Source organism: Lemur catta, chromosome 7, assembly GCF_020740605.2.
Source record: "Lemur catta isolate mLemCat1 chromosome 7, mLemCat1.pri, whole genome shotgun sequence".
In the NCBI taxonomy this organism is placed as follows: domain Eukaryota; kingdom Metazoa; phylum Chordata; class Mammalia; order Primates; family Lemuridae; genus Lemur; species Lemur catta.
In genome coordinates, this window is record NC_059134.1 from 57,472,399 (window position 1) to 57,613,620 (window position 141,222).

Below are 141,222 nucleotides of genomic sequence, written 5' to 3' on the forward strand. Positions count from 1 at the left end.
TTTAAAGATTTTCTACTATAGAATATTAGCACTGAACACAGCATTAAAGACTGTTTAGGCCAAAATCCTCTTCTTGCAAATGGAAAAACAGGCTTAGAAAGAATGGGTATGTGACTTGCTCTAGATTATGTCTGGATTGGTGGCAAAGACAGGACTAAAGTCCAAATTTCCTGACTTCTAGTTTAGGGGTTTCTTTACCCACCTACCACATTTCAGTCTTTATTCACAGCCTCTATATATCTCAGGGAGAGCCTCCTCTCCCACTTCCAGTCCCCGGGAAGAAACATATGAGTCTTCCAAGTGTTCTGGCTGTGTGTCACTGATTCATGCCTGGGTGGGGGCTGGGCAGGCAGTATTTAAGAGCAAGTATTCCCAGCCTGACGGAGTTAATTATGTTCATCAGGAAGGGAGAAGAGAAAGGAACAAGGCGCTCTGGTTATCTACTGGGCTTTAATCAAATTGAGAAACGAGGAAATCCATCACCCAGAGGCTGAGGCAGTTGGAGAGCTTTGCTTCCGCTGGCTCCGCGTTCTGTAATGGGTTGGGCGCTGTCCAAGGTGCTGACATCTTCACTTACTGCTCTGAGTTGCTGGGAGGAGCTGGGAGAGGCCCACTCCTGGCCAAGGGACAGCAGCTTTTAGGAGGGAGCCCAGGATAGACGAAGAGAGGGTCTGGACATGTTGGGAGGGGCTTGAGCTCCTACTCTGCCTCCTGAATCTTCCCTTTTCCATTTTTCTGTCTGCTTGCTGTAGGGAAAATATCCCTTCTACGGCCAGAGTCCTGGGCTGGGACTGAAGGAACAGACAGAGAGGGGAGAGCCCTAGATTCCTTGCTGCCAGGGAGAAGCCCCAAGTCTGAGGGTGCAGGCACAGTCCTTGACCATGGGAACTTCATATCTTAAGGGGATATGTGGCTTCTGCTTTTACGAAATTCTCAGTCCAATGACAGAGACATAAACTTGCCTTTGGGAATTTATGGATCTAATGGAGGAACGTCTCACTCTACCTCTAACTATAACTCAAGTATGATATAAGAGAGACACGGCCTGTGTCTACATGGAGCCTCAAGTCTGATGGAGAAGACACAGTCTTCTTTTGGAAAATTATGTCTGGTTGATGAGCCATACTCTTAATTCAGGGGGCAATCTCACACAGAATCAGAAAGATAGGCTAGACAGATAAGTTACAGGTGAGCATGATAACCAACCAAAGCACTCAGATCTTCATATTTCAGATTAAGGTTATTGGTGTTAGATATTTAGTGTCAACCATGGAAGGCTTCCTGGTAGAGGTGAGTTTGAGATGGGTTTAACGAAAGCAAGATCTTAAGCCCCTTGAAACCATGACCTCATTCCTTTATATGCCTTTTGGAATAAGTACAAGCCTAGTCACAGTGAAGGCTGCTGTTTAATGAATAATCACCAGCAGGTAGAGTGAATGTGCCCACTTAGTTGCAGGGTGGGGACGGGGTAGGCATCAGGGAGGAGCGTTGGTTGGAATGGAGAGCCCGAGGCTGGGGTGCGGGGGGATGATGATGGAATGACAGGCCAGGGAGAGGGAGTAGCCCAATGTGTGCCCAGGCCACTGAAGCACAGCATGTGGAGCGACTCCTTTGTGTTTCTGGAACTGGTGAGAGATACTTTATTGAATCTCAGATTGTTGAAGCTAGAGAGTATTAAATTATAAAATCATAGACTGCTCAGCTTCTAGAGCCACACAATTATGGAAAGTTAAGAGTATTAAAATCATAGCCATTTTAGCAGGGCAAAATCACAGAAATTATAGAACTGTGGAATATTAGAACCAAAGAGCCAAAAATCCATAGTAAACAATCTTAAAATCCAAGAATCTCAGTGTTAAAAAAGGAGAAACAGCACAACAATGTATTGATCCCCTCTATTTGTACCAGTTATGGTGCTGGGAACATTCTCACATGTTATTCCATTTAACCCCTACCACAAGTCTCCATGCAGTACTTCTTTTTTTCTTTTTTTTCTTTTTTTTTTTTTTTTTGAGACAGAGTCTCGCTCTGTTGCCCGGCTAGAGTGAGTGCTGTGGCATCAGCCTTGCTCACAGCAATCTCAAACTCCTGGGCTTTAAGCGATCCTACTGCCTCAGCCTCCCGAGCAGCTGGGACTACAGGCATGTGCCACCATGCCTGGCTAATTTTTTCCATATATATTTTTAGTTGGCCAGATCATTTCTTTCTATTTTTAGTAGAGACGGGGTCTCACTCTTGCTCAGGCTGGTCTCAAACTCCTGAGCTCGAGCGATCCACCTGCCTCGGCCTCCCAGAGTGCTAGGATTACAGGCGTGAGCCACCGTGCCCGGCCCATGCAGTACTTCTGACAGAAGTTTATCCGACACAGGCTTGCATGACCTTCGTGACAGGGAAGTCTTTACATCTTGGTGTAGCTCTGCGTCCTGCCAAATGGCAGCTAGAAAGTTCTCCCTTATGTAAGTGGCACTCTCTCTCTCTGTAGTGCTCCCACACTGGTCCAGTTCACGTCCTCTGAGCTACACTGAGCAAGTCTAATCTCCCACTCACATGACAGCTTTCGGATGGCTAAAGACAGTCCTTATTTCTTTCTTCTCTAGGCTAAGCTGGTGTGTTGATTGTATAGCTGGAAATGGGACAGCAAATCCAAGAATATTTGAGCTGAAGGGGCCCTTAGAGGTCACCTTGTCCAGAGAATTCCTTTTACTGCTAGGCAGTATAGCATTATGGTCAGGAGTCTGGACTTTGGAGAGAGACAAAGCTGCATTTGGAATCCCAAGATCCAGCCCTAACGTGCTGTGTAACCTTGGGCAAATGACCTCTTTCTCTGGGCCTTTATCCCTGAAATAAAGAGAATAGTAATACCAACATAACAGAGTTGCTGTGAAGCTTGAACCAGCTGATGCGAGGGAAGCTCTTAGCTGAGTGCTTGGCACACAGTGAACAGTCAATAAATATTAGCTACAATTATTGGAGGCCCAGAGGGGTCAGGGACAAAGATCACAGAGCAACTCCGTGACAGAGCTGGGGTTAGGTCAAGGATTCCTGCCCCCAGCCCAGGGCCCCTTCCCGTTCCAGTCTTCCCTCTACCTTCCCCCATCAAAGGAAATAACCCCAGAGGGAACTAGGGTACTTTGCTCACTAAGTCATTTAGGATGCAAGGAACAGGTCACCTTCTTTAGAGTGGCTTAAACCTTCTGTTTCCTTAACAAGGAGGTCAGAGGAAGGTGGTACCAGGATTGGTCTGCTGATTCAACAATGTCTCTGACAACCCAGGCATTTCCCATTCTATGATCGAGTGACTGAGTGGCATGAAGTGCCATGTCCTCTCCAGCAGGAAGAAAAGGCACAGTAGCAAAAAGAGTCTTTTCTCCTCATGCCATTCTCTTATCCAGGAGGGAAGCTTTCCTAGCAGACCGTCCCCTTACACATCATTGACCAAAATGAGGTCACATGCCTACTCTTAGAGCACTCAGTGGCCAAGGAAAAGGCATTCCATTGCTGGTTTGGATCATCCCTGTGGCTGGACAGCTTGCTACTGGCAGGAGGAAGAGGGGATTTGCTATGGGAAGGCAACCGATGGTGGCCTGCCATACTCACCTTCTGTATTCTCTCTGGGCAACCCTCCCCCTCCTCCCCACCTCTGCCAGGAAGTCTTCCCTGATTGACACCCTCTTGTCTGCACACCCTCTTCTACCGCATCACTGAGCACTGCCTAATTCCAGTTGCATTCCACTATTCATTTACTCTCATCCTTTCATGTCCAAATCTTGTCTTCCCCACCAGACTGCAATCATACAGAAAGTACTAGCAACTTCTAATGAATAATTACCCATTGTGTGCCAGGCAGTGGTCTGAGTGCTTGTGGTAGCCAGCTTCCAAATGGTTCCCAGTGACCCACACCTCCTGGCACTCACACCCTTTCGTATCCCCTCCCATGAGGGTCAACTGTGCTTAAGCTGAGTCAAAAGTGTGCTAAGGCCCCAAAACATGATAGCAGGGTTAGCCTGTGTAACGAAAAGAATACGGAAAAAGTTATGGAATGTTACTTACAAGATTAGATTATGAAAGACTCCATGGCTTCCATCTTGGTAACACATGTTCTCCTTCTTGGGTCATTCATTCTGGGGGAAGGAATCTGCCTTATGGAGAGGCCCGTGGAAAAAGGAAACGAGCTTTTTGCCAGCTGCCGACAAAGAATGGAGGCCCGACAACAATGACGGAGTGAAGTTAGAAGGGGACCCTCCAGGCGCAGCTGGGCCTTCTGCTGACTTCAGCCCCGGCCGCCACGTGACTGCGGCTTCATTAGCCCTGCTGCCAGCACCTCCCAGTTAGCCCACGTGTGGGTCCTTGATTCTCAGACATTGTGTGAGATAATAAATGTTGTTTTAAGTTGCTACATTTTGGGGAAATTTGTTACTCAGCAGTAGGTAACTGCTATAGTGCTACTTCACCACACTAAATTCTCACAACGCGTCTGTCAGGTGAAGTTTGTTTCTCTCTTTTCCAGGTGAGAACACCAAGGCTCAGATGAGCGCAGTGGCTTCCCACACCTGGTGGGGGCAGGGCTGGGACCGGCCCTCCTGTCTGTTGAATTCCAAAGCAGAGGGGGGACCTGGCTCTGTTTTTCTCAGCCCGAATGTCCCCAGCTCCACCATGAAGGATGCAGAAATGGGGAATGAAAGGGAAGCATCTTTCTCTGATGGGTTTTCTCTCCGGTCCCCGTTATTTTTCCCATTCCGACCACAGTAGTTAGCCTCTACATCTGTTGTGTATGTGATTCAGGGACAAGTTGATTTATTAGAAACAACATGGGAGTTTTAGGAGGGGAATACCTGGGCTCTAAGTGACCTTGGGCAGGTTCCTGCACTGTTCTGTGCCTCAGTTGCTTTATCTACTACGTGGGAATAGTATCCCTTTTCTGCCTTCCTCACCAGGAAACCATGAGGATCGAGCACAAAGGGACTTTGTACAATGTAAAGCGTTGTGAGCTCAGAAAGGTTTGTTTTGAGTGAGGAGCACCCGGCCCAAGGCTCTCAGTCCTCCACAGCGAGCCCTGTGCAGTGGTGAGCTCTCCCCTTGCACCAGGGCTGGGCTCAGGACAGAGAGTGCCGAGTGGCAGTGAGGGCGCCGACCCACTTCCTCAGCCTCACTCTCGCTGTGCCCTGTCTCTTAGGCCGCGCTGCAGTCCCACAGAACTATGGAAATTTCCCAAGCTTGCCAGGAACTGTCTGTGTGCTGAGCCTTTATCTAAGCAGTTTCTTCTGCCCAGACACCCTTTCCAACTTCTCTCCCTGGTGCGTTCCTACTCGTCTTTCAAGACTCAGCTTAGATGTCCCACTTCTGGGACTCCTCTCCCGGCCTGGCTCAAGGCCTTCTGCTCCTGCTTCTCTTGACTGTTGCACCAGCCTCCTGCCCGAGCTCCCGACTCCCAGCTTCACTCAAAGCCCCCATGGTGCAGCCAGTGGCCTTTCTAAAATAGAAATCTGGTCATGTCACTCCCTGCTGAAAATAACTGATCAATGGAAGAATCCATCAGTCAATGCTTCAAGGCCTCCTCCTTGTCCTCAGGAAGGCATCCAGAGCCCTCAGGGAAACTCAAGGCTTGGTCCCTGCTGGTCTCTCCAGCCTTAGCGCTCCTCTCTTCTGATGGCCCTGCACACATGGTGCACTCCAGCCACATTGCTCTTGTCACTATCTCAGACACACCTCACTCTCTCTCTGCTCATCCTATTGTTTCTCCTGCCCATTCCCATCTTTCCCACTTGGGGAAGTCCTGCCTAATTTTCTAAGGCCAGCTCTGCTATGACCTCCTCTGGGAAGCCTTCCCTGACTGCCCCAGGAAGAATGTGTGCCTTCCTCTTCTTCCCTCTCCTGTAGGACAGCTCCTGCTTTCATTACTGTTGGTCCGTTTGTCTGTGCACACTGGGAGTTTCCTGAGAGCAGAGCCTGTGTCTGACACATGGCTGTGTCCCCAGCAGTGCCAGCGCAAGGCACAGAGCAGACACGCAGGGTACGTTGGTTGGGTGCGTGGTTGAATGAATGAAAGAATGAGTGGGTGGCTGGTGAACGAACCGCTCTTGAACCATCATCGCTTTTTGGCCAGCCCCAGAACTGCTGTTTTCCCAGGGCGGGCCCATTCCACAGCCAAAGGGGAAGCAGAAGGAAGGGACTGGACTGCTCTGGAAGGGAGAAAGAAAATCAATAAAAATGTAAATCTATTTGGGAAAAGTTATCCCAAGCTGGCTGTGGGGAGAGATAAGATTGGGCTGGCTAAGCCGTGGCTGACAGCAGGGCAGAGATTAGGGGACAACAGAGCTGTGGCCAGGGCAGGGCAGGGGGGTGTGCCTCGGTTGTCACCGCCCCCTCCACCCCCATGCTCTACGTGTTCATTAAATTCTTTCTGGGACAGGAGCAGGGGAGGCAGCTCACAAGTCCCGATCATCAGGTGCAGGGCCGGTAAGCGAGTGCATTGTCTTACCTGGTCCTCACAAATTCTGGGAGACAGGAGCTGTGACGAACCTCACTTTACAGGTAAAGAAACGGAGGTGCAGAGAAGCTAAATCAATTGTTCAGGGTCACGCCATGAATAAGTGGCAGGTTTGATCCCAAATCTGACTGACTCTACTGCAGTTCTGATCGCTTCACTCCATTAAGGGTTTTTGACCTGGGCTCCTGGGCTCCTCTTTCTACACCCAGGCTTTAGATGGTCTTCAATTTCTGAAATCGTAGGCACAATTGTGTATATGTCTGTATTTTTTTTTTATGGAGTCTACATCTTTTATCAGATTCCCAAAGGTGGTTGTCACCTCCCCACCTCGCCTCCTTGGAGGTGATGTCCTCTAGCTGGGCCTGGAGGCTTGGGCAGGACTTCCTGAGGCGGAGCGAGGAGGGCAATCTCAGCAGGGAGAGCAGTAGAGCAAAGGCACGTGAAAGGGAAAGGAGAGAATTCAACACATCCAGGCGACGGTGAGGGTGCCCATGGGTTCTCTCTCCCCATTTATCCGAGTGCCTGTCATGGCTCCTGGCTCCCTGCTCCTCAGGGGCGTCTGCCTCCCCTGGAACTTCCCCGCACGGGTCTACGGGCAAAAACCCCAACTCAGGGTCAGGCATTGGGATGGCAGCTCTGGTCTAGTCCTGTCCTCTGCTGACTCTCCCACCAGCAGAACCTAGCTTTTTCTTCCCCACTCCCTGGTAGAGCATGAGGAGAAAGTGAGCTCACAAATGCCAATGCCTGCAGCCCTTCATTGCCCGGAGACTGTATTAGGGGAGAAGGCTGCTCCCTGGACTCCACAGTAACTGGGACCCCCTGGCCCTGACCTGCCCCACCCCTTGGCTCTTAGCCCCATGTCTCTCTTGCAGTGACTCCTGAGTCCCCTGATCCTGGCCAGTCCAGAAGGCTATAAGCACAAGGACCTCGTCTTCTTCAGATCTCAGCTCAGCCCAGCGGCGGACTCACAGTGAGGATGCTGCTTGAGCACCCAGACCCCTCCCTAGGTCCAGGGAGGGACCTCAGCCATGTGTTCATATCTCATATTTTCTTGAAATTTGCAAAGATAAGATACTTTAACCAGGCCAGGCGTGGTGGCTCATGCCTGTAATGCTAGCACTCAGGGAGGCCGAGGCAGGAGGATCGCTTGAGGTCAGGAGTCTGAGATCAGCCTGAGCAAGAGCAAGACTCCGTCTCTCCTAAAAATAAAAAGAAATTAGCCAGACAATTAAAATAAAAAGAATTAGCTGGGCATGGTGGTGCATGCCTGTAGTCCAAGCTACTCAGGAGGCTGAGGCAGGAGGATTGCTTGAACCCAGGAGACTGAGGTTGCTGTGAGCTAGGCTGACACCACTGCACTGTAGCCCAGGCAACAAAGTGAGACTCTCTTTGAAAAAAAAAAAGACACTTTAACCACAATCAAGATTACTACTTCCTTCCACTCCAACTTCCTTTGTGCCCCAATTTTTCTTTCTATCAGTTGGTTGGAATTGCCATTGGGCACTTCCGGGACCCAACTAAGGGGGAGTCGGGTTGGCGATTGATTTAATTTGGGACCACTGGGATATATTTACGTGGTTCTTAATCACTTCTGTGTATAGACAACCATTACTAGTCATCTCTGTGTAAAGAAAGGCTTCTAGGAATATTCCTACCTACTGCCGGACCCACTTGGCATTGTGACATTAAGGCGTCATTTGCACAGGTCATATCACCATATGAATGTGTTTTATGCTACCTGGCCCAGGAAGTATGCTCAGTACAGAAGCAACAGGAGAAACAAGGCTTGAAATAAACAGAGCCAGAAGCTAGTCTTTAGGAAATTCTTCTAATCACCAAGGGAAAGACATATGTTTTAGAGGTGTGCAAGGCACTTAGTTAATAAAAATATTATGCTATTTCTCTGGATTGTGTAATGCATTTGTTTTGATTTTTTTCCCCATTATAGGGAAATATTTTCTGACCTAATTTTATATTCTGTTTTGTTTTTTTTTTAAAGAGGGTTCCCAAATTGTGTAAGCTTCAGTTCCTACAAGATCCAGCTCTGGCTTCCCCATCTATTCTCTGTGTGGTCTTGGGGAAGTCACTTATCCTTTCTGAGCCAGAGTCCTCTTCTGTAACATGCGAATGACAGTTCGGACAGGTAAGGACTCGGAAAGCCTCGTGACCTTATCCCATTTTTTGAAACCATTACTAGAGGAAGTCACTGAGCCAAACAAAAATTAGACCAGAATATAAGGCTAGGGAGAGATGTAATACACGAGCAGTCACGGTGAGCAATGAGCCCAGTAAAGCCTAAATCTAAATAACTGGAAATAATGTGGTTGCTGCAGACCTTAATGCAGTTTATAAAGAAAGGATTTTTGTAATAGAAGAGACATTATGCAAGGACAAATTTAATAACAAGCTATATCTACAAGTCCAGATTATTTCTGCAAAACCTGGGAAACAGGAGGGAAGGGGAAGGAACATAAACATACTGAAAGCCTCATCTTGGCGGAGGAGACTTTGAAATTCTCGGCATTGATAAACACAGGCTCAGATGTTTGTTAAATATCTACAGGTGTCAATCAGTAGAATCAAAAGGGAATTAGAGCTTCTGTACCCCTCTCTTCTTTCATGTGGGAAAGCCTCAAAGCCCTGGACTGGGAACGCACGGAAGGCAAGAGCTGTATGTGCCCGTGCCCACCTTCTCTGCCAGGCACCAGCAGAGGGCTGGGCGCAGCTCTGGGGAAGCCGCTGCCGGTGGCTCCCTGTCAGCTGCCTCCTGACAGCAGGTCCCAGCCTGGTGGGGGTGTGTGGTGGCCATAGACTGGACTGGGGGCAGATCAGGAAACTCTCTGCTCCCAACAGATAAGAGCGGCCATAAAACAAGACAAGCCCTAACATGGAAACAGATTGGCTCCTTCAGACCCAAGCAAGCCACAGAACCGCTCGTTACAGAGCTGGGCTAACTGCTCCCAGCAGCACAGAGAACCAGGTGGCACTCCCCAGACTTGGGTGTCACAGAACCAGACATTATCTACATACACAGCCCCAGGCAACTGGGAGGAAATGTGGAAATTCGGAATCTGTTCACCAAGGTCACGGTGAGTTGGGTGGCCCCTGGGCACGTGTGTGAAATCTCAGCACCGTGAGTGAGCACTGAGCGTGTGTTTGGTCTCAAGTTTGAAAATACCCAAGTGTGGGCCTGGGTCTCCCTCCCCACTCCCGGGCTCCGAAGGCAGGTGCTGGGCCTCACCCCTAAACTGTGGCTCCCTGAGGGCAAGGGCGGGAATTCCTGAGTCAGAGGTGAGTCTCCGCGCTCAGCCAGGGCTCCCTGCCCGCCCCTCCCCCCAACCTCCCAAAGGCCGGGCCAAGTCTGGATGTCCCCGTGTGACACCAGCTCTTTCTTCCCTGTGGGTCCAGAGTCCACCTCGGGGCTCTGCCTCCAGGGGGCGCCAAATAGACACTTCTTGAAGGCTGCCTGGGGTTGGGGAGAGGACCTGAGTCTGTCCTGACCACACAGATGGTCAAAGCTGAGCAAACCTGAAAGCTGGCAAGTCCATTCCCGCCCGACGGGGTGGCCGAGGCTCAGAGAGAGAGTACTCCAGGGCCCACTGTGGAGGGCAGCCTGGCCTGCTATGGTCCACTTCCCTCTCCTGGGGCCCAGGGAAAAGATACGCAGTCCTTCCACCCAGGAGAGCCTGGTTCCAGGGCAGCTGGCTGGCTGGGGGAGGAAGGCCCAGGGAAGACCCTCTTGCTTCAGAAATGGCCAACACGGCAAACCACCAAATTGCTTTCTGGTTCAGATGAGCAAACAAAGGCCCAGAGAGGGCCAGTGGCTTAACTGAAGTCACACAGCAATTTAGTGGAGGAGCCAGAATTGGAACACAGGACTTCTTTGGAATCTTGGCCAAAGAGCGCAGAGGAGGTGCCACTGTAGCTGCTGCTCTTGGCCAGGTGGGGCCCTGGGACAGCTCACACTCTGGAATCTTCTGGCTTCTTCTCTGGCCCTGACACCAACAGTTGCTGCTCTGGGCCAGAGCTGCACACGGTTGCCTTGGTCCCTGCCTCTTTATCCTGCTGCCGCAGGATCGCCAAAACTAAGGCGAAGCAGACCAGGGTGCCTGTTCTGAAGAAGAACTGGAGGCCGATGAACCTGGGGAAAGAACAAGGGACCCTTGAACTCAGGAGCTCCCAGTTCAGGGCTTGGATGTCCCTGGGCTGGGGGCAGAGCCGAGTCAGCAGTCATCACTCGTTGTGCAGGTGGAGACACTGAGGCCTCGGGGAGACACTGACCTCCACTGGGGCCCTTCCCTGGGAGAGGGGGAGAGGCTCTGCAGAAACAGCCCTGGCACCCTCCTTGTCCTGTCCTGGACAGCCACGTGGCCTGGGCTGGCCCTGCCTCCCTCTGAGCCTCTCCAAGGTCTCGGGGCCTGACAAGTACAGCTTTGGATTGTCCCCAAGCCAGCCACTGGAAAAGAGGTTTCTTCTCCTCGGTTTGTTTAATCCGTCAAGGCCCTCGAGACTTTTTTCCTGCTAGGAAGACCCCCTGGACAGTCCAAGCCCAGAGGGATTGTGCCCTCCCCAGAGCTGGAAGTGACCAGCTCCTGCCCCCAGCCCTGCTAGCAAGCCCTCCCCACATCCACCCAGGTCAGCAGCCTCTGGGCACGTTGAGCTCCCTGTTGTGTCAGTACAGACGGGAAGACCGAGCCCCAGAGAAGGCGAGTCCCATAATGAGGGAGACGGAGCCGGCCTGGAACCCAGGGCTCCTGTGTCCTGGACAGGGCTTGCTTCCCAACACCCTGCCCTGAGTCCCTGTCACAGCTGGCCGCTCCCCTGATTCTCTCCGGGTTCCTGCATAGACTCTGCAGGCAGACAGCTTGGGGTCAAGGCCCAGCTTTGCCAGTTATTAGCTGTGTGACCTTGGGCTACTAACTTTAACTCTCACCTTCCTCATCTATAAAAGGGAGAGGCGGTGTCTAGCTTACAGGACTTGTGAGCTCAGCACAGGACATAGCACCTGTCACCTAGCAGGTGGACTTCCGTGGGACCTCCCCCTGCTGTTACCCTGTCTGGGATCCGGACAGCACGTCCAGCACCCTCCCCACAGCCCCCGCCCCAGGTCTCACCGGTTTCGGAACAGGTCGTGGTCATAGTAGCGGCAGACGGCTCGACGCCCGCAGCGCTGGGCCCAGTGCACACAGGTGGTGTCGATGGCGCTGCCGTGGATCACGGGGCTGGGCATCCAGGCTGAGGGAGCAGGGGCTCAGGGGCCAACGGAGGCCGCATCCCTGACCCACCCCTTCCCAGCATGTGCAACTAGGGGCTCTGGGCCACTGGGGGCCTCTTGGCTCAGGAGTCTTTGGCCCTCAACCCGCCCCTGCCCCTGTATCCAAGGGGGCCTCCTGACGGGCTGTGTGGCCTCTGCTCACACATCCCCTCCGGGAGAGCTGGGTCGGGTCTGTCGCCCCATGGGCCTGAGAGCCCTAAGGTCAGGGACTGGGTCCCGCTTATGCCTGTGTCCCCCAGGCCTGGCACACAGTGGCCCTCCGGACCCCCTTCACCACCACCAATGGTTCCAAGCAGAGGCTTTACCCAAAATTCTCAGGAGCATGAACTGGATCCCCATGGCCAGAGTCTTGTCTTCTTTCTTCACTCCCCTGACAAGCAGACACGTGGGCGCCATGAGGATGCAGGGGTTCCTGCCCCCAAGGGCCAGGCAGCGGTGTGGAGGGCTCTCACCACGCCCTTCTCTCTCACCACTCAGCCTTCCCTCGCTCTGATCTGGGGCGCTCAGGCCCCACACCCCATCTCCCTTCAACCTGAAGAGCCTGGTCTGCTTGCACTAGGCACACCCACTGACCATCAGGGTCCCGTGCTGCCCTCCTATGTCCTTGATCACGGACACTGCCCCTCTCTCCCCACCCCCTGATTCCACCAAATCCTCCCCTTCCTCCTACACTTGGCAAGATCTGGAGCTGGGATGGGCAGACACTCCCTCCCGTTTCCCTGCCACTGCAATGCCCCAGCCTGGGGTCCTCTGGCTCCTCCTAAATAGCACCAGTGGCTGGCATTTATGAAGTGCTCACTACAGGCTCAGTAATTCTATACTGCAACCCCTACGCCCCTATGAGCTAGGCATATCATTAGCCCCATTTTACAGATAAGGAGACTGACACTTAGATTAAGTGACTTGGCCAAGATCCCATGGCTGATGTGTCAGAGCCAGAGTCTGCACAGCCCAGAGCCTGTGTTCTCCACTTCTCTTAGTCACGCTGCCTGCTGGGGCATTCGATTCCTCTACTCTCTCTCTTATGGCCAGCCTGTTTTATAGCTCTACGTGTCTTCTAATATTTGGGAGGGGCTCCATCCCCCTTCTAATTTCTTAGAGTAGATAGTGAATAAAATAATCCCAGCAGGAGGAAAATCGGAATTAGCTTGCTCTGAGGTCCCCGTGATATTGTGAAATGCATATTGGGTCTTCCCGGCATACAGCTCCTAAAATCCTAGGAATCTTCAGTGATAAGTGTATTCATATGCTAACGAATTGGCTGAAGGCTGGCAGTCCCCAGGTAACAGGATAGGGACTGGTCACAGAGGGGCCAAGGCAGGATTAGACGGTTGAGACTTTCAGCCCCACCCCCAGCCTCTGGGGAAAGGAAAGGGGCTAAGGTTAAGTTGATTGCCAGTGGCCAGTGGTTTAATCAATCCTGCCCATGTAATGGAGCCTTCGTAAAAACCTAAATGACTGCATTGGGGGGCTTCTGGAGAGCTGAACACATGGAGGTTCCTGGAGGGTAGGGTGCTAGGGAGGGCATGGGGGCCCCTCCTTGCCACATGCATCTCTTCATCTGTGTCCTTTGCAATATCTTTTATAATAAACTGATAAACATACGTAGGTATTACCCCGAGTTCCCAGAGCCACTCTAGCAAATTAATCAAACTCAAGGAGGGGATCAGGGAAACCCCAATTTATAGCCAGTTGGTCAGAAGCACAGGTAAAACAAGCTGGGGCTTGTGACTGCAGGGGAAGGGGGGGGGCAGTCTTGTGGGACTGAGCCCTTCACCGTGGGATCTGATGCCATCTCCAGGTAGGTAGCGTCAAAATTGAACTGGGGTGTCCACTGCAGAAGTGATTGATTGCTTGGTGTGTGTGAAAACAACCCCGCACTTCTGGTCATGCAAGTCTTCTGTGCTGACTGTTGAGTGACAGTATAGAAAAGCAGCCCCCACCCCAGAAGACCCTGACTTTGGACTCAGGTGACAATTTGTCAGGCACAGCAGGCACTCTCAGGACAAGGGCTAGAAAGACGCTGGACCAAAAAGCAGTGCTCAGCACGGGCTAGGTCCACAGTGGACACTTAGTAAATGTTTGTGGCCTTGCAGTGGCATTCAGAATCATGGAGCATGTGACATAGCTTGGTTTCCCAGCTGTGCCTCCTGTGGCCCACCCACTGCAGGTAGGATGGGGGCGGGGAGTCCCCTTCCTCCTCACTGTATGACACTCTCTTCGGGAGGCCAGGACAGGACCCTAGGTATGGCCTCTCTTCCCTGGGCAAGTAAGGCCTGGGCTCTGGGCTGGGCCACTAGTACCATTCCACCCAACACTTGCTATGTGGCTGAGGCCAGCTCCTGAACTTCTCTGAGCCTCAGTTTTCTTATCTGCAAGATGGGGAGAAAACCTCGCCTTAGCAGACTGCCAGGTGGCTTCCTTCCTCAAACTCTTCCCTCAGAATTCCTTGTCCTGCCTGTGATTAAGGACCTCCTGGTATCCACCTGCCCCTGCCCCACCCCACCTTTACCTTAGGATGAGCATGAAAGTGGGTGTATGTGTGACACAGGACACTGTCGCACCCAGACTGACCAGGAGCATGAAGGGCAGCACCAGGTGGCTGCAGGCTGAGTTGCAGGAGCCTGCTGGCACAGGGCCACCCCCTACCACGCAGCTGCAGTTGGTGTAGAAAACCTGGGGTGGGAAGAGGGGAAAAGAGCCTTCAGGCGCCTCCAAGGGCCTAGGGAGCGGGAAGGCTCGTGAGAGGCCCAGGGGCCCGAGGCCAGGTGGAGTAGAGCCAGCTGGTGTCCGCGACTTCCAATCCCTTGGCAGGGTCAGGATGGCTCGAGGAGCTAGGCAGGTACCTGGAGACAGGGCATGTCTGCACAAACTGGGCTAAGCCTGGGCTTGAAGCTTTGTGGGGACAGGGAAGTAGAGAGAGAAGGAGGGAGGGACTCAGAGAGCATCACTGCCTAAACACTGCACTAGCTGCACGGAAAACATCCCCAGGCTGGCCTTTGGGCCTGTTTGATCCCAGCCTGCATTCCCACTCCCTAGGTAGCCTGGAAAACCTCCAGCCAAGGAAGCCTGGGCCTCACCTTTCCTTCCCAGGGATCAGAGCTTCTTGAACAGTGTGTCCCAGCCACCAGGGCCTCCGATGGGGGACAGGTGTTCAGGGATTGGCCCTGACAGCAAGCAAGGTGGCCCTCGGGGGCCCTCACCTCCTGCCCTCTCAGCCTCACACTTCCCGTGGGAGAAAGGGTTGGGAAACCCTGAGGGGGATGCTGGGAGCCTTGGAGGATTTCAAGCAAGGGAGAGACAGAACTGATAGTACAAAGGCCTCTCTGGCCGCTGCACGGAGGAGGGACCCAGTGGGGAGTGGGGTGGGGGTGTGTGGCTGAAAGAGTTTTGACTTGAAGTTACTTCAGAGATGGAATCAGGGAAAGGAGAGAGAGAGGGGACATGTAGGCTTGGGTGGCTGGATGCTCCCCATGTCCTGGCAGAGCTGATGTGCATGACGAGGCTGTGCTGCCACATGTGTGTGACCTCTTAAGTACACGCCATTTTACGCCTTTGGCCCTCCAACTGCAGGCTGGAGATACGGCAGAGGGGCGGGTCATGGAGAAACACGCTAAGGCAAGGTTACTGGAAGAGAGACCATGCCCTGTTCCTCTTCTCAGAAGCAGAAGCTTGCTGGCATGGACACAAAGCTGGAGACCTTCCTCTTGGGTTTTTCCTGACATTTCAGTCTCGTTCATGTAATTCCATAGCAGGAAATTCTTCTTATAAATAACTTCAATCTCTCCAGTTGCCTGGGCCTCACACCCCAGGAGCATTTGGCCCCACCCCGTGTGGCTGCCCACCTTCCGCATCACACCTGGGTCTGTAGCTCATTCATAAGCAGCTCCAGAGCACAGCTGCAGTGGGCACTGAGCCACCCGTCCCTGAGCTCACAGTTGGCCTGAGGAAGCCGACATGTCAAGACACAATTCCAGGCCAGCATGACAGTCCCTGAGTGCTCGCCTGGTCTCAGCTGCTCCCTCCTCCAAATACTGTACCCAAGCCCAAGTCTCTGCGATGCTCCAAAGAGGGGCCAGAGCCTTGGGTTCTAGTCCTAGCTCTGCTACTGACACTCTGAGCAATGCCTGGTCCTTGCCTGGGACTCCATTTCTCATCCGTCCAATGGGTATAATGGGAGTGTTAGTTACTGAGAGCTTAAAGTTTCTTGGGCACTGTCTCTGTGCTTTTCATGGATATCATATGGCTCTTCATTTACCAGTTAATGAGTCATCTGGGTAAACCATTTATTTGGCACAGTGTCTGCTCCATAGTAGGTGCTCAGTAATATCACCCTCATTTTACAGATCAGGAAACTGAGGCACAAGTTAGATCATTTGCCTAAGGTAACAGAGCCAGTTAGAGGCAGAACGGGGTTTGAACCGGGTGGTCTGGCCTCTGTGTTCAGAGCCCCATATCCACAGGCCTGCCAGGGTCTGGGGGCCTCTGGAGGGGCTCTCAGGGAGATCAGACTAGGTCAGGGCAGAGAGCACTAGGAGGTCCGAAAGGCTGGGATTGTGATTATTCCAAATACAGTTTACGCAGTCCAGGCAGTGCCTGGCTGGCTTCTGACGGCCACAACCACCGGCAGGTGCTCTACTCTGCACCAGCCGGGCAGCCCAGGTCTCTCCCTGGAGGAGCCTTGGGCTCAGGTGCGGTGCCCAGCTTAAGGGCAGGGATTCGGTATGATGGACACGGGAGGACTCTGGAGAGAGGGGATATTCTCATAACAGCCTGACACCCCTGCCCCATGCTTGACTATAGCTGAGGGGCCTGAGAAGGTGGGTGCTGTCTAGGAGAAAGGGGAGGGGGAGCCGGCTGGTCTCAGTGGCCTTTTTAAGGTTCACACAGTGCACTGCTGCTGATTACGCTGCCCTCATTTTCCCACTGGGCTGCTTGGCTCTGAGTCCTCAGGCCCCAGCACAGGGCCTGGCACCGAGGAGGCACTCAGTGAAGGTTTGTTGACTGACTGACTGATCAACTGAATGGGCTTGTGTCAGCCTCTTTACTGGTCTCCATGTCCTTTTCCCTACTCTGCTCACCCACCTCCACACTATGGCCTCAAGTGTGATAGAACACAGATCTGACCCTGTCGCTCACCCACTTAACACCCATCTGTGGCTCCCCATAGCTTTCCAGATAAAGTCCCACTCTTGGTCTGGCATTCAAGGCCCTTTCTTGAGTGGGCCTTGCTTTCCCTCCATGAACCCTCATGTTTCTGCTCCAACAAGTTCTTTGTAGTTTCACAAAACACTGTGTGTGTGTACGTGCATGTGTGCCCGTGTATGCACGTGCGTTCTTGCAAATCTCTACTTAAGCTGTTCCCCTTGCCTGGAAAGCCCTTCCCTCCCAAGTCCTAGTTTACTACTAACCCTTGAAGGTCTGGCACAAATGCTACCTCCTGTGAAGCCTTCTGGGACGCTCCCAGGCGGGATGGTCTCCTTCCATCCTTCCACGTACTTGGAGCCCCTTCGCCTGCCTGTCCATACCCCGGCCAGTCCCTGTGAGTTACTTCCTTTTGCGTATCCCCTGCCTGGACAGCTGGGGCCAGATCTGTTCCTCCTCTGGGCCCTGGGGCCAGGCTGGCAATGACAGCTTATTGAGAGAATAATGTTCTACATCTGCCAACAGAAGGAGAGAGACAGACAGACAGACAGAGACAGAGAGGAGAGAGCCAGGGAGTGAGAGCACCCAGAAGTGCAGAGCGTGGCAGGCCCAGGGGACAGGGAACGGCACAGGTGACCTCCAGAGGCCTGACTCACCTGGCTTTTGTCCAGAGTCTCCTGGACCACCCGGCTGGCACAGCCTGCGTGGCAGGGCGTGATGTATTCCACGTGAGTGCTGGGGTCGCAGACAGGGTTGAAGTCGTCCGATGGGCAGGAGCAGGGCTCCATGCAGCCTGGAAACAGCCCTGGCCCAGGCTGGGTGCTGGGGGGAGAGGAGGCTGCAGGGTTGGCCTAGCTCTTCCCCCTCAGGCCACAAGCGGGGGCCCCCTCAACCCTGCAGCCCAGCTCCCCATCCCGAGAGCCACGGCCAGAGACTGCAGCTCCACACGGAGGTTCTCCACTGTCAGGGCTGCCCCGTGGCGGTGCAGCAGTGAGCTCCTTGCACTGAGGAATCCAAGTGGGGAGACGGGCTGCAAGCTCAGGAGGCCTCCTCATGGGACCCCCTCCAGCCCCTGATCTTACAGGTCTTTGAGGTTCTTCTGCACACATCTCTGTACCTCAGTGACCCTTCCATGGGGAACACAAAATAAATTCCTCCTGGAATTTCATGTTGGATTGAGAGTACCGTTCTCCCAATGAGTTGGATTGCTTCCTTCTCAGAAAATTAGAGCTATGAGTGTGGGATCCAATCAGGAGACCTGAACACCTGTGGGATCTCCTCCCTGTCCTGGCCTCTTTCTAGGCCTCAGTTTCCCTGCCTGTCAGCTGGGCTGGGGCTCCCTCCCCCACATTACCATCCTGCTGCCTCGTTACCTCTCTTCTGTCTCCCACTGCCCTGTTTGCTGTGTCCACGGCACATTTTAGTCTCCCTGCCTCCCTCCTGAGGGCCTGCTCCCAAATCCCAGGGGAGCCCCTGCTCCAGGGCAAGGGGGTACACAGGGGCAGGACGTCAGAGAGAGGCTGAGTCTGAGGGGTGGGTCACCGTGGGAGGGGGCAGGGAGGTGGCCCCTGGGACTCAGAGTATGACTTGGCTTCACGCTAGAAGGAGCACAGCACTCCTGCCGGGAGACAGAGGCCCAGAGAGGCTGGTGCCTGACTCAGGGTGGCGCAGGGCCAGTGGCCAGGCTGCGAAGAAGGAGGCCGGAGGGAGATGCTGGAGGACCCCCGTTTGGGCTGGGGTGGGCGTGGGCAGAGGCCCAGGCTCAGGGGCGGGCCTGGCAGGCTGAGTGAAATGTCCCTGTCATGGTGAAGAGGGCTGGCAGGGGTGGGGGAGACGGTCTGTAGCCAGGTGTGAGGTGGGGAAGGGGTTCATGGGCAAAGGTGAGCTCCTATCCCTCCCTAAGGTGGGGGTCTCCATGTGAATGAGGGGGAACTCTGTCAGCCCCCACAGTCCTTTCCTCCTCCCCTGCCAGACAGCGCTCGCTCCGGTGTGTCTGACACCGTCTCGGCACGTCTCCTGCGGGGGTGGCGGGGGAGACGGGCGGGCACTGTCTGAGCAGAGGGCCCAGCCGGAGGCTGTGCCAGGGGACTCTGCCCACGGAGAGGCCCCTCCCAGCAACCGCTGCCAGCAGCTGGAGGGCTGAGCAGGTGGGAGCTGGGGGCTCCTCCTCCATCCCTGCCCTCTCATCAACGCCACAGAGACCGCATGGGTTCAATGAGACGGCACACGGGCAGGCGGGGCAGCGCCCTGGGCACGCGGGAGACCCTCGGCTCTTGCAGCGGTGGGCATCGTGTGTGCGTGGGAATATGGGAAGCTCTCCTCAGCCTGCTCAGTCAGACCCAAAGGCTTCTTCAGTGAGTTAGACACAGCTCAGTACATAAATTACAAGAATATCAATGAAAACACAGGTGAGATGAGCTGTCGAAGCCAAGGGGTGAGAGGGAGAGGAAAAGAGAGGTGGGCATGTTGGATGTGCTGATATTTTACCTCATTCACCATTTTAAAAACTGTATTTGGGCCGGGCGCGGTGGCTCATGCCTCTAATCCTAGCACTCTGGGAGGCCGAGGCGGGAGGATTGCTCGAGGTCAGGAGTTCGAGACCAGCCTGAGCAAGAGCAAGATTCCATCTCTACTAAAAATAGAAAGAAATGATCTGGACAGCTAAAATTATATATATAGAAAAAAATTAGCCGGGCATAGTGGCGCATGCCTGTAGTCCCAGCTACTCGGGAGGCTGAGGCAGAAGGATTGCTTAAGCCCAGGAGTTTGAGGCTGCTGTGAGCTAGGCTGACACCATGTCACTCTAGCCCGGGCAACAGAGTAAGACTCTGTCTCAAAAAAAATAAAATAAAATAAAATAAAAAATAAAAAAAATAAAAACTGTATTTGCTTTTTACTCTAAAAATCATTTGAAAAGTGTGCCTCCCTCCTCGGAAGAGGGGCTTCCTGAGGGCATGGCCGAAGGCCTCACAGCGGTGCCTAGAACAGGGCTCTGCACACAGAAGGCGTGAGTCTAGAAGGCTGGGTTGCCCCCTGTTTGGGAAAAGGAGCTGAGACAGGGAAGGAAGGGGGAGGGGGGAGGGAAATGGGGGCAGGCTGGTGAGGGTGGGGCCTGGGACAGACAGGGGACAGGCTGGCACTCCTTGGCCCTGAGCTGAGCCCTCACAGCCATGCTGAAGGAGCCCCAGGTGAGGAAAGCTGGCACCCAGGTGAAGACAGGAGATTCCAAGGAAGAGGTGGGGGCAGAGCAAGTAGGGGAATTCTAGCTGGGTGTTGGGCCAACCTAAGCCCGGAGCAGTTTCCAGGAAAGATGAAATCATTTCTGGAAAACAGGCAGGAATGTAACTTCCAACATCCTCTCCAAGAAGGGTCCCAAGGGGAAAGAGAGAGAGAGAGAGAGAGAGAGAGAGAGAGAGAGTGTGGGTGGGTGGCAGCTGGGGTGGGAGGGGCAGGGGGTAGCAGGGAGCGAGGCATCAGCAACCTTCCTCCTAGAGGGTGCCTCACAGATGTGGAAAAAGAATCCTGACATTTTAGGATCCCAAGCTCTAAGAACTAAGAAGTCAGACGTCTGCAGTCCAACCCCTTCCCAGGGCATCGAGCCCCTCTGAGCTTCCCTGTGAGGGCCAGCCCACCCCAGCTCACCCCCTCTCCCACCCTCAGCCCCCGGGCAGCCCGTTCCTCTGGCTGAGCTGGGTCCTGCCTCCTGTGATGTGGCCTGTGTCCCACCTCTGCTGGGCCACAGGGCTTGGCCACTCTGGAGATGCCATGGCACAGGTGGCTTTGCCCTGTCTCAGCCTGTAGCCTGGAGGAGGAGGGAAGGGAGATGGGGGAGGCCTCCACCCTCCAGGAGGAAGGCCCCAGGCCTAAGCTCTCCTGCCCTTGGAGGCCTACCTGGGCCCCTTCTAGGGGTGCCTGACACCTTCACTGGAGCCTTCCAGAGCGTCCCACTGCTTGACTTGAATAGAGAGGTGGGGAGACGGTGCTACAGGGGAGCTGAGGTTTGAGGGGTATCCACTGACTTGGCCTCTCTCTGGGGCCAATGTCCTTCCCGGTCCCACCCTGCGCGTGCTCGCCTTGGCGCTCGTGCACTCACCCAGGCTGGTGGAGGATGCCTGCAATCTGGTGGGTGGAGCAGCCCATGAAGAAGAGGGGCAGGCTAAGGAGGAGGCAGAACAGGGACCCCAGCAGGCAGAGGATGCTGCAGCGCATGGGCCCCAGGTGGAGGCACTTGACCAGGGTGCCGCCCAACACCATGCCCAGGATGGCCATCGGGAAGGAGACGCTGCCGATGAGCTGGTTTGCGTAGGAGGCCGTGACAGAGAACTGGCGCTCCAGGAACTTCGGCAGGAAGATGGCGAAGCCCGCCACCGTGGAAAACATGCACACCTGGGCCAGGACCACCAGCAGGAAGATGGGGTGGCGCAGGGTCCGGAGCAGCACCCTGGGGAAGACTGTTGGGCGAGTGGGGTGGAGGTCAGAGCAGGTGGCCACCCACGCCATCCGTGCCCGCCCGCCCTGTCCTGTGCAAGCAGTTCCATCCCGTCCCGTCTGGTCCCACTTAACTCTGTTGCAATCAAGTCCATCCCCTTACACTTGACTCCTTTCCGTGGAATTCTATTCCATTTTTGAAATTCTGTTTCATTCTGTTCCATTGAGTTAGGCTGAATTTTATTCACTATTTTTTTCCATTCAATTCTATTTGATTCCATATAGTTCTATTTCATGCTATCCTATTTGATTCTACTTCATTCACCCCAGCCCATCTCATTTCATTTTTCTATTCAGCCTATTCCATCCTGTCCTGCTATAGCTCTTTCAGGGCCAACCCAGGCCTTTGTCCTCCCTTCTGTGTCCCCAGCACAGGCCCACACCCCTACCCTGATGTCCCCATCCCTGGTTTGCGTTTCTCCATAGCATTTTACCTAACACACTGCCCCTTTTACTCAGCTAGCTGTTTCACTGCCACCCCCGCCCCCATTGTAATTTTCCTTTAGAGCAGGAGTTTTTGTCTGTCATGTTATTTGCTGAATCTCCAGAGCCCAGGGCATAGTAGACACTCAATAAATATTTGTGGGTTGAATGAATGGACATACAGGCTAATATGTGATCAAATGTCGAAATGTCTGGGGCAGAACCGAAGCCCTCCAGACGGGAAACCTCAGCAGACTGGGCGCTGAGGCCTCCTGGAGGTAGGACCTAAAGAATGCAGGGTCTGGAGAGGTGGAGCGGGAGGGAGAGGAATCCCAAGTAGGGGCACAGCAGGGGCAAAAGCTTGGGGACAGGAATACAAGTGACCGTTCTGGCACTGGGGACCTCCCCAGTCTCCCTTCTAGCTTCTAAACAGTGCCTTGTTCACAGCTTGCCCTCATTACAGCGAGTCTGCTAAATTGAAGGGCGAGGAAGGGTGGGTAAGTCCCTTCCTCTCTGGGCTTCAGTGCCCTCATCACTTGGGGCAGCCCAGGTGATGTCCAAGTGCACCTTCTGTTCTGACATGTGCGACCCTCTCTCCACTAACAACAAAAGCGGCAGAGGTGTGCTTCTGCCGGGAACGGGCAAGACTGAAGCCAGGGGTAAGGTACCGGGGAGAGGAGGAAAGGCCTTCCCAGGACCAGGAGCAACTCACTTTCCAGGCGGGGCTGGTGGGGGGCAGAAAGGCCATGGGGTGCTCTGGGCCAGGTGGGGGGCCCCTTTTGTTCCCATAGCAGCAGGACCAGGACCTCTGGCATGGGAGATTTGTGTCTATCCTCAGAGCATGGCCAAGCCAACTGGTCCCCTAGCCCCCTGGGCCAGGCCAGAAGCTGTTTCCCTGGGAGCTAGAAAATAAAGACAAACAGTCCAAAAGGGATGGGTGGGGCTGTGGAATTCCCCAGGCCTGCCTCTCATCCCTGGTCCCTTGTCATGCACTCAGCGCTTCCAGCCAGCATTTGGAGCTGTAAAGCTGGCCCTTGCCCCAGGTAGCTGTTCCAGCCTCCCTCCCACCCGAGCTGCTCAGGGCATCTGAGGCCCTGGATGAGCCATGGAATTTCAGTCTGCTTGGCCCAAGTCATACAGGTGCCCTCACTGTGTGGTGGGGCCCAGAGAGGGGCAGGAACTCACCCACGTTCATCCAGAGAGGCCAGGTCAAGGCCAGGAGTTCCCAGGGTCTCCTGACTCCCAGTACAAGGCCTGTTTCCCTTCCTGTCCCCTCCCCCGTTCCTGTGCCTCTCCAGCTGCCTGACTCCAGAAGACTCCATCCCGCTGTTTCCGCCCCATTCTCCTGCACCGATCACCGCAGTGTGCTTGTGCCCATCCTCCGCCTCTCCTCAGCGTCCACAGCCGGCCTCCAGGACAGATGGAAAGTACCTGGCGGGCAGGAGCTATGCCTTTCACTTAGGTGGGGCCACCTGAAGGGGAGTTCCAGGGCCCATGGCCAGCTCCAAGGCAGACCTTCCCCCCGGGACGGGGCTTCCCTCAGCTCAGCACAATGTGGCCCCCATCACACAAGCCAGGGCCTCCCTCAACTCAGCGACTGCGTCTTCCTCATCAGCCAGCTCGGAGGCCAGGTATCCTCCCTCAAATAGGACAGGTCCTTCCTCAGTTGACGGACTATATTTCCTCCCACCAGCTAGGGGCCCTCCTTAACTCCAGGACAATATCTCCCCCATCAGACAGGAGCCTCCTCCGTTCGGGGGCTCTGACTCCCCCATCAGACAGGGGCCTTCTCCACCCTAGAGGCCAGGTCCCCTCCATCGGACAAGGCAGGCTCTCTCTTCCTTCAGGGACTATGTATCTGCCACCAGAGAGACTGCATCTGCCCCACCTGCCAGGGCCTTCCCAGCTCAGGGACTACCTTTCCCTAAGAGTTGGGGCTCCTCCAGCTGAAGGACCATGGTTCCTCCTCCCTCCGCCTCCCCTATGTCCCAGGTGGTCAAGGGCAGGTCTTAGGGTCAGACTGGCCCCTGTGCAGCGCAGCAGCAGAAGGCTGGCTAACTAGCCCAGGGCCCGTGGCCAGCCCTGCCTGGGTCCTCTCCAGGCTCCTGTTGGAGCAGAAACCATCAGAAATAATGTTACCTAGAACACTCGCTCTAGGATCCAATTTCAGCAACTGACCCCAGCTTCCCTCTAGGCAGGAGCCAAAGCAGTGATTAATAAGCAGTTCCGTGGTGCAGTGTGCTGGGCCTTCTAGCAGCTGGGGGTGACCCGAGGCTAGTGAGTCCAGGCCCCTGTCCTGGAGTCCAGGCCCTCCCTTTCCCTGGGAATGCGGAGGAACCGGGGCCTAGATTTGACACGTTGGGACAAAAGCAGTCTTAGGAAATGCTTCCCTCAAATTGGCCTAATTTCTTCCTGCTGCAAAAGTCCTCAGTGAGGGATTAAGCAACATCTGTGGACATCACCCTCCTAAACCACAGGCAGCTCGACTTACTCTCCTGGGACATGGGCAGAGTGGTAACAGCAGGTGGGAGTGATAATTGACAGAACTGCACCTTACCCACCGGCAGGGTTTGTAATAGAATACAGGGGCTTTCCGCTCATCGTCCCGCCGGACTCTCGTGATAGCCCTTGAGCGAGGCAGAGCAAGGCTTCTCAACCCGATCTTCCAGATGAGGAAACTCAGCTTAGAGGAGGAAAGTAAGTCCCCTAAGACTGTGCACTGGTCAGTGTTAGGGGCAGGACTCAAAGCCAGGTCTTCTGACTTGCCACCCAGTGCTCTGCGAGAGCTTGGCACACAGCAGGCTCTCACTCATGTTCACGGGACTGGAGTCTTTAGACAGGTCGGCCTGGTCACAACGTGTACTCTGGTTACCTACAGTTTTAGCTCATGGTCTCAGGGTCGTAGCCACACAGACCTTAGATCATTGAGTCTACTGTACAGATGGAGAAACTGAGGCCCAGAGAGAAGTAAGAACCCAGAACAAAAGCCCAGGTCCGTGGATTTTAGCCTAGAAGTCCCTCCACCTGTGCCCAACCTGAGACTTTAACAATTTCCTGAGGGCCTCCCGTTCACAGGCTCAGCGGTGGGTGGGAGGAGAGGAAGGCTCACAGATGGGCCAGCACAGGCGATGACCTTCAGGAACACAGCGCTCGGGGAAGGGCTGGACAAGTGGGCAGCACAGATCCGAGCTGATGGAGAAGCCTGAGCGTCCAAGAGCCCCGAGGAGGGAGGGACGCAGCCCTGCAGGCTGGGAGAGCAGGCCTCCTGGAGGAAGGAGAGGCTCTCTGGCTGGACCCAGAGGGACAGGGAAGATGTTGATAGATAGCAATAGAAACTGTTGCTCCAGGCAGAGGGGATTGCACAAGCGAAGAGTCAGGAGTTTACGGTGCTGGAGAAGATGAAGCAGGAAGAGCAGGCAAGACTGGATCCTGTATAGCCTCCCCGCAACCTGGCCTGAGCTCACTTACCTTTGATGAACTGGATCACAGTCAGGTCAGGTGCCACCTGTGCTAGGCCATCTTGCTTCTCTGGGGACCCCCCAGGGCTTTGCTCAGACGGGGGGTCCCTACCCTGGGGAGACACACAACCAAGGGCAGTCAGCTGGACGCCAGAGGTCCTGCTCAGAGAGGGCTGTGGGCTGGGAAGGAGCTGAGGCAGAGGGGAGGCGGGGGCCGCAGTGCTGTTTACTCTGGGCTCTACGGGTACGCAACATGTGGTTTTGGAAGAATCACCCTCACCAGCATCCACATGGCGGCCCATTGTCATCACTGTCCTTAACATCGTAATAATCACCAACATCATCATGAAAATTACCACCACAGCCACCATCATCATTATTATGCCTATCACCTTAAATATCACCCCCATTCATATCACCAATATCGTCATGACTAAATGACCAAGTTAGTCATGAGAATTATTACTGTTGACTCTGTCACAGTCACCACCACAGCACAATTACCACCATTGTCACAGTCACCTGAACCTTCAGAATCACCACCAGCGTCATGATTAGCAGGGTCACTAATACCATTATCACTGTGTCTGGCGTCACCATCATCCCTACCGCTGTCTCCAGCACCACTGCGCCGTCACCACCGTCACCAAAACCACCAACGGCACCAATCCCATCACTGCCACTGTCACCAACATCTCCATTGCTGACATCATCATCAGTGTCACCATTATTGCTACCATCAGTGTCACCTATTCTGTCGACACTGTCACCATCAGTGTCGCCGTCACCAGCGGCAGCAGCATCTTTGCCCCTCTCACCACCTCCATCAACATCACCAACGTGGCGACTGCCAGACCTCTCTCTTCAGGTATCACGTCACTCCCGACTGTCATCACCTGGAGAGCTGCCAGGAGCAGAGGCCTCCAGTGAGCTGTGCCTACCAAGAGGCTGGGTGGCTTGAGCTCCAGGCCATCCTGTTCTAGACTGTCTTCTGGGACAGGAAGGGAACGTGCTGGGGAGGTGAGAGACAACAGCCCCCTCTCCTCCCCTTGCATAAATCAGGTGATGGCAGGCGTGCTCAGCTCTGAGCCCACACTGTGAGGTATGCCCACTGACACCCTGGACGGTGTCCCTCCACCTGGGTGAGGATGGCCTGTGTGCAACTCCTGAAGGAGAGATCTATTCTATTTTTAAGAGACAGGGTCTCGCTGTGTCACCCAGGCTGAAGTGCAGTGGCGTGCTCACAGCTCCCTGGAACTCCTAGGCTCAAGTGATCCTCCCACCTCAGCCTCCTTCCAGAGTAGCTGGGACTATAGTTGTGCAACATCATGCCTGGCTAATATTTTTTTATTTTTTGTAGAGATGGGGTCTCACTATGTTGCCCAGGCTGGTCTCAAACTCCTGGGCTCAAGCAATCCTTCCGCATCAACCTCCCAAAGTGCTGGGATTACAGGCGTGAGCCACTGCACCTGGCCTAGGAGAGGTCTTTTATCCTGGGGAAGAGAAGACTTGCTGTGTGTGAGAGGGGGCTCAGGGGGAGGGGAGAAAATCACCATCTTCTGATTTTCAGAAACAAGGAAGGAAATGATAAATAATGGCCAATGCCTACTAAGCACTTACTACATGCCGGGTACTGTTCTAATGACTAACGCATAACTTAACTGAAACCTCACGACAACCTTCTGATATAGATACCATTAGAATCCCTTTATCTCAGGTGGTAAAACTGAGATGCAGATGAAATAACTTGCCTTGAGTTGCACAACTAGTAAGTGGTCCAGCTAGGATCGGCACCCAGACAGCCTGACCCTGACTCCAGAGCCTGAGCACTTTGCTGGTCCAACCTAAAGGAAGGAGGCTGCCAAGGCCACCGGGTGCCCAGGGTGTTCTATCTGTATTCCTCCAACACAAAAACGCGGTAAGGTAGGTACGATTACTGTGCATATTTTTCAGATGAGGAAACTAAGTCTTGAAGTTGCTACTGGCATGGGGTCATTCGAACATAAGCGATCAAGCAGGGTCTGATTCAGCCACACTTTTCTATGCAGGCTGACATCAGAATTAGAAGTAACAAATTCCATGGAAGAAGACTTGAGCCCAGCCTAAACAGCAGCATGGGCACCCTGGCAAGAAGTGAGTTTCCCGTAACAGGAGTGTGCAGGCAGAGGCTTCCCCACGTGGGTCCAGGATGCTGGAGGCCCCGGGAGGGCTGGTTGGGCTGGAGAGCTCGCCCGGGCTTTGCTGCTCTTGCCTCCTGTCCCCGTGTTTACTGTGATGTCCCCCCAGGGCTCACCAACCTCTAGCTGGTCTGACACCTTCTATTTCTTCTTCTCCCATCTCATTTTTCTTTCTTTCTTTTGTAGAGATGGGGTCTCACTATGTTGCCCAGGCTTGTCTCAAACTCCTGGCCTCAAGCAATCCTCCCTCCTTGGCCTCCCAAAGTGCTGGGATTACAGGCATGAGCCACCACACTGGCCCCATCTCCTTTTTTCTAAGGTCCCTCATGAGGCAAATATTGGATTTTCCCACATTTCAGAAGCTCCATGCCTGCTCCCACCCCAGGGAGGAGGGTGCTCTGTTCTGAGCTTCCGTCACCTGGCTCCCTGGTGCTGGCTGGCCCAAGGCTGACCTGTCCCAGCAGGACAATTCATTCAAATGTGAATTCATGTGTGCTTGCTCCCCTGGGCTTTTTCCTTTCTTGTCTCTTCTTTCATTCCAGCAGGGAGCAGGTTCTGGGTTTCCCCTCCTCGGTGGAGGTTCATGGCAGGGCACAAGACAGTAATCAGGCTGCAAGATTTTCTTTCCTGGCTTTTGTTTCTTGAACTTGAATCCATCGAGAAAATTCTGCTGGGTGATGGGGGGGGGGGGGGCGAGGAGAGAGGGAGGCCTCTGAGGATGAGGGGAAGAGAATGTCATCCTCCCTACATCTAAAAACTGGAAATGAGGATGGGGCAGGGACCAAGCAGTCTGTGGGTTCCAACAGCAGCAAAGAGCCACATACTCTCTGAAACAGGGCACAAGGAAGCCGTTCACTTCCAAGAAGCAGGCTGCAGGCTGCAGGCTGACCTAGGGGAGGCTGGGCTCCCACGTTCCCAGCCACACCAGGACTCCTTCCCAGCATGTTAAGGGGGACCACATGGGCCAGGATGGCAGGTGGGCATCACTGTAGTGACCAGGGTGGGTGGATGCTGAAGTCTGGTGGGTGGGACCTCCTAGGTGCCTGGGCACAGGGTAAGACTTTAGGACTTTTGCTTCACTTTGCTGGGAGAGCCCTGAGAAAGGCTGAGGTTAAATTTCCTGATGATCTGGCATGATGGGCATTCAGAGTAGAACTTAAGTTGATTTTTAAAGAAAATAAAGAAATATCTATTTTATCCACATTTAGGTTGGAGTCAAACCCTGTTAAGTGTGTATCTCCCCTGCTGGACCCTGAGCTCTGCAAGAGCAGGAACCAGGTTTTCTTGTTCTCTGTTGAAACCCTGGTGCCTAACACAGGGCCTGGGGCGAAACAGTGGGCATCTGATAAACAGCTATTAAAAGAGGGAGGGCGAGAGATGGCTGGACCCAGCCATGCGTGCAGCCCATGCAAGGCTCTTGGAAGAAAAACAAGAACATCAAACAAGACGCGATCTGGCTGCCAGGGAGCGCTGGGACCGCTAATGGTTCAGAGACAGGCAAAGGCCCACACGGAGCACTCCAGGGTTGGCAGAACTGAGACTCCAGGACCACACTGGGATGTGGGCTGGTGGCTACGTAAGCGTGAGCCTGCTCCATCTTCACTGGGACCTGCAAAGGACGGAGACTTATGCTCCTTCACATGTGAGCAAACAAGCTCTGAGGTTAGGCAACTTGTTTACACCCCACAATTAGAGATGGCCAGACTCAGATCTGAGTTCGAGTTTGCCTGAGTAGAAAACTCACAGTCCATCCACTAAGCCCTATCAGCCAGCAGCCCTGGCAGAATTAGGAGGTACCGTCGTGGCGTGATTTGAAGGAGCCTCACATCTCACCGTTTAAGTCTTATTTCTTTGGGCAAGGCACCCTGGGTCTATTCTTCATTTGTACCTCAGAGCTGCGCTGTCTGATAAAGCTGCCACCTGCCACGTGTGGCTCTAAGCACTTAAAATACGGCTAGTCCAGATTGAGAGATGCCATGAGTATAAAATACACATTGCATTTTGAAGACTTAATATGAAGAAAAAAGAATGAAAAATATTTCATCATTAATTTTTTATATTTATTATATGCTAAAATGAGAATATTTTAGATATAGTGGGTTAAATAAAATATATTATCAAAATTAATTTCTTTTACTTTTGATTGTGGCTACTGGAAAATTTAGAATTACATGCGTGGCTCACGTGATATTTCTTTTGGACGTGCTGCCTTAAAGAGAATTAGGGAATCTGTCTGCTCCTGCCTCAGGCCCAGCCAAGCTCTGGGAAAGCGTCTGCCCACACAGTGGCGGGAGGGGCCTGCGGAGCTGCGGGAGAGGGTGCGAGGAGCCCTGCTGTCCCAGGAAGGCAGGAGGAGGGGTGGGGACAGAGTCTTTGGAGTTCCTTGCCTGGGTTCCTTGTCCCCACATAAACAGCAAAAACAACCACAATGTCATCGTCTCCCCGTGTGGTCTACGCTGCTCTTTCACATCCACCGTATCATTTCATTCCCACAACAGTGTATCTGGTGCAGGGATCATCGCTGCATCTATTTTACAGAAGAGAAAACTGAGGCCCCAAAAGAACAGGTGTCACCCTGGGAGTTATTGGCAGAGTAGGTTCTCAAACCCAGGTCCTCTAGTCACCCTGTCTCACCTGTCTCCTACTGTGTAGGAGGAGATGGGATTTGGAGACAGGAGGGGAGGGACAGACTTTCAGGGCCTGGGTGGTCAGGGAAGGCATCTAGGGAGACGTGAGATTTGGGATTTGAATAGACAGAAAGGGAGAGGTGTTTTTTTGTTTGTTTGGTTGGTTTTTGGGGGGGTTTTTGTTTGTTTTCCCACCATGCCCAGCTATTTTTTTTTTTTTAGAGATGGGATCTCGCTATGTTGCCCAGGCTGGTCTTGAATTCCTGGCCTTAAGCAATCCTCCCGCATCAGCTTCCCAAAGTCCTAGGACTATAGGCATGAACCACCGTGCCCAGACAGGAGAGGTGATTTGAAGCAGGGGCACAGTATGAGCAAAAGCATGGTGGTGGGAGCTTGTGTGTAGGATGCAGTGGGGGCAAGAGATGGACTGGAGCCAAGCCAGGCTAAGAGATATGGGCTTTATTCTGCGGGCGTTGCGAGCCCTAACTGTCCTGAGCTCCTGTCCTCTGTGCTCTCCGTGGGTTTCTGCCTCTTACCGCTAATCCCACTAATCCGTGTCGAGGACTGCTGACTAATAGTGGGCTCTAAAAACAGGAACATTGTGCTCTGCTCAGAGGAGGGCTTGGTGTACAACCCATCTGGGCTGTGGTTTGCCCAGGTCAGCAGGCCTGGATTGAAGGGGCTGTTGGAACTTCCCCTCTTGGCACTCTGTGCTGACCACAGCAAGCCTGCAGGACAAGGCACGCTGTGTGTGGCTCAGTCCACAGAAGGCTCTACTGTCCGCTGGGCCTCCAGGGACCCAGAAGCTACCCTTGGAGGGAGCTGAGTTCCTAGAAGGCTCTGTCCTGGTGCTGGGTCCCCAGTGCCACGGAGCAGTGCAGACTCTGGTAGGTAATACGGAACTCTCTGCCCGCCCTTGGCTTCTATGACACAAGTCACAGGGACAGGGGTAACTGCTAAAACTTTCTACCCCTCCCATGAGATAGTGTTTTTTAGCAGAGTGGAGATCTGAGCTTCTATGGGGAATGAAACACGCTTCCGGCTTTGGCTACCAGAAATCTCAGAACCAAATAAGTGGCTCAACCATATCAACTGAATTAATCTTTATGGTCCACACATCTATGTTGTTCCTCTTATTCTGTTAATCTTTTGCTCTTATTTATATTTTCCTTTCTCCTTAGTCTTGGTTGGTTGATTGATTCATTGATTTGGTACAGGTCCTGGAATGAGTTTTCCTGGATTTGAATCCCAGCTCCACCATTTACTAACCATGTGACCAGGTTATTTAATCTCTCTGTAACTCGAGTCCAGGTGTACAATGGAGGTAATAACTGTACCTACTTTGTAGGGGGGTTATGAGCATTAAATGAGATAATACATACAAAGGTCTTAGAATACTGCATGGTGCAAAGTAATAAATGTTAGTCTAATTGCTACCATTTTACTGGCACTGTACCTGTGTTTGGTATAAGCTGTCTTAAACTTTTTATGGAGTATAGTGGAAGTTGGCTATAGAAAGGCATCGAAGAACCACAATGAGCGATCCCCTCACACCTGTTAAAATGGCTATTATCAACAAGATGAAAGGCAAGTGTTGGCGAGGATGTGGAAAAAGGAGAACCTTGCACACTGTTGATGGGAATGTAAATTAGTACAGCCACTATGGAAAACGGTGTGGAGACTCCTCAAAAAGTTAAAAATAGAACTACCTTACAATCCAGAAATCCCACTGCTGGGTGTGTATTTCCAAAGGAAAGGAAATGAGTATGTGGAAGAGATATCTGAACATCCATGTTCACTGCAGCACCGTTCACAACAGCCGAGGTACGGAATCAACCTGAGCGCCCATCAATGGAAGGCAAAAAAAGAAAAGGTGGCACATGTACATGATGGAATAGCATTCAGCCTTTTTTTTTAAAAAAAAAAGGAAATCCTGTCATTTGCAACAATATGGAGGAACCTAGAAGACATTACGCTAAGTGAAATAAGCCAGGCATAAAAAGCTAAGTACTGTGTGATCTCATTTATATGTGTAATCTTCAAAAGTTAAACTTATAGAAGCAGGAAGTACAATGGTAATTACCAGAGCTTGGGTTGGGAAAGGACTAGGGAGATGTTGGTCAAAGTACACAAAATCTCAGGTAGGCAGGAGGAAAATGGTCAAGCCATCTATTGCACGTATGATGACAACAGTTACTGACAATATATTGCACACGTGAAAACCACAAAGAGAGTAGATGTTAAGTGTGCCCACCAAAAAAACAGTCAGTATATGACTGTCTGCATGTGTTAAACAGCTTGATTTAGCCATTCCACAATGTATATGTATAGTAAAGCATCATAGTGTACACCATAAATACATATAATTTTTACTTGTCAATTAAAAAATTTTTTAAAATTAAAAAAAATTTTTTCAACCTATAAGCATATTAGAAAAAAGTCAATTTTCCTATTATTTTTCCCCTTAAGATCTGGTCTGATCAGGGAAAGAAGCCAAGAGCAAGCACTCGTGTTTACTGGGCCTGCGTGTCTGGCATTGAACCACTCACCTCACCACTTTGCCTCATTTCATTCTTACAAAAACCCCAAGATCTCAATGTTGTGGTTATACCCATTTTACGGATTTCAGAATTAGTAAGGAGCAGAGACAGGCCACTATGGTGCAGACCCCCTGTGTCCAACATCTGCCACAGCTGGCCCCGTCCCTGCTACTGCAGGTGCCTCAGACTGAGGAAACTCGGATGGTGCCTCTTGGGCCAGTTCAGCTACCTTGTGTCTCTCTCCTCTTTGGCCTCAGTCTGCTCCTCTGTCAGATGGGGATATTGAACTAGATCAGCTAGTTGTTAGCAGCAGAACCTTTTTCCCAATTGAAATCTCATTCTAAAGACTAGGATAAAAACACATAAAAGCAGAACTACTGGAATTGAAGTGAGAGAGAGAGAGTGTGTGTGTGTCTGTCTGTGTATAGGGGGATGGAAGGCCCTTAGCCCTTAGGGTTCTGTGGGGTACAGTTTGAAAACTACTCAAGCAGTCACCCCAAAGTGGCCTCCAGCCCGGATGTCTGCGGAAGCTCTATGTGCACTCTATGTGCCGAGGGAGGGGCCCTTCTCAGCCCTCTGGGGCCAGATCCTGGCCTTGTACAGACAAACGCAGGGACCAGTCAAGCTGGCCAAGTTCTGGGCACATCCTTGACCCTCTGTGGGCCTCAACCCCTCCATCTGTGGGATGGAGTGGGGGTTGCACTGGGTGATCACTCAAGCCCTTCGACATCAGAGACTGGAAGTCACAAGCCCTGGACTGCCAGGGATGGGGAGGGACACAAGAGGGCACCTAGGCTGAAAGAGAGGGGTCTAGAGGTGGTGCCTGCAAGGAAGGGACACAGGGGACAAAAAAGACCGGCACCACCTCAGAATTCAGACACTGCAACGGGAACACAAGTCCCAGGGAATGGGGCCCTCCAGGCTGGGCAAATTCCAATAGACCAGCCCTAAGCCCTGACTTTGAAGGACCATTGCCACCTCCCACTCCTGTCCCCACCCTGACCGTTCTCCCAAGGATGTGCATTGAGGCTGATAACCAGCAGGCAGCAGACTCATAGACTGGCAAACTCTTAGCCCAAACTGTAGCCATTTAGAAATGTGAATTTGGGGAGTCTCAGACCATTTGAGGCACAGAATCTTAGAATAATAGAGCACAGGTACTTGAGAATCTCTATTAGGAACACAGAACTTTAAAACCATATAATTTTAGAATCCCAAGCTCTCAGAGACATCGCAGAAATAGCAGACACATGGACGCCTGGTAAACAGGAGGCAAGGGACAGTCACAGAGTCCAGTGCTCAGAGGCTGGGCAGGGACAGGGACTCTGGACGGGAAAGGCCTCCCTGCCAGAAGTAGCTGGCTGGGCCCCTCTTAGCCCCTGACTCGGCCCCAAGGGGAGGTTCTCAAAAGGACCAGAGGTCACAGAGGGCACAGGAGGGTTGCTGGCTGAATGGGGACACTGCCACCACAGGAACAGATGGGGACAGAGGATCTGTCAGGGAGCCCCAAGAGACCATCTCTACTCCACAGACCTTGCAGAGCCAACTGCCAGGAGTCCTGGGGCCCAGTGGGACCTTAGGGACTGGCTGATTGCAGATAGGGAGACGGAGGCCTAGAGAGAGGTCAGGCGGGCCTGTCCTGGATCACTCATAGGAAAGTGTCTTGGTGGCCACCTGAGCTCTGAGGTCACAGATGTAGGGACAGACCCTAAGGCAGGAAGGCAGGGCTCCTGTCCCCTCCCATGCCCTGTGTGCTGTGCCCCTACCCACCCTCCCCACTTCATCCTCTTTTCTGTGGGGACTGTTAATGCCCCTGCCCCAGGCAGGGAACCCCACAGTCATGGGAGAAATAGGGACTATGTTAGCAGTTATCCCCTGTCTCTGCATCTGGCCTTCCTTCGCTGCCTCAGAGCTCCTGGGGGCAGGGACTGTGGGATGCCCCCTCCTGTCCTCCTGTAAAAATGCTCATGCACTGCTCCAGCAACAGGGAGCCATTTGGAGGAGACAGCACAAACCCATCAGAGCTGACGGGCCTTGTCCTCTCTGCTTCCCATTATACAGAGAAGGAGACTGAGGTCAGAGACATTCTCTGGGTCCTGTGATTCTTATATTACATACCGCCATCTCCTGGATAAAACTGTAAAAATCATGTCTACTTCTAGAACGGTATTTAGGAGACCCCTGAGCCTTGAGCCTGGGAGGCGATGGATGCCTGAAGAAACTTCAGAAATAGCCCTCCCCACTTTCACTTTCTCCCCTTGCCCACCCCTCTCCCTGCAGAAGAGTCACATCCTCTGTCTGGGGACCTGGACTTCCTGGCAGCCGATTTTGCCCAGTTGAGCCTTTCCTCCTGGCCCCCCGCCTCCCGTCAGTGGCCCTAGCGGCCGGCCAGCCACGTTACTGCAAGCAGCCCGGGGAAGGCAGCCTCAAGGAGGCGGAGGAACAATTCCTCCCACATCAATATTTATTGCCCGAGAGCTGCTGGAAGCAGATCATCATGTTCCCAGCCCTCGATTCTTTAAAAAGAACCTCTCACCCCCTCACCTCGGCACTCCCCACCCCCCGTGTGCTGACAGAATGGATTCAGACAGCCAGACAGGTTCACAGCTGGGGAGCCGGGGTTTCAAGGCATTGCAGAGATACAGCTCTTATAATCCGAATCTCTGAATCATGGCAGCTTCGACTCAAGGAATCGTGCATTCTCAGAACCCGAGGTGGGCAGACTTGCTCCGGGAATCTAGCCTCAGCATCTTACACAGCAACACAGAATGGGGAAGTGACTTGCTGCTCAAGGTCACTCGGCAGACATGTGACTGAGCTCAGCACAGTCTCCCATCCCCAACTTTTACTTCTTCCACCCATTCCCCCCCCATCGCCCAAATGGTGTTCTACTCTGCTCAAATTCAGGACCAGCAACCAACAACCCAGGCTCTCTTCTTCCTCAATGATGACTCCCAATTCCAAGAACTCTTCCCCAAGTTCCAAGAATTCCATCTCCTCCAACTGGCCTGAGTGAGCTAGGCAGAACCGGGAAGGACGGTCTGTAGTTCCAAGCTGCCTTCTTCCCCTGAAAGTGGTTTCTGCCCAGCACCTGCTTCCCCCGCCTCTGAGCCAGCTGCACCCCGTCCCAGCATCAGCCCAGTGCACCGCTATCGCAGGGACTTCCCTGGCAGAGCGGCACCCAAGTCTGAGCAGTCCTTTTCCTGGGACCCTCAGTGTGTCCCCAGCCCCTCACCATCAGGGCGCTACTTCCTGCCTGGACCACCGTCAGCCGTCTCGTCCGGCTCCCTGCCCTCAGCCTCCCTCCCACCTGACAGCAAACATGTTCAAATACGCCAACCTGTCACAGTAAAGAGAAATTTTCTCGCTGCAAAATAGTCAACAGGATTTTTTATAAACTGTCCCTTTGAAATGAGAATCACTTAGCAACAAGTAGCTTAATTTATGACTATGATTTTCTTAACAACCACCTCCTATACTTGGGGAAAGAGGAAATCTAATGCACAGATTTTCAGAATGTAATGAAATGTGTGTGAGTATTAAAGAAAAGTTAATGAAGTTTATATTAGTGACATATAATTAAACTTAAAAGAAACCATTTTTATTTTGTCATTTTCTTTTTAATTCAGAGCCAGTTTATTGTTTTTTGGGCCCTGGAAAATTTGGAGGCTCCTGGTCTGGAATCACCTATCCTGCCCAATGGCTCACATGGTGCTGCCCTCTTCTACCAGCTTTGTGACCTTGGGCAAGTCCCCCCACCTGGCTGGGCCTCAATGTCCTCTTCCGAGCTGCATGGGGGTTCCATAGACATCCCTGGAGCATCAGATCCATTGCTGTCTACCCACTGTGTACTGGTCTCTAGTGTCCACCTGGGGCCTCCCCCCAAGGAGGCACTCAGGACATGTTTCTCCCCTTCACTGTCCCTGAAAGGGCCAGGTTCATTACTACAGCCAAATCGTTGGCCCAGGCTGTTCCTGCACCCAGAATGTCTGTCCTCTCCTTCCCGCGCTTTGGCACATCACTCAAAGTCCAGCTAAAGTCCCTTCCTTTCAGGGAAGTTTTCCCAGACCCTCCCACCCACCGTTCAAGCGCTTAGCATTCCTATGGCATGTTCTGAATTTACAAAACTTTGCAAAGACAAGCCCAGCAGTGGGGTGCAGTGCTCCTTGGGAGGGGCGTGAACTCCCACAGGCGTGGGTTCTCATCCCAGTGCCGCCCTTGCTGGATTTGTGATCTTGGGTAAGTCACTTCCCTCTCTGGCCCTTGACCTCCTCTGCTGTGGAAGGGGCAGGTGTTATTCACCACGCAGGGCTGTGGGAGGGTGCAGTGGTGCCTGGGGGGAGTGAGCCTGGTAAGCTGTGAAGTGCAGTGCCTGGGGGATGAAGTGTAATGTTACAGAGGACAAGTGAGTGGGGCTGGAGCCTGGGCTTACCTTGCTGACAGCTGAGGATGAAAGGGCCGAGACCTTTCGCCGGAAGTGAAGCTCATGCTTCTCCTTGGGCATCTCCCTGGGGAAGAAGAAGTAGGGGATGGCAGCCAGGGCCACCAAGCCAGCGGCGATGAGGAAGCCCAGCCACCAGGCACCCACCCATCGGGGGTCCTTTGTGGTCAGGCTGATACCACCTGAAAGAGAAGACCATGGTGATGTTAGGGTCAGGGGAGGCTGTCACTTCTAGGCCACTACCCTGGGACTGGCCTCTGAGACATAAGGCAGCCCAGGCTGGGAGTCAGGAGACCTGAGTTCCAGTCTTGGCTCTGCCAGTCATGTCCTGTGTGACCCTTTCTGGGCTTGGCTTCTTCAAGTACCAAGGCAATGTAGCCTAGTGGTCAAGGTCATGGGCTTTGCAAATGGACTGCTAGGTCTGAATTCCATTACTGACTTATAACCTTGGGCAAGCTACTTAGCCTCTTTGTGCCTCCATTTCTTCTGTGAAATACAGATATTAACATTTCCTATATCACAGGATTGTTGTGAGAATTGAAGAAACTAACACATGGAAAGCACTTAGAAGAGTACGTGCTATAAAAGTGTTTGCTCTTCCTCCTCCTCCGTCCTGTCACTGTTGTGATGATGATGATTATTATTATTAAATTAATGGTTAGGACTTCTGTTGTGGTCCTCAGACCTGCATGATGATTAATGTCCCCAGGGAGACTTGTCAAAAATACCTGGCCTTAATGAAGACCTGCTTAGAATGACCACAGGTGGGGTGGGAAGGTGACCAACTTGTACCTTTAAGGAATTGCCCAGGTGGTTTTGATCCCCCACCAGGTTTAATTAGGACTAGATTATCCAGGTGTACCTCCTGACTAGCGTGTACAAATCTCCCATCAAACATCCAACCCCAAGGCTGAGCCAGGCACATTCTCCTTCAATCCCCACAGCATCCGCAAGTACTGTATAGACATGCAGACTCGGGATCACACCGACCCCTTGTGCCGAGCTGGTTCCCAGTGCTTGATCCTGCGCTCCTGGGCAGGGGCCAGAGCACACAGGTGGCACTCAGCAGTGTGTCTGGAAGGCGCGGAAGGGCTTGGCTTCTGCACTGATCAGACCTGATTCCCTCCTCACTTACCCTCTGCCCTGCTCCCGTGCCAGGTTGGCGAGAGCTCACACATGCGTCTCCCCAACTCCTCCACTTCTCAAATGCCTGCCTGTGCCTGCAGCAGGTATCATCCGCCCATTCCATGAAATACCCCATGATGAAAAAGGACTTGGGAGTTTCGGCCACAGAAATGCCACATCTGCCTATGGATGCCCCGCCTGCCAGGGTGACGTCAATAGTGTTGGAAAATGCCCCTTTTCCACCCCTGGCTCCCCAGACTTTCCTTCAGGAGAGAGAGGAGTTGCAACCAAGGCCCAGACATGGCACCTTTTTCTAGAAGGAAGAGAGGTGGGGCGGGGCTATCCCTAGTGACTGCTGTACGAGCTGCCCAGACTTGTCCTGGCTGGAGAGGCCCGTGGGCAAAGGCTGGAGAACAAGAAGCAGCATCTGCGTGTTCATCCAGCCATACACCATCACCCGAGGCTTCCAAGGCCTCCAGGAAAATCTCCAGGTGCGACAGGACTTCCGAGGCAGGAGGCAGCTGAGATGCCGTGGTGACATGTTCTAATGGGAACCCTCTCCTGGCCACTTTCCACCCAAGCTTCAGTCCCACTCCTTGGCCCGCTCTGACCACCACCTGGATCAGAGATCACCATTTCCCAAATGGTGCCCCTGACTCTGGGGTAGTCAGAACAAGAAGTGTTCTCAGAGGTCACCCAGGGAATGTCCCATCTGAGAGAGGCCCAAGGTAACGCAGCAAGGCACTGAGTCCTGTTCTAAAAGTGCTCTGCAGTGTGCCGTCGTCCTCTCTATTTTACCTGAGTCTCGATTCCCGCTAAAGACGGGAGCTCGCTGCAGGCCAAGACAGCATGATCTGTTGGCCCCACCGCAGTGCGAGCATGGGCTGAGGGCGCGGGGAAGCAAGTGTGAAATGGCACCGACTCATAGCAGTAGCAGCGACCACGACCCCTCATCTGAGGGTGCTCTACAGTCTGTCCCCATCCTCTCCCTGGATGCCAACTGCGGCTTTGGGAGAGAGGCAGCGCAGAGCTTACCTCAGAGACGGGAAAGCTGAGGCTCGGAGAGGTTAAGAGGCATATCCAAGGTCAGTGGTGTTGCTGGGATTTGAACCTAGGTCCCCTGGCTCTATGAGACCACCAGTTAGCTAGCTGGTATCTGTGTGTCCCAGGGGACAAATGTGTGCTCCTGGGGCTCACCTTCTGGCATCCGATCAATGTCCACATAAAGGCGTAACATGAGGCTGCCCAGCCCGTAGGCCATGCCTGGCCCCATCATGGTCAGTGCAAACAGGATGCCTGCAACACAAAGCCTAGGTTAGGACCCTGTGGCCCTGGCTTCCCTCCACGGATCGGTGCCCGCCCAGTCTCCGATGGGCAAGAACTGTGCATCCCCCTGGTCTACGCTGGAGAACTGGCCAGATGGGGCAGAGGTCAGGAAGTCCATACTCAGCCCCCAGCCTGGGCCTCTCTTCCTCCTACCTGAGCCTGGCCTGACCCTCAGAGGCCAAGGGGTGGGACCAGTCCTCACCAAGGTAGAGGGGCGAGTTGCTGCTGTGGGCAAAGTCGTCGATGTAGGAGATGCCGAAGGGCTGGATGGGCACAGTACCCACGCCGAGCAGGGTCTGCGCCAAGAACAGTATCCCCACCACAGTCAGGTGCCGGGCCTCCGTGTAGCTCGAGCAGCTGCCGTTGGAGAGGGCTGGGGCTGGGGCTGAGGTCGGGGGCAGGCACAGGGAAGCCTTGGAGTCCTGTGGCATATCCTCTGAGAAATGGTGATTAAAAAAATAGGAGGACAATAGCTAAGACTTAAATAGCACTGACTGATGGAAGGTACTGTTCTAAATACTGTGCACATAAATCATTTCATCTCTACAGGAAACTTCAGGGATGCGTGCTCTCATTACCCCATTTCACAGATGAAGAAACTGAGGCTCAGACAGCAACGCAAGGGGGTCGACCCAGGGCTGGAACCCAGGTGGTCTGGCTTCAGAGTCCACGCTCTTAGACTGCCCTATGCTACCTTTCTGAGCCGAGGCATTTGAAAGCACCACGGCAACGGTGGCTCTGGGGTGGGGTAGGGCAGTCAACCGAGGTAAAGTTTGAACTGGGGCCAGAAGAACAAACAAGATTTCCCAGAGAGGGAGGGAAGGGTGTTCCAGGGAGAGGTCACGCTACAGGCCAAACCCAGGGCCTTGAAAGGCAGCACGCTGGTGGAGTGAGAAGCTCAGGATGGCGAGATCACAGAGTGGGAGGGCGTGGCCCGGCTGCAGGCGGGGTCTGGCAGGGGAGGGAAGCTGGGGGTGGACCGTGGAGGGCTGTGGGGCCCTTGGCATTCACCTTGGGGCGGGTTCAGTGTCAGCTTGGGACACAGATGCAGAGTACAGAAAAGAATTTTTTTTTTTTTTTTTTTTTTGTTTGAGACAGAGTCTCACTTTGTTGCCCTGGCTAGAGTGAGTGCCGTGGCGTCAGCCTAGCTCACAGCAACCTCAAACTCCTGGGCTCAAGTGATCCTCCTGCCTCAGCCTCCTGAGTAGCTGGGCTACACCATGCCCGGCTAATTTTTTCTGTATATATTTTAGTTGGCCAGATAATTTCTTTCTATTTTTAGTAGAGACAGGGTCTCGCTCTTGCTCGGGTTGGTCTCAAATTCCTGACCTCGAGCCTCGGCCTCCCAGAGTGCTAGGATTACAGGCGTGAGCCACCGTGCCCGGCCAAGAATTTCTTAGTTTAGTACCAGACATTTGTTCCGTGTAGCTCACCAATATTTCGTGAGCAAACTAGAGGAGACCCTTACACTATTATTATCCCAAATGTGTGTGTAGCGGTGGCCTTCTCCCTGTGGCCCTCCATTTATAGAGCAGGGACTCTGAGCCGTGGCAGCCGGGCCCGCAGAGCCGCTCCACCGACTGCCAAGAGCCCTGTGAACCCAGGTTGAGAACCTGGACTTAGGCCTTCAGGCAAGGCTGCCTGGGCCTCACAGTATGACTGTGACAGGGACCCTTAGCCCCGCTCTACGCCTCGCCTTCTTCATCTCGAAAATGAAACTCCTAGAAGTTCTCCAGAGATCAGGAGTTCAGGGGCAGAGTAATTCCATAGTTAAGAGCAGGGGCCCCAGGGCAGGGCTATGTCGGGGTGTCATAGTTCTGCGGCTGGTGGGCCTTGGGGAAGCTCCTGCCCTCTCTGAGCCTCAGGGGTTGTGAACACGAAGAGTGGCGAGTGTGCCCTGCACAGTGCCTACTAGACGTTAGATATGATCGTGTCTGACTTTTCCATCCCACTGTCCTCAGGGCCTTGCAGGGGCCTGGCACGGAATAGAGCTTTGTAAATATCGGATGCAGAATGAGTGAATGAAACACCCTGGAGTGGCAGAGCAGGACGGGAGCTTGGAGACCCCCGGGTCTCACCCACTCTCTGGGCCAATGTGAAGACTGAGGCTCAGCCAGGAGAAGGGCTTTGCTCAGGGTCTCAAGGAGCCTATGGCAGAGGGTGTCGTATGGCAGTGAGGATGAAGGCAAACGTGTGTGACCCTGCACAGAAAAAGCTCTGTTAAAGTGAAAATTCTGGAAAGAAATGGGAGGCAGTATTGCTTTTGGCCTTGCAAGCAGTCCTCTTGACAAGTCTCCACTCAGGCCTAGACAAGCGCCGCACATTCTTCATGAGTGCTCTGCGCTCCCCTTCTCCGCCGCTGCACCCGTGCCCTGGCCCACCACCTGCAACGCCCGCCTTCTCTCTGAGCTGCCTCTCACCTGCCACCCACTCCAGCTCCCTCCAGCTGCCAGTGTCCTTCCTCTGCTCAGGGCTCTATGGCTCCCTCTGCCATGTCCTACCGGCTGGGCTCTAGACCTCTTAATGTGCTCACTCCAATCCCGCAGGCCACTGGGTCGTGTCTGCTTCGTCTTTCCACACCCTGGTCCTGCACAGAGTGGGGCTCCCGGGGTGTGAGCTGGGCGGAGAGAGGAAGGATGCTCTCTGACAGGCTCTTCCCCCCCAGGAAGCCTTTCCTGACACCAGGCTGGGGTGTGGGCTCCTCCCACCCCTGTGCTTCCCTCACACAATTGACACATTGTGGGGTTTGTTTGTCTCGGTCTCCTCTCCCAGACTGGGAGCTCCCTGGAGACCAGGACCGAGTCCCCCTGAGAGGGTCAGGCACAAAGTAAGCAGCATTAAGAGTTTGTGGGGTGGACCATTGGCTGGATGGATAGGTAAATGGATGAGTGGATGTATGGATGGAGGGGTGATGGATGGGTGGATGGGTAGGTGGGTGGATGGATGGATGGATAGAGGTGTGAATGGATAGATGCATGGATGGATAGGTGGGTGGAGGGGTAGATGGGTAGATGAGTAGATGAGTGAATGGATAGATGCATAGATGGGTAGGTGGGTGGATGGATGGATGGATGCATAGAGGTGTGAATGGATAGATGCATGGATGGATAGGTGGGTGGAGGGGCAGACGGGTGGATGAGTGGCTGGATGGGTGGATAGATCAATGAGAGGATGGATGGATGGGTGATAGGAGAGGGAAGAAATAGAGTGAACGCTCAGGCTGCTTGGGTCATTCTCTAAGGGATGGGCATCCATCTGTCAAGTAGGCCCTCAACAAAATCCCACTGGGCTAAACAGGGCTTCACTATGCTTGTCCAAAACTCTTTCATTTTTTTATTTGTTCATTCACTCATACATTCTTCCATCAATGTCTTGGCTTTTTGTGAGGATGAAATGCATGAATACACATAAAGTGCTTAGAGCAGTGTCTGATGCACAGTAAGCAGCATATAACACTGTTATTATCACTCTGCCTGCATTTCCTGAGGAACTACTACATGCTGGGCCCTAAATGGCTGTGTTGTAAATTCACTCCCACCTCAAAAAGCAAAAAACCCAGTGACATACAAGCGTGTCCTCACCAAGAGAGGCCCTGCCCTGAGCCACATCCTACCCCACACCTCAGGTCCACCAGGGAGGGCTAGAAGGTGACCTGGGATGCTGGGGCCCGCCCTGCCCGACAGAGCCCTGTGCGTGTGCCCCGGTGCACAGCGATGCGGCTGCTCACAGCCTCTGCTGCCCGGCCCTCCTGCTCTTACCAGGGCTGGTGTGGTCGTAGCGGTACGGCTCCGAGATGAAGTGTGGGACAGTCATGAGCAGGCCCGCCAGGGCCACAAGGACAGCCCCACAACCGATCATTCGGGGCCGGTGGACCCGGCTGCCAAAGTAGCTCACAAACACAATCAAAGCTGTGTTTCCCACCTGCAAAGGGACAAGGTGACGCATTAAAGGGGAGCAGAGCCCAGGGCTGGTGGCCTGTACCATCCCTGTCTCCATTGCCAACCTCACTGTTCCCATCTGTATAATGGACTGAATAAGAATCCCCTGAGTCCCTCTTATAAATACCGATTCTGGGTCCCCCTGGGAAGGGCTCCACTGTCCCATTAGGGGAGAAAACTGAGGACAGAGTGGAGAAGGGACTTGAGAGCTTGCACGGCAGGGGCAGCATCTGCCGTCAGAAGCCGGGCGAGCATCTGCTCTGTGGCTTCCTGCTCATCCGGGTGCGAGTGAGCCTCAGACTCCTCGCTGGGGGTGGGGGCAGTGTCAGCAGAGGGGTGGGTGGGGACTGACCCTGGGAAGGACAAACACTCTCCATTTGACAGATGAGACAGAAAGCCCAGAGACCCGGAGTGACATGCCCAAGTCCCAGAGCAAGGCAAGGACTTTCCCTCCCCACGTCTGAGACCTGAGGTGCCGTGCGGAGGAACATCTGGGGATGCTACGCAGCTGGCAGGCCTTGGGTTGGGAGGAGTGTGACACATTACCCAAGGGCAGAGAATTTCACAAGAGTCTGCGGCAGGCAGGGGAGAAAGAGACAGCTTCCTGCTCCCTGGGTGAAAACATCTGGCGAGGGAGGGGCTGGGCACAGCTGGACTCTGATCTCCAAATCCACCCAAAGCAGCTCATCCGCTCTTCTGCTTGGCTGTGGGCCCCAGAAGCCTGCGGATCCCTGGGCAGTTCTGAGGACAGACACTTCGTGGTGTCCCTCCCTCCGCCATCCCCAAGCTCTGAAGTTTCTGTCCTTGATGTAATTTAAGCCTCTCTCACTACTGTTTGTTTGATTTGAGACAGAGTCTTGCTCTGTTGCTCTGGCTAGAGTGCAGTGGTGTCGTCATAGTTCACAGCAACCTCAAACTCCTGGGCTCAAGCAATCCTCCTGCCTCAGCCTCCCTAGTAGCTGGGACTACAGGCATGCACCACGATGCCCAGCTAATTTTTCTACTTTTTGTAGAGACAGGGTCTTGCTCTTGCTCAGGCTGGTCTCAAACTGGCCTCAAGTGATCCTCCTACCTCGGCCTCCCAGAGTGCTAGGATTACAGGCATGAGCCACTGTGCCCAGCTGATTATTGAAGTGACTTTCTCTGATTCCCCCCTGGGACAGGCAATAGCTAGGTGCCTGAAAAGGCAAAGGAACAAAAAGCAGAGTGGGTGGATGTGGGGACCCTGGTCAGCTCTGAAAATCCCACAACCTAAGTGCAGTGCTCCACGGGGAGGATCGCCTGGTCTTAGAAGACAGCTGCAAATGTTCTGAGCTCTCAGGCCAGGGGCTGTCATGGGGGTTGCCCAAGGGCCCCGGGAGGGGAAGGGTTTATGGCAGGATAGTGAGGGGGGGGTTGGCAGGAGGTGAGGGTGCGGGTCTTCCTCAGCGTCCACCCTGTGGCTGGTACCTCGTTGAAGGCGGCCAGCAGCCCCGAGGTCTGGCTGGAGAGGCCAAAGCGCTTCTCCACCGTGGAGATGGAGCTCTTGAGGTAGCCGGAGATCATGAGCTGCGCCAGCTGCAGCAGGCTGTGGCACAGGAGGAAGAGCTGCGGGGAGCCGCGGCGGGCAGAGGCGCAGGGACACAGTGGGGAGACAGAGACGGAGTTGGGGGAAGAGAGGGAGCAAGGAATAGAAGTGGGGACACAGAGCCAGAGGAGACCCACACGGGGGTGGGGGGGCAGGGGAGGGGTGGGGGAGTGACAGGAGTAGAGAGACAGAGAGAGAAACAAAGACAAAGAAAGAGAGAGAGAAGGAGAGAGAGTATGTTATTGGAGTAGCCCACAGCTTCTGACACAGGCCTAAAAACTAGAAAAGCTGTCCCCGGTACACCCCAGGGGCCTGGGGGCTACCAGAGAGCCACATGACAGTCTTCATGGAGCCAGGAGTGGTGGGAGCCCCCTTAGGCCCCCAGAGCCCTCCCTGGGCTGGACTGGCCCTTCCTCCCTGTTCCCCACACTGTCCCTTTCTCCAGGAAGCTATCCCAGATCCAGCCAGGTCCTTCTCCAGCCCACCCCCGCCCAGCCGTCGTCGCCCCTCGGGCTGCCCTGGGGGACCACCTGCACACACCAGGTCCCCAGGTGGCCCAGCCCCACCCGCCCCAAACATCCAGCCTGCCTGTAGTCTTCCTCCGGAAAGACTGGCAGAATTCCTAAGAAAAACTTGCTCCAAAGAATTAAAAATAGAGGATTTACGGCACAGCTTAATACGTGCACTCTGTTCCTCATCTGTACAATGAGGACAGTGGCCCTACCTGCCAGGGTTATTTTGAGAACTGAGTCAGATCATGCGTGAATGGCACCTGGCACAGGGCCTGGCACCCAGTAGGTGCCAGTGGGTGTTGGATGTTTAGGGCTGCCCTTGGGAGAGTCAGGACCCCCACTATTCATACAGGTTCAGGACCTGGGGCACTTTATTTCTCTAGGGAAGCGGGAAGCAAGGGGACTCACCCCCACTGCCCCCAGAGCAGCCCCTCTCCTCTCTGGAAGGAGGGAACACGCACTGGGCACCTTCCACGTGCCTGAAACCTGGCCGGGTGCTTTCACAGATCATCCTTTTGATCCTCACAGCCACCCATTCTACAGATGAGGAAACTAAGGCTCAGAGAGGGGCTTGGTTGTTGTTACACAGCCAGTATGTGGCAGAGCCTGCTCTGCTAGGCTCAGAGGCCCCTGCCCCTGACGGGCCCCAAGAGGTACCTTGATGTTGTGGAACACACTTGGCCGAGAGTCCTGAGAGTCTGGGCTGGCTTTGCCTCCAGGTGTGTCTTCTGTGCCCATCGTGGCCTTGGTTTCCTTGTCTGGCATCTGCGCTGGCCTTGAGGGACAGACAGCCAGGTGATAAGAGTGGGGATGGAATCCCAGAGGATGGCCCTGACCCAGGGAGCCTAGACCTCAGAACCAAGGTGTTCCAGGAGAAGGGACCTTCGTGGCTGGGCAGGATCTGAGAATCAAAACACCTTCAGCTGTGCTGATCCCTAGGTCACAGCGTGGAAGGGACCTTCCGAAGAGGGTGTGTGTTCTGTGTACCCATGCCGACAGGGTCGCTGCTGCATAAACCTCCCTCCCCAGGGAGAAGCTGCCCACCTTGCCAGACAACAAACCTGCGAGCAGTGGCCCCAGCGGTAGGGACGAGCCGTGCAGTCCCTCAGCCCGCCTTAGGCCTGTGGTCTTGGGGCCCGAGCCTGGGCCTGGGTGTGCCTGGCTCAGGTAGGGTCAGAGGTCCGGCGCCAGGTGCAGGGGCAAGGCTCAGGCCATAGCCAGGGCAGAGGCTTCTCCTGGGTGTATTTTGGAACAGATACCAACTCCCACACATGATGCCACCCTGTATGTCATCACAGAGCTAACCAACCCCAAATCATACCATCAAACCACGTTGCTGGTTGGGCAGAAAGGGCCCTCAGAGCTCGTCCCATGTAACGCCCTCCTGGACAAACAGAGGCACGGGGTGGGGCTGGGGGCAATGACTGCAGAGGCAGAGCTGTCTTGGACCCTTGGCCCCCACCATGTACGTGGCCTCTCTTCTCACGGTAACTGTGGTGATCGTGCCAGCATCCCTCTCCCTGCGGTTAGAGGAAGCTGAGCTCTTTCAGAGGCAGCTCCCAGGGTCTCCTGAGCTCAACCCTGGGGGACCCCACCCCCCCACTTGGATGGGAACCACCTGCCCCTCCTGGCAGCCCAGGCCTCCTCGGCCTTCCGCCCCGCTGGGGCCCCACTTCCTGCCGGAAGCCTTCTCCATTGTCTCACGTCCCCCTCACCACCCCTAGGAGTTTCCCCTCACTCAGCACGCTCCTTCTGGAGCCTGAAAACTGACCTAAAAACACCTGTGACCCAGGGGACTCTCTTACTCCGTGTCTAGGCCCAGAAGGCAAAGCTGGGGAGGGGGCCACGGAGGGCTGAACTGCCCCGAGTGAAGGTTTTGTGGTCCTCATACAAGGCACCTGGGAACCTGAGGATTTTTAAAAATTGATATAATCCACATGCCATACAATCTGCCATTTGAAAGTGCACCATCCGAAGGTTTTTAGTGTATTCACAAAGCTGTACGACCATCACCACTACCCAATGCCAGACATTTTCCTCCCTCCCCCCATCCCCTGGCAAACACTAATCTGCTTTCTGTCTCCATAGACTTGCCTAGCCTGCACACTTCGTATACATGAAATCATATATGTGATCTTTTGTGACTGACTTCTTTCTTTCTTTCTTTTTTTTTTTTTTTTTTTGAGACAGTGTGTCGCTGTGTTGCCCTGGCTAGAGTGAGTGCTGTGGCGTCAGCCTAGCTCACAGCAACCTCAAACTCCTGGGCTTAAGCGATCCTACTGCCTCAGCCTCCCGAGTAGCTGGCACTACAGGCATGCGCCACCATGCCCGGCTAATTTTTTCTCTATATATTTTTTAGTTGGCCAGATAATTTCTTTCTATTTTTAGTAGAGACGGGGGTCTCGCTCTTGCTTAGGCTGGTCTTGAACTCCTGACCTCGAGCAATTCACCCGCCACAGCCTCCCAGAGTGCTAGGATTACAGGCGTGAGCCACCGCGCCTGGCCCTGACTTCTTTCAATTAGCACAATGGTTTCAAGGTCCATCCATGTTGTAGCATGTATTAGTACTTCATTTTTTTTTTTTTATGAATGAATAATATTCCATTGCATGGATACGTCACATTGAGTTCATGGACTCATCAGTTGGTGGACATTTGGGTTGTTTCAGGTATCATGAACATTCACGTACAAATTTTACGTAGACACATTTTCAGTTCTCTTGGGTGTATACTTAAGAACGAGATTGCTGGATCATATGGTAATTGCACATTTAAATCTTTGAGGAACTGCCAAACTGTTTTCCACAGTGGCTGCACCATGTTACAGTCCCACCAGCAGTGTGTGATCATCCCAATTCTCTAGATCTTTGCTAATACTTGTTGCTGTCTGTCTTTTCATTTACAGCCATCCTAGCAGTGTGAAGTGGTATCTCAGTGCGGTTTTGATTTGCATTTCCCTAATGGCTGATGATGTTGAGCATCTTTTCATGTGTTTATTGGCCATTTGTGTATCTTTCTCTGGAGAAATATTTATGCAAATAGCTTGAGGAATTTGACTGAGGAAATGGAAGCCCGGGTAGCTGGGGAGGAGTCCCATTTAGGGGACTCAGAGGAAACAAAGAAATATTGAAACAAAACTGCCTCCTGAGAGGGAGGAGAGGAGGGGTTGGCCTGAGGAAGGGGCGTGGTGGGGGGAGACTGGTGGGGTGACTTTGAAGGCAAAGAGGAAGTAAGGCAGTTGAAAGCACAGGCGCCCAGCGGAGATGCAGGGGACCATTTCTGAGCCACAGACCTCTCGGCGGCACAGGCCAGTCATCTGCTGTGGTCTAGGCTCTGGGCTACTCGCTTTCCACGCATCGGCTCATGAACCCTCTGCACGGCTCTGTACCAATCCATGTTTCTGATAAGGACACTGGGCTCAGAGCAGCTAGCTCTGCTGGCTAACATTGGTCCAGCCCAGGTGTTTGTTAAATTCAACATCACTCCACACTCCTTGTACAGGTTTGAGGACTAAACTCTAATCTTTTCTTTTGCCCAAAAAGTTCCTTTCTGAGGGGGCCTGGTGAGTCATGCCTACAAATGATAAAATCTCACTAAACAGGTTTTGTTAACCCAATATAATGTGGTTTACTTCCCAACCTGGTTCCGGCATAGCATCACGTGAAAGATGATGGTCTTTTAGACAAAGCCTAACTCTTACATCCAATTGTCAACTAAAGAATCTCTAAACCCACCTATGACTTGTAAGCTCCTGCTTTTTGGCCCAAACCAATGTATGCATTCCATGTATTGATTTATGATTCTACCTGTAATTTTTGTCTCCCTGAAACATATAAAACCAAACTGTAACCCAACCTTAGCAAGTCCACTTGCTCAAGGCTACTTAGGCATGGCTCCGGGCCATGGTCCTCAAATTTGGCTCAGAATAAACCTCTTTAAATTATTTTACAGAGTTTGGCTTCTTTTGTGTTGACAGGGGAAGAAGTGTAATGCTCTTCTCTGTCTTGGCCCACCCAAACCTAACCAGCCCACTTCATAGGCAGCAGAGCCAGCCCACCCAAAGGGCCAGCCTAACCAGGGTCGGAGCTGAGTGTCAAAGGGCAGAAGTCACTGACTTGGTGCCCCAGCTCTGAAGGAAACCCAGGGAATGGATGGGAAAGGGTCAGAAGGTCAGTGGGCCAGCTCAGAACATGGGGCCCCCAGCTATAGGCCAGATCCTGGACCCTCAGCTTGGCTTCCTGGGTACACCAGTGGCATCTTCCTTGTGCCCCAAACTGTCTACCCCAAAGATCCAGCCCCCTACCCTCTCACCTGCCCACTCCCAGAGCCTGGTCACCTGCCTCAGGTGAGCTCCTACTCCAGCCTCACCTCTGGCTCACCCTGAATCTTCAGTCTCAACCTCTTCTGCCAGGGCCAAAGTCTTCCTGGGATAATTTATCCCTTAGAGATATGGCAGTTTCTGGAGGGCAGAGTCCACAGCCTGCACCTCTCGCTGGTGGAGGGAAGCTCTGGCTGTGGCTGTCTGCCCTGAGGGCAGCAGCAGTCGCGCTGGCGGTCAGTCGGCCACTGAATGGGGCCAGTCAGGCAGGCTGTCTGTCCACTCAGAGCCCTTCCTGTGGGCTGGGGCCCCGGGGCTGGCAGGAAACCATCGACTCCCTGACTGAGGACAGAACTACCCTTGGAAGGAGGGTCCTGAGTCCAGAGCTGTGTGTCCTCCTCACGTGGAAGGGCACTGAGGCCCTTCCCTGTTCTGTGAAGCCTTTATCCCGGAGGAGGGGACAGCTGTGGGAGTGAACTTGGGCTGGGCTGGCTGTGGCCTGTGGGAAGGAGGGGAGGGGCAGAGAGCCAGGTCTGTTAAAAAAACCCAGTGCCCTTCTCTCCTAGGTGGCAGCTGGGTTTGGGGGCCCCAGGTAAGCCGGTGGTTTCAAGGGCTGGGAGCCCACAGCCCCAGAGCTGGCAGGCAGGGGGTCTGTGTGCCTGCCTGTCAGTTACCTGGCTGGTCATTCACACTGGCACACATGTCCATCTGCTCGAAAGCCAGCCAGTCAGTGGTCTGCTGTCTTCCAGGAGACCTGTCTGTTCAGGCTGTCTGTCAGTCTGCTACCTGCCCTGTGGCTCCTCAGAAAGACATTTATACAATTGCCCCAAATGTCTGTCTGCCAGAAACCTTGTTTACCAGGTATCTGGTCAGTGAGACACGCCTTCTGCAGGCTGCCCTTGGGCAGCAATCAGCATTCTTAATGCCAACTGCATCTGGGTGACGAGGGGCAGAGTTTCAGAGACCAGCCTGACAGCAGGGAGCACCTTTCTCTGCTTGTTCTTTGCTAGAAGGGCTCAAGCTTCTGCCTCCTTGAGCCACGTCCTAGCTGCAAGGAGCAAGTCTCGGGGAAATGTGCGGCTTAGTATAGGCTTTACATCCTCAGACCTGGGTTGGAATCCTAGCTCTGCCACAAGCCCACTGCGTGTGCCTGGACACATCCCTTGATCTTTCTGAGCCTCGGTTTCCCCACTTCTAAGGTGAAGGTAACAGTATATACTGATGAGGTTCAGGACATGCTACACCAAGATATGGCACCTTGACATTCAAGAAAATAGCAGAGGCCAGGTGCGGTGGCTCACACCTGTAATCCTAGCACTCTGGGAGGCCGAAGAGGGAGGATTGTTTGAGCTCAGGAGTTCAAGACCAGCCTGAGCAAGAGGGAGACCCTGTCTCTACTAAAAATAGAAAGAAATTATCTGGATAACTAAAAATATCTATAGAAAAAAATTAGCCGGGCATGGTGGCCCATGCCTGTAGTCCCAGCTACTCAGGAGGCTGAGGCAGGAGGATCGCTTGAGCCCAGGAGTTTGAGGTTGCTGTGAGCTAGGCTGATGCCATGGCACTCTAGCCCATGCAACAGAGCAAGACTCTGTCTCACAAAAAAGAAAACAGCAGAAGCATGTCATAAAACCTAGAAAGGCTACTCTTCGAACTTCTCCCACCCTTCTCTCTTGAAGCAGGTCATAAGATGCTCATTTGAGAGTTATTCTCTCTATAGTGGAGAAAAGGAACATCCTTGGCTATGAAGACACAAGGACGTGGAGAAGAATCTGGACAAACAAGCCTTGCTGGATCATACCCCCTTTGTCTGATCCTACTTCTCCACAACTACATACTTCTCATCAAACTTAGCAGAAAAGTACACAGGTTTTTCTGACTTTAGGGGGGTCTTCATTTCTGAAGGCTGCTATGGCATGGAAAACTTATACTAAATTAATTTGCATGCTTTTCTCCTGTTAATCTGTCTTTTGTTATAGGGGACTCAGCCATGAACCTAGCAGTGGGTGAAGAAAGAAATCTCTTCTCCCCTACACTATCCCCAGGATGTGAGGTCTCTAGGGCAGCAGGCCCAGGGTTTGGCACACAGTAGGCCCCCGCCAAGGGCCATCACTCTCCCCTTTGCTGATAAATCTTCAAGCACCTACCAGCCAACGTGGCCCAACTGGACCCCTCCCCTTCCCTGCACACCTGGTCCTCCTCCAAGCATACCCTTCCATTCTGATGTCACCGGCCATCCATCTGGGTCACCTCTCTCTCATCCAAGCCCCAGCCAACCACAGAACTTGAGGAACTGGACCCCTTCTCTTCAGGCATACTCAATGACCCAGGTTTGAAGCCCCCTGCTGCAAGGCAGGGAGTGTAATCCCTCCTTCCCTGTGCAGAAAGCGTCTACCGAGAACCAAAACCACCTACGCCCACATTCAGCCTGGGCTAAAAAACCCAGAACCACAACCACACCTTATGTGGTCCACATTCACCTGACTTTGCTACTTCACTGTCTTCAGTACCATTTTTTTCCCTCCTCCCAGGCTGTCCGCCCCCAAGTAAATGGTTTGATTGTTCATTACAGGAACTTCTGAAAGACCAATCAACTCTTCAAGGGAAATAAAGTGTTGGCCCTCAGATTCTTTGACTCCCTCCTGGCAACTTCCTCACCTTGCTGCTTCTACCAATCCTGAACTGTTGAATTGAAATTTTCACCCAATCCTAATCAAGTCTCCCCCTACCCACCTCCTCCTACTCTGTGCTGAAGGGCTTTAAAATAAACTTTTAATTCTTCAGAAACTCTGACTTTACCTCCCTCTCTGAGACACTGCCAAAACTCTGAGCAGCAGTGTTATCCCTTGTCCTGGAGAGTAATGACCTTTGCCTTACCGGCAGGCTGTGGTGGTCGTATCTGGGAAGCCAGCATTGACACAGCGCACAGCAGGTGCTCGGTGAATACTGCATGTTCCCCTGCCAGGCAGCCATCCTCTGTCAGCTGCCTGTCCGCCTGCCACAAACACCTGCCTGCTTCCAGACTTGCTTCGTGCCAGCAGCAAACGTTGCCACATCTAGAACCAGAGGATGGGACTAAAGTTCAATAGCAATGGGCTGGGGGAGGGGGACGGAAGTCAACCAAGGCCCTGGCTGGAAACAGAGCTCTCAGGCCCACCTTCATCCCCCACGGAAGTGGCCAGCCCTGAACAGCAGGATGGAGGAGTTTGTCCTGGGTGTCTTCTTCTCGGGGGGAAGCAGGGGCTTGATCTAGACCAAACACCACCATGAGCAGGGCTGGGCTCAGCACCCTTCCCCCCAGCAACACTCTGGGGCACTGCTGATTCCCTGATGCAGGAACAAACAGAGGCTCCTAGGGAAATGTCTTTTCTAGGGTCCTCTGCTGTTAAGTGGCAAAGCCAAGGCCGAGAGCCAGATCTGTCTGACTCCAGCACTCCCAACAGCAACCGCAAGATGGCGGCTGCAATGATGGCAGAGACAGGCCCTGTGTAGGCACGTCTTATTCTGGCCTGACTTCCCTCCTGTGACTTGTCAAAGGTGGCCATTTGGGGACAGTCTGTCATTGTACCAGTCCATCCTTTAGCTAGTGTTGGGGCTCAGAATCCAATTCCTCGAAGTCTCAAGGTTCCTCTGCCCTCCCCACCACTGTCTCTCCCTCAGCACAGGACGAAGTTGAAGTTCCTTTACCTGCTTAAGATCCAGACCTATCAAGGAGAACACGTGTTTTTTCTTCTCCTCCCTGTAAGACCAAGGATGTAACCACATCTGCACAGCCCCTTGCACAAGATAACGTACAATTTGATCTCAGTTCTGCGACCCATTCGTTCTCCCCGGTAACCCTCTCAACAGAATTCTCCTTCTCTTTCGTCCCACGACCTGTTTTGCCAGGATGGCAATAAGCTTCTGAACTCCATTAGGGGTGGGTAATCACTCTGTGATTTTCCCTGTGTACATGTTAATAAAATTTGCATGCCTTTTCTCCAATTAATCTGCCTTTTGTGAGTTGATTTTTCAGCAAAGCTTCCGAGGACGAAGGGGAAGTTTGCCTTGGCCCTACCCTAGTCAGTCAGTTCCCTGGTTGGTCAACGTCCTCTTCCAGTGGCCTGAGTGAGCACTGCGGGCAAGGGCTGGCCGAGAGACAGTGGAGGGGAAGATGCGCAGCCCCCCGTCCAGGGGACCTGAGTGTGAGGAGGGTCCAGGACGCACAACCGAGGCCGGATCTGGACCTTCAGGAGAGACAGGGCAGCAGGTGCTGAGAAACGCTCCCACCCGGAGGGTGACTACAGGCCGGCCAGCTGGAGGAGGACGGCTGGGACCAAGGAAGGGAAGGCATGACACTTTCTCTCCAGAGTGTGCCAGCCTGTCCCTCAGCAGAGAGTGAGACCTGGGACCACTCAGACCCCGTGTGCCCTTGCGTCAGCAGTCAGACCCCGCCCAGCCTCTGTAAAACAGGGGTAACGAGCCTTACCTCTCAAGCCTGGGCGAGGGTCAGCCTGGATAATGAATCCCCTTTGTCAACTCCAAGGTGCTTTACAAGTGCCAGCTTTGTCAGCTTTTGCCCCAAACTCACCGGGAAGTCTATTTCTACCTCTGGCCACCAGCCTCAAAATAATCATTCTCTTTCCTGTGGGAGACTCCGCCCAGCACTACTCTCTGACCAACTCCTGGCCCTGGCCCGGAAGCAGCACAGACCCCTGTGGTGTCCCTCCCCTGTCCGGCCCTGGCCCTGTCTCCACCCTGCCCTCCCCCATCCTCGCCAGCTGCATTCCAAGACTTCTTTGTTTTTTCTGAATAATTTTCCTGTGCTAGAGAAGGAGAGACCTCTCCTCCCCACCCTCCCCCACACGTCGCCAGGGCCATCAAAGGGCCCTGTGGGGCGGAATGCAAGGCAGAGGCTACAACTGGGAGACCTGGCCCCAGGCCCCCTGTGCACGATTCGGGAGGGCTGTGCACCGCCAGGTGGAGGGCGCCTTCCGGAGTTGTCCTGACTGAGGGCACATCTGGCCCTTAGACCTGTTTTGGGAGCTTGCACAATGCCAACTTGCTTGAGTGCTTTTAAGTCAGAAGCCAGCATTTAAAAATCAGGAAATTTTACGTAAAACTCAAGATTTTTTTTTTTTTTTTTTTTTTTTTTTCTTGAAAGATCAGCAGAACTGGCACCACCGAGCCCACATTCCCATATGGGCAGGCTTTGTCCCAGGCCAGGGAGGAGGTCAGATTTGGCCTTCTGGGAAGCCCACCACGACTGGAGGGGAGGGTGGAGAAGCCAGGCTGCAGGCAGGGGCCGGGAAGAAGGAGGAGTGGGGTCCAGGGGAATGAGTGGTTACGGGCCTGGCCAGGTAGTGGCAGTGGGGATGGAGAGTCATGAGCAGGCACTGCCCCCATGGTAGGGAGGAGGGTCCCCAGGGCCTGGCAGAAAATAAGGGGTGGGGATGCAGGAGGCTGAGGAGTCCCTGGAGGTGCAGGGGAGGAGAGGAGCAGCTTTCCTTCTGGGTGCATTATCATTTTATTAATTTATTTAATTTAATTTTTTTTTAAGAGATAGGGTCTCTCTCTCTGTCATCAGGCTGGAGTGCAATGGCGTGATCATAGCTCACTGCAGCCTCAAACTCCTGGGCTCAAGTGATCCGCCTGCCTCAGCCTCCTGAGTGACTGGGAATACAGGTGTTAGCCACCACACCCAGCCAATTTTTAATCTTTTGCAGAGACAGAGTCTCACTATGTTGACCACGCTATTCTTGAACTCCTGGCCTAGAGCGATCCTCCCGCCTCGGTCTCCCAAAATGCTGGGATTACAAGGTATGAGCCACTGTGCCCAGCCATGAGTATACTATTATTAAAACCGGGATCGCAGGGCGGTATGAATTCAACATTGAAGTGGTGAGTCCAGGGTGGCAGAGAGGCACCCAGGCAGTGACATCTAGAAGGCCGTGGGCTCCAGGACAGAGGAAATGGGCCGGAGACAGAGCTGTGGGAGTTTGGGAGGCACGTGTGGACAGGAGGTAACAGAAGCCACAAGTGGCCAGACTTGCCCAGGGAGAGTGAGAAGTCCCCGCCATGTGCCCCAGTGGAAGAGAGCCGCGCAAAATGAGGTGTTCCAGGCGCCAAGTTGTGTGTGAAGGGGTGTCACTGGCAAAGCCACCAGCCTCCAGCACTAACATGCCCACTGCCTGAGCCTGGGATGAGAAGCATTCCCAGCAGCAGTTATTGGGCAATCTATCCCTCAAGATGACGGCAGACACCTCTCGGCAGAGGTGCTGGGACGGGAGGCCACCAGCCTCAGTGCAGCTAACCCCTGCCTTGAGCCCTTCCCACCCTCTGTGTTTGCCTGGGTTCCCTTGGCCTGCTGTCCCCCTGCCGAGTTCCTACAGCTCAGGACAACCATCTTTCCCTCCAGAACCCCCACGCCCCACCCAGGCCGATTTCCTCAGCGCTTCCCTGGGCTGCAGCAGAGCTGGTCACTCTCTTGCATTATTTGTATTTCTCTCTAATCAGCCTCATTAGATAGTAAATTCCCCCAGGGCAGTGATCGTCCAGTCCTCCCGTCCTGACGGAACATGTCAGGTCCCTGCTGAAACCCTCTGGGTCAGTAGACTTTGGATTCAAATATTTGTTTTGCCACATTGAGCTGTGTGACCTTGGGCAGCTTCTTTAGCCTCACTAAGGCTCAGTTTCCTTCTCTGTAAGTAAGAGAATAGTGCCTCACAGTGTTTTGGGTACGATTAGAGGAAAACACTCTCTGCTTGGTACCTGGTGGGCCTCAACAACAGTTAGCCCCACCCCCACCGCCTGCCCCTGGCCCCATCTGCAAACAACGAGTATAGACTCCTCAGCCTCAAGGGGGTCAAGGCTACTGGGAGCTGCTCTTCTGCCTCTTCTGCCCATCCCGGTGAACTTTACTCTCTGGCTTCTACAGATTCTTGCCATTCCCGAAATTCATCACGTTCTTTTCCACCTCTAAGCCTTTGCACAGGCAGTACTCTCAGCCTGGAGTGTCCCTACCCCGCAGCAAAACTGAATGAGGAAGAAGAGAAGACTGGAGCATGGGGCTGTGGGCGGGGGCTGCCATGGTGGGCCTGGGTGGGATGGGGGCAGCGTGGGGGCCCTGAGTGCTTCAGTTCCCAGTTTGGCGTGGCCCTGCATTCTGGAGGGGAAAGAGTCAAAGGCAGCAAAGGGAGAGGGAGGAGGCGTGTCTCCAGTCTTTGAGCTTGGCTGTCATTTTGGGGAAATTCTTCCTGGCAGGACCCTTGGGTGGTCTGTTGCGAGCACAATAGCATGTTTGAGGTCCAGCTGTTGTGGGCCTTCCAGCTGTTGCTTCTTGAGGGAGATCGGGCAGGGTCAGGGAGAGGGCCAGGCAGTTTCTGGTGGTTTCCAAGCTGGGTCAGGGACCCCATGCTGGGACTTTCTGTTCCTGGTTCTAGCCCTGGCTACCCCTTCTAGACCCATGATGACCTTAAAAATAGTGACTGCGGCCTGGGTGGGAGGGTGAGCCCTGAGCCTATGGGGGACCCAGGCCAGTCTCCTTAGGCCTAAAAGCAGGAGCCCGAGGCCCAGGGATAGACAGCTATTGGCCCAGGCCACGCCGACTTCTCGACCATGTCGTCCCAGATCATCTCTCTTGGGGCTTACATTGGCCCCTTAGGGGGCCTGTATTATCCCATCTCACTCCATGTCATGAATCTCCAGTCCTCCAAACACAAGTAATCCTAATAATTGTCTTAAAGCTGTTTGGGCACCAGAGACCCAGGGGTTTACAGAGGGCTCGGGGCAGGCTCCTTACAGATGCAGCCCCTCGGGCCTGTGTTCACCAGGCACAGGCTGGGCACACTGGAGCCTTCAGTACAGACTCGTCAGGACAGAGGCCAAGGGAAGGCCAGAAAGGGCCCTGCTCCAGTGCGGTGCTGGAGTTTGAGCCTGGGCTCTGCCACTGACTAGCTGCACGGTCTTGGGCAGGTAACTGGACTCTTCCTAGCCTTAATTTCTTCATTTACAAAATGCACATTGTAGTACTTTGTACTCATAAGAGTGCTGCATGCATGAGTAGCATTATTACGGGTTATCTGCTCCTGGGACACAGATTCTCTGGGCCACTGAAGCATAGCCACTGCCCTCCTCAGATACCTTCTATACCTCCCAGTTGCCTCCAGACAAAGTCCATAGGCCTAACCTGGCATATGAGACCCTTGAGATTGGGCCCCATCAGCTTCTTTGGTTTAGTTTCCCAAGATATTTCCCAGTGACCCCCCTACTCTAACTGTACTGGCAACTCACTGGCCCCACAGACACGCCAGGTACGATCACTTCTCCAGGCATTTGTGATGCTATCTCCTCCAGAATGCTCATCCTGGGCGGGGTATGTGGAAGGGAAGAGAAAGCCCAGAGGCGATGACACAGGGAGGAAAGAGCTCTGGCACCCGGCAGGCCTGGGTTCTGGCCCCCACTCTGCTGTTTACTTGCTAGGTGACCTCGGGCTAGTTACTTGCCCTCTCTGAGCATCTGTTTCCTCACCTACTAAAACAGGTGAGTGTGTTTCACTGGGTTCTCATAAAGCCAGTGATGCAGAGCTGGGATTTGAACCTAGGGCCCCTGATTCTTTCCCTTGCCCCACCTATGTGCCCTGGAATGTCTCACATTTGGACACAGAAGGGCTGGAGACAGCAACAGCAACAACACCGGAAACAAGGAAGGATGAACCTCGAACAGAGGGTCAAACAGCATATGGGAACTGGCGGGAGAGGTTACCTCCAGCTGGCGGAATAGGGAAGGCTTCCTGGAGGAGTCAGCATTTGGAGGAGCCGGGAAATGGCAAATTTCACCAGAATGGGATGTGGGCAGGCCCTTCCTGAGCAAAGGGGCAGCGGTGGGAAAGCGGGGTCTCTGAATCACGCTGTGCGAATGGCCTGTCCCTGCACAGACAGGGACGCTCCACCTGCTGCCTCAGGGTATGTGGAGGGTTGGCGGAGGGGCTCTGCCAGAGCCAGATCTGACCCTCACTCCTCTCTGCTGTCTGCCCCTGGCTGGGACAGCTGTCCCCTGTCCCTTGGTGAGCTGGGCCCACGATTCTTCCAGACTCCCGGCTCCATATTCTGCCCCCCAGTGTTCCCGCGTCCCTCAAAGTGCTGCATGAGCCTGGCCACAGCCTAGGCAAGGCTAGAGTGGCTTCTGGTGGCCCAGGGGGCAGATGCTGGGGTCAGTTTCCTGCTGCATGCGTGGGAGGTTGGGGGAATAGTAGAGAATATTCTAGAGCTAGACCCTTTATGGCCCAGAAAAACAGTCATGGGAGGTAGTGGGGCTGGGGTAAGGTGCAGTACATCCGAAGTTTCTAGTCGCTCCCCACACCCACAGGATCCCCAGCCCTCCCATCCAACACCGAGCCAAGGCCGATTGGGAATTTGGTTTGTCAATGGCCCTTTCCCGCCACCCCACCCCACACCAACCCACCCAAATCTGACCTCATTCTCATCTGTCCTGTGAGGCACCCTGAGAGGAAGCCTCCACCCCAGCCTTCCGGCCATACCACAGTCCCCAGGCTGTGGCTGTGTCCTCCTGGAGTCCCCGCAGCTGCACGTCAGCCAGTCTGTCTCGGCAGCCTGTGAAGCCCTCACTGCCGGGCTCCTGGGTGCAAGTCCAGCCTTGCCCGAGTGGGTGTGAGGCTCACACAGCCAGGGAGGACAGACAGGTGGGAGGGGGCCAGAGGTGACAGCTGCAGGGCATCCAGCCCAGTCCTCCCTGCCTAAAGACCTTTTGTTTCTTCCAACTCGCTGCCTGCCTAGGAAATGCTTAGCCTGGTGCTCCTTCCAGAAACACTGCCCTCGCCACATGGTGCTTCCTTGTTACGTTACAACCTGGGCTTCAAGGCTTCCTCCCCACCCACAGCCGGCCCACAGCCGGCCCACCAGGTCTCTGTGGTCTCTCTGAATCCCCTTCTCCTGTGTGGCTCCTCCTGACGCTGGCTGCACCCCGTCTGCTCCTCTCCGCGTCTGTCCCTCTGATTCTCGCTCTCACTCTCCCTGTCTCCTGCTTCTTTGTCACTCCAGGGCTGCTCCCCTCCCTTTCTCTGCATTCTCCTGCTGACACCTGTTGAAATTTGTCTTTGTCCACATCCCCATCCTTCTGTCTCCATCTGTATCTGAGGCCATCTCTGCACTCATCTTTGTCTCTCTCAGAGAGGGAGAACAGGGCTCAGTGAGGGTTGGGGGCTTGTCTTTCTGTTGTCCTCTTGGGCTGTGTCCTTCGGCTCAGCTCCCGGGCTCCAGCTGAGTAAACAGCGTCCCTTCCCACCCCTCGGATCATTCACTCATTCATTCAATACACCTTCCCCCGGCTGCAGCCACGTGCCTGGCTCTGTGCAGAGAGCCAGGAGCCCCCACCCCGGCACACCCACTTTGGCTCCACGGCCACACCCTTCTCCCTGGGAACAGCGCCCCCAGGTTCCCTCCAGATGCTCCTTCCTTACTTCAATCAGACTTACCTATCCTGGGTCCCAGGCCTGCTGGGCTGCAGGGAGTCCCAGCCCCTAATTCAGTCTCAGGCCTGCAGTGTAGCAGGGCAGAGGGAGCAGGCCCTCTCAGGCCTCCTGGGAGCAGCAGCCGGTCAGCCACAGCAGGGATGCGCACAGGCGCTAACCCCGGGCACTGGGTGGATGCTTCTTGGGCCACCCTGGACAGCAGCCCCGTCCAGGCATGGGCTAGGAAGTCCTGCTCGAAGTCAGCCCCATTCTCCAAGTGCCTGTCTCCCTGGTCACTTGCCACTTCTGTCTCTCCGCCCTGGCTCCAGAGTTGTGTAGGAGGCTGAGTTTGTTTAGGTCCAGCCTCCCTGCTGGGAGGAAGCTGCGCCCTGCCCCGCCTCCCTATAGCCAGACTCTGCCTGTTCCCTTCTCAGCATTTCCCGTGGCTATTTTCTCCTGCTCTGTTAGCAGTGGAGAGGTGGGGGACACAGGGGATGTGGATGGGCCTCCCCAAGCCCTAGGGTCATTCAGCCATGATCCCTCAATCTGCTCACTCTATTCCCGTTTTCAGTCTGAGCCCCTTCTCCTGCCAAGCCCTTGTCCCCCTCACTCACAGAACATCTGTCACCCTCGATGAGCCCCATAGAGAGCCCTTGTTCCCCCACTGAACTGTTGTCCTCCTTCACTGAACCCCTGTCCCCTCAAGCCCTTGTCCCCTCTCAGCAAATCCCCACTTCCTCTCTGAGCTCCAAGGATTCGGAGCAAGGAGGGGCTCTGTCCGCTGGAGTCACAGTGGCCAGCCCGCCTTGGGGAGCTCCTGGCAGAAGGTCTGGCAGTTACAGCCGTCTGGGTGCAGGGAGGGGGGCAGAAGGGCGAACCTGAAATCCCCAGATTTTCCGACTGAGGACTGAGTATGGAGGCCCTGGAGCCAGACAGACCTAGGTCCCATCGCAGCTGTCATCAACTGGTCAAGCGACCTTAGGCAAGTCCCTGCACCTCCCAGAGTGTCAATTCCCTCTTCTATAAAGAGCGGACAGGACTCTTCCCTTGCAGAGCTGCTGTGAAAGTTCAGTGAGCAAGAAAGAAGCCAAGCCTGGAGGCCTCAAGCTCAGAGAAGGGAGCGGCAGAGGCGGGGCTCGGAAAGGGCAGAAAGAGAAAACAAGCCCGTTTGCCTTTCCCAGGTTGCACGGTACTGTCACATGCAAGGTCCCACTGGGCCCTCCCATGGGCCCTGGAGGCCAGGCGTTTACGCTCCCATTTTACTGATGCGGCACTGCGTCTCTGTGACTAGCTGGAGATCACCCAGCTGGTGGGTGGCGGGGCCTTGCCTTGAACTCTGATGCTAGAACCAAGCTTTTTCCTCCACCCAAGCTGCCTTCTCTGAGGAAGTTCTCTGGGTTTCCCCAACTCCAAGATGCAGAAGTGAACCTGACTCCATCCCAGGAATAAGGTCTTTGCATGGAATGGGGATGTGGGTTTGGAGTCTAACTTTCGAGGTGCAATAATAGAGAAGCGTACATCAGCCCCACTGGCTCCTCCTTGCTATGTAAGGGTACTAGTGGGAAGTCTGAAATAATTACAGATCTCCTGAGCACTTAGGAGGCACCCAGTGGGTACTCACTGCATGAAGGACTGAGTCTTTGAGAAACCAGAGGTGTGAACACATTACCCTGCACTGGGAAAAGTCAATTGTTGGCTTGGGTGGATAGAAAGACCAGACCTTGATCCCCCTTGAGAAAACACAATTGGGTCTATCTCTCCAAATCCTTCAGACAGAAGTCAGCACTGCTGAGTCCTCAAAGTGAGTGGCAGGGGGGCAACCTTCCAGACACCAAATTGCAGGTACACGGTAGAGACAGGGAAGGTCCCTTTAGGCTTTCTGGAAGCTTTGTTATCCCCATCTTGGCCCCAGAGGCTAAAGAAGCTGTATACATGGAATGGTCTGGGTATATAGGGAGACCAGCTTGGCTGGCCAAGTCTGTCTCACTGATGTTTGATGAGATGACAGCCATCTAGGTGAAGGGAGGAAGGGAGGCAGAAGGGCCAACCTGAAATCCCCAGAGATTTCCAGACTGAGGACTGAGGATGGAGGTCTCAAAGCCAGACAGACCTGGGTCCCACAGGGCAAGGTATATACAGTACCCTCCAGCATGAGCAGTTTTCACTTATTACCTCAACCTCCCCAGGCTGACAAAGCCCGGTCCAGAAGTATCCTGGAGCTCAGAGCTGTGGAACAGGAGCAAGGGTGAGGTACCCAGGAGCCTCTGGGACTTAGGCTAACAGGCGTTCAGACTGGCTCCAGGGCTAATCCTGCAGGGAGGTCCCACTGTGGGTGGCCCAGGAGTGAGACCTGACCACACTAGTTTGTACCTCAGCTTTGCCACTTGCCAACATGCGGTATTTGCCACGCACCACGCATTTTACAAAGCACCGTGCTATGTGTGGATCCCAACACCATCTGCGGATGCCCACGGTGTGCAAAACTTGATGCCTTTTTTAGAGTCCTGTGCTGTTGGCAAAACCTGGCGCAGTCTGCAACACTCTGCAGGGCACCGTGCTGTTCGCAGAGCCACGTCTCATGCTAAGCCTGATGCCGTTTCTAAAACTGCTGGCTGTTTGCAGAACCCATGTCCTTCCCCTCTTAGGGAAGTGTCTTTTTGTAAACCAAGCAAAATAGGAGATGCCTCATTTTATAGAACTATCTGCTTTTAGGTCCCAGAAAAGAGTGCTGAGCTCCAGACTACAGACCTCGATTCTCGGCCCAGCTTTGTGGAAACCCTGCTGTGGGACTTTGGGCAAATCCTTTGTCCTCTCTGGGTCTCGGTCTTCCCGTTGGTTCAGTGGAGATCATGACATGAAACCACACACCTTCAGGACTGTCCTGAGGATCACCACGAGATTGCCCAGAAGATGGGGCAGGGGGTGGGGAGGGTGAGAAGGGGAAGAGTGACCAGAGGCTTCTTCCTAAAAAAGGCTCCAAACTGCCACCTCAGCACCTTTGCTCCCACTTCCCTTCTGGATATCTATAAATGAGCCCTTGCTGGGAGACAAGCTTCAGTCACAGTGGTGGCCCTCCCCACCCCCAGATGCAGCCTTGGGGCCAGACCCCCTGCTGTGCGGACACCCCCCCCCCATGCTTAGCTCATTGACTCTGCCCAAGGAAAGCAACGTCATATTTACTCATGAGGCCATCGCCACTCAGAGAGGCTGATGTGACTTGCCATGGGCTGGGGGGTCGAGTAGAAGGACGAATACTTTCCAAGGGCAAGGATAGACCAATGGTACTTTATGATGATCCACTTCCACTTAATTAAAAGTAATTAGTAAAGTATTAACTAGATATATTTATGGGAAACATGTTTTCTAATTCTCACTCGATCATGAAATATAATTCTTTTAGAGAAGGAATGTGAAGCTCATTTAATTCAACCCCTCCTTTTCGCAGATGGGGAGACTGAGGCCTGGATAGTGTGGTGACCGTGGGGGAGTCACTGTCTCTCCCTGGGCCTCAGTTTCCCTGGCTGGCTGATGAGAAACAGGCCCCATCCTGCCAAGCCTTCAAGGCTTCCTGTGTCTTTGTTGGCACAACTCTTCCATCAGGACACAGCTCATCTCCTCCCCGCGGGAGAAGCGCAGGTCTGCAGGCCAGGTGTGTGCGGTGGGTTTCCAGGTTGGGCAGCCCCACCCACCTTGGCTCAACACAGCCACCGGCCTGCCCAGCCTGGACAGCCCCTACTGTGCCCCCTGTGGCAGCCACACCCCACCTGGAGGTCCCTCCCCTCCTCCAATGGCTCCTTTGGGAAGCTGCCTTCCCCACCCCCCAGGCTCTTTTGCCTGCAGCTGGCTTCTCCTGGGTCCAGCTGCCTCCACCTCCCACCAGCACCCCACCCCCAGCCTGAAGAGGATATGCACCTTGCTGGAAACTCCGCATCCCGCCCTGGAAGAGGCAGCCTGTGCCCCAGAAAGAGTGAGCTTGGGCATCAGAAGGAAGCTCTCTGAGGCTGTTTCCTCACCTGTAAAATAGGGATGACGAGGAACCTCCATGGAGGACTGCAGTAAACCCCATCATTGTGCCCCCTCTTCTTCTTGGTATGTGCACAGCTTCTCTCTCCTGGGAGACTACGGAGGCCTGGCTGGGTGACCTAGGGCTGGCCACTTGCCCTCTCTGATCTTTAGTGCCTTTGGCTGTGAAATGTCTTCCCAGAGCTGTCATAAGGCTCGGATGAGTGATGGATGGATCAGCGCTTGCTAAATTCTGAGAGATAAGCAGACACACGTGTTATTAATATGTCCATGGTGGTGATGGTGTTGACTTTTGTAATTCTGGGAGCAGAGGATGAGGAGGGAGTAAACACGACAGGTGCATGCCTGGTCAGGACCTGACTGACAAGCCCATGGGGATGGATCACCGGGATGGCCCCCTGAGGAGGGAGGGAGCTCAAGGGCAAAACGGGGGCTCGTCAGCAGCCGTGGTTCTGTGGGGCTGCAGGCTGTGCCCCCTTGCAGGCCTCCAGACTGGGCACTGGCTGCCCAGGGCCCCCAGCCCTGGCTCGGCCACCAACACGCTGGCATTGGTCAGGTCCCATTCCCTGCCTGGTCCTCAGCTTCCTTATTATAAAATGGTCTTTGCTCCCATCTTTTGGAAGGACCACATGAGCTAACAGCTGTACCACTGCTTCCTAAAGTGTCAAGTGTGGGGTTACAGTTATTGATAATTTGTCTCCCTGGAGAGAGGACACAGGGGGTGCAGCAGAGGCCGGGAGGGGGGACGGAGTGGGGGGGATGGGGGTGAGGGAGGGGTGGAGGTTGGGGGGATGGGGAGCACGCGTCTGCCCCCTGCTGGGGACAGGTGGGAGCAAGAGCCCCAGCTCCCTGAAGACTTTGCGACACTGCCCCCTGGGGGCCGGAGCGGGGGCCTGTGCCCTGGCTTTTCCTCCAGAACTGTCCTCAGGGAGGAAGGGCCCTCGCAAGGGCCACCGTCAGCAGGCTGAAGTGGGCCAGAGGGAGCCGTGGCCTGCCCCCCGCTTCCTGTCCATTCCGCTTCACACGTCTCTCAAATCCACCCCCTTCTCTCCATCCTGCCGTGGCTGCCCTGATCTGGGCCGTGCCCGGCCTCCTCCCCACCCCCCGTCTCACCCCAGCCCATCTCCCTGCGAGCTAGAGGGAACCTTCTAACCCTTGACCCCGCCCATGCCCCTCTCTGCATAAAACCCTGCCCAACTCACAGTGCCCCCAGACGAACCATCTTTCTCAGCTGCGTCAAGTGCAAGTGAGACATTATAGGGGCGGTTAAGAGCATGGCCATGGGGCAGCACGGCTTGGATGTGACTGTTGGCTTCTCCACTTGGTAACTGTGTTACTTAATCCTTAATGTGCGGTACTTTTTTATTGTAGTAACATATACATAACATAAAATTTGCCATCTTAACCATTTTTAAGTGTACAGTTCAGTGGCATAAAGTATCTTCACATTGCTGTGCAACCCACCACCACCATCCACTCCAGACCTTTCTCATCTTTCCAAATTAAGACCCCATACCCGTGTGTTACCCAATTTCCATGCGTCTGTTTTCTCATCTGAGGGCTGGGGCTAGAGAATGGATTGCTTTGCACAGTGCCTGGTAGGTGGGCAGCAGGGGTTCGACCATGGCTATCGTTTTCTCCTCTTGAGGAAACTGTTCTGGAACGTAAGTGCAGCAGCACTGCATGGAGGTGAGCTCTAGAAACCTGTGGCCCGCTACAGCCCGGGATTCACTTCTGGGGCTGGGACGGAGTTTATGACAGCTGCTGAGGAAGCACGCCGTCTGCCTCGTGTAGGAAGATGAGTCACTTCCTCCCCTGGCGGGTTATGCGGCTGGTGATGGGGAAGGCAGAGGCAGGGTGAGCGTGGGCAGCTGCATCCCAGGCAGGTGCTTCGCGGCTGGGATCGGCCTCCACAGCGGCTCTAGAGAGAGCTCCGTGGCCAGGAGGATTCTCTCTGGCGTCAGTGCCAGGGTAGGACCCCCTAACTTGCTATAACGCTCTCAGGAGGGGATGGAGCAGGCTGACTTCTCTGCATTAGTGCTGCTGATTCAGAGCATATTGGTTTGCATTTTGCTTGCTTCTCTCCTCCCCACAGTATGCCCTGAACCAGGGGTGGGGAACTTGCGGCCTTAAGGCCACATGTGGCCTTCTAGGTCCTTAAGTGTGGCCTTTTGGCTGAATCCAAATTTTACAGAACAAATCCTTTTATTTTTATTAACACATTTTTGTTCATCTTTTATATTTTTATTTTATTTTTTTAAATGAATGTATTTAAAATACCAAAGAATTAAATAAGTTTTAACGAAACAATCCTCCTAGATAGACAGGCACAATTAGAATACCAATAAGCCATAAGGGCTAAATTGATGGCTGCTACACTCACAATTTAGTTCTAACTTCCTCCACCTGACTGGCACCACTACCACATGAGGCTGGTTGGCCAGAGTTTATGGGGGTCAAGTACGCCAGTCTGTTATCAGCTTTTGACAATGGTGCACTGTGTTTTTTGTTTGAAGTGGAATTTGTGAGTAGTTGCACAGCTTGACAGCATTTTTTAATTCTGTCTGCTTAATAGCCCATCATGTCAAAGAAGACCAAGAGAACACTGAAGGAAGAAAACAGATTTTTTTTAATGAGGATTGGTAATTGCAATATTATCTTGTTTCTTCTAATGATAAGATGATTTGTGATACTGTAGTATCAACATTAAAGAAATTCAATGCTCATCAGCATTATACCACTCATAAGGACCACAAGTATTTTAAATTAGAGGGAGAAGCGCTAAAGGTTGCATCGCAGAAATTAAACGATGAAAAGCACAACAAAGACAATTCTTTCAAGCAGCAATAAGAACCTGAAAATAATGCCACTAAAGCAATTTATAAAGTAGCTTATATACTGGGGTGGGGGGAAGGGAAGCCATTCAGTGACGTAGAAATTGTGAAAGAATGCATTGTCCAAGTTGCAGGATGTTTAGATCCTAATAATGTTTCAAAGTACAAACAACTGCCTCTTTCAAGGAGAACTATAATTGATGGGCAGCATGAATTAGCCTTCAACTTAACAGAACAACTTCATGCAATACTTCAAAAGGAAAAATATATTATTCAATCACCTTGGATGAATCAACTGATACTACTGACTCAGTGGAAGCTGTATACTTCCTTCAGGTCATAACAGAAGATTTTCATTGCTAAGAAGAGTTACTTGCTTTGGGCACTCTTGCAAACAGAACATGGGAATAGTCTTCAACAGCTTTCAAGATAAATGTCGTGAAGTTGGACTGAATTTGGTAAATTTGGTGAGTATATGTATAGACAGTGCATCTTCCATGACAGGAAAACATGAAGGGTTTATTGCATAGGTAAAAAAACGTATTGACAGATGCAGATGCTCTCATTTCTTCTCATTGTATCTTGCCTCAGCAAAATCTCCAGTGTGAAAGCTACTATTTTAAGTGACACTTTGCAACAACTTATATGAATATAACTATATTTGTGCAAATGCAACACAGCATCATCAGTTGCATAACATGCTAAAGTTGAACGATGAGGTAGGTATTCAGTGTGGATTTGCCATATCATTCTAAAATGTGTTGGCTACTGCAGGGACGGGTGTTAGCCAAAATTTTATCTCTGCAAGAACAGATAGTTAAATTTAATGAAGAACAGAATCAACAATGTGAATTATTGAAAGATTTCTATAGGAATGCAGCATTTCTGTGTGATATCATGTCAAATCAAAGTGACTTGAATATTTCTTTGCAAGGTTAAACTAAATCTATATATGATACGTGGCAAAAAAATCCAAGCATTTCAAAAAAAGCCATCTTTTTGCAAAACATTTCTCCTTCAAAAGGAAATTTTGAATGAATATTTTCCCCAGTTAGCAAAGGTCATTGATGAGCAGGATGATGTATGTGGTTCATTTGAAGAATACTCAGCTGTTATAGACCTATTAATTGGAGAACACAATGAAAGGTTCACTGACTTTGAGAATCCTGACATCACACTCAAATTAGCATTTCAGCCTCACCTAGTTGATACCATCAAGGCACCTAAACAATTACAGATGGAATTGATTGAGCTCTCTATAGATGACCTTTTAAAGCCTCAGTTTCCTCCATAAAATGGATGCAACAATTATGATGATCATTACATGCCAAGTGCTGTTCTAGCACTTTACTTATATCACCTCAGGGGATGTTCCCAACAACGTGTTATAAACCCCTATTTACAGATGAGGGGCTGAGCACAGAGGTTAAGAGACTTATTCAAGGGTACACAGCTGGTAAGAGGCAGACTAGGATCTTAATCTAGACAATCTGATCCCAGAGTCCAGGTCCCTAACCATGGCACTTAACTGTCCATCTTAAAGGGCTAGTCTGAGGGTTCATTCATCATCCACTGGCCCCTGAGCCATGGGGTTGAATACAGAGTCAGGTACTGAGCTATTGCCTTTCACCGGGTTCCAGGCCTGTTCTACTGATGGCCATCTGGGTGACCTTGGGCATGTTACTTTCCTTGTCAAATCTCAGGTTTCCTTCCTACTACAAGAAGAGCTTGAACCCCAGCTGGTGACTCCTAGATCTCCACTCCAGCCCAGACCCCTTCCTGAGCTCCTCATGTCTACCTGTTCCTACCCCCACCCCTACCCAGGCACCTCAGGCTCTGCAAAGAGCTCATTGTTTTCCTGGAATCCTGCCCCCAGCTGCTCAGAGCCAGCCCACCCCTGCCCCTCCCCACAGCCGTTTGGCAACCCCGCCTTCTCAGTGCTCTGTCTCCTCCTCCCCTTCCCTCAGTTCAGAGCCCACTCCTCATTCCTCTCAGACCTCTACACGGCCTCCCGACTCTTCTATGACTCCAACTTCCCCTTCTAATCCACCCTCCACATTCTACAGGAGTCATCTTTCCAAACTCTAATCTTTCTGGGCCCTGTCCTTCTCCTCAGAGCCAAGTTTAGCTCTTAGCCTAACATCTGATGCTCATCACCACATGCCCGTAACCTGCCAGCCTCACCCAGCCCGCCCCCACCCAGAGCACAGCACGCACACTCTGGTCCTGGTGCCTGCTGTGTGCAGTTCCCTCTGGTCAAATGCCCTTCCTGCCTTTTTCGACATTGGACTAAGAATGGGGGCAACCCAGGGTGACCTGTCACAGGACCAGCACAATCCCAAGAGAGACAGAGTGGAAGAGTCTCAGCCTTTCCAGGGTGAAAAACCTCAGCAGTGAAGACATCCTGCAGGTGGCCCCTCCGTGGCTGTGATGGCGATGGCACCACGGCACGTCGTGGTTTCAAAGTACTCTCACAGAGAGTGGCTCACTAAATCTTCACTGGAGCCACTATTGCTGGTACTATCACCCCCATTCACAAAGGGGAAACAGAGGCAGAGAGAAGTGAAGTCACCCCCCAAGGACACACAGCTGGTGAGTGGTGGAGCCGGGATTTGAGCCCCCAAAGCTGATGCCCTTGCCCTCGGGCCACATTGCCCCCTGGTGGCAGTGAGGATGGTGACAGTGATGAGAATGATGGCGGCCCCAGCACTGGGCGCTGATTCTGGACTCTCCTCCCCAGAGCTCCCTGAGCCTCTTGCCCATGGCAGGGAAGGCAGCCCAGGTTCTCCCTGGACGTATTTATAGCTTCCCTTTCTTCCTTGGCACTTTCCTTTTCCAGCCTCTCGCGTCTGTCGGAGCCTCGCGTGTGGGTGGGAGTGAGGAGCAGTGGGGGCGAGACCAAGAGAGACAGGGGGCGAGCGGGGCCAGGAAGGGGCGCAGGCAGCTGGCCTCTTGTTCCCTGGGAACGTCCAGCTTTAAAATGTTCCTGAGATCACGGGCTCCTCCTGGAGACATTTCTAGACTTCACTTTCTGAGAAGGGAGAGACAGTGCAGTGTGAGCATACGGACATCTCCCCCCCCGCCCCCCGCACCCACCCCACCCCACCCCCCACCCCCCGCTGTCCCAAGACAGCCAGTCTTGCAATTTGGGTGGAAAATGTTTATGATGCCCGCTCACACCCTGACCTCTTCCCAACCTGCCCGCAACAGCACAGAGCGTGCACTCAAGAAATATTTACTTGAGGAACAAACCCCTATTTTAGGGAAGAGGAGACATTCTCAGCGAACTGAATACCAGAATTGAATCCCAATCAGCACCAAGATCTGAGCACGTGCCCACTGGACTGCCTGCCAGTCCTGTTTGATGGTGGACACACACTGCGACAATCTCAGCATCTTCACAAAATCCTCCTCCCACTCTGGTCCTTTAATGAGGCTTGTCCTGCCCAACACACCAAATCTGCAACCTTAACATTGGTTTTTTTGTTTGTTTGTTTTAGAGACAGGGTCTTGCTCTGTTGCCCAGGCTGGGGTGCAGTGGCACAATCAGGGCTCACTGCAGCATTGAACTCCCGGGCTCAAGCGATCCTCCCGCCTCAGCCTCCCACAGGTGTGAGCCACTGTGTGCGGCCTGAAAACTTACCTTCACCTCAGTCTTTTCTCTTTTTTTATTCCCTTTGCTCCCATCTGATGCCCCAGGAGCCCAGATCCTGGATTCAGAAGCTCTTCCCCCTCTCTGTTGACCACCCTCTTCCTCCCCATTCCTTCATCCTCTCACTCTCTACTGGCTGCTTCCCACCAACAAGTGGTGCAAAATGTGCTCAGATACCTCCAATTTTAAAAATACAACAAGATTCTCCCTTACCTCTTGTTATGGTCTAAATGTTTGTGTCCCCCCCAAATTCATATGTTAAAAGCTACCACCCCCAGTGATGGTATTAAGCGGTGGAGCCTTTGGGAAGTGATTAGGTTATGAGGGCAGAGCCTCACGAATGGGATTAGTGTCCTGATAAAAGAGGCCCGAGGGAGCTTGCTGGCCCCTTTCGCTGTGTGAGGACACTGCTAGAGGGCGTCATCCGTGAAGCAGGAAGCAGCCCTCGCCAGACACTGAGTCTGCTGGCTCCTTGATCTTGGACTTCCCAGCCTCCAGAACTGTGAGCAATACATTTCCGTTATTTATAAATCACCCAGTCTAAGGTGTTTTGTTCTAGCAGCCTGAATGGACTAAGACACTTCTCATCAGCCTCCAACTATCCACTTCTCTTTACAGGCAAACATCTTGAAGATGTCACCTACTGTCTCTCCACTTACTCACTCCTCACCTTCCACACCCACTGTTCCACTGGACCTGTTCACACCGAGGGCACCAGTGGCCTCCTCCTTGGTGGACCCCGTGGACCCTTTTCATTCAGTTCTTGTCCTCTGGCCCATCAGTAGCATCTGATGCTCCTGACCATGGCTGGCCCTTGGAACTCCTCTGTGATATCATACTCTCCTGGCTTTGCTTCTCCCTCTCTGGCCATTGTTTCTCAGTGTCTTTTGCAGACACATCATGTTCTGCCTCAATGTCATATTGCTGTCCCCTAGGGTTCTGTCCTTCTCACGCTACACTCTCTCCCTAGATGATTTTATTCACTACCGTGGGCATATACTTCCCAAGTCTTTGTCTGCAGCTCAGCTGTCTTTCCTGAGCTCCAGACATAGACCCTCAAATATCTGCTGGACATCTCCACGTGCACATCCCACAGGCTCCTCAAATGCAACACGTCCTACACTGAACTCAACTGTCTTCCGCCAAAACCTTCTTCCCACCTGCACTGCCCACCACCCACCACCGTGTTTGCCATCTCGGTCAGTATCACCACCATCTGTCTTCTCACCACGCCAGAATACTGAGCATCATCTAGGACTCTTCCATAATCAGTTATCAAATTCTGACTCTTCCACCTCTTGAAGATTCCCCTGATCCTTGATAGCTAAAAGGTGTGGGCTTTGGAGATGGATTGACTCTAACACAGGCTCACTGTTGGCCCAGAGGAGGGACCAAAGCAGACTTAGTTTCTTAACCTCTCTGAGCCTCCTCATCTATAAACAAAGGTAATAAAAATTACCGCTCGGATTAAATGAAATGAAGTGTGTGACTACTGGGGCACAGTCGTTAGCACAGGTGAGCACTCAGTAAAGGGGGCGGCCGTCACCTGTTACCTTAATCATAAATACTCCTCCCCATTCCTCTCCTGGTCACCCTGCTTCTGGTCTCTCCCGCCCTAATCCATTCTCCTTTCTGCTGCAGGGATGATCTTTCTGATACACGGAGCTGACTGTGTTGGTCACCTGTCTGAATGCTGGTTCTGGCTTTCCCACTTCCTCATGCTGAGTTCTTATTCCTTGGCCTGGAATTCAAGACTCTTCTCCTTCTGGCCCCTCCTGCCCCTCCCCCTTTAGCCTCCCAGTCTCCTCTCTGTACTGGTACTGAGCCCCAAACAAGCTTCTATCTGGCCTCTATCACACCTCCTGCTTTTTCACCCCTTCTTGACTTTGTTTACCCTCCCTTATTGGCCTGCACTCTCCTCCTCTGCCTGCAATTCTTGACCCACCTGAAAGACGTCTTCCACATGCAAGCCTGCTTCGTTTCCTCCTTTGGGCCTTTCAAGTCTATGGCAGCACAGACCACAGTGGATGCAATGGCCAGTTCTTTGACTGTGTTCACTGTGGCTGTGCACCCAGCACAAAGCAGCTTCATTCAATGCAGAATAATGGATGAGCTGTAGCCACCTGAATCTTTCGAATGGCAGCAGTGGCAGCCAGGTCTGGCCAGTCCAGGGGGGAGAAAGAGCACCTGGGGCTGGCGGAAGATGGAGTCACGAAGGCTCCCTGGAGGAGGCTGGACTTTGAATTATAGGGCATCTAAGAAGGAGCGAAAGGGAGCAAGAGAAGCGTGAGAGCAGGTGAGTGAGTGAGAGAGATTGAAGATTTGGGAGACTGGTTCTCTGCTCTGTCACACTTGTTCCTCCAGTTTCTATGCCCTCAAAGGGTCCCACCGGCCAGTAGCACAGCACTTTACATTTATTATACATGGAGAGTTTTCACAAACTTACTCATTTGTGTCGTTGGTTAGTGCAGAGGCTGGAGTGAGAGTTAGCAAATCTGAAACTTTGGATCCTGCCTTGTCCTTGGATTGCTGTGTGACTTGGGGCCTTGGTTTCCTCATCTGTCACACGGGGATATCAGTCATTGCTCAACAGGAAGGAAGGCCCCCATAGAATATAAAGTTATGTGTCCCAGTGAGGACTATTAATCTTGTTGTTCTACGTATCAGCAAAGCTCGCCTGGGAGTCCCCAGAATGATGTTACTCAGGGCCCCAGTAGAAGGGGCCTCTGGGAGTTCAGACCCCAGCAGCTTAGGAAGGGGTAGAGCTCAGGGGTTTAAGGCAACTAGGCTCAGCCCAATCCGGTCCTTCCCGCTGAGGCAGCGCTGGCTTGGGGAGAGGAAGGAGCAGCTGGCGTGGCCTGAGTGGGGCAGGTGAGCCGGGCCGACCTGCAGAAGTCTTGGGCATGAATGCTAAAGGCCCAGAGCCGCTCATAGCCCAAGGAGGGGGCAGGTTCTGGGAGGACAGGGTTTTGGGAGGCAGGAAATTAGGGACCCTCACCCAGCTATGAGAGGGGCTCTAAGAGAAGAGAGCTGGGCCAAACTCTGTCTAGGAGATCGCTTTCCGGGCTGGCTGGCCCTGCTGCTGATTTGCTTTCTGTGTGACTTTGGCCAGGTCGGAGCCCTCTCTGGGCCTGCTCGTCCCTATCAGCAATAGCAAAGGAGCTGGGCCAGAAGCTCTCTCTGGAGCTCAATGTCATCTGATTCTGTAGCAGCACTGGAGAGACAGCCCTGAGGTTGTCAGGACAGCCATGGTCCCGGCTTCTCTGACATGCTGGTTTTGTAGGGGACAGGGCAGAACAAATCCCTGGCCCTAAGGAACCCCCAGGCTGCTGAGGGAAACTGACACGCACGTGGACAAGTCCAGAATTACCTGGATTGCTGGACAGGCAAGCTCCAGGGACCATGCTATGGTGGACCCGTAGGAGCCAGAGCAGGCAGGCATCTGGCTTCTGGCAGAGCTCTGACCTTGACCAAGTCACTCCCCTCTCTGAGCTTTTTTTATTTGAAAAATGGTGACTGGACGGCATGGCTTTCTTCTCAGGACCCTCCTGCTCTGACGTTCTGTGACTGCCCAGCGAACCTCATACCTCCAGCCTCATACCTCCAGGTCCCAGGCAGGGGTGGAAACAACCTCCCAGAATTGCAGCAACTTTCAGGGAAATGCTGTTTGTATCAATTTAGGTGCGAAAATAAAAGAAATTAAAAATCCCTGCTGACTGGTCCATCATGTATAAAAGTTCAGCTTGACTCATGCAACTCATTCATTCATTAATTCATTTGTTCAAAAACATTTATTGGGGGTTTATCACGAACCTGTTTCTGCCAGGTATACAACATTTATGCTCAGGACGTGGGGCCTGGCTGTCAGGAGCTTTTTTCACAAAGACGTGCCCAGTCCATCTCTTCCTTAAATCATTTCTTGAAAACAGCATTTTTCTACCATTTAGAGTCTCCATTTAGTCACCAGTATATCTGAAACTCTTAAAAAATCCCCTCAGAACAAAATGGAAAATTATAGTTGTCTCTGACATCAGCTTAAGAAACAGAGAGGAAAATAAAACCTCTGGCCTAATTTTTTCCCAGGTGGAAACCAGAGCTTCCTTGTTCTCTAGGCAGCCCAGGTGGGACGAGCCCAGGCCAGAGCCCTGGGGCCTGGTTTCCAGGACGAACCCTGACCCCGACTTGCTTTGACACGGGGCTGATCCCCAACCCAGCCCTGCCGCAGCCCGATTACTTCACCTGGGAGGAAAGGACAGGGACACACCTACCTGCAGGGCCATTTCCACTCTTAAATATTCTGGGACATGAGAAAGATTTTGTTAGAAGAGGATCCAGCTGGAAGTGGTTTTGGGAAAACCAAGTGGAAGTGCTCAAGGCATCCCTGGGTGGAAGAGGCCGTGATGCCGACGTCAGCAGACCCTGGCCCTGGGTGGCTCAGCTAGCGGGACAAGCCCAAGGTGAAGGGTGGTATCTTCCCTCGGCTCAGCTCTGTGGGTTGAAAGGTCTCACTTCAGGGGTCTTGAGCTGCCTGAATGCCCAGTAACCTTCTTCAAAACCTTCTAGGGAGGGAGTTACTCCTGCAGCGCTTAGTCTTCTCTCATGACACTGATTCTGAGACTTCGGTTCTCTGTAGCGCCCTGTGCACTGAGGCCAGGGAAGGAAGGCTCCTGGGAAGTGAGTGTGAAATGGCTAAGTGACACCTGCTGAGCTGCGGCAGCCGGGAGGAGGGAAAACTCAGAGTGCCGTGGAAGCACCTGCGGTCTGTCTTTTCTTAATGGGATAGAATTCATTTTCTTTCTTCTTTTTTTTTAAATTTATTTATCTATTTCCTTTTTTAAAAATTTTCAGAATATCATTTTCAACTTGGATTCCATTTGTGAAATAATTCCTACTGTCAAAGGCATATACATTGTCTCTGCGCACTCAGGGAAACTGAGGGGTTTCCCAGGACCTGGGACTTCCAGTGCTAAAACCAGCACAGTTCTGGGCAGATGAGGATGGTTGGCCACTGTGATACGACAAAGAGACAGGCTACCAAGACAGGTCACAGGGTGCACGGGGTAGGCTGAGGTGGACAGAGAGAGCCCCGGCACAGGCATATGGAAAGGGAAGCCATTCCTGGGGTAAGCAGACAGCATTCTGCAGTGCGCCTTGGAGGAAGCAGCTACAGAGAAAGATGTCACAGAAAGGGAATTCTCAAGCGAATGGAAATGCAGAGAGGAAGACAAAGGGCACTGACTCAGGCATAACACCCCAGATGGAGTGAGATGAGAACGGGGCAGGCTGTAGGAGGAAAGGAAGTGGAGCCAGAGCAGAACAGAAGCAGTTCTTTCCGCCATCCCGGAGCTGAGCTCATGAGCTAGGAGCCTTTAACAGAGGCCGTTGACAATCTTCTAGGCTCGGAGGATCATGATTAGAGCCAAGGGAAACAGAGTAAACTATATAGTTTTCACTCCAGGGTTTAGCCTCACTCCCCCTCAACCTGTGATTCTGCTGTCTGTCTTCACGAGGGCCACGTTAAAGAGCCCCGTTCAGGAACTGTCGTGTAGGCACATCTGCACTGGATGGGCTTACGTCGAATGACTGCAGTCAAGATTCTGGTGCTTACAGTGGGCAAAATCTGGTACGTGGTTCATCAACATTACCATACCTAGGATGTTCCTTCACCTGTGGTTTCGGGAACTAGGCTAAAATGTCAGACATCCTTGAAGGAGCTGCTTAAGCTAATAAAGGAGCTACTTGGTTTTTTAATTGGCATTTGAACATAAATGGATACTTGTCAGGACTTTTTTTCTCAGATGGATTAAATTTTCCCTCCAACATTGCAATCTTGTTGATGTGGTTCATGTATGTCATTTTTCTTTTTTTTTAGAACCAATGGAACTAGGGTTAGAAGGTTGATTAAAGGCTTTTGATCTATCTCCTATGCAAGCACTAAATCTCCCCTGTAGCATTCCAGCATAAAAGACCCCAGCCTTGCATGCCTCTAATTACATGGCACTCACTAATATTCAAGCCTGCTTTTGCAAAATGGGATAGTGCTGATTGTAAGAGACTTCTTCCCTATGTGGGGCTAAACTCTGGGCCCCTGATGCTGCTAACACTGGCCCAATTCTTTCTAAGTGTTTTTCCTTCCCTTCAACAGCCCTGTAGGTGTTGGTGGACACCTTTCTTCCCCACCAAACAGGACCAGCTCTTTCAACCACTACTGTTAGATACCTCACCATTCCAATCATCTTAATTGTACAATAAAATTCCTGCCACAAAAAAAGGTGTTGGGATTGAGATCAATGGTAAGAAAGAAAAAGATAATGCATGTTCTAGTTAATGTCTCATTGATTCCTCTGGTTTCCAGATGTGTCCTGATGTTCCCAGTATGTGTTTGCAGACATCCAACTCTGACCCACTATGGAAAGCACAACCTGTAATGGATCAGAGGACTCTTCACCCATTTTCTACCTGGTGGGCATCCCTTCTCTGCCCAAGTCCCTCTTCCTCCCTGTCTTCTTGATTTTATTCTTAATCTACCTGTTCATCCTGCTGGGTAATGCCCTGATCCTGGTGGCTGTTGTGGCAGAGCCCAGCCTGCACAAGCCCATGTACTTCTTCCTGATCAATCTCTCAGCCCTGGACATCCTCTCCACCACAACCACTGTCCCCAAGATGCTGTCCCTATTCCTGCTGGGAGACTGCTTCATCAGGTTCCCTGCCTGCTTCCTGCAGATGTACCTGTTCCATGGTCTCAACTGCTCTGAAGCCTTCATCCTGGTGGTCATGGCCTATGACCGCTATGTGGCTATCTGCCGCCCACTGCACTACCCTGTCCTCATGACCCCACAGACCAATGCTATGCTGGCAGCCAGTGCCTGGCTCACCGCCCTCCTCCTGCCCATCCCAGCTGTGGTACAGACCTCCCAGATGGCATTTGGTCCTGTGGCCCAGGTCTACCACTGCTTCTGCGACCACCTGGCTGTGGTCCAGGCCTCCTGCTCTGACACCACCCCCCAGACCTTCATGGGCTTCTGCATCGCCATGGTGGTGTCCTTCCTCCCCCTTCTCCTGGTGCTCCTCTCCTACGCCCGCATCCTGGCCTCAGTGCTTCACATCAGCTCCCGAGAAGGACGGTCCAAAGCCTTCTCCACGTGCAGCTCCCACCTCCTGGTGGTGGGCACCTACTACTCATCCATTGCCATCGCCTATGTGGCCTACAGGGCCGACCTGCCCCTTGACTTCCACATCATGGGCAATGTGGTGTTCGCCATTCTCACACCTGTTCTCAACCCTCTCATCTACACACTGAGGAACAAGGATGTCAAAGCAGCCATCACAAAGATCGCATGTCCCCAAGACCCAGTGCATTCAGGGAGCCCTTGATCCTTAGGTGTAGCTAATTCTCCTCCCAGGATACTGGTTCTTGAAGAATGGAGAACACCATCAAAAAGGTTTTTTGAAGGAAGAATGGCTTAGAGCAGGACCAAAAATATACCACTGGGGCTTCCATATCCACTAACTAGAGGCTAGGTTATAAAATCAACTCAAGTGGAAAGAAATAAAAATATCAGATAAAATATAAAACAAATATTCTTAAAAGCATCAGAAAAAATATAATCAGGCTCAAATGGTAATAAGGTGAGAATGCAAAGAGGTAAGTTATTAAGACATGCATAGACATATAAATCAATGAAACAGAATACACAGCCCAGAAATAAACTCATAAATACACAGATAATTCGATATATGAAGGAAATGACACTTCTGACCAGTATGGAAAATGGACATATAATAAACGGTATTGAGACTATCTGGTATCCAGAGGTCAAACCATTTAATTTGTCCATTAACCCAAGGAAACACAAAAACCAACCCCATTAAAGACTTCAATATGAAAGGCAAAACTATAAAATTATATAGAAGACTATAGTCCTGAATTTGGAATGGGGGAATATTTCTTAAACAAGATTTAAAAATTCTAAGCCTAAAAAAAATAGTATAATGTTGACTGCTTTGGATAATGATGGCTGCTTTTGACATCCTTGTCTGTAACTTCTCTCTCATTTAAAACATAGAATCTCTATTTTTCAAAAGACACCAAAATGAGAGTGGAAAGCAAGCCACAGGTTGAGAAGTTATTTGCAATTCATGCAACCAACTGAAGCATTCAGGAGTCAGATCAATAAAAAAAAGATAGTCAAGCCATTAGAAAAATGAGCAAAGTACTTCACAAGAGAGGATGTCCAATAAATATAAGAAAAAGTGCTCAACCTTCTTAGTAATAGAAGTGCAAATTACAAAAAATGTAGAAGCACGACAATGCCACAGTTGGTGAGGATTTGGGCCAGTGGAGCCCTCAAACGTTGATGGTAAGAGTGTTAATTGGTACGATCACTTTGGAAAACACTTCATCACTTTATCCTGTGATGTTGAAGATATGTACTCTATGATCCAGCACAGCAGCATTGTCTAATTGGTGAAATGTTCATAAACTGTAACACTATATGCCAGTAAAAGTGAAAGAATTATGTATACTTATGGCAACATGGAGAAATCTCACATAGCGTTGAGCAAATGAATCAGGACTAGAAAGGATACATACAGTAATATGATTGCAGTTTTATAAAGTTTAAAAGCAAAACTAAACTATGTTATTTTATCAACACATATAGCGGTCATAAGCTGCGAAGAAAAGAGAATATTGACAATGAAAATCAGAACCATGGCTAATGCGGTGGGAGTGGGAGGGGCTGTACCCAGGGATGGTGCTGGAGGCTATGAGCTGTTGTCAATGTGTCATTCTCTCCTGGTGATGATGACATGGGGGTTGACTTTAAAATGAGACTGTACAATAGGTTTTATATATCTTTGTTCTTTATGAACATATATTTCATCGCAAACTCTTATAAGGTGTCATACCACTGGGCAGAGGCTGTCACGGTCATTGTCAATGTTTGGTCCAAGTCCTCCCACGGGTGCAATGGACGGTGGTGTATGGAAGAATGGTTGGTGGGACTGGCATCAGGTAGGAGCATGAAGAGTTCATCCGTGGTCATGGGCAGGAAGGCGGAGTCTGTGGGTGCAGAGCTGGCCAGTGGGTGGCTGTGGGATGGAGTCTGTGGGAGCTCCCACCTGACTGCTGGAGCGGCAAGGGGAAGACACATGGGTGGGTTGAGGAGAGAAGAGAAGGCGTGAAAAAGTCATCTAGCAGAGGTGGGAGAAAGAGCTGGGACTTACAGGATGCGCCTGGCAGGAGCAAGGTCCCACCCGAGTTAGGTTTGCTGTCTGAGGAGGCCTCTCACATTAAACTCAGACGAGACACACTAACATCAGGAAAACACTTTAATAAAATTGATCTCATTTTTACCTCTGAGTGCAGTACTCATCCTGAGTCATAGCTTGTTTGAATAATGGTCCTAATTTTACTGATTCTCTCCAGTGGAGATTTTTTTTTTTTTAACCAAACATTGGGATAATTACATAAGCCAACTTGTTCTATAGGAAGCAATGATCTGATTTAAAAAAAAAAAACAAAAAACTAATCATTTACCTGTTCTCACAAATGGCTACCTAAACTTCTTGGTAAGAAAATTAAAACTGTCAGTTAAATGACATAAGGTATCATTCAAATATTAAGTACTTATATCATAAACCTAATATGTGCTATATTTTATACCTCCATGTGGCTGGGAGGGGAAGAAGAAAGATAATAAGGTAAATATTAAGATCGCAAAAGCTAGCTTAAAACACTTCTAAACTCAAATAAAATGTTGAGCTCTAAAACTAACTTCAATTATCACTTGCACATAGTGATAATACTTATGCAGTCATTTTACATTCATGAGACTATGCTTTCATTACAAGAATGATATTTATTTTTTCTGCATTAATTTAATACAGTCTTAATGGTAAACAAAATACTTATACTAAATTCTTATTTTGCGCTTTCTGTTTATATCTCAAATAGCATGATTCAATGTAATTCCTTTTATCTTCTTATGTGTTCTTCAAAATATAGTCCCAGAATTATCTTTCCCAACTTTGTCTAGTTTCACTTTCACCTTCGAAAACTTTATTTTTTTCTTAACTAGGTTTTTTGGGGGGCGGTTCTAAGCAATATGTTTTAAATAACCTGTCCACTTTTTCTATGCTATCTTTAAAATGATAAAAGCTCTATCACTGAATGCTATTTCCACATATATATGGAAATTAAACAAAACACTTATATAAATAACCAATGGGTCAGAGAAGAAATAACAAGGGAAATTAGAAAATATTTTGAGATGAATGGAAACAAAAAAACAACATACCAAAATTTATGGGATGCAGCTAAAGCAGTGCTGAGAGGGGAATTTATCGCTCCAAATCACCTGTATTACAAAGTAGAAAAATCTCAAATCAATAACCTAACTTTTTACCTTTGGGAATTAGAAAAGAAGAGCAAACTAAACTCAAACAAGCAGTGAGCATGAAATAATAAAGATTACAGCAAAAATAAATGAAATAGAGAATAGAAAAACAATAGACAAAATCAACAAAACCAAAGTTGGTTATTTAAATATATCAATAAAATTGGTAAACATTTAGCTAGACTGACCAAGAAAAAAAAAAGAAAGAAGACTCCATTTATCTTCATGGCCCTGAAGCAAAGGGCCATGTACACAAATTTATCCCAAACCAAAATTCCTCCCTTCGATAAGGAGTGAATATGGCAGAAGGAAATGGCATATGTAGTCTTGCTTGTTATTCAAAGAAACTTCCAAAACCATCTTCAACTCCATCACGGAGTTCATTAGATCAAGAGAGGGCTGCAACCTCTGTTGTACCATTTGTTTGGTTTCCATTGTGTTCTGTACTCAGCTGCCAAGGACTTGGTAATCTTCCAATCTGCAGTTGTGAATCCACAGTCAGTCGAGGGCTATTAAGGAAGTCTCTTCTGTAGCCTGCAAAGAGTCTCTCATGCGTGGTTTTCCCCTGGTTCAGCAGAAGCATCAGGTCCTGGTGTAACCAGGTCATCTCAGTCATCACTGTGCCTCAGTCTTCTCAGAGCCTCTAGGTTTGAAGCTGGGATAGTCTCTGCACACGCACACCCTATTCCATTTGCAAATGTGCTGCTTGGCCCAGAAGTTCTACTTCCATGGGTCTGTCCATCTCAGAGAAATACTTGGCCACAGGTGCCCCAAAATACATGTTAAAAGGATATTAATTACAATATTGTTCAGAATAGCAATAATTGGATACAACTGTAATGTCCATCAACAGATGAATTACTAGAAAAATTATGTCACATCCATCCTACAAAATACCAAATATCAGATAAAAAGAATGAAGTAGATCAGATATAGAAAGATCCTAAGACTTATTAAGTTAAAATATTTTACACAGTAAGTACAGAATGATTCAATTTATGATAAAAGAAAAGCAACCCCCCCCCCCCACACACACAGAGACACACACAGACACTCTTAGAAAAGTGGAAGAAAGACACCACCTCAGTAATAATGATTTCCTCTGGGGCAAGGAGGGAAAATATGGGGAAGAATTGGTATGAGGAGAACTTTTACTTTTTACTCAATAAAGCTCTCTATTAAGTTTTACAATGAGGATCTATTTATTGTGAAACTTTAAAAATTGTTTAATTTCATACGTATTAGTGAGAGTGACAGAATCTGAAAGAGAGAGCGCTGGCGCCAAAGGTTGAGGCAGGAAGGGTCCGTGACTTGTGCCTATGTCTCGCCTGGGGCTGGGACACAGACCTCCACCCCCACGCTCTCTCCACAAAACCTTCGCAAGTGCTCACTGCACTGCAGCAGTAGTATATCACCTTCAGCTTTACTACTTTGGTTCAATAAAATAACATCTCTCACTTATTGAATGCTTGATAAGCGACAGGACCTGTGTTAAGCGCCTGAGCCTGCCCAGCACCCCCTGAGCGAGGTGGTGCTGTTATGCCCTTTCTATAGACGAGGACACGAAGACTCGGTGAGATTAAGGGATTTGTCCAAGGTGATATTACTGGGAAGAACTGGGGTCTCAGCCATTAGATGATAAGTTGCTGAGCCACTGAACCAGTCTTGGAGCTTGGGTACAAATCCCAGCTCTGCCACCAGCCACTCATGTGACTTTGGGCAAGTCACTTCACTTTTCTAGACCTTAATTTACTCAGATGTAAAGTAGTAAGAACAATCCTGACTCTGCCTGTCTTCCCTGGCTGCTGTGAGGACCAGATGGGAAAACAGGAATAAAACTGCTCCACCGGAGGCAAAGTTCTGGGACCCATGAGGGTTGTTAACGATGTTGTTTTCACTCTCAGCAAAGCCCAAGGCCAAGTCCCCCACTGCACCCCAGGAAGTTGTTCCTGTGGTCCCATAGGAGAGCCAACCCGAGGGAGATGGCCCCAGCAGGCCTGGCTGCAGGGAGGGGCCTGAGGGTTTAATGGGCCACAGCTCAGCTCCTGGCTCTCCCAACAAGGCCAAGTGTGACAATGCCACAGAAGACACCAAAGTGGACCAGGCTTGGCAGGTGAGCTGGGCTGGGAATGAAGTGCCCAGAAGTAGGCAAAGGCTGGAGTGGGGAGACAGGCTTGGCGAGGCCAGGGGCATGTAGAGCCATAATAAGAAGTTGGAGCACACACACCTGATGTGTGAATGTCAGGGTGCCAGGATCCATGTCAGCTGTGCACACATGGTCTCTGTGACCGTGGACCAGAAACCTGGCAGACCCGGAGGGATGTGTGGTCACAAGCAGGAGGCTGATGATCGTGGAAGAGAGTTTCTCCCGAGGAGGCAAAGCCTAGGACAGCAAGAGAAATGGAATATTTAATGAGGCATCTGTCAATCTGTAAGAGTCACAGATGAGGGAATTGCACTTCCGACAGGGAAAGTGCAAGGTGGTGGAGCCAGGATGGAAACCCAGGTCTTTCTAACTCCAAAGTTAATGGACATAAATTCTGTGCTTCACACACACCCTGCTCCTTTTCTATGGGAACAGTGCAGGGTGGTGGGGCTATCATGAGTTAATTGCATGGATTTGGGGGCTGTAGTGAGGTATAATGACATAAGTAATGGCTGTGAAGAGTCAAGCATGCAATAGGAGCTTAAATGGGAGAGTGCTTGCTCTCCCTCCTTAGAGGCTTGGGCTATGAGACATCCATCTCCAAACCCCTCACTCAGCCGAACACAGAGCAGATGCTCAAAAATGTTTATGGAGGTGAAAGACATCATTTCTCCCAAAGCCCTCATTTTACAGATGGGAAAACTGAGGCTCAGAGACCTGAAGTCACAGCAAGGGAGAGTGGCAGAGCTGGTCCAGGAGCCAGGACTCTGGGTTGCCAGTTGGGTCCCAGGCCCATGCAGCAGGCTGGCTCCAGGAATAGCCTCTGATCTCACCCCTCATGTGTCGTGGCCTTAGATGAGGGCCTGGCCTTCTCTGACCCTCAGTTTCTTCATTAGTTGCAGGGGCATAACCCCTCCCTGGCAGAGCTGTGTGATGAGAGGAGATGAGAGACATAGAGTGCAGGTTGAACATTGGGGTGACCAGTCTTTCTGTCCTTCTCTCCACCCCCACACTGGCACCATAATTGTCATGTAGATAATCCCAGCAGGGAGGGTCCTCCCAAGGAAATGGTCCCCTAAATAATACTTTCAGTGGCCCAAAGCACTGAAAACACACCTGTAACATGTAATTCAAACTACAATCACTTAATGCAAACCACAAAGTAAATGTAAAGAAGTCCAACATTTTCTGATTTTTTGCCATGAGGCTACATCAACACTTTTTAAAAATATCAAGTATTACATTCTTTCAAAAATATTCTTTGATGCTCCTATCTAGCTGGTGCCCTAAGCACATGCTTCGTGTGTCTGTTGCATAGGCCTGACCTGCCAAATGGCAGTTTGAGGGGAGGGAGTGCATCAGTGCCTTGGAGGCAAGGAGTGAGCACAAAAACCTCAACTGGTCAATCTGTCCTTGGCCCCAAGCAGGTGCAGCAGCCTGAGCTCAGGGTGAGTTGATAATCCAGCCCTGCTGACAGTCTGTTCTATCACCACTTGTGCGGCCTTGGGAAAATCACAGCCCATTTCTGAGCCTCCCTACTCTGTCCCAATCTTTATAGTAAAGAGATTGACTAAAACTATTTCATCAGTAATGGCTCCGTCCTTTCTATTTTATGATTCATCAGCAAAACAAGGCAAGGTGGAAGAGCTGCATTCTCGAGCACCAAGCAGCAAGCTCCTGGGAAGGGCGGTGGTGCATTATTAAATAGAAACAATCAGACCCCATTACTGCCCTGAAATTGCTCCTGGTGTGGTGAAGCCATAGACATATAAATAGGCACAAGCCAGTGTGATTAGAATGATGACAAAGGGAAACACAGGGACTTCAAGAGCCCAGAGCAAAGGCCCCCTGAGCCAGCCAAGACCTGCAAAGGCCTCTTGGAGGAGGTAATATTTGAGCTGACTTTGGTAGAGGCAGAAGGCAAGGGCAAAGGAGTTGCTGTTTAGAATAAGGAGAAATAAGGCTGCAAGAAGATGGGCTTTGAATAGCAGGCTAAGGAATCATCTTCTTCCATGGAAAATCCTATGAACACTGGGTGGGAGCCAGGACACTGGGTTCATGACTTACCTCTGCTATATGAATGCGTTGGTTGACCTTGAAAAAATGCTCTATTTCTGAACTTCAGACTCAGCATCTGTGTCCCCCACTGTTTAGCAAAGGAAGGGGGAGGAGGGTTCAGCTGGACTTGATGACTCTGAATTTCTGCTCCTCAAACCCCAACTCAGCCTAACTCAGTGACATTCAATTCATAATCAAGTTCTCTGAGCTGTAACAACGCTCAGGATAATGTAGTTTGCGTCTCTTTGGGCATTAGAAAAAGCTGGTGATTGGCTTAGGCAAATGGGTTTGATTAACTGAGGGTTCGCTCTTTTAAGTTAAGGTGCAGCAGTTTTGCTTTCCTGCCTGTGTAATGGGGGCTGACCACTAGAACACTCATTCAAGGGAACATTCAGAAAGGAGTGGCTTGTCCCACGTGTCTTTTTCTTTAGAAAGACATTTTACCAGCCTTCATCCTAATGGAGAACCAGGCCACCCCACACTTAAGAGACTAAAAAACACACTCTGAAATTTATGGTTGCTGCTGACAACAGCAGCCAGAAGAAATGGAGAAGGAAAGAGAGAAAACCTTTGCCCCGATCTCTCCCCGCATGAAAACCTAAGCTTCCAGATTCTCCTGGGAACAGGTTACAGAAGAAAGAGCACTGATCTGGGAGTCGGAGACAGGGCTCCTGTCCGAGCTGTGTGGCTGACTGGCCATGTGAGTGTGGGCAAGGCTCCTGCCTTTTTTGTGTTTTTGCCCCTTTTGTTAAAAAAAAAAAAAACCCCAGCTGGCTGGATATTTCTAGGTTTGCCATTTTTATAATTCAACAGCATGAGAGATGTTTTATTAGAGATAAGAGGAATGGGACAGTTCTGGAAAAATCAGGAAGGAATTAATCTTAGAATCATCGCGGTTGAAGAAGCAATGCTATAATTGTGAACATGGACTTGCTTCTCTGTCATTTATTCCGAGACATCCCCAGCGTAGTAGTCCATATTCTCCCACAGTTAAAGACCTCCAGGTCTGCAGCCCAACAGAAGCACACGCCTCTTCTTCCTTGACAAGGGGAGAACAACTTCTGGGGTGGGGTCTTTGCCTTTTGGCTCTTATCACAAGTAGGCTATGTCCTTCTCTAGCAACAATGGCCCCCAAGACTCCCAAGTTTCCAGACTTTTATAGTACCTTCCTTTTTTTTTTTTTGAGACAGAGTGTCGCTTTGCTGCCCGGGCTAGAGTGAGTGCTGTGGCGTCAGCCTAGCTCACAGCAACCTCAAACTCCTGGGCTTAAGCGATCCTACTGCCTCAGCCTCCCGAGTAGCTGGGACTACAGGCATGTGCCACCATGCCCGGCTAATTTTTTTCTATATATATTTTAGTTGGCCAGATCATTTCTTTCTATTTTTAGTAGAGACGGGGTCTCACTCTTGCTCAGGCTGGTGTCGAATTCCTGACCTCGAGCGATCCACCCACCTCGGCCTCCCAGAGTGCTAGGATTACAGGCGTGAGCCACCGCGCCCGGCCTATAGTACCTTCTTATTTGGGATAAGGGAATTTACAGGATAGTGGACACAAAATAGTTAATCAGGAACACCTGCTGTGCAGCAGTAGCAGGTAGAAGGGAGGAAAAATCACACTATTATGCACAGATGCCTTCCAATCTATGCTTCCACCATTGGGTAGAAAACACCTTTAACTTAGACTCCAGTCTGGAAGTGGCTCCTCTCACAAAAGGCATCCTCGGCCCCTCCTTTCATTGTAATATTTAAAAGGCTATACACACAGAGACAAGATAGATATTTTTGTTTGCTTGCTAACCTTATTTAAGGTGCTCAGATACAATAAAGCCCACAAACATTAGAGATAGATGATACAGATATTGATCAACTAGAGACATGGCTAAAGATGTAGCACATTTCCAGCAACCCAGAAGGCTCCCTTGCACCTGACCCAGTAAACCTCCCTACCTCCAATGTAGCCTCTGTTGTGGCCTCTATCACCATTAATATTAATGGATTAATTTTTCTGATTTTAATCTTCATCTAAATGGAATCATACAGCATGTAGTCTTTTGGGTATGTTTTCTCTCATTCAGTATTATGACCATGACCTTCATATATCTTGTGTGTAATGGTAGTTCATCCTTTTTCATTGCTGTGTTGCACTCCATTGTGTGACTATACCACAACCTGTCCATTGTACTGTTGACAGACATTTGGATTGTTTCCATTTGGGGACCATAAATAAAAGCTGCTATGAACTTTCTTTATTAAAGTAAAATTTGCCTAACATAAAAATCACCATTTTGATCATTTTTTTTTTTTTTTGAGACAGAGTCTCACTCTGTTGCCTGGGCTAGAGTGCCGTGGCATCAGCCTAGCTCACAGCAACCTCAAACTCCTGGGCTCAAGCAATCCTCCTGCCTCAGCCTCCCAAGTAGCTGGGACTACAGGCATGCACCACCATGCCTGGCTAATTTTTTCTATATATATTTTTAATTGTCCATATAATTTCTTTCTATTTTTTTAGTAGAGACGGGGTCTTGCTCTTGCTTAGGCTGGTCTCGAACTCCTGAGCTCAAACAATCCACCCGCCTCGGCCTCCCAGAGTGCTAGGATTACAGGCGTGAGGCCCGGCCTCATTTTAATCATTTTTAAGTGAACATTCCAATGGCTTTTAATATAGTTACAATGTTGTACAACCATTACTACTATTAAATTCACATGCATTTTCATCACCCCAAAAGAAATCCCATATTCATTAATCATTGATTCTCCACTCCCTCCTCCCCCCAGTCCTGGCAACCATGAATCTTTCTGCCTACATAGATTTGCCCATTCTGGACATTTCATATAAGTGGAATCATACAATATATGGCTTTTTATATCTGGCTTCTTTCACTTAGCGTAGTAGTGCTTTCAAAGTTCATCCATGTTGTAGCATGTATCAGTACTTTATTACTTTTTAATGGCTGAATAATATTCTACATTATGGATATACCACATTTTGTTTTATCCATTCATCAGTTGATTGCACACTTGGGTTGTTCTACTTTTTGACTACTATGAATAATGCTGCTTTGAACATTCATGTACAAGTTTTTGTGTGATATATGTTTTCAATTTTGTTGGATATATACCTAGGGCTATAAAGATGTCTTTTGGTAGACATAGTACTCATTGTTCTTAGTTATGTGTTGAGATGTGGTATTGCTGAGTCATAGGTTTTAGAAAGTATGGCCAAACTGTTATCCAAAGTGGTTGTAACAGTCACCAACAATGTATGAGAGAGCCAGTTACTCCATATCTCACTGACACTTGGCAGTTCTTTTCAGTTTAGCCATTCTGGTGAGTGTGTACCAGTATCATGTTGTGTTTTAATTTACACTTCTAGATGGCTAAGGATGCTGAGCACTTTTTAATATGTTTATTGGCCATTTGGATGTTCTCTTTTGTGAAGTGCCTGCCTATTCAAGTCTTGTCCATTTTTATGTTAGGTCATCTATCTTTTTCTTATTGGTTGTGTAAGGTTTTTATATATACTGGATACATGACCTTTGATATATGTGTTGAAAATACCTTCTCCTAGTCTGGTTCTTGCCTTCTCACTCTCTTTGTATTGTATTTATTGTTGTATTTTTTAATGAGGTAAAATGTACACAGACGATAATGTGCAGATCTTAAGTACATAATTCAATGAGCTTTCATAAATATAAACATCCTGTAACCACCACTCAACTCAATATATAGAACCTTTCTATCACCCTAGAAAGTGTGTTTTTGCCCGTTTCATGTCAATCCTTACCCCCATAGGCAATCACTATACTGATTTACATACTATCATAGATAAGTTTTACCTATCAGTTAACTTAATACCAATTAAATCATATAGTATATACTCTTTTATCTCTTTCTGGACTTAATTTTAGATATTTTCTACTGATCTATTTTTCAGGTCTCTAATTCTGTCTTCTGTTGTGTCCAGTTTGTAATTATACCTATTCAATGGGTTGTTAATTTCAAATATTGAATATTTCAGTTTTAGAATGTTTAATTCTTTTTTAAATAGATTCTAATTTTCTGTTGAAATCTCTATTTTTAAATTCATTTTGTCAATATTTTTCTCTATTTTCTTTAACATGTAAACATAGTTATAGTAAAGTTCTTGTTTGCTAACTCAGGTAACTGGATCATCTCTATGTCAACTTTTTATTGTATATTTTCCCTCTTGATTTTTGATCACATTTTCCTACCTTTTGCAAATCTAATAACTGTACTGTGGGCTTATCATTTTTTATAATAGATTCATAGAGGCCCCAGATGATATCTCTCAGCAGACAGATTTCTCCTTTTTCTCTGCTAGCCAAGTAGAGTAAAGGGCTGGTCAACTAAAGCCAATTAAGGTTTGAGTTAGGTTAAGGTTGAGTTTCAGTTCTAGTAAGATTTAGTCTAACTTTGGTTTGCTCCTGTTCTTAAGGTATGGCCTTTCTGGGTTTTGGGCTGACAGCCTGGTTGACCTTTGTCTCCTTAGCCCTGAAAGACAGTGGGAGATTTGCTTCTGCCCTTTGGAGGCTTTGAACTTACGTTTCCAGTCACTCTCCTCACCCGTTCCACCTCCTCCCCTTACAAAGACACATAACCCAATTTTTGTAAAATGTCTAGAGGGGAAGACCATGTGTGTTTGAGGCAAACCCTCTCCCTCTAGTCTCTTAAGCTTCACGGATCACGGGAGATGTTATCTTGTCTTTTAGAAGCCTTCAGACCAGCTCCCCAGCCTCCTTTGTATAGCCCCAGAATTCAGATGTCCCATGGGGAAAACTGGTTATGCATTGAGAGTGCCTCCAATTTCCAATCTGTTCTGTAAGCCCTTTTTGACTGTCAAAAGCCTTGCTGATTTCTCTTTCTCTCATCCATGACCCTCTGCCTGATCCAAGCCCAAGCCACATCATGGTCCCCAAATCAAATATTCCCAGAGAAGAAAAGAGCTGATCATTGTTAGCTCACTTTGGAGGGCCTCCCATCCCCCAGAGTTTCACTTCATTTCATCCCTATTGAACCCATGTTTCTCCAGTTTGTTTCAAAATGTGATTTGTGCAATTTAACCAGGTTTTCCTAGTTGTTGCCGTGGAAATGTTGGGCTGCCATGACCTATTACATCCTATGCAGGAGCAGAAGTCCAGACACCTAGCTTAAATGGAGTCAGGAAGAACCACTACTCAAGGCATACAAGAAAGAAAGAAGCTTAATAGATATGTGAGCAGCAGCATATTACAGAAAATCTTGGAGAAAGCAACCCCTCCAAAACAACATGGTGGAACTTTGGGTGCAAAAGTAGAGACATGTGCTTAAGGACTTGACTTAAGAGATCTGACATCATCCCAAACCACAGAGCATGAAACCTAAGAAGAGGACCAGAAGAAGTCTTTCCAAAGCATTTTCACAATCATAATTCAATAATCAACTGTTTAGATCTGATATTCCCAGTAAAATGAAAACTCTAGGAAGACAGGAACATTTCCTGCCTTCTTTACTTTCAACAGTTTATCACCTACACAAAGCATAAAGACATCCATTTGGTAGGTTTTTACTAATTAATATTTCACAAATTTGGGAATCAAATGGTAAAAGTCAATACCACAGCCCACCATCAGTCCTCTAGAGTTGGCTGTAAATAATTGTGCTTATATTAACTGTAAGGTAAACGTTATAGAATTATCACTGCAGAATACTTTGTTTCTATAGTTTCCAAATGTTCCCAGTGTCCAGATGATCCAGCTGCCCATCTCCCAGAAATCTAGCTCTATCTCACTATGGAGGCCACAACCTGTAATGGATCAGTGGACAGCTCACCCATCTTCTACCTAGTGGGCATCCCCTCTCTGCCAGAGTCCCTCTTCCTCCCTGTGTTTTTTATTTTCCTCCTCTTCTACCTTCTCATCCTTATGGGTAATGCCCTGATCCTGGTGGCTGTGGTGACAGAGCCCAGCCTCCACAAGCCCATGTACTTCTTCCTGATCAACCTCTCTGCCCTGGACATCCTTTTCACTACAACCACTGTCCCAAAGATGCTGTCCCTATTCTTGCTTGGGGACCATTTCCTAATCTTTCCCTCCTGCTTATTGCAGATGTACCTCTTCCAAAGTTTTACATGCTCTGAAGCCTTCATCCTGGTGGTCATGGCCTATGACCGCTATGTGGCTATCTGCCGCCCACTGCACTACCCTGTCCACATGACCCCACAGACCAATGCTATGCTGGCAGCCAGTGCCTGGCTCACCGCCCTCCTCCTGCCCATCCCAGCAGTAGTAAAGACCTCCCAGATGGCATATAACAGCATCGCCTACATCTACCACTGCTTCTGTGATCATCTGGCTCTGGTCCAGTCCTCCTGCTCTGATACCACCCCCCAAACTCTCATGGGCTTCTGCATTGCCATGGTGGTGTCCTCCCTCCCCCTTCTCCTGGTGCTCCTCTCCTACGCCCATATTCTGGCCTCAGTGCTTCGCATCAGCTCCCGAGAAGGACGGTCCAAAGCCTTCTCCACGTGCAGCTCCCACCTCCTGGTGGTGGGCACCTACTACTCATCCATTGCCATCGCCTATGTAGCCTACAGGGCTGACCTGCCCCTTGACTTCCACATCATGGGCAATGTAGCGTACGCAATTCTCACACCAATCCTCAACCCCCTCATTTACACCCTGAGAAACAAGGATGTAAAGGCCGCCATTACCAAAATAGTATGTCTCAAGAACCCAGGCTGTGACAGGGGCATTTGACCTCTCATGCAGCTAATTCTATTCCCAGGACACCAAATAACGGTGCTTAGAACGGAGTAGGGACTCAATATCTATTGTTAAATGAATAAATTAATGGATACAGAATGGTAAAAGAAAATTCAGTCGGGCAGACAGCTCCAAAAGTAGTTCTCATATATTTTTGTCTGGGGCTTTCCCATTGGTGCAATGGGATAATGCTAATCTTTATAGGAATCTTAAGTTGTTGTATAAAGATTTCACTACTTAGTTCAAGAAAACTTTACTAAAATTTTTAAAAATCTGCATGGCAAAACATCTTTTTAAATAAGGTTAAAAGACCAAAGACACATCACAGAGAAAAGGCAAAAATTCATAATATATAAAAAGAGAGCTCTTAAAAAATTTAGAAGACTAAAATTCTAATATTTCAGTATAAGAATAGGCAAAATATGAGTAAACAGATTAACAAAAATGTAATGGCCTTTAAACAATGAAAAGGTCTACTATATAAAAAGAATCCAAATTAAAACTATGATGAAATGCCCTTTTCCACTTAATCAGATTAGCAAAAATCCAATACTTTGACATGCATGTGGAAAAACGAAACTCAAACTTGCTCATGAGGATGCAAGTCAGTACAACACCACCATAATACCTACCAAAAGTACCTATGCACTTACCTTTTGATCCAGCAATCTCGCTTCTAGGAATCTGTCCCAAAGATTCACTGTCAATCATTCATTAGGCTATTCATTCATCCCTGTATAAGGAGACTCGTTGAATAACTATAAAAATGTACAATGCATAAAATGAGGGAGCTCCATGTATACCAATATGCTGTCATCTCTAGGATAGGTATTGAGTGAAAATAGCAGCTGCAGAAGAATGTTTTTTAAGAAAGGAGATAATTTGCTTAAAATTTCAGAAAAAAATATTAAAAATGTAAACAGATGTTTATAAGGAGAGGGAGGGAAGAGGGTAGGGGGACTGGAATGGATGCAAGTACATTCTGACTTAGGATGTCTGTAAATGTTTATATGTTAATAGTTAAAAGAAATCACAAAGAAAAAACCCCCCACAATTCCCTCAATTTAAAATAAACAGAAGCACTTGACCCTGGCTGTCTCTCAAGTTATTTGCATGACCACGCACTGTAAGTGATATTAAAACAGTATTTTGACTACATATGCTGAGAGAGATTTATTATAGAACGTGAAAAAAATCACATTTTAAACTGCATTGAGGAGTTTTAAAAATATATGTATTATAGTTTTACTTCGTTAATATATATTGGATATAAATTACATATTTCTATAAGCAAAGCCATTTTTAGCATTTTATTTTGACATGGTTTTATATTTACAGAGCATTTCAAAAATTAGAGTCCCATATACCTTTCACCCAACTTCCTCTAATGTCAACATCTTATGTAATAATGATACATTTATCAAAAGTAAGAAATTAACATTGGTAAAATACATACTATTAATTAAATGAGACTTTATTCAAATTTCTCCAGTTTTTCCACTAATGTCTTTTTTCCATTCCAGGATACCACATCATTTTATTATCATGTCTCCTTCATTGCCTGACAGTTTCTTGGTCTTTCCTTGTCTTTCATGACCTTGACACTTTTGAAGAGTTAATAGTAAACTTAAAGGCATATTACTAAGTGAAACAAGCCAATCTGAAAAGGCTACTGTATGATTTCAACTATACGACACTCTGGAAAGGGTAAAACTATTAATATAAAGGCAGTAAAGAGATCAGTGGCTGCCAGTGTTTAGGAGGAGGGAGGGATGCATGGGCAGAGCACAGATTTTTTAGGGCAGTGAAATTATTCTGCATGATACTACAACGGTGGATACATGTTATTGTATATTTGTCAAAACCTATAGAATACAACACCAAGCATGAACTCTAATGTAAACTATGGACTTTGGGTGATAATGATGTGTCAGTGTATTGATTGTAACAAATGTACCACTCTGATGAGGAATGTCATTCTAATAGGTATGTAGTGGTACCTGATTGTGGTTGTAATTTAATTTAATTATATTTCCCTGTGACTACTGATGCCGATTATCTTTCATGTGCTCATTTTCCTTCTATATATCTTCTTTGGTGAAATCTGTTCAGATCTTTTGCCTGTTTTTTATTTGAGTTGTTTTCATACTGTTGAGTTTCAAGAGTTCTTTATATATTCTAAGTTCAAGCCCTTTATCAGATACATAAATATGCAAATAGTTTCTCCCAGTCAGTGACTGGACTTTGCATTCTCTTACAGTGTCTTTTGCAGAGCAAAGGTTTTTAATTTTAATAAAGTCTAACTTATCAATTTTTCCTTTATGGATCATACAGTCCTCAAACAGTAGGACTTCCAATTTCTAATTGGGTTCTATTCTCCCACCTGCAAAGTGGGAAGTGCTGTCAGCTAAAAAGCTGGGACCTGTGGAAGTCGCCTCACATGCCTCCCTTATCTCCAGGGGAGCAGTCCTGCAAGGCCTGCCATGGATCACTCTCTGAAGCCATTAGACAGTTGTATTACATATCTTGTCCGGCATTTACCATTGTTTCTGGCAGAGGTTTAGTTCCAAACAAGCTACTCTTTCATAACCAAAACTTAAAAGTCTCCTTTGAATTTTTGAGGCAACATACACGATAAGAGAATTACAGCATATCCTCCTAGGATTTTAGAGAAAACTTATGTTTTATTCTGCAGATAACTATTTTCCCTTTTTAAGAAATAGTTCTTGGCCCTGGTGCAGACTGAATGCTTAACCAGGGGAACACTAAATGAATGAGTCCCAAGCTGCCCTTATGAATTGGGTATTAATTCAAACAAACAAAATATAAAATTTGATGTGTACAGAAACATCCCATCTTCAAGTGGAAGTCATAAATATTATTATATTAGGCTCAAGTAGATCCTGGAGGTGTAAGATGCATGAGCGGGTGGCTTGGACTTCCATGACACTCAGTCTTGCTGCATTGGCACCTTTCCATCAGCTCTAACATATGGCCTCACAGGCAACTCCCTATAACCAATTCTCCCAGGAAGAAAAACATTCAGGCTTGGTTTGCAAATATTTCTGCAACATATGCTGGGATCACCCCAAAGTGGACTGCCGCTGTGTTATAGCCCCATTCAGGAGGACCCTGAAGGATCTCCAACGAGGTAAATCTTGTCAGTGGGCAGGACCTTTGGCAGTGCATTTGGTTTTTTCACCTCGTAAGTTCATCTCACCTGGAAACTGAAGTGGAGAGAGGTATATACATCTACACCTGATTATGGGCAATGGCTAATGGTCACGTACTTGGAAAGAAGGTAAGAGGAATAGTGAAAAGGAAGTCTAGAGAACAGTTAAGGTGGTAAACCTCTCAAAATGGGCACAAATTGTGAAGATATTTGTGTCCCATGTGACTATTTACCAACGGGTATCCATGGTAGAGAAAGGTCTCCAAAATCAGCAAGAGTAGGCAACACCAGGTAGAGCAGATGGTCTATCCCATGGGTATCACTCAGCCTCTTTCCCAGCCACCCGTGTTTGCTCAATAGGTTTATGGAAAAAAAGGCCACAGTGGTGTGGGTGAAGGTTGTGCTTGGGTTCATCAAAGCTGATCAGACTTAGCTTCTGCTAAGTATCCAATATGCCAGCAACAAAGACCAACACTGAGCCCATGATATGAACCATTGCCCAAGGGAAGTGGCCAGCTACAGGTGGCAGGTTGATTACACTGGATCCCTTCTATCAATGAGGGGGCAGTGGTTTGTCTTCATTGGTTTCTCTTCATTGGCAGTGGTTCTTCTGGGCATAAATTTGCCTTTCCAGTAAACAGTGTTTCTCCCAGTTACCATCTTACATGGATTTAGTAAATGCCTTATTCCTCATGATGATATCATATATAACCTTGCCTTGCTTTTGACAATGGAATCCCTTTTATAGCAAAAAAGAAAAAGTAAAGCAGTAAGTCTCCTGCCCATAGGATTTGTGGATCTTACAATGTGCCCCACTACTCAGAAGCAGGTATCCTGGCAGAAGGGAGGAACAATCTATTGAAAACTGAGCTTTCGGTGCTGTCTGGATGACAATACCTTGCAGGGTTTGGGTGTTGCCTTACACGTTGAAATACATACTCTTACCCAGCAACCAACATAAGGAGCAGGGTCCTGTCTGACCAGAATACACAGGTCTGGGGGCCAAGGTAGGAAGTGGGAGTGCCTCCTCTCACTACCCTGAAAGACTCAGTTCCAAAATACACACTTCCTTCTCCTCGACTATAGATTCTGCTGGTTTGTGCATTTTAGTTCCTAAGAGTAGAAGACATCTACCAGGGGTGGAATCATCATTTTATTGAACTTGAAGCTGAGTTTGCCTCCTCAACTTTTGGGGCTTGCCCTGCCACTGAATCAACAGGCAAGTAAGAGTACAACCAATATATCCGATTAGAAAGATGAAACCAGGTTGCGGCTGTGTAATGGGAGGAAGGAGAAGTATTTCTGGAACCCATACACTTCCCTGGAGTATATATTAGTACTTCTGTGTGCAACAGTAAAAGTTAATGGAAACCAGCAAACTAATAAAGGAGGCTCTTTAATATTTAATAGCCCCAGACCCCATCCTCCTGGTCACTACACAATCCTGTTGCAGCAGCCAAGGCACCAGGCAGGGAATAGAGCCCTGGGTCTAGATTCCAGCTCTGCCTCTAGCCACCAGTGTTAATATGGACGAGTTACTTCTTTTCCTGGACCTCATTTTCCTTCTCTTGGACATCACGCGCACCCTGTTGTTACTTCCTGTGTTCTCTGGTGTTGGGAGGATGAGGGGGATAATGAGAATGAAGGCTACACATTGGTGTAAAGTTCTGGGCCCTTGAGGGCTGTTGGTGATGATCTCATTATCTGCAAAGCTCAGGGACAAATCCTGCACCCTTCTCATTACAGTCTAGGTGATGCCAGAGAGTTGATCCCCGAGGGATGGTGGGTATGGTGCCCCAAGGAACATCATCTAGAGAGGAAGTACCCGGGGGCCTGACTGAAAGGAGGAGCCTGAGTGTTTAATGGGCCACAGCTCAGGCCCTGACTGCCACCTCCACGCAGGCCTCGCGGAGGTGAGAGAACCACAGGAGACACCCGTGTGCACCAGGCTCAACAGGTGAACGTTGCTAGAGATGGAGTGCCCGGAGATAGGCAGAGAAAGCTGGAATGGGGACACAGGGAGGCCAGGGACCACCACCTGGGCCAGAGATCAGGAAGGCGGACTGGGTGAGCACAGAAGCAGGCACCTGGGATCCAGGCACATACGTGGGCTGTGAGACCTTCGGCCAGACATCCTGGCAGGCCTGAGCAATGGCACACACTTACAGATGGGATCCAAATCATCTTGGCCAAGGCCTTCCCATGGGAAGACAAGGCTGATGACGGCAGGAACCATTGGAAACACGAGCAAACCTTGAGCTCTTCCATGCTCCAGGCTCTGTGCAAGTGTGTCTAAGCATTCTCTGCATAAAGAAAATCCCATGGGGTCACACATGAGGGGGAAAGGCTCAAAGAGGGGAAACTGACTTGCTCGAGATCACACAGCTGGAGGTAGGACAGGGATGGACTCCCAAGTCCACACACTTAGACGCTCAGGTGCTCGTGACATGACAAAGGTGAAGAGCCTGGTTTTGCAGCAGGTGCTCACTCAGCAGGAGCGCCCTCGCCCTGTCCGGGAGGGGCAGGACCACATGACACCTGTCTCTGCACCCCCTGCTCTGCCACACTCAGAGGGGACACTCAGAAAATGGCTTGTTGAATTTGGAACCCCCTCAGAGATTTTTCCTCCAACTCCTAACTGTACAGATGAGAAAACATGGCTCAGAGACCCGAAGCCACAGCCAGAGAGTGGCAGAGCTGGTCCAGGAGCCAGGACTCTGGGTTGCCAGGCGGGGCTCAGCCCCTTGCAGCAGGCGGGCTCTGCTCTTACCCCTCGCCAGCCAGAGCCTTGGACGAGACCCTGTCATTCTCTGACCCTCAGTTTCTTGGATTGAAGGGGTGTAACCACCCGCTGGCAGGGCTGTGTGATGAGGGGAGGGATGTGCACAGGGTGCAGGCTGGACATTGGGGTGATGGGTTTTCTGTCCTTCTCTCTCCCACCAGCACTGTAACTAGATGACAGGGAATATCCGCTGGGGCAAGTTCTGTGACCTGGAAAACAGTGTCCTTTTGGCCGTAAGCACAGGACTGCATGACATAGAGGTTGCATATCATTAAAAATAAAATAAGAATTTTAATCTGTAAAATCAGTGTAAGAAAGTCCTGCCAAATTCTAATATTTCCTATTATGGGCCAGTTGAATGGTGCTTTGAAGTAGCAACGGTTAAATTCTCTTTTTTTTTTTCTTTTCTTGAGACAGAGTCTCACTCTCTTGCCTGGGCTAGAGTACAGTGGTGTCAGCCTAGCTCACAGCAACCTCAAACTTCTGGACAGGTACGGGCCACCATGCCTGGCTAATTTTTTCTATTTTTAGTTGTTTGGCTAATTTCTTTCTATTTTTAGTAGAGACAGGATTTCACTCTTGCTCAGGCTGGTCTTGAACTCCTGAGCTCAAGCAATCCTCCCGCCTCAGCCTCCCAGAGTGCTAGCATTACAGGTGTGAGCCACTGCACCCGGCCAGCAATGGTTAAATTCTTTCCTGAAGTATTTCTGGTGCTTTTGCTTTGTGAGTGACTTGAGCCTGGCCTGCCTGTTGGACAGTACAGCACCGCCCAGCTGTGAAAAGTCACAGGCCACCACCTCTCCGCTGTGGTCTCAGCATCCGTGTCTCCATCTGCAAAGCAGTGGGCAGAGAAGGGAGGAGGAGAGGCAGCCAGAATTGATGGCCTCTTAGGGCCCCTCTGGCTTTGACCCTCTGAGTTACTGTCCCTCAATCCCCCAACTCAGCTTAACCTGGGGACCATCAGCCATGACTGGCTCTCTGAGTGCAGCAGTGCCCAGGGCAGTGTGGTTTGCATCCCTTTGGGTTACAAACCTATGGTTTTTGCCAGGTTAGGAAAACCTGGCTATGCAATCTCTTAAGGATGGGGTTTTGGCTAACTGAGGGATGACCGTCTCAATCTGGGACAGCAGGTTCACTCTTTTGCTAGGTTGTGGGACTCAGTATCGAGGGAGCATTCACATTGCCAGACACCAATTTAGTACCTTCTATAAACAGACCCAGAGAAAAATTTGAAATATAGTTTTCTCTGATGTTGTCAACGGAAAAAATGAAAATGGAAATAGAAATCTTTGTCCTAATATTTCCCCCTTGGAAACTTGAACTTTTGGATTCTCCAGGAAATATGAATAAAGAGCCCTGTCCTGGGAATCTAACACCTGGCACAGAGGTCCTGGCTCTGCAGCCGGGCGGCTGTGGCACCTGGCAAAGCCCCCTTCCTTTCTGTCCACAGTGTTGGGCCTAAGGGGGTAAATTGGTTGGACTTAAAAATATTTTAAATTTTTCCAGTTTTTCCATTGGCAGGTTTATGCATGAGAGATGTTTTGCTAGAAGAGTGGGAAATTAGAAGTGACTCTACGAAAATAAGGGGAAACTGCTAATGGAATCATTAGAATTAAGGAGGCAGTAACACAAATGTCAACATGGGCTGGATCCAGGAGTCACTTTGTCCAAGGGACAAGTCTAAAGTACAGGGAATAACTTTTCCCACCAAGAGCATTTTCAGTGTCACTCCCTTCACTGTAACAAGACAAAGAGCCCCACACACAGAGACCGGACACAGAGTACTCAACTTAGCTGGGGACAACAGGACCATAGCACCAAGCAAACGAGAGGTAGGAGCCATTCCCTGGTTAGTAATTATTGTGGGAAGACAGCATGTTGGAGAAATCAGCCCTCCCTATTCAATGTGGTGACAAAGATGTCATTCTTTTTTAACTTAAAGTAAATGCTAAAAGAGAAAGAAACTTAGGGCCCTGGTTTAAGAGATCTGGTACACCCAGAAGGATCATGTAGGACATAGAAAAAGAGGACCAGGAGAAGTTCTTCTAAAGCATTTAACACAATTAAATAATTATGTGATTCATTCCTTAATGCCTTTCTTTACCACTAGAATTTCAGCCCCATCAACTTGTCTACTATATACCCAGCAAATAACACATGGTTTGTATACTGTAAGTACTTTTTACATACTTCACTTGGAAAGAGGGAATTCTGGGATAGGATGAAAAATTTGGGAATAGATGGAGCCCATCATCTAGAGTTGGTTGTAGATAAATGTGGTTACGTTAATTTTACAGTGATCAGTATGTAATTCTCATTCCAGAATCTCTGGTTGTTCTGGTTTCCAGATGAGCCAGGTACCCAAATGTTTCCAGCTCCTGAGCATCCAGCTCTGACCCACCATGGAGACCACAGGCTGTAATGGATCAGTGGACTCCTCCACCATTTTCTACCTCATGGGCATCCCCTCTCTGCCTAAATCCCTCTTCCTTCCCATCTTCTTTGTCTTTCTCCTCCTCTACCTGCTCATCCTGCTGGGTAATGCCCTGATCCTGGTGGCTGTGGTGACAGAGCCCAGCCTGCACAAGCCCATGTACTTCTTCCTGATCAATCTCTCCACCTTGGACATCCTTTTCACCACAACCACTGTCCCCAAGATGCTGTCCTTATTCCTGCTGGGAGACCGCTTCCTCAGCTTCCCTGCCTGCTTCCTGCAGATGTACCTGTTCCACAGCTTCTCCTGCTCTGAAGCCTTCATCCTGGTAGTCATGGCCTATGACCGCTATGTGGCTATCTGCCGCCCACTGCACTACCCTGTCCTCATGACCCCACAGACCAACGCTATGCTGGCAGCCAGTGCCTGGTTCACCGCCCTCCTCCTGCCCATCCCAGCTGTGGCACAGACCTCCCAGATGGCATTTGATCTTGTGACCCAGGTCTATCACTGCTTCTGCGACCACCTGGCTGTGGTCCAGGCCTCCTGCTCTGACACCACCCCCCAGACCTTCATGGGCTTCTGCATCGCCATGGTGGTGTCCTTCCTCCCGCTTCTCCTGGTGCTCCTCTCCTATGCCCGCATCCTGGCCTCAGTGCTTCACATCAGCTCCCAAGAAGGACGGTCCAAAGCCTTCTCCACGTGCAGCTCCCACCTCCTGGTGGTGGGCACCTACTACTCATCCATTGCCATCGCCTATGTGGCCTATAGGGCCAACCTGCCCCTCGATTTCCACATCATGGGCAATGTGGTACATGCCATTCTCACACCTGTTCTCAACCCTCTCATCTACACACTGAGGAACAAGGATGTCAAAGCAGCCATCACCAAGATGGCATGCTCCCAGGAACCAAAGAATGCCAGGAAACCTTGATTCAAATGGGTAACTTGATCTTCTCTCAGAAACATCAACATTGTGGGAAATGTGGTAAATTCAGACAGCCAGGCAGTTAGAATAATAGTTCTCAAAATATAGTCCTAGGTATTCCTCCATTGTAATCAAATAATGGTATTTTTTCTTAATTCATAGACAAATTGAATAGGATTTTTTGATGGAGTTTTTAAGCTACGAATCCCAAATTTCACAAGACCGTGAGTACAGTTGATGTCACGTTACCATTAATTCAAATAATTTTGATTCTCAGAGACTCCAAGGAATTGACTAGCAAGAAATTCAGTCTTTTCCCTTGGATGTCTTTTTTCCAATATTTCTGAAAATCTCTAGTATTTCTAGAACATAGATACAAATCATTCTTGCCCTTTTTGTTGAAATAGCAGCTTAGATAGATACACCCATGGAAGGAAAAACTCTGTTGTGTGAAAATTCACTCATGCACCACCGATATCCAAAGCCAGGCACACAGGCAATTTGCCTCTGCTATCTAGACCCTCGTGGTGTCCAAAAGCAGAGCAGGCCCCTCATCAGCTTACGCTCAGGCAAGGGGTGTCCCTTAGCACACCTGTTTGGGCAAAAAACATTACAGTTCTTTTAGTTCTCAGCACAGTATAGCTTCCCTGCCCATGACCTTGGGTGGCTAAGTAGACAAGTTTCTCCTTATCAGAAGTATACTGTTCCCACTGCCACCACTCTCTCAAAACATAGTCCTAGGTGTTCCTCTTTGTGGCCTGAGTGGCCAGCTCAAGCTCCATACTCCCTTCTCCCATGGCACGTTTCCTCTTGAAGACCTGTCAGGTTTGTCCAGTCAGCGACATACAGAACAGTGAAAAGTATTTAGGGAGAACCCAGGTGACAGATATCCTCATCTCTGGCTCTTCACAGATAGTCCCATTCCCATTTCTAGGGTCCCAGTTTTTGCCAACCAAGGCATTAATTTTAACCATTTTTCCATTGCATAAAACCCCATGTGTTAATAGATGGGAACTCCATTGAGGATGCAGTTCAACAAAAGATATGATTTGTTCCTGGACTTAGCGTTCAGCCATCCCAGAGGCCCTGCTGTCATCAGAAAGGGCTTTCTGAAGCAGAGAAAGGCTCTGAGTTTCCTTGTTTACTGGCCCTGAACAACATGGATTGGGACTCATGTTCTTTTATCTAAACCTTTGGCAGTACATTCATTCCTCACTCCTTGAAGTTGAGGTCTAGACCTCAGTGGGACCATAATCCTCGAAGTCTAAAGGAGATAGTTTAATAAATTTCCTTGTCCCTGAGTTCTACGAGCTATTAGAATTTAACCTAAGGATGTGGAGAGGCACTTTTGTTCTGTCTACTCCACTATCACCCAATGAACTACTCCCATGTCACTACTGCAGTTCTGTTCTGGGCTTCTCTGTTCAGAACTTCTCTTCTGGTATCAATTTCAGTTTCAGGTCAGGTCTTTTGGTTTGCTGTGGCCCCGTATCATGTCATCCTTTCATCTTCATCTTCCCTTCCAGATGGGACAAACAATTAATCACATGGAAAGTGAATTCCAGTAATATGGAATTCCAGGCTAGTTCTATCCCCACTCACTATTTTCTTGTGACTCCTCCTCCTAAACATTTATCATCAGTAGACATGAAATAATAGCAACAACAACATTTTTTACTTGTAGCTACACCTGCTAATTGGCAGTCTGTATTTCCCCATTTTAAAAAATAGTTTCAACTTTTGTGCAAAGGACACTATCAAGAGAGTGAAAAACAACCCACAGAATGGGAGAAAATATTTGTCAATCACATATCCAATAAGGAATTAATATGCAGAATATATAAAGAACTACAACTCAACAACAAAACCAGTCCAATTCAAAAATGTACAAAGGACTTCAATAGACATTTCTCCAAAGAAGGTATACAAATGGCCAATAAGCACATTATAAGATGCTCACCATCATTAGCCATTCGAGAAATACAAATCAAAACCACAATGAGATACCACCACACACCCATTAAGATGGCTACTATTTAAAACAAAACAACAGAAAATAAGAAGTGTTGGTGAGGATGTGGAGAAATTGGAACTCTTGTGCATTGTTGGTGGGAATGCAAAATGGTGCAGCCACTGTGGAAAACAATATGATGATTCCTCAAATTAAACATAGATTGACCACATGACCCAGCAATTCCACCTCTGGGTATATGTCCAAAAGAATTGAAATCAGGGTCCCAAAGAGATATTTATATGTCTATGTTCATAGCAGCATTATCTACAAATAGTCAAGAGGTAGAAACAACCTAAATGTCTAATGTCAAATAAATTTTGGGTAAACAAAATGTGGCATACATACAATGGAATATTATTCAGCTTTAAAAAGGAATGAAATTCTTATATATGCTATAACATGGATGAACTTTGAGGACATTGTGCTAAAGGAAATAAGCCAGATGCAAAAGGACAAATATTGTATGATTTCACTTCTATGAGGTACCCAGAATAGTCTAAGTCCTAGAGACACAAGTAGAATGATAGTTACCAGGAGCTGGGGAAGGAAGAATGGGAAGTTACTGTTTCATCGGTACAGAGTTTCTGGATGATGACAAGGTTCCGGGAATGGACAGTAGTGATGCTTGGACAACACTTTGAAGTACTTAGTGCCACTGAACTGTACACTTAACGGTTCAATGGTAAATTTATGTTATGTATGTTTTACCATAATTTTAAAAAATTTTAAATAGTTTCAAACCAGGCTATAGGTCACAGGTGTTGGCTGCCTTTTGTCAGATGCCCAGTTCTGGACCAACTAGCTGCGGCCAGAGAGAAATGTGTGGAGCTCACTCATATGATTTAACACGGACACTTAAGAATCAGGCCGGGCGTGGTGGCTCACGCCTGTAATCCTAGCACTCTGGGAGGCCGAGGCGGGTGGATCGCTTAAGGTCAGGAGTTCAAGACCATCCTGAGCAAGAACGAGACCCCGTCTCTACTAAAAAATAGAAAGAAATTATCTGGCCAACTAAAATATATATAGAAAAATATTAGCCGGGCATGATGGCACATACCTGTAGTCCCAGCTACTCGGGAGGCTGAGGCAGTAGGATTGCTTAAGCCCAGGAGTTTGAGGTTGCTGTGAGCTAGGCTGATGCCACGGCACTCACTCTAGCCAGGGCAACAAAGTGACACTCTGTCTCAAAAAAAAAAAAAAAAAAAAAATCAGTGGAAGGGGCTCGGAGTTGGGTGGGGGGAATTAGGGAGATGTGGGTTAAAGTTGTGGTCCCCAACCCCTCGACCCTGGCTGCAGCCTGTTACCAGTCCATGGCCTGTTAGAAACTGGGCCACTTATTACCACCTGAGCTCTGCCTCCACCCCCTACCCCCATCCATGGAAAAGCTGTCTTCCATGAAACCAGTCCCTGGTGCCCAGATCCCTGGCTGGGGATCGCTGGGTTAAAGGATACAAAATTTCAGTTAGGAGGAATAAGTTCAAGGGATCGATTGTACAACATGGTGACCATAGTTATTAACGATGTGTTGTATACTTGACAATTACTAAGAGAATAGATTTTAAGTATTCTTACTACAAAAAAATAAGTATTTGACATAATGCATATATTGGTTAGCTCAATTTAGCCATTCCACAATGTGTACATATTTCAAAACTTCATGTTGTACATGATAAATATATACAATTTCTATTTGTTGATGAAAATTAATTACCTATGCAAAGAAAGATGCAGTGGAGCAGTCTGTCTTAAAAAGAAGGATGAGAGGGGGCATTTGAAGCCCTGTACTCTTGTGGGAGTCTTTTTCACACCTGTGAATTCCAGGTGGCGGTTGTGAAGGTTTGAGTAAGACCAGGTGATTTCACCTCTGCGCCATCTCTAGACTGCCTCGGGGCCTCTCCACCCCCATCTCCTGGGCCCTGGTGCAGGGGCCACCACCCGCTCTCTCCTCAGTGGTCTGTCTGCCCCTGTGCCTGCTCTCCTGTCCACAAAGTGGCCAGAGCAGGCTTTCTGACATACAGACCTGGTCACACTACCAGTCTCTGCAAGACTGAAAGGCTCTCTCTGATCTGGCCCTAAGTGACCTCTTTGGCTTCAGGTCTCACCATTGCATCTCTCGTGGCAATTCTGAACTCTTTTGAGTTTCTCAAATACGCCAAGTTCTCTTTTTTTTTCCTTTCCTTCAAAAATTCAGCTGCATCCAAGTTCTCATTCTCATCAATAACAAACTCTTCTCTGTGCCCGAGGCACGCTTCCTCCTTGCCCACCTCACCTGCTTAAATCTTTCTCAGTCTTCTTCTGGAACATTACCTTCTCTGGGGAGCCTGCCTGGCATCTCACTCTGAAATATGAGCTAGGTGCCATTCTTACATGCCCATAGCACTCTATAATTCCCCTATCGTGTCTTTTTTTTTTTTTTTTTTTTTTGACCTTAGGAGAAGAGAGCTCGGAGCACAGTGTATTCATTAGCCCGTGCAGGCCCCTTGCTCAGTTTACTTACTGTCCCCTTTTAATCCCCTCCCACTTAAGTACTCTAATGTGCTGAATATATGTCCATAAATACGTGTATCTTTGTAAAATATGCAGTGTTTTGTGCATGTATGTATACTTTTAACATACATAAAAATTGTTTCATGTCTCCATTTATTTCTTACATTTTTTTCATTCAATTCTATTTTTTAGATCTATGTATGTTGCTATTTATACATCTAACTTCACTGGTTCTAACTGATGCGTACAATTCCATAGTATGATTTTATCACATTTTACTTTTCTCCAAGTGGAGGATATCTAAATTGCCTTCAGCTCTTTGCTACCACTATGTCCTGATGAATGCCCTCGTGTATGTCCCTTTATGGTCCCATGGAGGATTTTCTCTGGAATATATACCAAGAAGTAAAATAGATTAGTCTTAGGGTTTGTATAACCTTTAGCTAAATACAGTCCATCCTCATTATTCACGGACTGCAAATTTGCCCACTTGCTAACCCTAATGCCAATGCTCACGGAGCTTTCAGGGTCATTCTAGAACATGCACAGAATGGCCAAAAATCCAAGTCACCCTATAAACACATTCCCAGCTGAAGTCGAACAAGATGACGTTCTGCCTTCATGTTTCAGCTTTCATAATACAAACAAGTGCCCTTTCAGTGGTCTATTTAGAGCCATGTTTTCCTAATTATTGTGGCTTTTCTTGGCGATTTCATTGTTTAAAATGTCCCCAGGCATAGTACTGAAGGGGTGTCTAGTGTTCCTAATGCAATGAGGCTTATGGAGAAAATAACGTGTGTGTTCAGGCATGAGTTATAGTGCTGTTGGCCATAAGTTCAATGTCAATGGATCAACAATATATGATAAATATGGTGTCTTTAAAAAAAAACACACATAGAACAAGGTTATGTTTTGTTTGGTTGGACGAAAATGTAACCAGAGGTTTGCAGGAAGCTAACCCCGTATTTCCCTAGAGAAATGTTTCAGTATTCACTAATTCAGTGTTTGCAGCAACTTTATAAAACATAACTACTACAAATAATGATAATTGACTGTACTTTGGAATAAGTTTGTTTCCCAGAATGGCTGTGCCATTTACACCCCCAGCAGTAATGGACTATATAGTTCTCATCTTTCCACATCTTCACCAAAATTTGCTATTATCCAACTTTCTAATTTTTTGCCTTTTTTTATCAGGTTAAAGAGCTACTTCCTTCTGCCTAATTTGCATCTCTGTGATTACTAATGAATATAAACACCTCTGTAAATACTTTTTAGCACCTAGCATGTCCCCTTTTCAAATTGCTTATGAGAAACTTTGCTCATTTCTTTGGGTTTCCTGTCTTACTGTATTGCTTTGCAGGACTTCCATATGTTTGTTCCCTGTCAACTTTAAATATTGCAAATGTTTTCCCAGTTTGTAATCTGTCCTGCACTGAGCAGAAATCTTTAATTTGATGCAGTCAAACTCACTACAGTTTGACCCTATGATCTATGGGTTTAGCCTTTGCTTTCTCTTATATCACAAAGGCATTCCCCTGCATTTTCTTTTGTTAGCTTCCTAATTTTATCTTTCACACTTACATCTTGAATCCATGTGGAGTTCCTCTCTGTTTAAGGCATAAGGAATTTCTTTCTTTTTCTTCATATTGGAAGCCATGTTTTCTCAAATCCATGCTTTTTAAAAAAATCTGTCCTTCCTCATTATTGGTTTTTTCTGGTTTTTTTTTTTTTTTTTTTTTTTTTTTTTTTGAGACAGAGTCTCGCTCTGTTGCCCGGGCTAGAGTGCCGTGGCATCAAGCTCACAGCAACTTCAAACTCCTGGGCTTAAGCAATCCTTCTGCCTCAGCCTCCCGAGTAGCTGGGACTACAGGCATGTGCCACCATGCCCGGCTATTTTTTTTTCTATACATAATTTTAGCTGTCCAGATCATTTCTTTCTATTTTTAGAAGAGATGGGGTCTCGCTCTTGCTCAGGCTGGTCTCGAACTCCTGAGCTCAAACAATCCACCCGCCTCGGCCTCCCAGAGTGCTAGGATTACAGGCATGAGCCACCACACCCGGCCCCTCATTGTTTTATAGTGCCAGCATTATCAACTGCCTTTACACCTTGTCTACTTCTGAGCTACTTGGTCTATTATCAATTTGTCTATTGCTATGCCAGAATGATACTATTATTATAGCTTTGACATGTCTTTTCTCCTATTTGATAAAGGAAGCCCCTTCAATCCTTTTATATTTTTTAAAGTTGACTTAGCTATTTGCTTGTCATTATTCTTTCCTTTAAGTTTTAGGATAAGTTTGTAAGCTCTCTAAAATATCTAGCAATAATTCTGGGGGGATTGCATTATGTCACATCTCCCACTTATTTGCTATAGCTCCCTATTTATTTAAATCTTCTTTTATGTCTTTTGTTCAAGTTTCTGACTTTTTAGCAAACATGGTAGTCATTTTGGTAGTATAAACTTCATTATTTATGCTACGGTTATGAAAAGCACTTAACATTTGTTCTAATTGTTATGCTAGAAAAAGCCATTTCTAGCTATTAATAGTATATTGGTCCCCAACCATAGCACTTAATCACACTGAATTGTAATCACCTTGTTATTATTTATATGTTTTCTTTATGAGAAGAATGAAGCCATATGAGGATGGGAACTGGGCCTTTTTCATCTCTATATCCCCTGTCATAGAGCCTGGTACACAGTAGTGGCTTAATAAGTAGTTCATCCCTTGGCACATGCTGTCACTCAGCATTAGCTTTTGATATTATTGAGCAAAATTGAGTTGAATGCCATGCCCATTATATTACTCAGGATTGCCCTGTAACTTTCTCCCTAAATGCAGTAAAGAAAAAAGTTTTATCTAAAAGCAAACTATTTTCCTTTCTTTTACCAGGTCACATAATGCTTCATACCCTGGCAGATTCTTCTTTGCCTCGCCTGACAGGAACTCAGCCTCTTTCTCGTCTTTCGCACCTCTCTTGTTCGAGGGCCTAAAAATATCTATTGCTCTTCTCCCTCCCTCTAAATTATTTTGTGTTACGTTTTGTCCTATTTTACATTGTCTTCAGTTTCGAAAGGTGTCTCAGATCCTTCTTATACATAAAATATAAATAAACATACATGTATTATATCTAAATGCATAGACGTAATTATGAAGACATCTGCTTAACACAAAATGATGAACACCAGAAAAACTTAAGGACTAAATGTTATTTTGTGTTATCTTTCCTTCTCAGTAAATTGTCTTGGATAATCTCCAGTCTCAGGGAATTTTTCTTTCCCTGAACTGCTTAATTTACGCTCACCACGCAGAGGTGGCTCTCAGACCTGAGTAACGTGAGGGAAGCACTAGGGCAAAACTGAACATCAGCCCTACACAAAGCCAGCAGCTGCTCTTACAGCACGTTGCAAGGGTCTTGTGAGATTTCACTGGTATTTCTAGACCTTTCTGGAGGCCTCCTCCAATGCTGGATGCCCTTAATTCCAGTGGCCAGTGGGCCAATATTCACAGAAGGCTTCATTGCCTCTAGCAGACCCAGAGGGCCTGGGGAAAGGTCTAGGAAGGGGCCTTCACCCTCTCCTACTGGCTCATCTGCCCAGTTTTGGATCCTATTCATGTGAGTGGTCACCAGGGAAGGCCTGGGCACCCTACCCCCAAGAAGAGGAGAAACAGCCAAGGAGATGGGGTGGCATAGGCCAGGGGTGTGGCAGATATGCTAGGCTCTGAGGGATGGTGTGAAGTCACTGGGCAATGGGCAGGTCAGGTTCAGTATGGGATACCCAGAACAGAAACTGACCCCTGACTCCAAATTCACTGCCCACCCCCATGGCTCCTTATAAAGGTCCAGGGTACCTAATAAAGTCCTTTCCTGACTTTAAGGCCCTGACAGCTCAGAGGTCCTAGGGTCAAGAGAACAGGAGTCTGAGCCCAAGCTGCTCTGATTCTGACGACTCATGATTCCCAAGGCAAGATCTTAGAGTATGGCTCAAATATCCTAATATTCCACTACCTTAAACCATTCTTAGAATATAAGATTCTAAAATTCTCCAATTTGAGGTCTCTGGTTTGAGATTGTAAAGTTTTAAAATTTAGAAACAAATGATTCCAAGAGTGAGTAAAAATATAAAATTCCATCATTTTAGACATTTTAGATTCTTAGAGTTTGACATGCTAAGATCTTTAGAATCTAAGTTCCAATGACTCCAAATTCTTAAAATTTTAAGTCTTAGGATCAACCAGTCTGGGATCTTTAGTTCTATGATTTTATACCTGTTTGCTAGTGATACCCAAACAAATACATCAACTTTCCAGCCCACCTGCTAAGAAGCGCGTTGCACCTTGCAGGACGGTGTTTAGGGGCAAACCTAAATGAATGTCATAGCTGCCAACTGGTTCAGTCACTTCCTGGTGAGGCCAGACCATTTATGGCAGTGAGCCTCGTCTCACCTTACTACCCTTGCTGTGCTGCCGGGGTGGACGCCTATTACTTTTCTGCATGCCCGGTATCTCTCCTCTTTACGGACTGCAGCTCCTCCTCTCGAGGCGTGTCCAGTGGGGTTGTCAACCGCACAGCACCACCTTCTCCACTTCAAGGCTGGGCACATGACCCAGTCTGACCAGAAAACTTCCATATCCTCAACACAGCAATTCTTCCAGAAATGAGCCAAGAGATTTTCCAAGAAATACCATATATAATGGGAGAAAGAGCACTGTGTTCATGCATCGCCTGGGACTATGACCTGTCAGGACAGTGTGAGCATGGTGAGTCAAGGTTTGTTACTGGCCAACTTTTCCAGCAGGTAGCCAGGGCTGAGTAGGCACCGTGCCTGGGACCCACTATACTTTCAGGAGCCCGTGAAAATGTTTTCTTTTAAAATCAGAAGAAAAGGAATACAATCCAGCTTAGATTGTATTCATATTTATACCAATGCAATTCTAAAATATAATTTTTAATATTTTTGTATGAAGGATCTGTGAAAATTATAACGTGACTTTGGGCTGGGCGTGATGGCTGACACCTATAATCCTGGCACTCTGGGAGTCCGAGACGGGCAGATCGTTTGAGCTCAGGAGTTCGAGACCAGCCTCAGCAAGAGCGAGACCCCAGCTCTACCAAAGAAATAGAAAGAAATTAGTGCGACAGCTAAAAATATATAGAAAAATTAGCCAGGCATGGTGGCGCATGCCTGTGGTCCCAGCTACTCGGGAGGCTGAGGCAGAAGGATCACTTGAGCCCAGGAGTTTGAGGTTGCTGTGAGCTAGGCTGATGCCACAGCACTCTAGCTGGGGCAACAGAGTGAGACTCTGTCTCAAAAAAAAAAAAATTATAACATGACTTTGGAAAGAACTTGTCTGAGAATGAAATCTAAATGGGAGAAAATATCTGCGAGATGAAGCAAGAAAAGCAGAGTGATCATGTGAACCCAGGATCAGCTACCTCAGAAGCCCAGCTGTCCCCTAAACTTTCCAGGTAAGGGAACAAGTAAATCTCCTGTTTATTCAAGCAGGTGTGTTGGACGTTGTTGCCACATGGGCTGCCAAGATGCTTCCTATGTTTGGGGAGTTTCCCACTATCTCCTCCCACTCTAGAAGCCTTTACCTGCTTGCCAGCCCCCCTTACAAGCAGAGCCCAAGCATGTGACCTAGATTCTTTGGCCCCAAAGAGATTTTGTGAGCTACCTAATATTCTTCAGTCAAATTCTTTGCTGATTAAGCCAGCCGGAGTTGTTTTCTGCTATTTGCAAGTTAGACCGTAACAGGTACAGCTAGCTTAAGCTAGGCTTCTGTACCTTACAACCAAAAGTATTTTAGCCAATACATAGAAGAACACTCCTCTGCCCCTACCCCTTCCCCAGGGTTCAGAGCCAGTCAGTGGTCATATCATCCCAAGAGCCCTGTTCCTTTGTCCCTGGAGAGAAGATCGGTCAGGCTGAGTCCTCCCCAGGGCAGGATCACAGGGACCAGGAGAGCTGTAGAGAACAGCTTGAAAGGTCAGTGTGGGCTTGTGTGGGGCAGGATGGCAGACCAGAAGCAGCCCATACATGCTGCTCTCAAGGAGAGGATTAAAATTCGCAGGTGGATGCCCACCTATGGATGGGTTTTCTTGGAAGAACTGGTATCTATCCAACAGAAGTTATTCCATAATATTGAGGAGGGAATCCTCCCTAACTCACTCTATGAAGCCAGTATCGCCTTGATACCAAAGCCAGGAAAGGACACAACAAAAAAGAAAATTACAGACCAATATCCCTTATAAATATAGATGCAAAAATACTAGGAAACCAAATTTAACAGCACATTAAAAAGATAATTCACCACGATCAAGTATATTTCATCCCAGGAATACAAGGATGGTTCAACATACACAAATCAATAAACGTGATTCACTACATAAACAAAAGCAAAAACAAAGACCATATGATCATCTTGATAGATGCAGAAAAAGCATTTGATAAAATCCAGCACCCTTTCATAATAAAAACTCTGAACAAATTAGGAATAGAAGGAACATACCTCAAATCATAAAAGCCATATGTGACAAACCCACAGCCAACATCACACTGAATGGGAAAAGTTAAAAGCATTCCCCATAAGAATTGGAACAAGCAAGGGTGCCCACTGTCACTGGTTCTATTCAACATAGTAGTGGAAGTCCTAGCCAGAGTAATCAGGCAAGAGAAGGAAATAAAGGGTATCAAAATTCAGAAAGAGGAGGTCAAACTATTGCTTTCCACTAATGAGATGATCTTGTATCTAGAAAATCCCAAAGAGTCTACAAAAAGACTCCTAGAATTGATAAATAAATTCAGCAAAGTCTTAGGTTATAAAATCAATGTACACAAATCAGTAGCACTTCTACATACTAATAACAGTCAAGCTAAGAGTCGAATCAAAGACTCAATACCATTCACAATAGCTCAAAGAAAATAAAATACTTAGGAATATACTTAACCAAGGGGGTGAAAGATCTGTACAAGGAGAACTAAAAAACACTGATAAAAGAAATCAGAGATGACACAAACAAATGGAAAAACATCTCATGCTCATGGATGGGTAGAATCAACATTGCTAAAATATCCATACTGCCCAAAGTGATTTACACATTGAATGCAATCCCCATCAAAATATCAACATATTCACTGATCTAGGGGAAATATTAACAATTCTATACCTCATTTGGAACCAAAAAAGAGCCCAAATAGTCAAAGCAATCTTAATCAACAAGAACAAATGTGGAGCCATCACATTACCACACTTCATTATACTACAAGGTTATAGTAACCAGAACAGCATAGTACTGGTATAAAAGTAGAGACATAGACCAATGAAAGAGAATAGATAACCCAGATATAAAAATATCTGCCTATAACCAACCGATTTTCACCAAAGCAGACAACAACATACACTGGGGAAAGGAAGTCCTATTCAATAAATGGTGCTGGGAAAACTGGATAGCCACATGCAGAAGAATGAAACAGGATCCCTATCTCTCACCATATACAAAAATTAATTCAAGATGCATAAAAGATTTAAATGTAAGGCATGAAACCATAAAAATTCTAGAAGGAAATGTAGGAAAAACTCTTTCAGACATCAGCCTAGTCAAATAATTTATGACTAAAAACCCAAATGCAAATACAGCAATAATAAAAATAAATGTTTAATAAATGGGACTTTATTAAATTAAAAAGCTCTGCACATGAAAGGAAATAATCAAGAGAGGAAATAGACAACCTACAGAAAAGGAGAAAATATTTCCAAACTATACATCTGACAAAGGTTAATATCAAGAATCTATTAATACAAAGAACTCAAACAAATCAATAAGAAACAAACAACCCCATTAAAAAGTGGGCAAAAGACACGAATGGAAGTTTTTCAAAAGAATATGGACAAATGGCCAATAAACATAGGAATAAATGCTCAATATCACCAATCATTAGGGAAATGCAAATTAAAACCACAATGAGATAACACCTTATCCCTGTCAGAATGGCTATTATTGAAAAGTCAAAAAACAATAGATGCTGGCATGGATACACAGAGAAAGGAATGCTTATACATTGTTGGTGGGACAGCAAATTAGTACAACCTCTATGGAAAATAGAAGATTCCTCAAAGAAATAAATGTAGACTTAGCATTTGATCCAGCAATCCCACTATGGGTATCTACCCAAAGGAAAAGAAGTCATTTTATCAAAAATACAGCTGCACTCGAATTTTTATTACAGCAAAATTTACAATCGTGAAGATGTGGAATCAACCTAAGTTCCACTCAGTTCATGAGTAGATTAACAAAATGAGGCATATGCATATCATGGAGTACTACTCAGCCATAAAAAGGAACAAAAAATGTCCTTTGCAACAATTTGGATGTAACTGGAGACCGTTATCCTAAGTGAAGTATCTCAGGAATAAAAAAACAAACACCACGTGTATCCTCCAATAATTGGGAGCTAACTGACATACACACACAGGCACAAAGAGATATAAAGGTCATTGGAAATCAAGAAGTAGGGGTGCAGGGAAGGAGGAAAGACCTACCTATCAGGTACAATGAATACCATTGAGGTGATGGGCACACTAAAAGCCCCAACTTAAGCATTATACATGGTATCCATGTAACAAAAACATTTGTACCCCTTTAATATTCTAAAATTTAAAAAAGAAAAATCGGTATAATTTCAAGACTCCTCAATTCATTTGTCCTTTTTCTCCCTGACTCCAGCCTCTTCTTTACCCAGGACCTTCCCTCTAACACTGTCTTTAGGAGGTGGATGCCAGGAAAATTATTTTGTTTATTACTTTGTACCAACTACAAGCACCACAGACATACTCCCACAGAGAAGTGTAAGAGAGATGCCACCAGCGTTCCTTGAATTGATGGAGCTGGGGGCAAAATCAGGACCAGGTGCAAGGGCAAGGTTGCCAGGACAAGCAGCCCATGGAGGAGAAAAGCTCAGGATGAGGAAATGCAACCCAGGAAGGATGTGGAGGGAGGACAAGGGAAAGGGCTCAGGAGACCCAGACCTACAATCTAGTCAAAGTGACTGTAAAGTGGCCTTTCCACCCCATGACCACACAGCCAGCACCATCACCTCATTCACAGCCACCATCCTGATGCCTTCTCCCCATCCCATCTTATACCCTCCAACCTAACCTGATCCTAGTTTCCTGAAGATACTAACTCCCCATTTTACTTCCCACTGATGGTCCCGTACTCCCCTAAAGATGTGACACTTCATATCTGTATCAACATCCCTATTTGACTATGGCCCCCACTTTCCTCTTGGACTACTTGCTGCTCTCAGTCTTGCTTCATCTTCTGACTGTGCCTGTGTCCTCTCGTCCACCCACAAGGCCTGGAGGTGGAGACCAGGTGTCTGTCATCTCAGTCCTTGCAGCTCAGCATGGAGTCTGACACAGAACAGAGGCTAACTCTTGTGATTTAATGAATTATATGGTGAATGGTTGTCAGTGGCTGTTGGTTGACTGGTTTTCCAACTCTATTCATTTAATAAATATGTTTCTTGGATTAATTTACTGATGACTTCCAGGTCAAAAAAAAAAAAAAAAAAGAAACCTCTCCCTCTTCCTAATACCTAAATGGAGGAACGACAATATGCATGAAAGAAAAATGTTTATGATAAGGCTATTTGGTATCCTTGAAGTAGAGACCCCAGTGAATGCAATGGAAAGCATATTCAAAGATAAATAGTAGGAAAGTTCCATGAAATAAAGAACTAATTCTGCAGCACGAAAGGGTGCAGCATATTTCAAGAATAATTGCTGCAGGAAAATTGAGACCTATTCATACCTTGATTAAGTCATCAGACTTCAAGGATAAAGATAAAATATTTCATACACTTAAGAAGACAAAGTCTTCTCAGCATTATTCAATATCACAACATGATAGAACAATGTCTCTGAAGTCATTCAAGTCTAAAGGCAACAGGCAAATATTCTCAGACATGAAGGAACTCAGGAAATACAGATTCTATGATCTCTTCATTAAAAAGCTACTATACTAAGAAATTCAGAAAAACAACAGATGAATCAAAATAAAGAACTACGGAATTGAGAAGCAGTGATAAATGGATGATGATGATCACTAAGTAATCCATTTAAATACATAGCTAAGACTAAAGAACTTTGGGAATTATAACTGCCAAATAAAAATTAATATTTTAAACCTTGACAAAGTAAAATTAATGATATAACTAACATTATTGAGGATCAAAGAAAAGTGAGAACAAGTGTACAAGGTTAATACAGTCCTGCAGCACTTAACATCAGGGATACATTGTAAGAAACGTGTCATTAGGCAATTTTGTCATTCTGCAAACATCATAGAGTGTACTTTCACAAAACTAGATAGTATAGTCTACTACATGCCTAGGCTTTATGGTATAGTGTATTGCTCCTACGCTACCAACCTGTACAGCATGTTACTGTACTGAATCCTGAAGGCAACTGTAACACAACGGTAAGTATTTGTGTATCTAAACATATCTAAACATAGAAAAGGTACAGTAAAAATATGGTATAAAAGATTAAAAGGGTACACCTGTATAGGGCACTTACTTTCATGACTGGGAGTTTCTGTGGATGAGTCAATGAGTGAATGGTGAGTGAATGTGAAGCCCTAGGACATTACTATACACTATGTAGACTTTACAGTCACTGTACACTTGGGCTATACTACATTTGTTTAAAAAAATTTCTTTCTTCAATAAGTTAACCCTAGCTTATTGTAACTTTTTTACTTTATAAACTTTTTATTTTTTTTAACTTTTTGACTCTTTTGTAATAACAACTAGCTTAAAACACAAACACATTGTATAGCTGTACAAAAATATTTTTTCTATATCCTTATTCTATAAGGGTTTTTTATTTTTAAAGTGTTTTTTTTACTTTTTTAAACTTTTTTTGATAAAAACTAAGACATAAACACACACATTAGCCTAGGCCTACACAGGCTTAAGATCATCAATATCACTGTCTTCTGCTGCCACATCTTGTCCCACTGGAAGGTCTTCAGGACCAATAAACATGCATGGAGCTGTCATCTCTTATGATAATAATGACTTCTTTGGGAATACCTCCCAAAAGACCTGCCTTGAGACTGATTTAGGGTTAACTTTTTTTATATATAAATAGAAAGAGTACACCCTAAAATAACAATGGAAAGCATAGTACAGTAAATACATAAACCAGCTACATAGTCATTTATTGTCATTTTCAAGTATTATGTAATATAGATAATTATATATGCTATACTTTTATATGACTGGCAATGTAATAGGTTTATTTACACCAGCTTCACCACAAACACATGAGTAATGTGTTGCACTATGGTGCCTACAGCATCACTAGGCAATAAGAATTTTTCGGCTCCATTATAATCTTATGGGACCACAGTCATAAATGTGATCCAGCACTGACAGAAACATTATTTGGTGCATAACTGTATCTTCTAAAACTAAACTGAGAAATTTAAAAATAATGACTCCAATCTCATAATGTGCATCTTCTAAAATTAAAATGAGAAATTTAAAAATAATGACTCTAAGCTCACAATGTTTTTCATAATCTTTTTATTTCTTAATCCTTATGCTTCTTTTAGGAGTTAACATCTCTAGAGCTGAAGATACATTTATCTGAAGTTCATTGGTTTCTTAAGTTTTACTTCAGTTCATTTTCTATTAAATTTAATTATAAAATAAAATAAAATTATTGTATGATAGGTACAAAGTTTCAGTTTTGGAAAATATAGAAATTCTGGAGATGAATAATGATGATGATTGTACAACAATGTGAAGGTACTTAATGCGACTAAATTATACACTTAAAATGTTTAAAATGGCAAATTTATGTTATGTATGTTTTACCATAATTTTTTTTTAAATTCCTATTCTCTTAGGAAAGCACGAGTTGTGGTTGGCCACAGAAACAAGTAACCACCAGAACTGGGTTTCAAACTAGTCCTAATCAGTTTTGCTACAAGTATGGTAGAGAAAGCTCCCAACAGACTTCCTCTCCCCTCCACCCCTTCCCACAAACAACAACTATAAACTCTGGGAAAAAATTTGTTAAACTATCTAAGGCCAGGCGTGGTGGCTCACGCCTGTAATCCTAGCACTGGGAGGCCGAGGCGGGTGGATCATTTGAGCTCAGGAGTTCGAGACCAGCCTGAGCAAGAGCAAGACCTCGTCTCTACTAAAAATAGAAAGAAATTATCTGGACAACTAAAAATATATATAGAAAAAATTAGCTGGGCATGGTGGTGCATGCCTGTAGTCCCAGCTACTGGGTAGGCTGAGGCAGTAGGATCGCTTCAGCCCAGGAGTTTGAGGTTGCTGTGAGCTAGGCTGACGCCACGGCACTCACTCTAGCCTGGGCAACAGAGTGAGACTCTGTCTCAAAAAAAAAAATTTTTTTTTTAAACTATCTAAAGACCCTGGAGAGCAATCAAAAGCAGGCAGAACCTGAGAGACGTCAAAAACTTGGAAGAAGGGATGAGCACAGTGTGACTTTTCTGATTTTACAGGCTGCAGGTGTAATGCCAGGCATAATGACTAATACTTCAATAGAAAATCTGTAGTCTCTCTGGCCACAAGAACCAGAAGACAGAGTCCAGAACAACCATCACCTCTGGAAAGCTGGGAGTAGGGTAGGGTGAGGAAGGGTTCTGCAGAAGGGAAAGAAGCAGAGAGAAGACTAAGTTCTGTCTATAAACTCTTCCCAAGTCTCTGGCTGACCCTAAACCATGAATGTCTGGAGCAGACTCAAAGCACCATGCAACTAAGTCCAAAATAACTGAATGGTTGTTTAAGTTACAACAGACTACAAGCAAAATAAAACTTGCAGTTTTAGTCCAATAAAGTTAATTGTTTAAAAAAAATCAAACAAGTAACATTACTGAGAATGATGGAATAGAGAGCTTCAAGGATTTCTCCCTCCACTGATGAAGTCATTAATCTCACAAAAACTGTCAGAATCAACTTTTCTTAGAACCCCGTAATCTAATTTTTAAACCTGACAACAACCAGGGAGTGTTTAATGAAGATAGAGGTATAAATTTTAGCATTCAAGGAAATCTCTGCCAAGTTACTGACTGGCTACTGGGCTAACAGACAGACAATTCAGTGACCACATACAACAAAAAGTATAGTCTTTGCAAAAAAATAGTTCGGAAAAGTCACTTTAAAAGGATGATGACAGCACACAACAATAACAGCAAACTCTAGGCAGGGTGGGGAGAATCTAATTTCCAGAATTACCACATTATAATACTCAAAATGTACAGTTCTTGCCCTTTCCTGTGTCATTTTAAAATTTACGCAGTGCTTTAAGAAGCTAAGACAGAAGGGTAAAGTAATCTCCATAAAACCCAGAGAAGAGATTTTAAAACTCCTCTTTGGATCCTGTCTGGAGTCACAGCTGAAAAAAAAAAAAGTACAGTTCTGACCCCCAAAAATTACAAGGCATGCAAAAAACCAGGAAACTACATTTTACATTCATAGGAAAGATAAATAAATTAATAGAAGTTATCCTTGAGGAATTCCAGATATTGGGCTTCCTAAACAAAGAGTTTAAATCATCTGTCTTAAATATGTTCAAGGAGCTAAAGGAAAACCATGGACAAAGAACTAAGTGAAACCAGAAGAAAAATATCTCAACAAATAGAGAATATCAATAAAGAAATTATAAAAAGGAACTAAATAGAAATTGTGTAGTGAAAAGTACAATAATTAAAATGAAAAATTCCCTAGATGGGTTTGACAGCAGATTTGGTTTCAAACCTGTAGAAAGATAGCACTTTGAGAGGCCAAGGTAGGAGGATCACCTGAGCTCAGGAGTTCCCATCAGCCTGGGCAAAAGCAAGACCCCATCTCTAAAAAGGAGAAAAAAGAAAAGAAAAGAAACAAACCTGTAGAAAGAATTGGTCAACTTAAAGATACGTCAATTGAGATTACTCAATCTGAGTGGCAGAAAGAAAAAAGAATAAAGAAAAATAAACAGAGCCTAAAATACCTGTGTGACACCATCAAGCATACCAATATATGCATTATGGGAGTCCCTGAAGGAGAGGAGAGAAAGGTACAAAATGAATATTTGAAGGCCCAACACTGCCCAAATTTGATGAAAGACATGAATCTACACATCCAAGAAGCTAAACAAACCTCATGTAGCATAAACTCAAAGATATCCAAACCAAGACACATTATAACCAACTGTCAAAAGACAAAGAGAGAATCTTGAAAGCAGCAAGAGAGAAGTGACTAGTCACATGCACGTTACCCTAAATACGACTTACTGCTGACTTCTCATCAGAAATCATGGCAACCAGAAGACAGTGAAATGACATACTTAAAATGATAAGAGAAAACAACCTGTCAACCAAAAATTCTATATATATATGGGAAAATGATTCTTCAAAAACGAAATCGAAATTAAGACATTCCCAGATAAACAAAGGTTGAGGTTATCACTAGCAGACCTTCCCTACAAGAAACACTAAAGAGAGACCTTCAGGTGGAATTGAAAGGACACTAAACAGTAAATCAATGCCACACAAACAAATAAAGATATCTGGTAAAGATAACCACATAAAATTAGTGCAACCTCTGTGAAAAAGAATTTGGAGATACCTCAAAGAGCTAAAAATAGAAATACCATTTGATCCAGCAATAGCACTATTAGGCATCTACCCAAAAGAGCAAAAAACATTCTATAATAAAGACATCTGCACCTGAATGTTTATGGTAGCACAATTCACTATTGCAAGGATTTGGAAACAACCCAAGTGCCCATCAATTCATGAGTGGATTAATAAAATTTGGTATATGTATACAATGGAATATTACTCAATTATAAGAAATGATGGTGATCTAGCACCTCTTATATTTTCCTGGATAGAACTTGAGCCCATCCTCCAAAGTGAGGTATCACAAGAATGGAAGAATAGGCTCCACATGTACTCGCCATCAAATTGGCACGGACTGGTCAACACTATCGTGCTCACACGGTAGTAATATTCTTCACGGATTGGGGGATTGGGGTGGGTAAATTCACAACTAATGGATGTGGTGAGCATTGTAGAGGGGAAGGGCATGCCTCAAATCATGGTTTTGGTGTGGCAAAGTCATAACATGTAACCAAAATGTTTGTACTCCCATAATATCCTGAAATAAATAAATAAAATAAGATCCACATAGATAAATATAAATCCAGCATTTTACATTTCTTTTATAATTCTCTTTTTTCCTATATGATTTAAGAGATGAATGAGCACAACAAAATTATTAATCTATGTTAATGGACACACAATTTATAAAGATGAAATCTGTGACAATAACATAAAGGAGGAGGGGACAGGACTTTAATAGCATACAAAAACAGAGTTCTTGTATGCTACTGAAGCTAAGTTGGTATCAATTCAAACTGGTTTATTATAAATTTAGAATGTTAATTATAATTCTCAAGATACCACTAAGAAAATATTTTAAAAATATCCAGAAAATGAAATGAGGAGAGAATCAAAATGGTACACTACAAAAAAAATCAGCTAAACAGAAAAGACGTCAGTAACGAAGGAATTAAGGAACAAAAAAATATACAAGATATAGAAAACAAATAGCAAAATGGTCAGGCACAGTGGCTCACACTTCCTGATTTCAAATTTTACTATAAAATTATAGTAATCAAAAAAATATGGTACTGGCATAAGAATGGATAGCTATGGATCAATGGAATAGAATTAAGACTCCAGAACTAAACCCATATATCTATAGTCAATTAATTTTTGACAAGGCTATCAAGACCATTCAATGAGGAAAGAATAGTCTCTTCAAAAAATGCTGCTGGGACAACCGGATAACCACATCCAAAAGAATAAATTTGGATCCTTACCTTATCCTACATACAAAAATTAATGCAAAATGGATCAAAGACCTAAATATAAGAGCTAAAACCAAAAAACCCTTAGAAGAAAATATAGAGGTACATTTTCATGACTTTAGATTTAGCAATGGTTTCTTAAACATGACACAAAAAGCATAAGCAACAAAATAAAAATAAATAAATTGGACTTCATCAAAATTTGCAAATATTATGCTTCAAAAGACACTATTAAGAACAAGTAAAAAGACAACCCATGAAATGGGAGGAAATATTTGCAATTTATATATCTGATAAGGTACTAGTATCATACATAAAGAATTCTCACAACTCAACAACAAAAAACAACTCAATTTTTAAATCAGCAGAGGACTTGTGAATAGACATTTCTCCAAAGAAGATATACAAATGGACAATAAGCACACAAAAAGATGCTCAACATCCTTAGCCATTAGGAAAATGCTAATCAAAGCTACAATGAGATATTGCCTCACACCCACTATTAATAGAATGGCTATAATCAAAAAAAGGAAAATAAGTGCTAATGAGGATATGGAGAAATTAGAAACCTCATATATTGCTGATAAAAGATACAACCATTATGGAAATAGTTCTTCAATAAATTAAACATAGAATTACCATATAATCCAGCAACTCCATTCCTGCCTATATACCCAAAATATTGAAAGCAGGTGTTCATACAAAAACCTGTACATGAATATTCATAGCAGCACTATTCATAATATCCAAAAGGTGGAAGCAATACACATATGCATCAACTGATGAAAGGATAAACAAAATGTGGAATACATGTACGCAATGGAATATTATTCAGCCATAAAAAGGAATGAAATTTTGATATATGCTATAACATGGCTGAATCATGAAGCATAATGCTAAATGAAGTATTCCAGATGTAAAAGGACAAATATTGTATGACATCATTTATATGAGGTGCCTAAAACAGGCAAATTCATAAGATAAAAAACAGATTAGAAATTAAAAGGGGCTGAGGAAAGGGAGCATGAAGACTAACAGTTTAATGGTTATAGAGCTTTTGTTTAAAGTAATGAAAAGGTTTTTGGAAATATATAGTGGTGATGGTTATATAATATTGTGAATGTAATTAATACCAGGGATTTATACACTTAAAAATGGTTAAAATGGCAAATTTTATGTTATATCTATTTTACTATAGTTTTTAAAAATAAGGTAATATACCGAAAGCCATTGAGTTGTACAATTTGGGCAAATTGTATGACAAGTGAATTATATGTCAATAACACTATGTTTAAAAAAAATGAAGTATACTGACAAATGTACCACAACATGGATGAAACTTGAAAACATTATGCTAAGTGAAACAAGCAAGTCACAAAAGAACACATATTACATGATTTCATATATATGAAATATTCAGGATAGGCAAATCTATACAGAGAGAAAATACATGATACTAATGGCTGCCTAGAGCTGGGAGGAGTTTGGGAGGAAAGGGAATTGACTGCCAATGGGTATAGGGTGTCTTTTTTTTTTTTTTACTAGGGTGTCTTTGAGGGTGATGACAATGTTCTAAAAGTGATTTTGGCACTGGTTGCACAATTCTGTGAATATACTAAAAACCATTGAACTGTATACTTTAAATGGATGAGTGGATGGATTGTACAGTATGTGGATTATATTTCAATAAAGCTGTTTTTAAAAACAAAATTGTTAATGTAAAGGCCCAGCCTGGGGTGCTCAGTGCAAGACAGTTACTATGGAGGTGAGGGTGATTTCTGAGATGATGACAACACACTTCACACAGTGCAACACTGACGTCCTGCTCTTCCCATGACGAGAACGATTCTGTGATTATCTTTGCACTTGTACTTTTGCTGTAAATGGACACGGGGCCCCTGTGGTCTACCCATCCCTGAGGGACCCACACTGGCAGAGGACCGGTGGGCCTGTCTCCAGCACATACACACATATTTACCCCCCCTCTCCCCACCTCCCAAGCTTCCAGTTCCCTTAATTGGGTCTCCGAAGGGGAAACAGATCTCATTGAAGGGCCCTAATTAATCCCTAGGAATCTGGCCCCCCCCATTCTCCTCTCACCCCACCCCAACTCCCCAGTTACTTGTTCCAAACTAGGAAAGAACTTTGCAGACTCCCCGAGGAAAGAGCGGCCTTGGGAGACGGCCACCTGGATGGTCTGTGCTGTGTCGTAATGAGGCCCCAGGGGACCCTGCCTCATCAAGGCAGACGCAGCACTCGGAAAGTTAATGCTGAGTGCCCTTCCCTAGCGCCGGTAAGAGAGTTCTGGCTGCACACCCACACCCACACCCACCCGTGTTATAGGCTTTGTGGTCTCACGTGGCTCCCTCATGGGCATCTCTCTTCATGCAGCTCTTCATGTCCTGTGTCCTGGAGGCATGGTCTGGGTCACTGCCCTGGCAGGGGGAGGGGGAGGTCCTATCCTCACAAGGGCCACCTCACATCCTTCTGCCCATCCTTCAAGGCCCAGGGCAAACATTTCTCCATGAAGTCCTAGCTAAGTATCAGACACATCACCTTGCCCTCCCTGGGGGCACCCACGGTTTGTAGCTCCTGGCAGAGCTCTTAGCACTGCAGGCCCTGGAGCAGAGCTGGCCGTTTACGTATCACACTTCCTGGCCAGACCCGGGTTCCATAGGCGTGCAGAAGCTGGGTCTGAGGCAGAGAGGCCTCAATCTCAGTTCTACCCAGGTGTCATCTTCACTCCAAAGTGGAGTGGTCTACACTGTGTTCATAGCTGTTATTTTAAAACCAGGTCTGTAGTCAAATAAAAAAAAAGTTCCTGCAGGACTCCTCAGAGCCTTTCCCATGGGAACAAACCTTGTGAATCTCTAAAAAGGTTGTTGGTGCCCAATAGTTCCTAAACGTTCTTGACTATAGAATCTTTTTCACCCCTTTTTCTTTTCTTTTTTTATTTTTTTTATTTTTTTGAGACAGAGTCTTGCTCTGTTGCCTGGGCTAGAGTGCTGTGGCGTCAGCCTAGCTCACAGCAACCTCAAACTCCTGGGCTCAAGTGATCCTCCTGCCTCAGCCTCCCAAGTACCTGCGACTACAGGCATGCGCCACCATGCCCAGCTAATTTTTTTCTATTTTTAGTTGTTTGGCTAATTTCTTTCTATTTTTAGTAGAGACGGGGTCTTGCTCAGGCTGGTCTTGAACTCCTGAGCTCAAGCGATCCTCCCGCCTCGGCCTCCCAGAGTGCTAGGATTACAGGCATGAGCCACCGCGCCCGGCCCTTTTTCACTCCTGATCATCTATCAGTATTCTGTAGAATGACTCTGGAAAATTCTGACCTAGATTACAACTCATGTGCGCCCACACCAGTTGGGGAGAAATCACTTTAGAGCTTCACATGATATCATATACCACAATGAATCCAAGGTGAGTTAAATAATTAAATGTGAAAATGAAACTAGAAAAATTGAAGGAGAAAATAAAATGAAAGGAAAATGTAGGCAGGGCCTTTGGATTTGAGCTTGTCACTGCGCCTCACCCCAGTGCTGTGTAATTATTCACAGAATGAACACGGGGTTTATGATGTCACTGAGGGACATGCTGCATAGGTGACATTCAATTTTGCTTTTTAAGTAGGCCACTTTGGCTGGTAGACTGACAAGGTTCCATTTTGGCCATATTCTTCCCATGAAATTACATCTAGGAAACAAATAACCTCTCGTTTGGAAAAGCTCCCTAATGGTGCCACCGAGTGTGACCATCCCATTGGGCCTGCCCTTCACTATTGAGGCACAAATGGCCACTTATTCAAAACAGTGATTTCAGACCTGAGTTGATGGTTCTGACAGTCACCTGGGAGATGAAGAGGGACCTGGGGAGACTCACCCAGGCCCTTCCCCCTGGCGGGAGCCAGTCTCTCTGACCAGGACTCATCCTCTTGAAGGGCCCTGTGGGCCTGGGCCTCAGAAACAACTCATGGGGTCAGATACATCCTAAGCTCCCCCCTGGCCACCTTTACCCCTGGGCACCCAGGAGCCTGGACACTATGTGTCCTTCATCCAACTGGCCACTAATTCCTGCCAATTCTTCTACTCCAACATCCTTCCCTTCCTCTCTGCCCGGCACCACCACCACGATTTAGCCTCATCCGCACTCCACTCAAGGGTCCCTGTCTCCCATCTCCTGGCCTGTGAGCTACAAGAGGTCAAGGACCAAGTGTCCCTGACACCCAGCAGAGAAGCTCATGTTTCTGAACTTATTCAGAAGTGGCAGGAGCAGGTCTTAACCAGAGATGGGAGTCAGGCTGGCACCTCAGCAAGGCAGGCCCTTGTAAGGTCCTCCTCTCGCCCCACACCTGCTGCTCCCCTGGGGGTGGACACACTGCCAGAAGTCCTCGCGCTTGGTCTCGGCCCACGCTGAGCCTCATTAGCCTCCTCTGGCATCTGGCCCCAGGCTCCTCCCTGATCTCCTCTCTTCTGTGGCTCTCTCCAATCCACCTTGCTTGCTACACATTAGAGGTCTTTCTAGAACACAAGTGTGACTGTGCCATGCCCCAGCCTTCATTGCATCCCCATCTTTTGTGGGACAAAGTCTGAGCTCCTTGGTCTGGCCCTCACGGCCCTGTGTAGCCCAGCTCTGAACTACTAATCCATAGGTGTTGACATGGCCCAAGCCACCACTGGCCATGCCACAGCCACAGGAGAGTTATGCAAATCCCCTCATGGCAGACGGATTGCCAAAAAGTCCTCTTTCCCAGGGAATGAATTAGAAATGGTGTCCACTGAGGGCAAAGGCAGTCAGTCAGACACACACACACACACATAGGACTTCCTGGTGGACGAGGCGGGATGGTGCCTTTGTGCACAGCTCTTGCTGCAGCCCAGCTGGAGCATGCACCATAGCGTAGCGAGGGCCCCCTCTCTGGGCCCTGAGCCCCTGCAGGGAAGGCTTGTCTTCATCCATCACAAGCCCTTCCCAGCAGCTGCTCCTCTCTGCCTCTGTAAAACCTCGTGCAAGTCCCCCACTCACTGCCCCATGCCACCGAGTACAAGTGTAGCATGCTGGGAGGGCCCCTGGCTGGGACCTGGAGCCTTGGATACTGGTCTCAGGCCCAGCCTTAACATGCTGGGGGAACTGAGCCAATCCTGTCTTACCCTGGGCCTCAGTCTACCCATCTCTACTCTCTGAGGATGAGGTTCAGGAGAGTGAAAGCTCTGATGAGGAGCCTTGTGCACTGAGAGGGCCAGAAACCACATCACCTGACAATCGATCGGGCCTGGAGAAAAGCAGTCCTGAGGGGCCCGTCCGCCTCCCACTCTCTGCAAGGCGAGGCTGGGCCCGCAGGTCCACCCTGCAGAGAACCCCGACTGCTCCCAAGAGGTCCTCAGGCTTTAGCTCAGAGAGAACATGGTCTCTTGTCTGGGCCGAGCTGTCTCCCTAGGGGAGGTGCTGCTCCAGGAGAAAATGAGTCCCCTGCCACTGGGGTACACAAGACACCTAGGTGGGCGCTTGGCAGGGTGCTGTGCAGGTCCCCACAGCTCTGACTGTAAACGCTCACAAAGGCTTGCCCAGCTGCCTGGATCCCCTCCCCGCCAGCTCCAGGAAGCCTGGACATGTGACCCAGAGGTGAAGCGTGGCGACCTGGAGCCCCCAGTGGGACAGAAACAGCCAGGGGCCCAGTGGGGATGGGACTTCACCAGCAGAAGCCTCCTCCCCCGCTGAGTCTCTCATGCAGAGTATCTCACGCTGACCCCTGACCCCTGACCCCTGACGGGAGAGCCCCAGTTCTCTTCCGCAGCCCTGCGACTCCCACCCCGACAGCGGGCCAGGAGGGGCCCCGCGCTGGCTCCGCGCTGACTGGCTCTGTGACCCCTGCTCTGTGACCTGGGCGGTTTCTCCATCTGTAGGGGTTTCAGGAGGTCTCACCCTTTGGCTGAGGAATTCTCTGTGTCGTCAGCAGCAGGAGGGAGAACAGGAAGCACCGTTCACACCTGAGGCCCTGGGGACGCCGAGGAGCAGGCCCCCCGCGGGGCTCGGAACTCCGGAAGCTTCTGGAGAGGCAGAGCAGGAGCCGGCGCCGCGCTGCCCCTGCCCACTGCTGGTGTCCACGGCCACGGCGCCCCCTAGTGGCCAGGCTGGGAAGCCCCAGCCCAGGTGTCTGGGCTGCAGACAGGGCAGTGAGGAGGCCAACGTGGTGGGGACGGTTGGGGCACAGGAGGAGCAGGCGGAGAGAGGACACAGGACCTTGCACGCCGCCGAGGCGCTGGACTGAGGCCAGGGGCGCAGAGGAAGGGTTTGGCGCAGGGGAGGGGCACGGCCAGACACGTGCTTTAAGAGTCCCTCTGACTGGACTACGGAGGGCGGTGGGCGGAGGCCACGCAAGAGGCTCCTGCCCTGGTGCGGAAGAGAGAGAGGAGTCCTGAGGTGAGACAGTGGCCATAATTGGAATGAGGGTGGAGGAGGAATAGATTTGGGGGATACTTAGAGGGAGAGAGGACAGAACTCGGCAACTGACTCACTCTGGGCTTGGGGACCCTAATTGCTTCCTAGATCACATATGCAAATGTTACAGATGGGGAAACTGAGATCTGAAGATGATCAAGGACCTGCCCAAAGTCACACAGCAAGAGAGTGGTGAGACTGATCCAGAACCCAGGCTTCCTGGCTCCCATGATGACACAAGTAACAGAGGTAGGACTACGCAGGTTTCACAGAGCCTTGAATGCCAAGCCTGGGAATTTGGACCATTTCCATGAGCAATTGGGAGCCATGGAAAGTTCTTAATATTTGGCAGCATTTCTCGTTTCTGTATCTTCCCCCAACAGGCAGCTTTCCAGTGCTGTTGCTAAAATGCACAACCTGGCTGCTTCCAGGCCAACCCAACCTCCTCAATCTTTTTGTGGAAGAGGGAGGCACCCTTTCCTCTTTGCAAGGAGAAGGCACAAAGCCCAGAGAGGTAAAGAGATTCACCTAAAGCCACATAGCAAGTCAGTAGCCCAGATTTTCCCAAATATCAGAACAGTTCTTCTATACCTTGGTAATGAAATCCAGAATTATGAGCCTGGAGAGGGGAGAGTCTGGCCCAAGATCATCACAAGTGGGCGGCAGAGCAGGACCTAGAACCTAAGTCAGACCCCCAGGGCCAGGACAACAGCCACCCAGCAGCCTCCCCTGCCTGGGCCTTCCCTCCGTAGCTGCAGTCCTCTGAGGGAGTCTGTGTCCCTATTCCCTCCCTCAGCAGTCATTGTGCCCCCATCTGTCTTGTCGGGGGCCAGTGCTGGGACATCTCCAGGCTGCCTTCAATTATGAGCCAATAAATATGAGATGTGCTGCGCGATGAGCGGCTGCCTGGGCTGCCAGCCCCACCCCCGCCCCGCCAGCCTCTGCACCAGGGAAGATTGGATTTTGTGTCGTTCATTTTTTATCTCTAGTCCATGTCGGATGGGGAGATACATGGCGTGGGCAGTGGATAATTTTATCCTTCCCCCGCTTTTCGGGTGCAGCACTGAGATGTGTGTGATGTCCTCAGGTCGCCTGCCGCCCTCACATGGGGAAGTCCTCCTCCCGCAACCCACCGGCCCTGGGCTCCTGTTCTCCACTGGGGCAAAAGAGCATGTGTAGAGGAAAGAGTCATGAGCAGAACACCAGGGGCCCAGGCCAAGCCTTGGCCAGCTGCCAGCTCACTGTGTGACCATGGGCAAGTGTCTGAAAACATTCTGTGACATTCTGTGATGTCCTATATATGCCAAGCCCTATGCAGGCAGGCAGGGGCCACATGGACAATCAGACCTGCTCCCTGCCTCAAGGAGCTGCTAGTTGACTCCAAGGAAACAGACATCCCCATGGAGGGGTGGCAGACATCGGCAATGGGTGTGAAGGATGAGGATGTGCCGGGTAGAATGTGAGGGAAGGCAGAGGAGCCCCTGGAATACAACGTGGCAGAAGGGAGTGGGCAAGCTATGTGTGCTTAGAGACCTGCAAGTATGGCTGGGCATAGGGTGGATAGACTAGGGCAGAAAAAAGAGTTTTAAGCAGGTAAATTTCATCATCAGATTTGTATTTTAGAAAAATTTCTCCAACTGCTACCTGAAAAGCAGATTTCTTGGTAGTAACAGAGAGAGAAGGCAGGAAGTCCACTGAGGAAGCTGATGTAATGGTCCAGGAGAGAGAAGACAATGTCCTGGAACAGAGCACTAGCGGTGGGGCTGGAAGTAATAATCATTATCATAATAAAAATGAATACCATCAGGGCGGGCACAGTGGCTCACGGCTGTAATCCTAGCACTCTGGGAGGCCAAGGCGAGAGGATTGCTTGAACTTGGGAGTTTAAGACCAACCTGAGCAAGAGCAAGACCCCGTCTCTACTAAAAATAGAAAAAATTAGCCGAGTGTGGTGCTTTGTGTCTGTAGTCCCAGCTACTCAGCTTGAGCCCAGGAGTTTGAGGTTGCTGTGAGCTAGCTGACGCCACAGCACTCTAGGCTGGGTGACAGAGTGAGACTATCTCAAAAACAAAAAAAAGGATACTATCATTATAGTGTTACTGTGGGAAAGGCACAGTACTAGATATGTACATCACAGTTTCTAATCCTCATAATAATTCTGCAGAGGAGATTATTATCCCTGTTTTGTAGATAAGGAAATTAAGACTCGGCTGGCGCAGTGGCTCACACCTGTAATCCTAGCACTCTGGGAGGCCTAGGGAGGATGATCGCTTGAGGTCAGGAATTCAAGACCAGCCTGAACAAGAGCGAAACCCCGGCTCTACTAAAAATAGAAAAATTAGCCAGGTGTGGTGGTGTGTGCCTGTAATCCTAGCTACTTGGGAGGCTGAGGCAGGAGAATCGCTTAAGCCCAGGAGTTTGAGGTTGCAGTGAGCTAGGCTGACACCACGGCGCTCTAGCCCAGGTGACAGAGCGAGACTCCGTCTCAAAAAAAAAAAAAGGAAATTAAGACTTGAATGAATTAAGAGAGCTGTCCTAAATCACACAGTGGATAAGTCATAGAGGAAGGATTTCAACCCAGGTCTGTCCAACCCTAAACCCTATACCTGTCCATCCCAGGTCTTTCCATTGTGTTCTACTTCCTGGAAAGGAAGGCACAGTTTCTAGAGCATCTAAGGGGGCATAGGTATTACTATAGCTTGGATATTTGACCTTCCAAACCTCATGTAGAAATCTGATCCCCAGTGTTGGAAGTGTTTGGGTCCTGGGGGCAGACCACTCAAGAACAGATTAATGCCCCCCCTTGGGGGTGAGTTCTCATTCTATTAGTTCCCACAAAAGCTGGTTGCTAAAAAGAGCCTGGTACCTCCCCCGAATTGCTGCTTCTCTTGCCATGTGATCTCTGCACATGCCAGTGCCCTTTGCCCTCCACCGTGAGTGTAAACAGCCTGAGGCTCCCACCAGACACCAATGCCCCATCTCTGACCTTTCCAGCCATCAGAATCATGAGCCAAACACATCTTTTTTTCTTTATAAATTACCCAGCCTCGTGTACTCCTTTATAGCAATACAAATAGACTAAGACAGACTCCATCTGATTTTTGTGCTTCTTAAGATGTGGAAAGCAAAGGACAGAGAGGATTTAAGAATGATGTGCAGGCTTGTGGCCAGGGAGGCTGGGTGCATGCAGAGAGTGCACAGGACAGCCAGGGGACAGAGAGAGCTTAAAGAGGGGAGGGGTGATTGATGGGGGCAGTCCCTGGAGGAAGTAGGCAGAAAATTGGCTTCACAGCCTTGAACTGGAGTGAGAGAAGCTCTCTGACCACCATACCACACTGTGGTATGGGTCTGCAGCAAGATGGTCTGGCTTAGAATCCTAGTTCTGCAAGGACAGTGTGACTTAGCCCAAGTTACTTAAGCTAAGGCAGAGATGTGCAAAATGGGGTTATTGATAGTGCCTATCCTTTAAAGTTATTATGAAGATTGAATGAGTTAATATGTGAAGTGTCTAGCACATAGCAAGTGCTTGATTAGGCCAGGCATGGTAGCTCATGCCTATATTCCCAGCACTTTGGGAGGCTGAGGCAGGAGGATTGCAGGAGGCCAGGAGTTTAAGACCAGCCTGGGAAATATTGTAAAACCATCTCTACAAAAAATTTAAAAATTAGCCAGGCATGGTGGCATGTGCCTATAGTCCCAGCCACTCAGGAGGCTGAGGCAGGAGGATCCCTTAAGCCCAGGAGTTTGAGGCTGCTGTGAGCTATGGCCATGCCACTGCTTCTAGCCTAGGTGACAGAGTGAGATCCTGTCTCTAAAAAATAAAAAATAAAAAATAAGTGCTTGATAAAAGTTAGCTGTTAGTGGCCAATAAAAATTAGCTGTTAACTAATTCATCTTGTAAAACTAGAGAGAAACGGGGAAATGTTGGTGTGGCCCGCAGAAACTCCACATGGAAGGGAGAAATGGTGACAAAGCTCACACCAGCAGCTTTGCTCTTGAGCCAAGGATTTGGAGTTAGGCAGAGCTGGGCTCACATCACTTCACCATGCTAAACCTCAGTTTTTTCATTTGGAAAAAGCTCCATGTCTACGGGGGGATTATGAGGAGTCCATAAAACAAATGGTAAAGCACTGAGCAAGGGGCCGGGCTCTTGGAGGTGCTCAGTGAGTGGCAGCTGCTTACAGTTTTCTCCTGCTGCCTTCCCAGTGACATAGACTTGGCAGGAGGTCTCTTGAGAGGGAGAGCTGGGCTGGGCTTGGGAGCTTTAAGTGCAAGTTCTGCTGAGGTGCAGGATGCTATAGAGGGTCTGGGTGGATCACCCCACCCCAAGTCCAGGCTGTTCAGGGAAGGACAGGAGGCCACGAGAAGCTACAGGGATGAGGAGGACCCAGGGCTGGAGGCCTCTGCAAAGGTGCAGGGAACAGGAAGGGGCCAGGAGGAGGGTCTATGGTGGGACAGGAAGTCATCTGAGTTTTGTTCAGTCAGACTTCCCTGAGCACTATGGTATGCCAGGTACCACGTGCGGCACTTTATGTTCATGAGCTAATCTGACTTCAACCCCTGCTCCAGTCCCAGGCATGTCAGTCCAGGGCCCTGTCCCTCCCACAGGTCAATGAGGGGCTTTGTGACCCCTGATCAAGTACAGACCATAAACAGGTCTAAATAGGACCCAGTAATCTCCTTGGAGCCTCATAACTTCATAATAAAGTCAGTACCATCATCCCCATCATACAACTGGGGAAATTGAGGCTCAGAGAGATTAAGTTACCTTCCCAAGGCCACAGAGCCAGTAGGAGACAGAGCTGGGATTTCCCCTCTGGCCTCAGACTCCAAGTCCAGTACCTCATGCTGCTGTAGCTGCCCGTCTTTCCTGGGAAATCAGCTTCACCCAGAGAAGAGCCCCAGCCTGCTCTGCTGTGCAATGGCTGTGGCTTTGAGCCAGTCGCCTTCCTCTCTGGGCCTCAGCTGAGTGGGGTTCAGAGGGGTCTCTAGCTGACTAGAGGTCTAAGGTCTGCCCGCCTGCTCTTCCAGTGGGTTCCAGTCTCTCCACAGCTGAGCATCATCCAGGCTACTCCCCACCCCACCTCCTCTCCCTAATAATTAATCTTCAGCCAACGGTCCCAGCTGCAGTGCTTTCATCATCCAATTACCGGAGTTGCTGGCACAATAAATCTTGGTCACACAAATGCAGGCAAATCTGCAGCTATTTTCATGGTCATTACTGTGCATAGGACATCGGGGCTCAGGTCATTTGCCTTTCTGACATGGAGTCCTGTCCCCACCTCCTGTCATTTCTCGTGGGCAGTTGCCCCATGCCCTCGCCCATCACCCCCCAAGCACGGGCTCCTCCCATCCCTCTCCCATCTTGGCTGTGGGGCCAAGATCAGAAGACTCTGTGTGATCGTGGCCAAGTCAGTTCACCTCCATGACCTTCAGTTTCTCCACCTGGAAAACGGAAATAACATTATTGACCTCACAGGGTTTGTGCAAACTAAATAACCCAAGTGTGGTATACATCTCACTGGTGGTGCGTACAATGTTTGTCAGTGGGCTTTGCCATGTTTTAATAGCTCTGTGTTTAAGGTGTATTAGGGGCAAAATATATCAAACCTGTGATTTCATGACTATTATTGCTTAGGAGACCATGAAATTAGGTATTTACATAAAATATGCTGAAGAAAAATATTTAAAATAATCCACAGATTTAGCAAAAATCATGGAGGAGGCGTGTGAATGAGAGAAGCTTGAGAAACACTAAAATAATAGCTTCGCAATGCTTGCCTTCACCACTGTTTGCTCTGGTCTCCACCCTCCCCCACTTCCGGCAGAGGGGAATGTGGGATCTTACAGAGGGAGGGGACCCGTCTGCTCTGAGAGGCCACCAGGTCCAGTACAGAGCCCTTCATTCATGTGAGAAACCTCCTCTGCGGCCCGTGCATGCAGGCCCGTGCTGGGTGCTGGGGACACAGAGCTCAAATGGCAGCCCTGCCCTCAGGGAGGCCCCAGTCCACCTCCCTGCTGGACTCAGTCTGGCAAGGGAGCTGTCACGGCCTTTACTCGGCAGGACCTAGAGCAGGACTTTCCCTGAGGTCTCCCTTTTTGGAATTGCAGTGAGGGCCCAAAGCTGAGGACAAGAGGCTCTAAGACCAGCTCTGTAAGGAGAGACACAAAGCGCGTGCACATGCGCGCACACACAGGCCTTAGGGGGGAAAAGGGGAGAAGGCAGGGGCGGCTTGTGAGGACAGCTGTGTTCGTGCTGAGAGTCACTGCCAGGCTGGAGAGTATTCCAGCGCTCCCCTTAGAAAGTGGGCACGCCTGCCGGGAGGGGGTCTCGTCCTCACGCCCCGGAGGGCGCGCCCTGGGCTGCCACTGAGCAGCGCGAAGGCGAGGAGGGCTCCAGTGGCAGGAGCTCCGCTGAGGGGTCGGTTCCAGCCCGCGGTGCTTGAAGCGCGCGGTGAGGTGTTCCAGGAAGGACTCAGAGGACGCCCTCCCGGTTCTTCCTGGCTGTAGGCGGGCATGAGAGATCGCAGCAGTTCCCAGGGCTCCACACACGGAAGCACGCGGGTTACAACAGGGGAAGGATCCACGGGGCTGTTCAGATGGCCTGAGAGCAAGTGAGCGTGACCCCACCCAAACCAGGGGTTGGGCCTTGGGTCAGTGTTGGAATCAAGGAAAAGGAAATTCAGCTGCCATCTCTGAGCGGGGCGTTGGCAACAGACAGGGCAGAGGGGACACTGAAGGTCGTGCCAGGAAAATCGTGCCCGTGAACTCCCAGCCAGCGACAGGTCCGCAGAGTCCGCCAGTCTTGGAACAAGGAGCAGATCCCGTGCTCATGTGCACACACTCATAGAACTTCCTCCTCCGGAAAGCCATCATCCCTCTCGGGGCATCAGTTTCCCCTCAGGGACAACAGAGTTAATAAATGATGCCTCAGGGCAGATTAAAAAGTCCAGGCAGGGACTGCTCTTGGGTCACCAAGCACAGGCACTGCTGTTTAAGATTCCAGATTGCCCGCGGCCTGCAGGAGTTGGGGGAGGTTGCCACCTGCTGGTCAGTGTTGGCAGTGCCGTGGAGCTGCCGGCAGAGTCCTAGTCTGGGAGCCCCAGCCAGAGCCAGGCCAGTCTTTAACTGTTTGACCTTGCCCAAGTCACTTCCACTCTCTGAGGCTGCTTTCTTCAATAGAATGGCGGATAATGATGCCAGCCTTGCAGGACCGTAGTGAGGATTAAACTAAACAACTGCACTACTGTGCCTCTCTTGGGCAGGCCCTCGGGGAAGGTTGGTCCGCGTGGGTCTTGGTCTGGCGGGACGCTGAGCAAGGGTCAGCGCCAGGAGACAGAGGGGAAGGCGAGTGGCACTCATGGAGATTCCCAGCTACCCATCCCCTCTGTCCAGGACTGTCTTTCTCTGCGTGGGGAACTGTTCCTTAACCTAACCTGCCGGCTCCTTGGATTACAGACATTCGGAAACGTGAAGTGCCGACTCCAGAGTCTCTGGACCAGGAGACCTGGTTCCAGTCTCAGTCACTAACCTGCTGTATAGACTTCCCCAAGTCACCTGGTCAACGTCTACACCTCTCTTTCCTCTTCTGTACAAAGCAGGTAATGATTCCTGCCCTGCGGCTCTGTTCTGCGTTGTGCTATATAATTCACTTCCTTATCCCCCAATCTTGACGGGACATCTATCTCACACACCACCCCCCCCACATGCACACACACACACACACACGCACACACACACACACACACACATACACACACACATGCCTGTGACTGGTACTTTGGGGAATGAGGGAACAAGGGCAGCATCAGAGCTTGGGGCAAAACAATGGCAGGGAGCAGGGGGAGCAGTGAGGACTGGCTTGGGCAGTCATGACAAGACGTGACTGGCCCACAGGCCTCAGTATCTCCAGGCCCCCTCAGCGGGTCATGGTGGTTCCCTCGGACACAAGAGAGAGAAAGACCTCCTTTACAGAGGAGGAAAGGCAGGCTCAGATTTAATAAATTGTCCAAAGTCTCACTCAGCTGGTTAAAAAATGTCGGTCGGAGAAAGAGGAAGGAGGGGCCGGGCGCGGTGGCTCACGCCTGTAATCCTAGCACTCTGAGAGGCCAAGGCGGGAGGATTGCTCGAGCTCAGGAGTTCGAGACCAGCCTGAGCAAGAGCAAGACCCCCGTCTCTACTAAAAATAGAAAGTTAGCTGAACAACTAAAAATATGTATAGAAAAAATTAGCCGGGCATGGTGGCACATGCCTGTAGTCCCAGCTACTCGGGAGGCTGAGGCAGAAGGATCACTTGAGTCCAGGAGTTTGATGTTGCTGTGAGTTAGGGTGATGCCATGGCACTCAGCCTGGGCAACAGAGTGAGACTCTGTCTCAAAAAAAAGAAAAAGAAAAAAAAAAAGAAAGAAAAAGGAAGGAGGGAGGGGAGGAGGGAGGGAAGGAGGGAGAAGGAAGGGAAGGGAGGGCTAGGAAAGAAAGAGCTAAACTTGAGTGAGGGCTGAGACCCTTTGCCTCTGCTCTAAGCTTCCTCTCAATTCCCAGCACAATCCTAACTTCCTATAATTTTGCTCCCTTCAGTAAGGTTCTATTTAATAAGTTACATTCTCCTAAATATCATTTGAGTGTTTCCCTCCCTACCTCCCGGTCTTGTCACAGAAAGTGTATTTTACCGGTCCCTACATTGTCCAGCACAGAGGCTTCTTGTGAGGGTGGTCGAGATGTTCCATATTGCAATGCAGGCCCTGAGTGAGGGGACTCAGGCTGGCTCACAGGCTCAGGCCGACCTCTCTCGGACACTGCAAGGAGAGCCAGCCTTTGCCCCGGCATCCCCCAAAGAAGCCAGGCCTGGACTCCCCAGCCCAGAACTCTCAGGCAGCCACAACTGGCCCCACCTCACACACCCAAAACCAGAGTTTCCCTTGGTCTACTCCATGCTAATTAGAAAAAGGTGCCTCTCTGGGCAGTTGCAGCCTTATAATTTCATGGCCTGGGGAGCTGCACTCCTGGCTGGATTTCAGGCCCCATTTGCCCCTTGGCAGCCACTTTCACACCAGTGCACCAAAAGCAGTGGCCCTGCCCAAATGCATCTGTTCACCTGAGCCCCTGACTCCAGAACCCATCTGTGCCTAGCAGGTGGAATCAGCCTCAGCTCCCCAGCAAGTGTACATGTGTCTGCCCCCCTGGGTCCTTGTCAGGCCACACTGAGCACACGGGAGTCTGACAGGGATCTGCCCCACTGCCCAGCTCTGGGCTTGGCACCAGGCCTGTGCCCTCCCATTTACAACACCTGAAGCGCTGGGGTGCTTGCTGGCCTCAAAAGCAACTGTGGAAGCCTTCCCACCTGAGAGCTGTAGGGAAACTAACTTTCCTTCATGGGACATCTTCACGCCAGACTCTGGCCTCAAGATTGACCTTCCCCTTTGGGTCTTCTCTCACTGCTTTCTATTGCAGCCCCACGCTGGCCTTTGGGAGCCTTACTCTTTACTTGAGGGTTCCAGGCCAAATGTGCTCAGTCAACCATTCCTCAACACGTCAGCACAGCAGACACCAGGCTTGAGTGTGCACACCAGGCTGTACGAAAGGGTTGTGAGCGACAAGAGCCTGTTATGAACTTGGATGACAGGGATGGCAAAGCAGGGCTTCCTCAGCTTGTCTGGGAGCCTCTTAATGGCACCTCCCTGAATCTAGGTTTCATTTTAACTCAGCTGCCAGGGACCATCCTCTGGGTCACTTCAATGCCATGAAGTCTCAAACCAAAGGAGTGAGATCAAGGAAGGAAGGAGTGTCCTATCCTGCCTAATACCTACCTTCAAGCTCCCAGTTTTAGAGGATCTCTGCTTCTCCAAGTGATTGAAAATGGAACAACCAGTAATTCATTCATTCGAGAAATATTTATCGAGTCCCTTCTATGCTAAAGAATGGGATAATATGGTGAACAAATGGACTTGTCCTCCCCTCAAAGCTCAGACCTGCCCATAGGGCTTGGCCTTAACCCAAATTCCATGGCCTGTAACCACCATTCATCTTCAAAACAGAAACCTGAGCTTTCAAATCAAGCACATAGAGCAGCAGGAAGGGCACTGCAGCATCTTGACAATTTTCCAGTGCCTTGACCCCAAAGAAACCTGAGTCTGGAGCCCCTGAGGGCAGGGAGCTAAGAAGAGAGGTATCAAGAGACAACCAGGAGGACCTCTGCCTATGGTCACACTGTGTGTGGCCACCAAAGGGCAGGGCATGACAGTCCAGACCAGACACGGGGTCAGGTTATTGTCGGGATGATAGGTACCATATAGCCCCACCCCTTCATCCCTGGATTTCGTATTTGACCCACAAAGCCCTGAAGTTCAACAATCTCCAGCTTGGCAACTGTCCAGACTTAGCTCACGCTCTGTTCCCTGCCCCTGTGCTCCCCATTTGCAAGTAGCCAAAGCCTTTTTTCACAGAGCTGAGTCCACAGCCCAAGTAAGCCAAGGTCTCTTTGTCCACAGCCTACTCAGACCTTGGCTGAGCCCAGAGGTCTTGCAAGCCTGTTCTACAGGTGGAAAAGCATACACAGGCCCAGGTCTGTGTCCAAGCTATGGTGTCACCTTTAAGCTCCATGAGATTTGGCAGGAATAACTGTAGGAGTCCCAGGCAATTCCTATGCCGTGGGAAAGATGAATTTCTGACCCAGGAAGGATACAGCTGACCGGCAGCCTAGGGACCCAAGCTAGCCACCTATTTGGGCAATGAAGCTTGGTTTCATATGGATATTAGCAGTAACAATCTCTGTTCCTCCTACCTCATGGGGCCAGTGGGAGTGTGAGCTGGTGGTAGGTGAGGTGACAGAAGGAGAGGTAAGCATGAGAACACACCGCTACTCTGAGAGTGGTCTGTGGACAGCAGCATCATGCCCCAGCCCAGACCCACTGAATTAAATTCTCATGGGAGGGAAAGTTGGGGTCAGGGGTGGGGAGGCTAGGAACCTTTTTTTTTTAGAAACCTCTCAAGGTGATTCATATGCACATACGAATTTAAAAAGTACTGCTAACACATTGTCTTAGTTCAGGCTGCTATAACAAAAGCACCTTAGACTGAGTAATTTATAAACAACAGAAATTTATTGCTTATAGCTCTGGAGTCCGGGAAGTACAAGATCAAGGTGCCGGCAGATTCCGTGTGTGGTCGGAGTTTGCTTTCTGCCTCCCAGACAGTGCCTTGTTGCTGCATTCTCACGTGGCTGAAGGGCAAAGGGGAAGCTCCCTTGGGCCTTTTATAAGGGTGCTTATCCCATGCATGACAGCTCTGCCCTCGTCACCTAATCAGCCCCAGAGGCTCCACCTCTTAAGACCATCACCTTGGTTATTAGGCTTCAACATATGAATTTGGGGGATCACACACATTCAGACCATAGTATGTATTGTCCACGCGTGATGGGCTAATATGATTACTCTAGGAAAAAATAATAATCATGGCAGCTCCCATATTTGGAACATCTATTATGTGCCAGGCACTTTTAAACTTTTATCTAAGTTTAAATGTTGTCTCAATCCTCATAATAATCTTATGAGGTATTTTTATTATCCCAGTTTTTACAGATTAAGAAAACTATAAAGATATTTGCCCAAGTCACTTAACCTTTCCAAGGCTGTTTCCTCACCTGTAGGTTGGGGACAATGTCTTGCTCCCTTGGTTGTTGTGAGGATGAGGGACAATGTGTGGAGGACCATCGCATTGCCTGGAGGCCTAAGCCCTAGCCACCGGGTGCGGCTGCAGAGACTGGCTCACGGTGAGTGAAGGCAGAGGCAAGGTTGCCGGCTGTAGCCCAAAACAAAATTTATCTCCAGCTTGTGACTCAGACCTGCCAGTGCCTGCAGGCCTCTGGCCCTCTCACTTGGCACTAAGTCAGCTTCACCTGCTATCAGGTTCTATGTTTACCCTTTTTTTCATTTTTCATTTTTTTTTATTTTTAGATTTTCTAAATACAAGATCATATGTTTACCCTTAAGGGAATCCATGCTCTTGTTTCTGATTCTATTCCTAGTTGATGACAACAGGAACTAGGTTTAGGATGACTCTGAGTCTTAGAAGGCAGCTGCTCTGAAGCTTTACTTTCTGACCCAGGAAGTAATCTCCAGCCAGGTCTGGGCTTCCAAGGAAAGAAACTAATGCATTTCTCTTGGGTACAACAGGAGAGGAAGACCTGTGGTTGGAGAGGTGACTCTAGCAGACAGCACTATTATCTGCCTTTTACCAGCTGCTAAATGCCCACGAGTTTCAAGCACTGGAGGCACTATCTCTGCCACATCTCAACCTGCAAGGTAAGCACCACCCCCAGCTCTGCCTCTCCTTTGCTGTATGACAAAAACACAGGTTTGGAATCAGATCTGACTTCATCACTTACTGGTTGTGTGACACGGGAACATATTATGCAAATCTGTGGTCCCCAACCGCCAGTCAGCAGCCTGTTAGGGACAGGACCGCAGAGCCCCACCACCCCTCCCCACCCCCGTCTGTGGAACAACTGTCTCCCATGAAACTTAGGAAGCGTGTGGCACACAGCAGGTGGTGAGCGTCCTGAGGAGCCAGCGAAGCTTCACTGTTTGCGGCCACTCCCCATCTCTGGTGTCACTGCCTGAGCTCCACCTCCCCCCTCCACCCTTGCTGCCCCGCGTCTGTGGAAAACTTGTCTTCCATGAAACCGGTCCCTGGTGCCAAAAAGGTTGGGGACCGCTGATTGTGTGACCTTGTTGAATCTCAGCTTTCCTAGCTGTAAAACAGGGTTGCTGAATTAAATGAGAGAATGTATGCATAACTCGAAGCACACAGTAAGCACTTTACAAATGTTATTCCCCCCGCACCCTTCTTCCTAAACTGTAATCTGCCTGGCCTTGTGGTGGGCAGAGGACAGAGACGA

General features: G+C 49.0%; 4 protein-coding genes and 1 non-coding gene across 8 annotated transcripts; 4 read left to right on the forward strand and 1 right to left on the reverse strand.

Annotated features, from left to right (window-relative positions):
- Nucleotides 1-8,865: 8,865 nt before the first annotated feature.
- SLCO2B1 (solute carrier organic anion transporter family member 2B1) lies at nucleotides 8,866-60,599 on the reverse strand. 4 transcript variants are annotated; one of them, XM_045555465.1, is made up of 14 exons: nucleotides 60,318-60,599; nucleotides 46,187-46,304; nucleotides 44,900-45,037; nucleotides 43,271-43,433; nucleotides 39,715-39,948; nucleotides 39,384-39,482; nucleotides 37,053-37,243; nucleotides 25,287-25,389; nucleotides 21,001-21,358; nucleotides 17,564-17,729; nucleotides 14,275-14,438; nucleotides 12,068-12,132; nucleotides 11,602-11,722; nucleotides 8,866-10,628 (listed from the first exon to the last, which is right to left on the reverse strand). In XM_045555465.1, the coding sequence occupies exons 2-14, from the start codon at nucleotides 46,292-46,294 to the stop codon at nucleotides 10,448-10,450; spliced, it is 2,091 nt and encodes a 696-aa protein (XP_045411421.1). In that variant the 5' UTR covers nucleotides 46,295-46,304; nucleotides 60,318-60,599; the 3' UTR covers nucleotides 8,866-10,447. The 4 variants fall into 4 exon arrangements, with proteins under 4 accessions (XP_045411421.1, XP_045411419.1, XP_045411422.1 ...); XM_045555463.1 differs by lacking the exon at nucleotides 60,318-60,599 and adding an exon at nucleotides 54,315-54,435; XM_045555466.1 differs by lacking the exon at nucleotides 60,318-60,599 and adding an exon at nucleotides 52,724-52,822.
- Nucleotides 60,600-77,210: 16,611 nt separating this feature from the next.
- Nucleotides 77,211-78,176, forward strand: LOC123642010 (olfactory receptor 2AT4-like). Its single transcript, XM_045556940.1, has one exon. The coding sequence runs from the start codon at nucleotides 77,211-77,213 to the stop codon at nucleotides 78,174-78,176; it is 966 nt and encodes a 321-aa protein (XP_045412896.1).
- Nucleotides 78,177-83,260: 5,084 nt separating this feature from the next.
- Nucleotides 83,261-92,217, forward strand: LOC123641029 (olfactory receptor 2AT4). Its single transcript, XM_045555467.1, has 2 exons — nucleotides 83,261-83,315; nucleotides 90,551-92,217. The coding sequence occupies exon 2, from the start codon at nucleotides 91,195-91,197 to the stop codon at nucleotides 92,158-92,160; it is 966 nt and encodes a 321-aa protein (XP_045411423.1). The 5' UTR covers nucleotides 83,261-83,315; nucleotides 90,551-91,194; the 3' UTR covers nucleotides 92,161-92,217.
- An 8,305-nt stretch (nucleotides 92,218-100,522) lies between these two features.
- Nucleotides 100,523-101,488, forward strand: LOC123641030 (olfactory receptor 2AT4-like). Its single transcript, XM_045555468.1, has one exon. The coding sequence runs from the start codon at nucleotides 100,523-100,525 to the stop codon at nucleotides 101,486-101,488; it is 966 nt and encodes a 321-aa protein (XP_045411424.1).
- A 17,825-nt stretch (nucleotides 101,489-119,313) lies between these two features.
- LOC123643147 lies at nucleotides 119,314-119,434 on the forward strand. The gene has a single exon (XR_006736704.1). It is a non-coding gene; the product is annotated as a small nucleolar RNA SNORA26 (small nucleolar RNA).
- The last annotated feature ends 21,788 nt before the right edge of the window (nucleotides 119,435-141,222 follow it).

Coding starts and splice junctions, on each gene's coding strand:
- LOC123641029 (XM_045555467.1), top strand. CDS start 91,195: ATGGAGGCCACAACCTGTAATGGATCAGTGGACAGCTCACCCATCTTC.
- LOC123641030 (XM_045555468.1), top strand. CDS start 100,523: ATGGAGACCACAGGCTGTAATGGATCAGTGGACTCCTCCACCATTTTC.
- LOC123642010 (XM_045556940.1), top strand. CDS start 77,211: ATGGAAAGCACAACCTGTAATGGATCAGAGGACTCTTCACCCATTTTC.
- SLCO2B1 (XM_045555465.1), bottom strand. CDS start 46,294: ATGCCAGACAAGGAAACCAAGGCCACGATGGGCACAGAAGACACACCT. Junction 43,434..44,899: donor TGCTGGCCGCCTTCAACGAG/GTACCAGCCACA, acceptor GTCCCTTTGCAG/GTGGGAAACACAGCTTTGAT. Junction 14,439..17,563: donor AGACTCTGGACAAAAGCCAG/GTGAGTCAGGCC, acceptor TTCCCACCCCAG/GTTTTCTACACCAACTGCAG.